This window comes from Elephas maximus, chromosome 10 (assembly GCF_024166365.1).
Source record: "Elephas maximus indicus isolate mEleMax1 chromosome 10, mEleMax1 primary haplotype, whole genome shotgun sequence".
Classification (NCBI taxonomy): Eukaryota; Metazoa; Chordata; class Mammalia; order Proboscidea; family Elephantidae; genus Elephas; species Elephas maximus.
This window is the reverse complement of record NC_064828.1, coordinates 99,046,953-99,191,131: the sequence shown is the minus strand read 5'-3', so window position 1 is coordinate 99,191,131 and position 144,179 is coordinate 99,046,953. Positions and strand designations below refer to the sequence as shown.

At 38.0% G+C, this 144,179-nt stretch overlaps 1 long non-coding RNA gene across 1 annotated transcript; it reads right to left on the bottom strand.

The window, feature by feature from the left end:
- Nucleotides 1-56,773: 56,773 nt before the first annotated feature.
- LOC126083956 (uncharacterized) lies at nt 56,774-137,484 on the bottom strand. The gene is made up of 3 exons (XR_007518892.1): nt 137,224-137,484; nt 68,283-68,402; nt 56,774-57,446 (listed from the first exon to the last, which is right to left on the bottom strand). It is a non-coding gene; the product is annotated as an uncharacterized LOC126083956 (long non-coding RNA).
- Nucleotides 137,485-144,179: the final 6,695 nt, after the last annotated feature.

Below are 144,179 nucleotides of genomic sequence, written 5' to 3'. Positions count from 1 at the left end.
CCTACCCAAAAACATGTTTCTTTTTTTTTTTTGATCATATCAAGTCTACAGTCCAAATTCTTTGAGTGAATTTGAAAACCTCCCTTAACCTAAGACTTTCTTACCTAACCAAACTTGTTTTACCTCAACGATCCATTCCTATCTGTTCCTCCTCATCTCATGCCTTTTCCTCATACATCCACTCTCACTCCCACCACTTTGCCTTTGTGCGTTTTGCCTTCTTTTCTTGGAAACCCATGTGTTCTGCTTCTCTAAATTCGACCAATCCTTCAAGGCCCATCTTCAGTTTCCTCTCCTTCATCCCAGGACGCCTTTGCTGAACTATTGCATTTGCAGTCAGAATTACAGAAGTCAGCATACTCGAAGATGTCACTTATGTTTTGCTTGTTTTGTTATCACAGTACTGTGAGCACTGTAGGTCCTTCATAAATTCTGGTTGATGCTTCCACAGTTAATTTCTCTCCAGCACCTCTGTAAAGGTGGGGAATATACATGTTAAGAAATTGCTCTGTACTCTTTCCTTGTACAACTGTGGATAAGTCACCCAGCGTTTGTGTTCGGTCATTTCTCAGCTCAGATATATTATTTACCATCATTACATATCAAACGTGGCCATAGCTTTGGATTAAAACCGACTCATCATAGCAAAACACAGCATATTCAGATGTATTATGGGCTATAGTGACCGCACACATCAAGATTCTCCTATCGTGGTCTCTTAAAACCTGGTACACAGCCAAATAGAGTCAATTATTGTAAGTAAAGTTCATTCCAGTGACACACAGGCTCTTTGGAAGCATCAGTGAGGCAAGTTCAATGACATTCTATTGGGCTGAAGAATGAACGGTAAAACATCACAGTTCACAAAGGCTGCATTTTGTTGGATGCATGGGTAAACTACTGCTCTCTTTTATTGGAGTAAGCACATTTCAGACAGACTATCTCCTTTGAGATTTATTCCAGAAAAGTTGAACGAGTAGGTGTTTTTTGTGTGTGTGCATGCGTGTGAGTTAAATCCTACTTATTTTTCCCATTTGGCTTACACTAGGTTTATATTTCAGATATTTTTGTTCATGTTTTTCTTAAAAAATCCGTATTCCAAATTTTAAAATTTTCTGCCCTGATTTCAACATTATTTATTTATTTTAATTCACAATCAAGTGAAGAAATTCATCACAGACAGTATATCCTTAAAGGCCTGGTGGTAACTATTTCGTGATAGTTATTCTATCTGTGTTTCTGTTGACTTGTCTACATTTTCATAAAGTGTTCTTGGTACTGACAAAAACTTCAGTCCAGCTTTCTTATTTTTCTAGTCTCAGTTTTTACCACGACTTTCCTTTCTCAATCACTCTTTCTTGTTTTTCTAGAGTATTTGGAAAGCCAGAGAGAATATAAAATTTGCTCAAATCCTTCAAAAATTTGTGAAGTTTAGTTCTCTTTACATAACTATAAAAAACCGCAGTGTGTTCCTTACCCCTGTTTTTGCTTTAAAAACCAAAAACCTCTTAATTCTTAGTGGAAATTATTGCTTTAATAGCAGGTACCCATGGAGATTGACAGAGAAGGCATTCTTCCAATTTCTCCAGAGCATAGTTGTGTCAGTAAAAACTTGTCAGATCAAGGGAGCCTCTGATAAAATGGTAGTTATCGGCATATAGTAGTCATTTTATCACTGTGATTGAAGTGAAGACCCAAACATTTGCCAAAAATCCTCTTCAGCAATGTCTCCTTCCCACAGGATTTTCAGAGGATCAAAATAAGGTGAGGACTTTTTCAGACGTGCACAGCATCACTGAGGGGGCAAAATCTTAAACCTAGATTAAGACAAAGCAAGAAGGGTCCAGAAGAGTCCTTTGGGGGAAGAATGATAAGAACACAAGGCAGAGAAAATCCCTCTTTGTTCTCTGGAATCAAGATATAGGGATGATAAAAACTGGAGGTACAGACGTCCATCTTTGCAATCATGCAAACACAAAAGAAAACAGATCAAAGAAAAGGAAAGAGAGAGACCGATGAATCAAACCTAACGACCTTATCTGAAGATCTAAACTGAGGCAGGCCTAAAATCACCTGCAGCTCCTTGGACTTCATGAGCCCGTAAAGTCACTTTTATGGTTTAAATCTGAGCGAACTAGGTTTCTATCACTTAAAATTATCATTTTCCTCTCCAGTAATTCAGAGTGACCATTCTGAGTGTGTAGACCAAAGAAGTGGACTTTGACCATCCCTGTCTGTCAGTCTACTAGCTGTCTTCTAGATACTAATACGCACACAATATTGACAAATCATTGCAATTACAAAGGCTTTGAACAATTGGTCTATATATATATATACATATATATATATTTTTTTTTCTTTAAAGTTAGGGGTACATTATTTATCTAGCAGTGTAAATAGCAACCTTCAACTTTATGCATCAGTTATGGATTCCTGCTGAGAATCCACACTGATACAACTAAGTGTCAGACCCAAGGCTTTCCCTAGGTCCCATGTCAAGCTGCCCAAAATAGTATCTTCTGTGTTATCTTTCCAGCTTCAGTCTCCACCTCAAGGTGCCCTTTGAACACCTTACCTCCGGGGACATATACCTTTTCCCATTGTGGAAGGTACTTGTTCTCAAATGACTATCAAATTAACCCATTTTAGCTATTAGCTATTGAAGAATATCACCTTCATAATGGGTTATCAGACACCATGACAAGCAGTACAAAGAAGAATTCACCAGAAAGCGTCCATTGAGTATTTTTTAACTTGCATCCTAAGTGGACTTTCCTCATCTGTGCTCCCCAAGCTCTGTTTGTGTTAGAGAAGGATTCTTACGGAAATAGGGTGCACTGTACGTGTAAACCCACAGGCTTCCTCACTTTATAAGCAACTTTTTAGTATCTGAGGCTAACATTTTGTTATGACCATCGTTGTGAAAGTGTTTCATCCCCTGAAAAAAAAAACAAAGGACATCTGATTTTTGGCCTTGCACGGCATTGTATTGATATTGATTTATAAAACATTCCTGGACTAGAGGTCAAATTTAAAGTTCAACTTCATTTGGGTAACAACAAGAAAGATTTCTGTCGTACATGTTTTCCTTCGGTTCTGAGGTATTTTATTACTCTTAACCTTCAGAAGTATTTAAGGTACACTAAGTAAATTGAATGTTTATGTTTTCCATAGAATCTTAGAATCTCCAACAAAACTCATTTAAACACACACACATGCTCATGACACCCCTAAATGCTGAATAAATAACGAGGAATGGAAACCTCTCAAGGAAATGGAAAAAGACCTCTCATGACTTAAAATGTTTTGAGAATATGCCTGTTAAATAAATTTTACACGTGATCTGAAGTGTGAGCCAAGGAAGTACAGATGGTGAAACTTTAGCAAATACTTACTAGGGGAGTAACCCACGAAGGAATTAAAGATCCTAGCCACATATTTCATTTTTTCACCCGAACTGTTAAAAAGTTATGTCATTTTTCACTGGAGAATGTAGCTTGGCTAATGGATTTAACACTACCATTTGGTCTAATTTCCTGATGTCTGCTCCAATCATTGTATAAGCCTCTTTGGACGGAGAGAAAAAAAAAATCTTCCAGCTTTATCTCCTTATTTTCTGGGTTCGCACACAGGCACTGTTATTTTTACTCATCAAAAGCTGTAGTTGGTTGAAAAATAAACAATTCAGGATAAACGCAAGTTTTAATGTGTTATACCTATTCCTGAGGCCAAGATAATGGAGATAAAAACAGTTTCCAAAACAAACCACATTTTATAGGTCAAGATGAAAATGTGGAAGAAAGAAGTGCTTTATTTACATCAAACTTTTTTTTTCTGATTTTAGTGATTTTTATTCTTTCTCATCTGAATTAAATTTTATTACCTTCTAAGTTTCATGTTGCTTCTTTCTAATGAAACCTCTATAACAGTGACTATTCTATTAATAGTAATTATCCTCTGGATGGTTTGGGTTGCCTTTTTTTTTTTTTAACCTCGCATTGCCTTTCCTGAGTAAGAAACCCCATATTTAAAGTAGAAGTTTGTCTGGCAAAGTTTCCTAAGTAGGGTTTTGAAACTCCTTTCTAGAAGAAGATTTGGGACCCTGAACTTTTGAAGGCTATATACAAACCCAGAAATGTGGTTAAAATATTTCTCAGCATTCATTACTAATCTAATCATTGATGATGAGTGGAAGTTTTGAGACAAAGCTGAGTTCCAATGCCACTTAGGAGGTAAGATTAGTTACATAAATATTTTAAGTTTAGTTTCTTATCTAAAATAGAAATAGAAATCACTTCCACTTCATAAGATTTTTATGAGAAATAAATAACATGCACATGGTCGATAGAACGTTCAACAAATAATGAATGCTCAGAAAAGATCATTCAATAAAAATAATTATGATTATACTATTAAAATAGCCATTTAGTGTTAGTCTTCTAGAAATCATTAAGACTTTTATATGCAGAAAAATACTTGGGTTTGGCCATGTTAGAACAGAAAATCCACTGTTTCCTCATCAACTCTCAATGTGTCTTTACATATTTTTATAGAAACAGGTCAAAACCTATTTTAGAATTGTGATTCTTCATGGCTGTTGTGTTATTAGTCACTGTACTGAGTTGAACAGTGTCCACCCAAAATTCACGTCCTTCCAGGAGCCATAGAATGTGACCTTGTTTGGAAATAGGGTCACTGCAGATGTAATTAGTTAAGTGAAGATGAGGTCACACTGGAGCAGGGTGGATCTTTAATTCAATATGATTGATGTCTTTAGACACAGGGAGAACACCAAGTGATGACAGAGGCAGAGATGGGGGTGATGCTTCTACAAGTCAACTAATGCCAACGCTTGCTGGTAACACCAGAACCTAAGAGAAAACATGGAACAGGCTCTTGCCTAGAGCTTCAGAAAGAAGATGGCTTTGCCAACACTTTGATTTCAGACTTTTAGCCTCCAGCATCAAGAGAATGAATTTTTATCATTTTAAGCCAAACTTACACCTCGCCATCCTTGCTTCCAAGGAACGTCTGGCTGTACTTCTTCCAAAACAGATTTATTCATTCTTCTGGAAGTCCATGGTCTATTCAATATTCTTCACCAATTCAAAGGCATCAATTCTTTTTCAGTCTACCATATTCATTGTCTAGCTTTTGCATGCATATAAGACGAAAGAAAATGCCATGGCTTGGGTCAGGTGACATCTTTGCTTTTTAACATTTTAAAGACATCTTTTGCAGCAGGTTTACTCAATGCAAAATGTTGTTTGATTTCTTGAATGCTGCTTGCATGGGTGTTGATTGTGAATCCAAACAAACAAACAAAAAAAATTGTTGCTGTTGAGTGTAATCTGACTCTTAGTGACCATATATGACAGAGTAGAACTGCCTCATAGCGTTTGCAAGAAGAGGCTGGTGAATTCAAACTGCCAACCTTTTGGTTAGCAGCCATAACTCTTAACCACTGCACCACCACGGCTTCATTGTGAATCCAGGTAAAATGAAATCCTTGACAACTTCAGTATTTTCTCTGTTTATCGTGAAGTTGCTTCTTGGTCCATTTGTGAGGACTGTTGTTTTCTTTATGTTGAGGTGTAATACATACTGAAGGCTGTGGCCTTTGATGTTCCTCAGTAAGTACTTCAAGGCTTCTTCCCTTTCAGCAAGCAAGGCTATATCATCTGCATATCGCCGATTGTCATTGAGTCTTCCTCTTATCCTGATGCCATGTTCTTCTTCATATAGTCCAGATTCTCAGATTCTTTTTTCAGCATACAGATTGAATAAGTATGGTAAAAGGATACAAGCCTAAACACATCTTTCCTGATTTTAAAACATGAGGTACCCTCTTGTTCTATTTGAATGACTGACTGCCTCTTTGTCTGTGTACATGTTCCTCATGAGCACAATTAAGTGTTCTGGAATTCTCATTTTTTGCGATGTTATCCATAAGTTGTTATGATCCACTCAGTCAAGTGCCTTTGCGTAGTAAATAAGACACAGGTAAACATCTTTCTGGTATTCTCCCCTTTTAGCCAAGACCCACCTGACATCAGCAATGACAGCCTTCCTCCCACATCCTCTTCTGAACTCAGCTTGAATTTCTTGCAGTTCCCTGTAAGCGTACTGCTGTAACTTCTTTTGAATTACCTTCAGCAAAATTTTACTGTGTGTAATATTAATGATATTGTTTGATAATTTCTGCAATCTGTTGGATCCCCTTTCTTTAGAATAGACACAAGTATGGATCTCTTCCAATCGGTTGGCCAGGTAACTGTCCTTCAAAATTCTTGGCATAGACAAATGACAGCTTCCAATGTTGTACCCATATGTTGAAACATCTCAATTGGTATTCCATCAGTCCCTGTAGCCTTGTTTTGCGCCAGCATTTTCAGTGCCGCTTGGACTTCTTTCAATATTATCAGTTGTTGATCATATGCTAACTTCTGAAATGAGTGAATGTCTACCAGTTCTTTTTAGTAGAGTGACTCTGTGTATTCCTTCCATCTTCTTTTTTTTTTTTTATTAACTTTTATTAAGCTTCAAGTGAACGTTTACAAATCCAATCAGTCTGTCACATATAAGTTTACATACATCTTACTCCGTACTACCACCTGCTCTTCCCCTATTGAGTCAGCCCTTTCAGTCTCTCCTTTCTTGACAATTTTGCCAGCTTCCCTCTCTCTCTATCCTCCCATCCCCCCTCCAGACAAGAGCTGCCAACACACTCTCAAGTGTCCACCTGATATAATTAGCTCACTCTTCATCAGCATCTCTCTCCCACCCGCTGACCAGTCCCTTTCATGTCTGATGAGTTGTCTTCGGGGATGGTTCCTGTCCTGTGCCGACAGAAGGTCTGGGGAGCATGGCCGCCGGGATTCCTCTAGTCTCAGTCAAACCATTAAGTCCGGTCTTTTTATGAGAATTTGGGGTCTGCATCCCACTGATCTCCTGTTCCCTCAGGAGTTCTCTGTTGTGCTCCCTGTCAGGGCAGTCATCGACTGTGGCCGGGCACCAACTAGTTCTTCTGGTCTCAGGGTGATGTAGGTCTCTGGTTCATGTGGCCCTTTCTGTCTCTTGGGCTCCTAGTTGTCATGTGACCTTGGTGTTCTTCATTTTCCTTTGCTCCAGGTGGGTTGAGACCAATTGATGCATCTTAGATGGCCACTTGTTATTCCATCTTCTTTTGATGCTTCCCGCATCTTTCAATATTTTGCTCATAGAATCCTTCAATATTGCAACTCGAGGCTTGAATTTTTTCTTCAGTTCTTTCAGCTTGAGAAATGCCAAGCGTTTTCTTCCTTGTGATTTTCTAACTCCAGGTCTTTGCACATTTCATTGTAGTAGTTTACTTTGTCTTCTCAAGCTGCCCTTTGAAATCTTCTGTTCAGCTCTTTTACTTCATCATTTCTTCCATTCGCTTTAGCTATTCTACATTCAAGAGCAAGTTTCAAAGTCTCTTCTGACATCCATTCTGTTCTTTCTTTCCTCTCTTTATAATGACCTCTGCTGTCTTCATGTATGATGTCCTTGGCGTCATTCCACAACTCCTCTGGTCTTCAGTCATTAGTGTTCAATGCGTCAACTCTATTCTTCAGATGGTCTCTAAATTCAGGTGGGATATACTCAACGTCATTCTTTTGTTTCCATGGACTTGCTCTAATTTTTTTCAGCTTCAACTTGAACTGGATGTGAGCATTGATGTTCTGTTCTGCAGTCATCCCCTGGCTTTGTTCTGACTGGTGATATTGAGCTTTTCCATCATCTCTTTCCACAGATGTAGTTGATTTGATTCCTGTGTGTTCCATCTGGTAAAGTTCACGTGTATAGTTATCGTTTATGTTGTTGAAAAATGTATTTCCAATGAATAAGTCAGTTGTCTTACAAAATCCTATCATGTGATCTCCAGCATTGTTCCTATCACCAAGGCCATATGTTACAACTACTGATCCTTCTTCTTTATTTACAACTTTCACATTCCAATCACCAGTAATTATCAATGCATCTTCATTGTATGTTTGATTAATTTCAGACTGCAGAGTTGGTAAAAACTTAAATTTCTTAACCTTTGGCATTAGTGATTCATGTGTAAATTTGAATAATAGTTGTACTGGTTGGTCTCCCTTGTAGGCATATGGGTATTGTCCTATTACTGATAGCATTGTACTTCAGGATAGATATTGAAATATTCTTTTTGATGATGAATGCGATGCCATTCCTTTTCATTTTGTTATTCACAGCATAGTAGACCGTATGATTGTCTGATTCAAAATGGCCAATACCAGTTCACTTCAGCTCATTAATGCCTATGATATAAATCTTTATATGTTCCATTTCATTTTTGATGACTTCTAATTTTCCTAGATTCATATTTCATACATTCTACATCTGATTATTAATGAATGCTGATTAGTGGTTGTCATACCACAATACAACAAACTGACAGACCAGTGATGGTAAACTGTGCTAGATATTAATATATCATACTCCATTCAATTCTCACAGCAGGCTTGTGAAGAAAGTGTTTCTCTGCCCCTTGTACAGATGTATACTGATGCCAATAGCTACACGTAGACTGAGATACATAAGATTCACACTCCAAATTGCCTAAATTCACTGCATAGTAAATATAGATGAGTTGTACACTAATTCTAAAGGAACCTAAATAGATCCTGGAATTTTTGTCAAATTACAAAAGGGAAGCCATTTAGGTAACATATGTGTTGCTTGCAATTCTTTGACTCACTGTAGTCCATTCCCAAAATAATATTTCATTTAAAGAAGTATGGTCCAGAGAGAAACTTTAGATTGTGCTCTCATCTCTCTCATACATTTACTTCAAGAATGTGATAAGGTTGCTATTTAGAATTTGATATATGAAAACTCTCATTCACACCTTTATCTTCTATTATTTAGGTTGAAGAAACACAATTCTAGGATGGATCTTACATTTTCTCCCCCAGCGGTCAATCACACACAAGGTCCTATCCTCAAGTACAGGATTGCTGGTCTACCTTCAACTCACCTTGTCACAGGCTACCTGACATTATGCCATGATCCTGCTTATACTGACTGGTCATTTCTTCTCCACCTTAGCACACCTCTCTATGGAATAAGTTACTCTTTTATCTTTTCTCTTGAGAATCAGCCTATAGCTTTTATGGTTCCTGTCCTTTCCTGAAAAATTATGTAGGGAGGGATGCCGTTAAGAAGCTAAGCAGGCAAAAAGACTAGAGAAAAGATGTGGACCTCACCAGTAAAAGCCAAAGCAGCACCTGATAAAGATGAAAGAAAACCTATCCCTCTGAAAGCTGACATCAGTTGTCCTTTTATTTCACCATTCAGGTTCTATAGCCAGATAATGATCTAGGTCTCTCTGTCTCTCTCTCTTCTTATTCTCTTTAGAGAGGGTGAGGCAGGAAGGTGATTCACTCACTGAGTCTGCATGGTAAGACGTGCAACACTGATGACACAACTCTCCGTTATTAATAGACTTCTCACCCTTTCCTGTATCTATACCATCCCAACAACCATAGATATTTCACACTTTTATCTAAAAGGAATTTCTTTGCTTTCTTTAATCTTTTCAAAGATAAATGAATACAAATTTTGATGTTCAAACTCATTTTCGTCTCTTAAGAACTCTAAAGCTCTTACCAATTTTAATGAATAACAATAGTCACCTTGTTCTCTGGATTTTTTTTTTTTAATTGTATATACAGCATCTAATCATTTTTCACTCCCTCCACCGCTATCACCCTAGTCAAAGTGACTCACTTTCAAAACTTAGGTTTTGAAATATGTTACCCTTTTATTCAAAATTCTCAAAGGACTTTCTTCTCTCTCAGAATTAAATCTGAAATCTTTGTTATGACCAATAAAAACCTACATATCCTAGGCCCCACCATTGCTTTCTGACATGTTCTTCTAACGCTCTCCTCCCAACTCTAGACATACTTGCCTCTGTCTGATTCTTGAATTTGCTAAGCATAATCCAGCCTCGGGTTCTTCAAAATTGTTCTTTTGTTGTATCAATAAGATTCCCATTCTTCATTCGGCTCTCAGTTCAAAAATTACTTTTTCACAGACAACTCCAATAACCACCTGCTCTAAAACTGCACCCTCTCCCACAACTAACCTACTTAACCTATTCCTGTCTAGCCGATTCCAAATCATAGCAACCCTATAGGACAGAGTTGAACTGCTCCATAGGGTTTCCAAGGAGCGGCTGGTGGATTCCAACTGCCGACCTTTTGGTTAGGAGCCGAGCTCTTAACCACTGAACCACTAGGGCTACCCCCAGCACTATCTAATCTAACACACGCAATATTATACATTTTGTATTTATTTTTTTTATCGTCAGTGAACTCCCACTAAAATCCCTGGGTACAGAAATGTTTCTGTTTTTTTCTTTGCCATGCTATCTGAGCTTAAAACTGTGGCTGATATATCAACAAATATTGTTGAATGAATAAATGAATCTGAAAACCTAAAATATTTTGATTTGATTAAATTCATACTAAGACAAAAGAACATTTGAGAGTCATTGATGCAGAATGGAAGTTCAGACACAGTTCCACACTCTCTAGTTTAAATTGTATTTTCAACTCAGGAGCTCAAATACAGTAGTATGGCATTCACTAATCCATTTGTTTTTACTGTATCTTCTGCTGCATGGGAACCCTGATGGCATAGTTGTTAAAGCACTAGGTTGCTCACAGAAAGATTGGTGGTTTGAAACCACCAGCTACCCCATGGAAGGAAGATGTGCCAGTCTCCTTCCATAAAGATTTACAGCCTTGGAAACCCTGCGGTTCTTCTCTGTCCTATAGTGTTGCTATGAGATGGAATCAACTGGACAACAGTGAGTTTGGTTTTTTATATTGCTGCATGGGAAAAAGAGCTGGTTATTTCTATTAACATTCTTGATTTAAAAATAACGTTAAAGAATCAGGGAAAAAATTCCAAAGACCAATCTCTAAAGAGTTTATATTCCCAATGTATATATCCATCTTTCTATATCATTCCAATGTACATGCAAAGTGAGTAATTGCTGAATTTCTCAGTAATATTAAGCATGGGTGGACTTCCTAAAAGTCATCCCATGGCTGTCAGCACTGCAGACAATAGCTGGTCTCAAAACCATGTGCAACCCATTATATGCCCAATTATATATGCAATTGTATATGCAGTTGGGCATGTAACAATAGAAGGGGAGAGGAAATGTTTTCAAAATGCCATTGCTTCAAAGAGGGACTGAAATCTTAACTAACCTAGTAAGGTGGACATCCTTATCATTTTTCAAAATTTGAAGAGAGATAATTAAGCTAATTTAGCACCCAGGACTATTTTTTCCACTGAGGTCTTACTGATGAAGAGCAAAGACCACAGTCTTCAGCATGTGTTATGCCTCAACATAAAGAAAACTAAAATCCTCACAACTGGACCAATAAGCAACATCATGATAAATGGAGAAAAGATTGAGGTTGTCAAGGATTTAATTTTACTTGGATCCACAATCAACACTCATGGAAGCAGCAGTCAAGAAATCAAAAGATACATCGCATTAGGCAAATCAGCTGCAAAAGACCTCTTGAAAGTGTTGAAAAGCAAAGATATAACCTTGAGGACTAAGGCATGCCTGACTCAAGCCATGGTGTCTTCAATTGCCTCATATGCATGCAAAAGCTGAACAAAGAATAAGGAAGACTGAAGAAGAATTGACATCTTTGAGTTGTGGTGTTGGTGAAGAATATTGAATATACCATGAACCGCCAAAAGAATGAAAAAATCTGTCTTGGAAAAAGTACGACCAGAATGCTCCTCAGAAGCAAGGATGGCAAGACTACGTCTCACGTACTTTGGACTTGTTATCAGAAGAGATCAGTTCCTGGAGAAGAACATCAAGCTTGGTAAAGTAGAGGGTCAATGAAAAAGTGGAAGACCCTCAATCAGATGGATTGACACATTGGCTGCAACAATGGGCTTAAGCATAGCAACAATTGTGAGGATGGTGCAGGATCAGGGAGTGTTTTATTCTGTTGTACATAGGAGTTGCTATGAGTGAGAACCAACTCAACAACGCCTAACAACTACATATATATATATATTCACTAACACTGAATGAAGCTTAAAATTTACTTGCAAGGAAGACAAGTAATTGGAGAAAAATTAAAGACTAAGTATAGCTGAGTAGGAGGAAAATGGTAAGCAATGAGTGGTCTGTGTGTACTTGAGTGGTCAGAATCTCCTCATGGCAGAGTCTTTTACCTGAGAATTAGTATAGCGTTTAGAGAATTAGATTAAAAAAAAAAAAAAAAGGTGAAGCACTGTCAGGTTAGGTGAAAAACATATTTGTGAAATGACCCAAATATGTGCCAGCATCTACACACTCTAATCAGAGTAGGTGCACCTTGGAAATACGCGTAAAGTTACATGGTGGTTAAGGACAGGCCAATAATAACCAAAAAGTCCCTGGGTGGTACAAATGGTTAACATGTTCAGCTACGAACCAAAAAGTTGAAGGTTCAAGTCTACCCAGAGGCACCTCAGAACAAAGCACTGTTGATCTACTTCTGACTAATCAATCATTAAAAACCCTATGGAGCATGGTTCTACTATGACACACACTGGGTTGCCATGTATCAGAATTGACTCCACAACAACTGTTTTTATTTAGTAATGATCAATTCCTTCTTTAACATAAATACATGAAATTTTTCCTTACGTGTGTTTAAAGTTAAAAAACTTGGTATATCTACTAATTCATGTTGGGATGACATTATTAAAAGTTTATTCAAAATAGTAATTTGAAGGTTTCAAGCTTAAGTTAACTTGATTTTCTTATTCATTTATTCTTTTCAATGAGAAGAAGGAAAAATAAAACAAAACAAACACACACACACACACACACACAAAGCCACCTCCACTTTAAAGAGAAGAGATTGTGTAATACCGTGGAATTAATCATGAGATTTATTATAGACTGGAGATTATTTTGACCAAGTGTTGACAGTCTGGAGCCTTAGATTTAAAATTACTTTAATAGTTTTACCAAATGCATCTTAGTCTTTAATTATTGGGAAATGTTGAAAAAAGTGTTTGTGTACAAAATATGTCTTCATTTCTCAGCCTTAGTATTTATGAATCTGAAAATAAAGTAGAGATGTTTTCTAAGCTTTATTTATTTGGAAGTTAATAATGCAACAAGAAAATATTTCTAGCACATCAAGCGTAAGCAACTTTTCCTCATGAAAAATGTGGACGGACTGCAGGTATCAACAGAAAATTTCATCAGACACTAGCATGACCTACAGGCTTCCTCTCAGCCTTTCTACATCCACAAAATATATTGGGAAAATTAATCTTATGCAAGATTTCAGGACCCAGCAATGACCTTAGCTGAGTTTCATAACTTCTTGCAAAGTGCAAACAGTGCCATCATCATGTTAAGAATATGCTGGGTCATAGTGCCATTTCATCTGTCAATGGCAGAGGAGAAGGACCTGCTGTTTTGTTAGTATACTCCCTATGTAAACACACCCTGTACTAAAGAATGCTCTGTTTGGTTATCATCCTAAAGTGTGGGATATTTCATTGTGTTTAATCAGAAAGATAATATTCACACTGGGACGATGCTTGGTAAAGTAATAAAGGAATCTGCTCTCTCTAATTAGCTGCTCAAGCATTTAAAACAATTTTAACAGTGTTATCAAAATGTATTTGACTTTAATGACTACTTTGCTAGGATGGGGCCAAAAGGTTCAGATTCTGTTACGCATTTTTGAGGTAACAGATAACAGAGCTAATGCTTCAGTAGTTAGCAGTTCAAAAGATTGTGCTAGCAAAGTTTAAGCTAGGTAAGTGAAGGGCAATGAAAACATGCAAAAACATTCTGTAACAATATTGTGAATATTTTTAATCTTGAGGTTAAAAAATGCTAAGACAGATTTGAATTAATTTGATCACTAAAGCATTTCAACACTGATAAAAATCTGTCAGTAAATGGGTTCTGATAAGTGAGTTTGAGGATTCTTGTGATCCAAGGCAGTGCAGTGGGATCTGGTCCCTGTTTTGTCAGTATAGAATGAATCCAAATACACCCAGTACTACTGTTGCAGAAACGATTGTAGATAGACCTCAGAAAGCAGCCTCCTACCACTCCCTCCCACCTAACTGCACAGAATGCAATGAATTCAAACGACAAACAAACAAAAAAAAAAAAAACTTCAGAGGCTCAGTATCAGAGAAGTCTCCTTAATTTACTGTGATTAAATTTGACCTGAAAGCATTTTTATATCGGGTGAAATATGATTTTTTCACACTGTTTTCCTTCCATTTAGACATTGCAGAAGACATTGTAAACTACTGAATACTTAATATACTCTTATTATTGGGTTGGAGATGCTAATTGGAGTATAGGAAGAGCATCATGAAAAGAGCTGAACAGAAGATTTCATAGGGCTACCTGAGAAGACAAGGTATTATAATGAAATGTACAAAGACCTGGAGTTAGAAAACCAAAAGGGAAGAATGCACTCGACATTTCTCAAGCTGAAAGAACTGAAGAAAAAATTCAGGCCTTGAGTTGCAATACTGAAAGATTCAATGGGCAAAATATTGAATAACAGGAAGCATCAAGGAAAGATGGAAGGAATACAGAGTCAGTGTACCAAAAGAGTAGTCGACATGCATTCATTTCAGGAGGCAGCAAATGCTCAAGAACTGATGGTATCCAAGGAAGGCGTCCAAGATGCACTGAGGGCATTGGTGAAAAGTAAAACTTGAGGAACTGACGAAACTCTAGCTGAGATGTTCAACAAATGCGTGCAATGCTGGAAGTGCTCACTTGCCTATTCCAAGAAATTTGGAAGACAGCTATCTGGTCAATTGACTGACAGTGATTCATAATGTGTCCATTCTAAAGAAAGGTGATCCAGCAGCATGTGGAAATCATCAAAAAATATCATTAATATCACAAGCAAGTAAATTTTTGCAGTGGTACATTGACTGGGAACTGCCAGAAATTCAAGCCAGATTCAGGAGAGGACATGGAAGGAGGGCTATTATTGCTAATGTCAGATGGATCCTGGCTGAAAGCAGAGAATACCAGAAAGACTTTTACCTGTGTCTTATTGACTATGCAAAGGCATTTGACTGAATGGATCAAAACAAATTATGGATAACATTGCAAAGAATGAGAATTCCAGAATATTTAATTGTGCTTATGGTGAACCTGTACACTGACCAAGAGGCAGTCTTCAGAACAGAACAAGTGGATACCATGTGGTTTAAAATCAGGAAAGGTGTGCTTCAGGGTTTTATCTTTTCACCATACTTATTCAGTTTGTTTGATGAGCAAATAATATGAGAAGCTGGACTATATGAAGAAGAAGACAGCATCAGGATTGGAGGAAGATTCAGTAACAACCTGTGATATGCAGATGACATAAACTTGCTTGAGGAAAGAGAAGAAGCCTTGAAGCACTTACTGAGGAAGATCAAAGGCCACAGCCTTCAGTATGGTTTACACCTCAACATAAAGGAAACAAAAATCCTCACAAATGGACCAAGAAGCAACATCATGATAAACAGAGAAAATTCTGAAGTTGTCAAGGATTTCATTTTACTTGGATTCACAATGGAGCCCTGGTGGTGCAGTGGTTAAGAGTTATGGCTGCTAACCAAAAAGCTGACAGTTTGAATACACCAACCACTCCTTGGAACCCTATGAGGCAGTTCTACTCTGTCATATAGGGTCGCCATGAGATGGACTCGACTCAACAGCAACAATTTTTTTTTTTTGGTTTGAATTCACAATCAACACCCATGCAAGCAGCAGTCAAGAAATCAAACGATGTTTTCCATTGAGCAAATCTGCTGCAAAAGATGTCTTTAAAATGTTAAAAAGCAAAGATATCACCCAACCCAAGCCATGGTATTTTCAACCCTCTCATATGCATGCAAAAGCTGGACAATGAATAAAGAAGACTGAAGAAGATTTGATGCCTTTGAATTGGTGAAGAATACTGAATATACCATGGGCTTTCAGAAGAATGAACAAATCTTTCTTAGAAGAAGTACAGCCAGAATGTTTCTTAGAAGCAAGGATGGCAAGATTTCACCTCAAGTACTCTGGACATGTTATCAGGAGGGACCAGTTCTGGGAGAAGGACATAATGCTTAGTACAGAAGAGGGTCAGAGAAAGAGAAGAAGATCCACAGTGAGATGGATTGATACAGTGTCTGCAACGCTGGGCTCAGACATAGCAACAATTTTTATGATGGCGCAGGACCGGATAGTGTTTCATTCTGTTGTGTATAGATCGGGTCACTATGAGTTGGAACCAACTTGATGGCACTAAAAACAACAATTATGAAGCTACACTTCTCTACTCCTTCAGACTTCTGGATGAGAAACACTGGGGAAATCATCCCATTAACCAAGTTTGAAATAAAAGAAGCATCCCCAAGTTTAGAGGCCTAACCTCTGGGGAAGTTTTTCACTAATGCTAAAACGACCTGTCAGAAAGGGAAGATGTCCGTTGGTAACATAGTCTGAAAATTAACCCCAATATTCTTGAACTGTTGATAGTTTGATAATAGTGAGAAACTCTGTTTTTAAGGATCATACAAAGTCTCTACTTCTTCCAGAACTGTGAGACAAAAAATGTCTATTCTTCGAAACCATCCACTTAGTAGTGTTTTGCTAGGACAGCTCTACGTAACTAAGACAGTACATTATAGACTTACCTTGAAAACTAATGAGAGTGACCAACATTATTTCACAAGGCATTGTCAATAATTAAGATAGGGTAAATGAATCTCCATCTCTTTTTTCTTGCATTAACTTAACTTATTGTGCTAGTAAGCAGTTTGAACACCTAACCATAAAAAATCACACTGCCATGAGTTACCTTTTAATGATTTTAGATGCTTTCTGATGGTCTGCTTTTGAATAGACGTTCATGTGTATGTGTCTTTTATAACGATTCGTAAATATGCAATATTACTCAGGATAAATGATTATATCAGTAGCTATTTTAAAAACTTAGTATAAATATTTAACTAAGCATACAAAAAAAACTTGTTGCTGTCAAGTAGATTCTAATTCATAGAGACAATACAGTAGTAGTATTACTATCTTTTAAACTTGTAGCTTTTAAAATTATTTTTCTTTTAACTGTGTCTAAAACAATAAATACAAAGATGAATGAATGAATGAATTGCAAAGGCCTATTAAATTTCAAACTGCAGTGAAAATGAGTTAAGAAGTGTTCTGTAAGCATGAATAACTCATTTAGAGAATTGTTTTTCCAGATGGCTATCAGTAAGTTTCGAAGAGAAAGAAATTAAATCACATATGAATATGTGAACATTACCTACACAGGCATTCTTTGTGGAAAAACTCTGAACTTCCTGTAAAAGTTATTCCACTCCCTTTTGTTAAGCCCATAAAGAACAGACTGTTTGCTTTGGTTACATGGTCCCATTTTTTCCATAGTTTTGATGCCAGAGGATGTTTTATTTAGTTCAGAGAAAATGGTAGAAACAATTTCTTATCTTTGAAGGTCTACACAAGTTTGGAAGGTAAAGAGAGAGGGAGATGGCAAGAAGCTCAAGACACTAATAAAATTGTTCCGAACACATAGAATTTCCATCCCAGATTCCCTGATGTTGGGTCATCTGCATGTCCAAAACCTTGTGGTCTTCAGTTAATGTGGCCTTTTCTAGCTGTTTTTTTTTTTTTATGCTGACAGTAAGGAGCATAAATCCATAAAACACTGCAACCACAAAGCATAAAGTCTGATGGTAAAGTTATTGCCCAGCTTAGACTTTAATAATACTACTTAAAGCCATTTTACCTCAACACTGACAAAACACATCTACTTTAATAAGGTTAGAGAACCAGAGTTATTGCCACGCGATGGCTGCACATACACAAGACCAGGACTCTGTCTTTAAGAAGAAAATAAATCAGCAAAAAACTCATCATTTTGATCAACCCACCAGTTGTTTCTCTTACCACAAAGTTAAGCGTGTTGTTTAAGTGAGTTCTAAAATAAATCCGCTAAAGTAGATATCAATCAAAAACACAGATACCAGTAATTCCAATTAAAGAACATCTTCCACATTAATCAGGGAGAAAACTAGTTTATTAAGCAGATACCCTGAGCAAATTATTAGAATGAGTGCCAAAAAAAAAAAAAAACCCTTACTGTCAAGTTGATTCCAACTCACGGCCAGAAGCATAAAGTAGAAATATAGAGACAGCCCTTTTCCACAAGTCCCTATAATGTAATAACAGGATATAAAAGGTTTGACAACAGTCTAAAGATTTGGTTCATCAGGTTCTAATGGAATCTTTTAAGAACATTTTTTACTTTATCCTACACTTAGAGTTCACCCGTAACCCAGTATACCCAGAACAGTCACACACACATAGACACATAAACACATGTAAAATTGAAAAAGGTTCATGAAATAGTACTTTTGGTCATTACATATAAAGAACACTGGTATTTTCTATTCTGTTTTGTTTATGTATTTAAATGATGAGTCATGATACACAATATAAAAAAATACTGGTCTAGGGGACAGGACTGTAACCTCCTTAACAGGAAGAAGTCTGTCCTGAATCTCTGTATTTCTAGGAACTAGTCCAGTGCCTAATTTTGAGTGGATGGGTAGTAAACATTTACTGAATGACTGTATGATTAACAGCTGTAATGTATACGCATCCTATTGAAAAATCAAAGAACGGAATTTTGGAAGTAGTTATTATACTTACCCATATAGTATATTGTATCCCTTCTGTGGCTAGCAAAATGAGGAGATTAGGTATACAAACAGACAGATAGATATAGATAGGTAGTTGGACAGACAGATTTTTCCCAATCAAGCAGGTTTTACGATCTTTCATCCTTCTCTAGACTAGGGAGCTGCAGCTAATTCATCACAAAGAGATATTGCATTATCAATAAAAACATGGATTCGGGAGTCAGACTATCTGGATTCAAATCCTAGATCTGCCAATTTCCGTGTGATTCTTATCCTGTAAAAGTGATTTAACCACTTGGTGCCTCAGTTCTCTCATCTCTAAAATGAAGATTGTACTAGTTTTTACTTCATAACCCTTGAAGATTAAATAATTACATATGTGCAAACACTTAGAACTGTGCCTGATAAGCATGCGTATTCATATATATATATATATATATAAACAATGTATATATATCTCCATACATTTCTATATCTAGAGAGAGAGACCCAGAGACAGAGATTATTACCAGGAATTGTCTAAGCAAGCCTAAAATTCACAGGGCAGGTGGACAGAAATGGAAGATTCAAGGGGAAGGGAGAACAATTGAAAGCGTATTGGCTGCTTGAAGTCTCTGTCCTCAGGGAAGGACTAACTAGGCTCTCTTTAAAAGTTTCTGTCTGATTAAATGAGGCCCACCCATGTAACCTGCTTTGATTAACTGAGAGCCAAATAAATAGAAATTTAATTACATCTACAAAACCCCTTCACAGCAACATACAGATTATTGTTTAAGTGAATAACTGAGAGAAGCCGTATGTTACAAAATGGCTGCTGCCTCTCTTATGGCCTATTCTAGCTGAAAACATACTAAAGAGGGAATTCTAGGGAGCGTTATTCAGCCTATCCAAGTGGGCACAACACAAAGTCATCATAAATGTGAAGAGTGAAACTGCAAAATCCAAAAAAAGAAGGAGCAAGGACTCATAACTTGAACAATTCCCTGAACTCACATAGGAAGCAAAAACATTGGAGCCAGGTAGAGAAAATAGAGGATTCTATCTCTCGAGCAAAGGTTACTCTAAGCACATGTTAGCTAAGTTTCAAACAGGTTTGAAGGCATCAAATTGATCTTCCAGGAACATAACTACCTGCAAAACAAAACACTTCTTAAAGGAAGAAAACAAAATCCAAAATTTACAACATAATAACCAATATCTAGCAAGCAATAAAAAATTAATAGTTAAGCCAAGGGAAAAGAAAATGTGACCCATGACAACAGAAATATCAACATATTGAAGCAGACCCAGAAATGAGAGAAATGCTGGAATTAGCAGCTAAATATGTTAAAACAGCTATTATAACTATGTTCAAGTATTTAAAGGAAAGCATGAACATAAAAAGAAGAGAAATAGAAAACATTTTAAAAAGAACCAAATGAAGCTCCTCAATATGAAATACAAAATATCTGAAAGTTCTACTGAATGAGATCAATTGCAAGTTAAAAACTGCAAAGAAGATTCTTTAATGATATTAAAGATATAGAAATAGAAGCTATTCATAATGAAGCATAATGAGAGAAAAAGATCTGAAGGAAAAATAAACATAGTCTCAGTGACAAGTGAAAAAATATCAAGCAGGCTAAAATACGTGCATTTGAAATCCTACAAAAAGAGAGAGGAAGGAAAAGCTAACTAACTAACTAAAATAACATGGACAAAACCAACATATTTGAAAAAAGAATGAGTATTTTTTAAATTTGATTGGAAAAAAAAACTATAAAACCACCAGTCAGCGAAATTCAAAGAACCCAATATAAGGTAAATATAGGCATACACACAATCCAAAGCAGATCAAAGTCAACTTGCTGAAAACTAGTGACATTGGTAAACTTATAAAGTGACTAGAAAAAAAAAAATACATACAGAAAAAAGAAGATAATAATCACAAACTTCTCACCAGAAACTATACAAGTCAGAATAAACGCAATGACACTTTCGAAGTGATGAAAGACAAAAGAAAAAAGATATGAAACTAGGATCCTTTACCAAAGGAAAATATCATTCACTATCAAAGGCAAAATAAGTCATTTTTAGATTTATGTAAACTGTGAGAATTTATCACCAGCATATTGGTAGTACAAGAAATGTTAAAGAAAAATCTTCAGCCACCAGATAAATGACACAAGTGGAAATTTCGATCTAAACAATGAGATAAAGAATACTAGAATGAGAAAATATGTGGGTAAATTTAAAATAATGTTTTTCTCATTTTTAATTTTCTTTCCGAGGTAGTTGCCTCCTTAATGCAAAAATAACAGCAATGCATTTTGGAGGTTATAACATACATAAGAGCAAAATTATGACAATAAGACAAAAGATGGGAAGGGAAAAATGGAAGTATTTAGATTTAGGGATATTAAGTTATACATGCGGTAGTGTAATATAACCTCAAGGTAAACTGTAATAAGATAAATGAACATAACAGAAACCCTAGATCAACCATAAGAAAAGAAATCAAAGAAACCAAATCAATAAGTAAACAGTGGAAATAATATTGCTGTTAAAATATACTTAGCCAATTTTAAAAAGTCAGGAAAATAGAAAAAATTGATTAAAGGATGGATGAGACAAATGGAAAACAGCAAAATGATAGATTTAAATGCAATCATATCAATGTTGTTGTTGTTATGTACCATCCAGACAATTTTTACTCCTAGTGACCATGTGACAGAGTATAACTGCCCCACAGGGTTTTCTTGGCTTCAATCTTCACGTGAGCAGATCTCCAGATCTTTCTCCCAAAGAGCTACTGGGTGGGTTAGAACTGTGAACATTTCAGTTAGCATCTGAGTGCTTAATGGTTTGTGCCACCTTACCTAAATACTCCAATTTAAAAACAGAGATTGTGAGAATGAATAAAAATGCAATACTCAACTGTATTCTGTCTACAAGAAATCCATTTTAAATATAAAATACAGAGATGATAAAACAAGAGAATGGAGAAAAGTATGAAGCAAACTCTAAGCATAAGAGAGTTGGAGTTATTATATTAGTATCAGAATAAGTAAGGTTTGGGAGAAGGTATATTACCAGAGATAAAGACAAATATCATGCAATGAAAATAATGTCAATTCATAAAGAAGATACAACAATCCTAAATGTGTAAAAAAAAAAAAAAAAAATACACATCTTAAAATAGAGCTTCAAAATATATGAAAGAAAAATTGACAAAATGAAGTAAGAGATAGGCTGTCCTGAAATTATAGTTGGAGATTTTAACATTTCTCTCTCAGTAATCGACATAACTAGTAGATTAAAAAATGAATAGAGAAAGGAAAGATTTGAATGATGCTACCAACCAACATGACCTAAGCAGACATGTTTAACCAACACGACACAAGCAGATTACACAGTGTTTTCAGGTGCACATGAAAGTCCCATTAAACATGTACAATAAATGTAAACAAATATAAAAGTATTGGAATCACATAAAGTGTGTTTTCCAATCACAATGAAATCACAATAGGAAATAACTGAAAGATATTTGGAAAATCCCCCAATACTGGAAATTAAGTGACATAATTCAAAATAATTTATATGTCAAAGAAGGAAAATTTCATGTGAAATTAGATAATATATTAAACCAAATAAACCTAAAACCATGACATATCAAAAGCATGGGATGCAACTAAAGCAGTGCTTAGAGGCAAGACTGTAGCTTTAAATGTTTATTTCAGAAGAGAAGAGAGGCCTAAAACCAATGATCCAAGCTTCCACCTTAAAAAGCTAAAAAACAGGGAAGCAAATTAAACCCAAAGTAAACAGGACAAAGAAATGATAAAGGCAAGACCATAAATCAATAAAACTGAAAAGCAATAGAAAAAAATTAACAAAAAAAAGAGAGAGAGAGAGAAAATTGTAACTAGACAAATAATAAAGGAGGGAAAGAAACAGGAAGAGTTGAAGAAGGGGGAGAGACAGAAAGAGAAGGGGGAGAGAAAGGAAGAAGAGGAGGAGGGGCAGGAGGAGGGAGGAGAGGCAGAGAAGAAAAGAAGGGGAGGAGGCAGAGAGGAAGAAGGGGAAAGGGAAGAGAGGGGGAGGAGGAGAAGAAGAAGCAATGTAGAAATATCAGGAATGAGGGGAAATCATTACAAACGCTTTAGACATTAAAAAGATAATAAAAGCAAATGGAAAATAAGATTAAATTAACAAATTTAAAAAGTTAAGATTTACATAGACAAATTCCTTGAGACATACAAATTGCCAAAACTCATTAAAGAGTAAATTAAAATGGATATATCATCACTACATCTAATAAGTAAATGGAATTCCTAATCAAAAATCTTTCTACAGAGAAAACTCCAGTCCTGGATAACTTCTATAGTCAATTCTCTCAAATATTTAAGGAAGAAAAAAATAATATTCCTACATAAACTTTTTCATGCAATGGAGGCATGATCACTTCTTACCTCATTTTATAAGGTCAGTATTACCCTGACACCATAAGGATATTTCAAGAAAGAAAAAAAAAAAAAAAAAAAACCAGAAATAAATATCCCTCAGGAACCTAAGTATTAACAAAATACTAGCCAATATAATACACGAATGTATAAAAAGAATACAACACAGTGTACCAGTGAGACTTATCCCAATAATGCAATATTTGTTTTACATTTGAAAATCAATGTAATTCACATTGAATGATTTTTAAAAATCCATTATTTTACTCAACAGATACTGAAAAAGACTTTGATTAAATTCATTTCCAAATTATAATGAAAAACTCTCAGCAATTAGGAATATAAAGGGAGTACCCCAATGTGTGATAATTGGAATCTGTATAAAATCTCCAATTATCTTCATACTTGAATTCATTTGGGGGATTTTTCCAAGACTCCTCCTACTCTCTCCATCCCTGACTAAACTGTATCTTTCCCTGAAAAAGTGATGGACCCTGGATGATGGTGTGTGACCACCCCTCTCATTTCCTGCCCAAATCAACACATCACCAGCTTCCTTCTGTTCTTCGGTCCACTGAGGTATCAAAGTCCGGTCCCCATCCTTGAAGTATACTTGGTCACCAGTAACTAAGATCCTCGGTAGGACAAATAATAAAAAATAAAGGCTGCCTCCACTGCTGACTTATCCTCAAACCCATTTCTAAAGGTGAATCACAGATGACCTTCCTCCTGGCTTCTCCAGACAACAAGTAGGCAAAAGTCTCTTCATAGATACCTGTCAGGTTCTCAGTATAACACTCCCATACTCCACTGCTTAGCATGGGATTAGCCTGCAGCTGAGCAAGAATCTAAACAGGAACAAAGATGCCAGTCTCCATTTTGAAAAATATTCCAAGTGTTTACAATGGTTTTTTCTGATTTCCCCCTCATTTGGCATGGGGTAGGGAAAAACATCTGCTTCTTTCTTTCACCTTTAGGTGAAAGAAAACACCATCATACTTCTTTCTCTGAACTCTCATTAAAGAATCAAGTTTTTTTTTTTTTTTTAATTTCTAGCCTTTTTTTTTTTTTTTAAATATGCTAGAGGTAGGCGCTCCATGTGTCTGTTGGTTTGTCATGCTGTGGGGACTTGCATGTTGTTGGGATGCTAGAAGCTATGCCACCGGTATTCAAATACCAGCAGGTCACCCATGGTAGACAGCTTTCAGCTGAGCATCCAGACTAAGACAGGCTAGGAAGAGGGACTTGGAAGTCTACTTCTGAAAAGAATTAGCCAGTGAAACCTTATGAATAGCAGCTGAACATTGTCAGATATAGTGCCGGAAGATGAGCCCCTCAAGTGAGAAAGCATTCAAAAGAAGACCGCCTCCTCAAAGTAGGGTTGACCTTAATGACATGGATGGAATCAAGCTTTCGGCACCTTCATTTGCTGATGTGGCATGACTCAAAATGTGAAGAAACAGCTGTAAACATTCCTTAATAGTCAGAACCTGGAATGTATGAAGTATATGACTCTAGGAAAATTGGAGGTCATCAAAAATAAAATGGAATGAATAAGATAGATATAGCAGGCATTAGTGGGCTGAAATGGACTGGTATTGGCTATTTTGAATCAGACAATCATATATATGGTCTACAATCCTGGGAGTGACAACTTGAAAAGGGATGGCAATGCGTTCAGAGTCATAAAGCACATTTCAAGATCTATCCTGAAGTACAATGCTGTACCTGACACGATAGTATCCATGTGCCTACAAGGAAGACCAGTTAATACGACTATTATTCAAATTTACATACCAACCACTAAGGCCAAAGAAGAAGAAATTGAAGATTTTTACCAAATTCTGCAGTCTAAAATTCATCAAACATGCCATCAAGATGCATTGATTATTACTGGTAGCTGGATTGCAAAAGTTGGAAGCAAAGAAGAAGAGATACCAGTAGTTGGAAAATATAGCCTTGGTGATAGAAATGACTCCGGAGATCACATGATAGAATTTTGCAAGACCAACAACTTCTTCATTGCAAATAACTTTTTTCAACAGTATAAATGGTGACTATACACATGGACCTCAGCAGATGGAATAAACAAGAATCATATTGACTACATCTGTGGAAAGAAAAAACGGAAAAACTCAATATCATCAGTCAAAACAATGGAAAAGCTCAATATCATCAGTTAAAACTGCTGAACAGACCATCAGTTGCTCATAAGCAAGTAGAAGAAAATTAGAACGAGCCCAAGAGAAGCAAAGTATGAACTTGAGTACAATTCAACTGCATTTCAAGACCATCTCAAGAATAGATTCGGCACATCGAACAATAATGACCAAAGAAGACCAGGCGAGTTGTGGGATGACATCAAGGACATCATACATGAAGAAAGCAAGAAGTCATTACAAAGACAGGAAAGAAAGAAAAGACCCAAATAGATGTCAAAAGAGACTCTGAAGCCTGCCTTTGAGCATCGAGTAGCTAAAGCACATGGAAAAAAGGATGAAATGAAACAGCTGAATTAAAGATTTCAAAGGGTGGCTTGAGAAGACAAAGTAAACTATCATAATGAAATAGGCAATGACCTCAGTTAGAAAACCAACAGGGAAGAATGCACTTACCATTTCTCAAGCTGAAAGAACCGAAGAAAAAATTCAAGCCTCGAGTTGCAATATTGAAGGATTCTATGGGGAAAATGCTAAAGGAAGAATCAAAAGAAGAGGAAAGGAATACACAGAGTCACTATACCAAAATGAGTTGGTTGTCATTCAACCACTGCAGGAAGTAGCATCTGATCAAGAACCGATGGTACTAAAGGAAGAGGTCCACGCTGCATTGAAGGCATTGATGAAAAACAAGTCTCCAGGAATTGACAGAATAGCAATGGAGGTGTTTCAACAAATGGAAGCAGTCCCAGAAGTGATCACTGATCTATGACAAGAAATTTGGAAGACAGTTACCTGGTCAACCAGCTGGAAAAGATGTGTATTTGTACCCATTCCAAAGAAAGGTGATCTAACAGAATTCAGAAATTATCAAACGGTATCATTAATATCACACACAAGTGAAGCTTTGCTGAAGATCATTCGAAAGCAGTTGGAGCAGTACATCAACAGGCAACTGCCAGATATTCAAGCCAGACTCAGAAGAGGGCATGGAACCAGGAATATCATTGCTAATCTTAGGTGGATCCTGGCTGAAAGCAGAGAATACCAGAAAGATGTTTACCTGTGTTTTACTGACTATGCGAAGGCATTTGACTGTGTGGATCGTAAGAAATTATGAATAACATTGCGTAGAGTGGGAGTTCTGGAACACTTAATTGTCCTCATGATGAACCTGTGCTTAACCGAGACAGCCATTGGAACAAAACAAGGGGATACCACATGGTTTAAGATCAGGAAAGGTGTGCATCAGGGTTGTATTTTTCACCGTATTTGTTCATTCTGTATGCTGAGCAAATAATTCAAGAAGCTGGACTACATGAAGAAGAACAGGGCCTCAGGATGAGAGGGAGACTTATTAGCAACCTGTGATATGCAAATGACACAACCTTGCTTGCTGAAAGTGAAGAGGACTTGAAGCACTTACTGATGAAGATCAAAGGCTCCAGCCTTCAGTATGGATTACACCTCAACATAAGGAACAAACATCCTCACAAAAGGACCAATAAACAACATCATGATAAATGGAGAAAATATTGACGTAGCCAAGGATTCATTTTACTTGTATCCATAATCAACACCTGTGGAAGCAGCAGTCAAGAAATCAAAAGATGCATTGCATTGGGCAAATCTGCTTTTAAGTGTTAAGAAGCAAAGATGTCACTTTAAAGACTAAGGGGTGTTTCCAATCACCTCATATGAATGTGAAAGCTGAACAATGAATAAGGAAGGCTGAAGAAGAATGGATTCCTTTGAGTTACGGTGTTGGTGAAGAATATTGACTGTGCCATGGACTGTCAGAAGAAGGAACTAATCTGTCTAGGAAAATGCTCATAATAAGCAAGGATAGTGTGACTTCATCTCACATGCTTTGGACATGTTATCAGGAGGGACCAGTGCCTGGGGAAGGACATCATGATTGGTGGAGCAGAGAATCAGTGAAAAAGAAGAAGACCCTCCACAAAATGTATTGACACAGTGCCTGCAACAATGGGCTCAAGCCTAACAATGGTTGTGAGGATGCGGCAGGACTAGGCAGCATTTTGTTCTGTTGTACATAGGGTCATTATGAGTCAGAACCGACTCCGTGGCAACTAACAAGGACAACAGAGGTGGGTAAGGTTGTTGATAGTCAAAGGACCAGTTTGGCCAGCTTATATTAAATCTTACAGGGATGTGTATAGCATCCTCTTTCTGGTAAAAGATTTCTTGCCTCCAATTGTCTTTGGACAATAATATCTTTAGACAAATTGAGATAGGAAGAAGTGTTCCACTTGACCTTCTGTGACATATGCTGGATTCCTAGGATAACAAGCTGACTAGGGGTCAGATGTATTCTCAGACTCAAGAGCTCATAGTCAAGTGGCAAATGCAGACAGATAAGCAAATCATTTCAACAAAATGATGTTGAAAGCAGCGATAGTCACATAGATTCATCTCTTGAGGAAACACAGTCTGATCAGAGAGTAAGCCAAGAAGATGAACGTTCAGAAGACAGAATGGGAGGTGCTACACTACAGAACACAGCAGGATGGCATGAAAGTGCAGAGTAACAAAGCAAATGGGCTCCTAACTCTTCATCGCATTCACCCTAATGATTTTAGCACTTATTTTATGTAATGTTCACTGATTGGTTTATTTAATTCCATGCCTTTATAATTGCTTAGGCCTTGCTTTCTGGATTTTTAGCCAATCACTGTTTGATATCTCACTACAAATTATATATAAATATATATAATTCTTTTAATTCATGTTTCTATCTTGATAAGCTGCTGAATTTTACTTGAGGACACTAAATGTCAGAATTATATGTAGACAAATCAATATACACATTTACGCATATATCCATACACACCATGAGTATAATTTGTTGGTATAAATACTGGTTCTAAGGATATCTAACTGCCCATAGGTAATTGTAAAAACGAGAGTTCCTAGTTCAATATTTACCCCCGCTCCAGAATATAATTAGCTAGTTAAATTTAATTAAACTTCAATGACTTTAGTATAAAGATCTGTATGAAACGGAAATGGGTTGGAACCAGTGGCACTGGAAACATAAAATGTGTCTGCTTTTTTGTTTTCCTATCTCTCTTCTTTCTTCCCTTCCTCCCTGCTCTCTCCCCAGTGTTGATTCAAATATGGAGTAATTGAAAGAACTGTCAAGGAAGGGCGTTGACAGTCAATATTTGTTGCTTAGAATTTGACCAAGTTTCACATCCCTGCCATTCAATAGTATTAGGTTTGCAAACAAATCCATAAATGAGGTGATTCAAGAAAAAGTGAATCAAAATCATACCTCAAAATCACTGGACTAATGCCCAGCTGAGAACCTTCTCCCACAGTCCAGTGCTGCATTGACAAGTGTGTGCTTTTATCAACAAGCAGCTGGCTTCTCCCACATTCATCTGGCATACAGAATTAAACTAAATCATTTTCCAACTCACACTCTACTTAAGATTAAAAAATAATAAACCACTTATAATTTTGCTATTTTTTTTTAAGTGCCAAGTGGATCCAAAGGGCAAAACTGAGAGAAAGATGTGGTATGACAAAAACTGTTTCTCATCATTCCCGTTATATATCAGGTATTATTCTCTAGTGCTTACTGTGTGCAGGACACTGTTCTAAGGTACTTTATACGTAATAACTCAGGTAATTCTCATTACCACCACACACACAAAAAAAAATCTGATGCTGTGGAGTCAATTTTGACTCACAGGGACCCAATAGGACAGAGCAGAACTGCCCCACAGGCTTTCTGAATTGACTGATGGATTCAGACTGCCGACTTTCTGGTTAGCACCCAGCTTCTAATGACTGAGCCACCATACAGCTTTACCGATGAGAAATTTCCCTTTTTTTTTTTTTTGAATTATTTCTCACAGTAAGGAGACCTAGTTACTCGTGACCAAGTAAATATCCCACTTCATTGATGAGAAACTACTGAGCTGTGGAACTGGGCTTGACCCTTCCAGGCCTTCTGGTTCTAACAGTTTCATTATAGCAGACAAATTTCGATTCAGTCACATGCCATATATTTGGCCAGAATTTGAGCCTGGTTCTATTTTCTATCAATGTTCATGACCTATTTTACAATAATCCAAGCAAATATGATCAAACCAGATAGATATACTCAAAGAGAGTAAGTCTACGTTTTTTATTTAGCAAAAATTGGCATTTATGGAACTCCAACTACATATGAAAGAACCCAGATGATGCAGTGGTTAAGGGCTCAGTTGCTACTCAAAAGCTTTGGAGTTTGAACATACCAGCGGCTCTGCAAGATAAAGACCTGGTGATCTACTTCCTTAAGGATCACAGCCAAGAAAACCCTATGGGGCAGTTCTACTCTGACACATGGGGTCACCATGAGTTGGAATTGACTTGAAGGCACCCAGCAACAACAACAACACTATGAGTGCTAGGTCTGAACAATACAGCAAAGAAAGACAGTCGCTTCACAATTTTCCCAGCAATGAGCATAGTGATTTACATTTGGTGGGTATATAGTGGAGCCCTGGTAGCACAATGGTTAAGAGCTTAGCTGCTAACCAAAAGGTTGGCCATTCAAATCCACCGGCCACTCCTTGGAAGTCCTATGGGGCCATTCTACTCTGCCCTTTAGGATCACTATGAGTTGGTATTGACTTGATGGCAATGGGTTTGGTTTTTTGGTTTAGGTATATACCAAATGTTTCCTACATGAATAAAAGAATAAATAAATTAAAAAAATGACCCACTCTCAGGAAACTGAGTTTGAAGGAGTAGTGGTTAACAAAAACAATGAGGATTTAATCTGCCTTGGGCAGAGGTAGAGTCAGGGGAGGCTTTCAGGGGAAGTGGCACTTGATTTAAGATTCAAATAATAAATGTTGTTGTTGCTGTTGTTAGGGGCCGTCAAGTTGGTTCCGGCCCATAGCAACCCCATGCACAACAGAATGAAACACTGCCTGGTCCTGAGCCATCCTTACAATCCTTGTTATGCTTGAGCTCATTGTTGCAGCCACTGTGTCAGTCCACCTCGTTGAGGGTCTTCCTCTTTTCCACTGACCCTACACTTCGCCAAACATGATGTCCTTCTTCAGGGACTGATCCCTCTTGACAACAGGTCCACAGCATGTAAGACACAGTCTCACCATCCTTGCTTCTAAGGAGCATTCTGGTTGTACTCCTTCCAAGACAGATTTGTTCATTCTTTTGGCGGTCCAGGGTATATTCAATATTCTTCGCCAACACCACAATCCAAAGGCATCAATTCTTCTTCAGTCTTCCTTATTCATTGTTCAGCTTTTACATACATATGATACGATTGAAAATACCAAGGCTTGGGTAAGGCGCACCTTAGTTTTCAAGGTGACATCTTTGCTCTTCAATACTTTAAAGAGGTCCTTTGCAGCAGATTTACCCAATGTAATGCATCTTTTGATTTCTTGACTGCTGCTTCTGTGGGTGTTGATTGTGGATCCAAGTAAAATGAAATCCTTGACAACTTAAATCTTTTCTCTTTATCATCATGTTGCTCATTGGTCCAGTTGTGAGAATTTTTATTGTCTTTATGTTGAGGGGGAAACCCTGGTGGCGTAGTGGTTAAGTGCTATGGCTGCTAACCAAAAGGCTAGCAGCCAGGCACTCCTTGGAAACTCCGTGGAGCAGTTCTACTCTGTCCTATAGGGTCGCTATGAGTCGAAATCGACTCAACGGCACTGGTTTTGGTTTTGTTTTTGTTTTATGTTGAGGTGCAATCCATACTGAAGGCTGTGGTCTTTGATATTCATCAATAAGTGCTTCATGTCTTTTCCACTTTCAGCAAGCAAGGTTGTGTCATCTGCATAAGGCAGGCTGTTAACGAGTCTCCCTCCAAACCTGATGCCCCATTCTTCTTCATATAGTCCAGCTTCTTGTATTATTTGCTCAACATACAGATTGAATAGGTATGGTGAAAGAATACAACACTGACACACACCTTTCCTGACTTTAAACCAACCAGTATCCCCTTGTTCTGTACGAACAACTGCCTCTTGATCTATGTAAGTTTCCTCATGAGCACAATTAAGTGTTCTGGAATTTCCCCAAGTGTCTGTCAGTTTTTCTTACTGTGAGAGCTTGTGTGCTGCTATGATACTGGAAGCTATGCCACCAGTATTCAGATACCAGCAGGGTCATCCATGGAGGACAAGTTTCAGCTGTGCTTCCAGATGAAGACAGACTGGGAAGAAGGACCCGGCAGTTTACTTCTGAAAAGCATTAGCCAGTGAAAACCTTATGATATCAGCAGAACATTGGCTGATATATTGCTGGAAGATGAGCCCCCCAGGTTGGAAGGTACTCAAAAGATGACTGTGGAAGAGCTACCTCCTCAAAGTAGAGTCGGCCTTAATGATGTGGATGGGAGTACAGCTTTCGGGACCTTCATTTGCTGATGTGGCATGACTCAAAATGAGAAGAAACAGCTACAAACATCCATTAATAATTGGAACCTGGAAGGTACGAAGTATGAATCTAGGAAGGTTGGAAATCTTCAAATATGAAATGGAATGCATGAACATCAATATCCTAGGCATTAGTGGGCTGAAATGGACTGGTATTGGCCATTTTGAATCAGATAATCATATAGTCTACTATGCTGGGAATGACAACGTGAAGAGGAATGGTGTTGCATTCATCCTCAAAAAGAACATTTCAAGATCTACCCTGAAGTACAACGCTGTCAGTGATAGGATAATACCCATATGTCTACAAGGAAGACCAGTTAATATGACTATTATTCCAATTTACGCACCAACTACTAGGACCAAAGATGAAGAAATAGATTTTTATCAGCTGTTGTAGTCTGAAATTGATTGAACATGCAGTCAAGATACATTGATAATTACTGGTGATTGGAATGAGAAAGTTGGAAACAAAGAAGGATCCATAGTTGGAAAAATATGGCCTTGGTGATAGAAACAATGCTGGAGATGGAATGATAGAATTTTGGAAGACTGACAACTTCTCCATTGCAAATACCTTCTTTCACCAACATAAACAGAGACTAAAAATAATAAATAGCAAACAAAGGCAAGAACCAGATGATCATTCTAGGATATAAAGCTGTGGGTACTGGGTACCTCCATTGTTGAATCATGCTTATCTATTCCTTCTTTAAAATTCCCTCCAAATTAAAGGCTTAAAATAAGAATTTATTACTAGCTCTCATGTTTCCCAAGGTTGACAGGTGAGCTGGGAGATTTTTCATGCTACCAGTGTTGTCACCTTGGTGGCACCCAGCAGGTGGGGAGGCTGGCCTGTGGATACAAGTCGATATCATTCACGTGTCTGGCACCTTGGTGAGGATCGTGGAAAGGCTGCACCTAGCTTGCAATGTCCATACAAGAGCTTACGTCTTAATTTTTTTGGGGGGGTGTAGGGGGGAGGAAGGTATTTCAAACCTTTTACAAGGCAACTAAGCCCTCCCAGAAAGGCCATTCCAAGAGTCCTAGGAGGAAACTGCTAGACTTCTTACAACCTAACTAGGAAGCTCCCAAGGGATACTTTCTCCACATCCTATTGGCCAAATAAGTCACTTAGTCCAGCCCAAAACAAAAAAAAGCAAACCCAGTGCCAGTGAGTCAATTCCAACTCCTAGCGACCTATAGGACAGAGAACTGCCCCACAGAGTTTCCAAGGAGCGCCTGGCAGATTCAACCTGCAGACCCTTTGGTTAGCAGCCGTAGCACTTAACCACTGTGCCACCGGGGTTTCCAGTCCAGCCCAAGGAGAGTGGAATTACCGTCTACCTATCAACGGGAAAAGTAGCAAAGGGTTTGCATAATTAGCACATATCACAATAAGGATACAATCCCCAAAACATTGCCTGTACTAATACTTTTGATTAAGACTGAACACCTTAACACCATCAGTACAAATACACGTGCAAACTGAAGCACGACCTTAAAAATAAGTGAAACACATCCTAGCTCTTCACTTTGATGGATCAGGCAATTGCTACAGACTGTAATTAGCATAACAGGGAAAAAAAACCAGTTGCCTTCTAGTTGGCTCAGACTTTGAGGGCCCCAGTTTGGTCAGAGTAGAACAGTGCTCCACAGGGTTTTCAATGGTTTTGACCTTTTGGAAGCAGATTGTCAGGCCTTTTTTCAGAGTCACTTCTGGGTGGATTCCAACTGCCAACTGTTCAGTTACCAACTGAGCATATTAACCATTCACACCACCCACAGACTCCAAAACAAAAAAACACAGTCAACATAAAGAGACAGACAATGCTACAATGCTGTTTCCCAGTTAATCTGAGGGTAAAGCACCTCTGGATTCAGGCCTGACCACTCTCCACCCCAAATACAGAGACAGAAATTTGATAACTGCAAAAAAGATGGCTGCATTGGTGTTTTTTCTCCTTTTGAGAGAACTAGCTGAAAGCCCGTTAGTGGAAACATGCTCTTCTGTTTACATGGGCAACGGTGTTCTGAAACTTCCCCTCCTTCTTTATCCCTTATCCCTCTCCACTACCTCAAAATAAACCCCACTAAATTAAAGCCATATTTGTGGATCATAAAAGGAAATTTCTCTTAGTAGCCAATAAATAGTAGTAGGTTTTGATTCTTGTAAATGTGCAGTGTGCTCAGCTGTGCGGTTCACTTCATTTGGCATTGCTGAGAGACTGGTAATGAATTTCCCTGACAGATACATCTCTGGTCAGATCAGATCAGGGAAATGAGCTCTTTGGGGGACAGGCTTGTATGGAATTGTAACAGTATGTGTTCAGTGACCCCAAGTTGAAAGACTGTTTCATGCCAATACTCTGAAATGGAAACTGATATTCTCTGCTGTTTTCATTGCTTAAACAACACAGTATTATGACGGACTTTGTTTTAAAGTAACTTGAGTGGTAGCATAGTTTTTCGCAGAAAAAAAAAAATTAAATCAAATGCTCTGTATTTTCCTAGAAGCATATTGGTCACCTGTAAAAAAAATTTTTTTTTTCCTGTGGGCTTCAAGAAAAGGGAACAGATCCCGAATTTAAGATGACCTAACAGTAATATTCGTGTCTCCGTCCCCGCCCCACCATAGACACATTCTGTTGTTCTTCTAAGAACTTGATAAGAGTCATAAATTCTCCACCGTCTCACTTGCTTTAAAGCTTTCTTGTCCGATACCTTTGGAAAAAGCCCATAAAAATCTTTGTTTAGGCTGGATATGAGTTAACTGTTAGTAATTTGTCTGAAGTTAGGGTTCTCTTTATATTCCGGTTTCCCTTGCAACCAAAACATTCTCTAGCTTCAGAACCCAGGGACTTGCCAGCCTGCATCTGACCTTTCTGGCAGATGTTTGTAAATGGAATGGATTGCCTTTCCGAACCCAAACTGCGTAATCTTTGGTTAGGATTGCTTTCCATGCAAATACTTAGACAGGCTGTGGTCTGTGCCTCTGGGCGTTGGTAATAGGATATACTTAGAGCCCAGGTTGCTGACTAAACCAGTTGGATCAGGAATGGCCATTTTTAATCTTGGGATGAAAGCTTGATACAGTAGGGAAGTTAGTTGATCTGGCTGGCAAGGATTTTCTTTTATTGCCAAAGCCCAAATTATGGCCTGTACAGCCACTTGGCTTAGTGAGCAGAAAAAAATACAGAGGCTTAGCTCACTTCTGATTTGACCAAAATGCCAACTGGCCAGCAGAACTACAGAAGTGTCTTCTTCATTGATATGAACTATGTAAGATGATCAGCCCACAAGTAGCTGTTCAACGGGGTTGGCCATCCACCGGGTCGAAAGAGGGTATGGGACTGTCCCCTTCAAATGACCCTTGATCATTTTTATTTGTTTATATATTTTTTGTTTACTTTTTTAAAAATTAATTTATTTTTTATTGTACTTTAAATGAAGATTTACAGAGCAAATTAGTTTCTTATTAAACAATCAATACACATATGGTTTTGTGACATTGATTGCTAACCCACAACATGTCAACACTCTCCCCTTCTCAACCTTGGGTTCTCCATTGCCAGTTTTCCTGTTCCCTCCTGCCTTCTCATTCTTGCCGCTGGGCTTGTGTGCCCACTCAGTCTCATTTTGTTTCATGGGTCTGTCTAATCTTTGGCTGAAGGGTGAACCTCAGTAGTGACTTCAGTATTGAGTTAAAAAGGTGTCCAGAGACCATACTCTCGGGGTTTCTCCAGTCTCTGTCAGACCAGTAAGTCTGGCTTTTTTTTGTGAGTTAGAGAATTTTATTCTACATTTTTCTCTACGACCCTCTATTGTTATCCCTGCCAGAGTAGTTGGTGATGGTAGCCGGACACTATCTAGCTGTGCTGGACTCTGTGTGGTAGATGCTGTAGTAGTTGTGGTTCATTGGTCCTTTGGATTAATCTTTCCCTTGTGTCTTTGGTTTTCTTCATTCCCTTGCTCCAGATGGGGTGAGACCAGTGGAGTATCTTAGATGGCCACTCACAAGCTTTTAAGACCTCAGACACTACTCACCAAAGTAGGATATAGAAAAATTTCTTTATAAACTATGTTATGCCAATTGAGCTAGATGTCCCCTGAGGACTCTCGGTCATTCTTCTGTGCCCCTGGAACTTCACACAAGTGAGAAGATTGGGGAAACAGGATCTCATAGCAATGTGTGAACCATTGTTCAATGGCTGAGAGCTTTCTACTTGTTTTTTGGATTTTTTTACTTTTTTGGTAAGTATATGTAATAAAATGTGACATTTCAATAATCTTCACATGTCTAGATTAGTGACATTATGTTTGTCATATTGTTCAACTATCCATTCCCAAATTTTGCTATCATCCTTAACAGAACCTCAGTGTTCCCTAAAAATTGAGTCCTTGTCTTAGTTATCTCCACAAACCAACCTCTAGTGCTGCTATAATAGAAATACCACAAGTGAATGGCTTTTACAAAGAGAAATTTATTTCTTCACTGTAAAGTAGGCTCAGTACAGCTCTTGGAGAAGGCTTTCTCTCTCTCTCTCTCTGTTGGCCTTCTCGTCAATCTTCCCCAAACTAGGAGCTTCTTTGTGCAGGGACTCTGGATCCACATGACATGCTCTTCTCCTGACACTGCTTTCATGGTGGTATGAGGCCCCCCACCACCCCATCCCTCTTCTTGCTTCTCTCTTTTATATCTTGTAGATTGAGTCCTGCCTCACTAACACAACTGCTGCCTATCCTCCCTCATTAACATAATGAGGGGGAATTTACAAAATATAGGAAAATCACACAATACCGGGAATCGTGGCCCATCCAAGTTGATACACACGTTTTTGTGGGAACATAATTCAATCCATGACATTCCTTCTTTTCTGTTCTCCCCTGCCTGCTCATCCCTGGTAACCACTAATAAACTATCATCTCTTTACACTTGCCTATCCTAGGTATTTCATATAAGTGGGATCCTACAATATTTGTGCTATTGGGACTGACTGACTTCACTCGGCATGTTTTCAAGGTTCCTCCATGTTGTAGCATGTACCAGGACTTCATTTCTCTTTGTAGTTGAGTAAGAAACACGGTAACAGGGGTGCTGAAGGAGGTTTAGTGAACTCCAGCAAGAAAAAAAAATGAGAGCTGAGTTTATGCCTGAGCTTACAGGACTGGTGACTTGCTGATAGCCTCTTGAGAGGACATCTTGAAGCTGTACCTCCCAAGATGATGGACAGGGGAAATCATATAACACAAGTGCTCCTACTGAAAGATGAGGGGACCCAGTGACCAGCGTGTCTCACAGACAACTGGAACGCTTAACGGAGCAGAAATTCCTATGCCATAAAAAGAGCATAGATTATGGAGGTCAGCTAGCCTGTATTTCACTTTCATTTCTGTAGATTCCAATTGTGTGGTCTTGAGCAAGTCATTTCACCCGCTTGCACTTATCTTGCAGGTAATACCTTGCTGTTTTATAATATGGTTTAGTGAAAAATGTGTGTAAACCACCTAGCATTATGGCTGGTACCTAGTAATGCTGATCTCTCATGTTTTCTGTGATAGTATCACATAGTGAATGAAACAGAACCAGGTTTGAACACCACATTTACCCCTTGCTAGCTGTATGACTTTAAACAAATTTCTTTCCCCCACTGAACTTTAGTTTCTTCATTTTTATAATGGGGAAGCAATAATTACCCAGCAGGGATCATTCCATCATTAAACCAATAATATAAAAAAGTGCTAAAGAGAGTCTCTAGCATTTAATAGTATTCGTTCATTATGTCATTTCTCTCCCCACACTTTTCCCAGATTGGGGCAGAGATAAATAAGGAGATTTGCCAAGGGAGTTTGTTAACTCTTAAAAGAAGACAGAACCAGACTTTAATTCAGTATTAAGGCAGAACTATTGCAGCAGAAAACATGGCAATAAACTCCAGAGGATTTTAACAATGTAGGATAATAGAGCACATCCTAAGAGATGAAGTAAACAAGGAAATTGGGATAAAATGAATACTTTCTCTTGTTAGCTGCCATCTAGTAGGCCCCAACTGATGGTGACCCCAACCAAATGCCCAATGGAAGGAAATGCTGCTTGGTCCTGTGCCATCCCCATGACTGGTTGCAAACTAGACCATTGTGATCCATGTAATTTTCATTGACAGATTTCTGAAGTAGATCACCAGGCTTTTCTTCCTAGTCCGTCTTAGTCTGGAAGCACTGCTGAAACATGTTTAGAATCTTAGCAACACCCAATCCTCCACTGACAGCAGAAGATGGCTGGGCATGAAGTGCATTGGCCAGAATCTAATCCAGGTCTCCCACGTGGGAAGCAAGAGTTCTACCGCTGAACTGCTAATGCCTCATTAGATGAGCATTGGCCCAGGGAAAGGTCCTGATGAGAGTTCTTGTAACTGGCAAAAGATTCAAAGGGATTGGGAGGGGCAATGGGTGTTTGACTTCTGTTGACAGAGAGTCTTAGAGGCTTAAATTACATATTTTTAGGGAACACTGGGCACATATCTTTTTCTTTAATGCTCTTCAGCTAAGTTTGAAATGATTTGCTCTTCTAATTTTATTTAGTTTCAATTCTTTTTTTTTTTTTAATGTTTTCCCTATTGGACTGTTGCAGATTTTTTTGCATTTTTCACTTGAAAGGAACAAAGCCTGCCAGGAACTACAGAGCATAAAAGCACTGGTATTTATGCTGTGGTACTTAAACTTTTTTCCCTAAACTCACACCCAAGAACTTGTCTATAAGCCAATTTGCATTTTGGCCACATTTTGAGGACTTGGCTGTAACAGCCACTGTGCAAACTCACCCCACATGTGGTATTAATTGGCGCTGTTGGCAGTTTCAGAAGAGAGGTTGGGGATTGAGTGGGCACGGAAGCTTAACAATGGCTTCACACAACGGTTCTCAACAGGAGTTAGAAATTAGAACTGTAGGAGAAGTATGGGCCTGTGGGGCAGGTCAATGAGATGAATCTCTCAGTGCTTTGCAAAAGAAACCAAAAAAAAAAAAAAAAAAGACAGGAGAAAGATTTTAAATAGATACTGTATTTTGTACCAAACTTCCAAAAAACACCTAGGAGAGCTTGTTCACTTAACATGGGCTGTCACAGAGCATGAATGTGCAGACAGAGAAATGAACTAGGGTCAAACCTGCACTTGGACTGTAGGGAGAGGCAGCCATTGCTTTGGACCAGTAAAAGTCCCCTAGGTCAATTTTTCCATCTGTAAAATAGCCATGGGGCTTTCACAGCACTTGCCACCCACCAGCTGAAGGGAACAGGGGGCAGATTTGTAGTTTGTTAAAGTGCTTTGATTTTACAAACGTCAAGCATGGGGGTCTGTTATAACGTCTTAGCTGTGGGTCTCTGTAGGCTTGGGAAAAGTGGCAGTGGTGCTGGGAATGATTATTTCCCTGAAGAGCTGTGCTAGCCCAGCTCTTCTAGGCTGCAAGAAACAGATTTTGTAAGGAACAGAATGGAGCTTTGGGAAATTGGGGTTAATTGTGAGGATACACTTGGGAGTATGGAAACACAGGAGCTGGATCCATAGACTCTTGGAACTGGACAGTTGTGTGCTTTGTTTTTTAATTCAAGGTAAAACAGCTCTTTGGTTCTCAAAGAGTATTGACAATAGTTTTAATATTCAGCTCCTCTCTCTTTGCTCTCATTGTGCCTGTTTGTACTTCTTTCCTTTCAGACCACAAGCAAACCAAAGAGAGTTCCCTGACCCTATGAAGAGCAAGAATACATCAATTTACCTCATAAAACAAGTCACCATTACGAATTTGCAAGTGTGACAGAAAAGCATAAATTTATCTTTTTCATATTTATAATTTAACACAAATAGAAATTTATATTTTCAAAGTTATGTATTTGAGTTAAACATTTCATCAGTTTTTTTTTTACTTTAAGTTTCAATGAAGGCTTTCTCATTTTAAATTTTAATCAACTGTAAGATACCAAACCATTGTTCATTTAGACACCAGCCATTGCACTTTGCTTGGAACATAAAGCTAGGAAGTCTAGTTCGCTTCTCTTTGTAGAAATATTATTTTAAGGTAATGCCACAACAAACCAATATTAAAAAGTAGTAATAGAAGTAAATGTAGCATCTATTCCGCCAAGGAATACTACACTAAGATGGACTCTCACTAATTAGAGGGAAGGATTTTCCAAACTAGAGTCTCTTCCTAGAGACTGTGCCAAATGTCATCAATTCCAGTCTAGGAACCCAAAGTTAGAAGACCATGGGCAACTTCTTTGTACATGTGAAAGATAGTATTTCTCTCCCAATTGTGTAGACCACCCGCAGGCAGCTGGACCTGCTAAGAACACAAAACAGTAGGGAATTGGTGCTTTTTTTTCTGTTACAAAATTCAAGCCAAAAAATAAATAAGTCTGGATTCATAGGAATGCTTTCCTTTTCAATAGCCCAATGTGACCTTCAGCAGAAACGAAAACAAAAATGTTTCTCTCCTCCTAAAGGAGATTATTTCTCCATGAAATAATATATATGAAAACACTTTAAAACTCAAGTATTCATTGCATTAAAAAGTGTTACTCTTATTGGGGAAACCCCCCAAACTATTGCTTAGAAATAATCTTCAAACCTTGAACTGAAACTATTCCATGAAGTCATTTTTAAACTAAACAACAGCTAAGTTCAATTAATAAAGAATGTTTGCCTTGTGCATTGCACTCTTATAAAGAATTATCTATATGTGTTCGAAGTGACAACAATGAATCTAAAGTACAGATGAGAACTTTAAGGGGTGGAGTCAAAATTAATGGTGATGAAACAACACAAAAGAGACAATGAGAATGATGACACAATGTGAACTATGTAACCAATGTCATCGGACTGTGTATGCAGAAATTGTTGAATGGTTGTACTGTTGTATATATTGCCACCAAAAAACAAGCAAACAAACAAAAGTCACGGGTTCTCACTCATACCTCCAATTTCAATCAAACATCAGAGGGTTTAAATTTTAGCCTTCCCCTTACCATATTTGTAACTTTCTTCACTAACCTTAAGAAAATTGGCTTCCATTGCCCTCAATATATTTTCTCAATCCACTTGTATGTAATCAATATCCTGGGCACTCTGAAGCCAAATCCTTTGTCCAGCAGCCCCACTGATTCCCACCAGTGACATCAGGGCTGAAGCCTTGACCTTTGGCCCCTCTAATCTCTGCTGGCCATGAAGGAGCCAAAACTTGAGCCCTGATGAAGGGAAAGGGGAAATGGCTAGAGCCATTTTAAAAACGTCAGCTTAAGGGCTCAAAATCGTGAACCATTCTGCTAAAGGAGGAAATACTATCTTCTAATTTTATGTATCAAGTGAAAAAAAAAGTACATTCTGTTTATGGTGATGAACAATTTGGCAACAAATATTGGTGATAGTTGCACAACATGATTGATGTAATTGGTGTCACTGAATTGTGCACTTAAATGGGCAAATGTTGTTATATATATCTTTACAACAATTAAAAAAAAAAGTGTTACTCTTGCTAGAGAGACTGTGGTACTTGTTTGTAGTGAGAAATACCAGAAAGGGTAAAACATTTACAGATTAACATAAAAACACCTAATCTTGGAAGTTTTCTGAGAAACATGTTCTTGTTCCACCCCCTCCTGTTATCACCATGCCTCCAGCCACTATGAGATTCTTGGGGGCAATTGTCCTCCAGTCCCCAACGCACTTAGCTTGGTTATCTAGAAGGCAGTCCAAGAAACTGTGATTTCCCAGCAATGCACGTTATCATTTATTCCAGTCTCCAGAGAAGTATAAACACGCAAACCCACAATTCTTTCGGGCAGTCAAGAAACGGTTTTCCTGGATGCTAGAGAGACTCAGACCACAAGTATTTAAAATAACTTAAATTGAAAAGATGGCTGAGAACTAATATTCCCTCCCCTAAATAGAAATCCTATTTGGATTCTCTTTCCCATCTTCTTTTTTCTCAATTACCACCTCTCCATACCTCCACTGGGGAGATTATATCACATTCACTCAAATTACCATTATTTATGAAACTGAATTTACCCACTCACTTCATCGAAAAGAAAACATTGAAGTCATAAATTGTGCGTTACTATCTTTGAATTATTCTCAGTGACCACTAAAGAGTTCTTTCAAAAATTCCTCAAGGTAGTTGTTAATTGCTGTGGGGTTGATTCCGACTCATGGTGACACCACATGTGCAGAGTGGAACTATTCCATAGGGTATTCTAGTCTGTGACCTTTCAGAAGCAGTTTGCCAAGTCTCACTTCCAAGGCACCCCAGGGCGGGGGGGTTGATCTGCCAATCTTTTGGTTAGTAACCCAGGGCTCAACCATTTGCACTACCAGAGTTACATCTTGTTAAATGAATACACGTGTAAACACTTCATTCTATTTCTTTTATTTCCGAATGCCAAAGACTGGATACCACTACCTATCATCCTAGTTCAGAATTTTCTAAGCTAGAGAAAAGAAAGGTTTTTCTCTCCTGCCAAATTGAAGCCCTAGTTAATCTGGAATATTCTTTTATTATAATAGATCTAATTCATGTCATCCTATTAGACACTGTTATCATTAACAAAGGAATCTGGCTTCTTATCATTGTTTCATAAGCAACCTACAGCTTCAGGTGTTTCTCTGCATGGTCCCAAGACACCAAATAAATTCAAATCAATCAACTATCCAAAATGTTAGTTTTTTCAACACTAAACATCTGTATACTTGAAACTATCCAAATCATTGATTTTTTTTCAGTTTTTATTCAGATGGTAGTGCAGTTTATACTTAAGAAACAAATGTAATACACAGTCTACTGTGTATAAAACAGAAAAAAAAAAAAAAAACTGTTGCCATCAAGTTGATTCTGACTCATAGCAACTCTATAGGACAGAGTAGAGCTGCCCCATAGGATTTCCAAGGGGAAGTTGGTGGATTCAAATAGCTGACGTTTCGATTAGCAGCCAAGCTCTTAACCACTATGTCACCAGGGCTCAAGGAAAAATAACAGCATAGATTCAGAGGATGAGAATGATAATGAGAGATTTTTATAAATGATACAAGGAGCCAAATAAATATACACACTTGAAATACCCTATAGATCAGGAACACTAAATCAAACATTCCATTTACTTAGTTACCTTTTTCCCTGAGAGCGAAAAGCACATCTAATGCCCTGAATTCTTGTCTTTGCTCATCAGTCATTTCTAACTTCTTGGACCCTTGTGCATTATTTTTCCTATGCTGTGTAAGAAATTACCTCAAACTTGGAAGCTAAAACCACATCATCCATTTATTATCTCACAGTTTCTGTAGATCAGCAGTCCAGACACAGCCTAACTGAGTTCTCTGCTCAGGAGCTCACAAGGCTGAACAAGATGTTGGCAGCGTCACATTCTCATCTAGAAGTTTGCTTAGGGAAGGATCTACTCTCAAGCTCCCTTAGTTTGTTGGCAAAATTCATTTCTTTGTAGCTGTAAAATTTATGGTAACGTACTTCTTCAAAGCCAGCAACAGAGAGGGAGAAAGTGTGTCTAACTTTAGAGAAGCACCCATCTGATTAGGTCAGACTCAACTAGGATAATCGTCCTTTTAATTAACTCAAAGTCAAATGATCTACAGATCCCTTCCCCTTTCCCATATTCTACTGATTAGAAGCAAGTTTCAGTTTCCTCTCAACCTCAAGAGTGAGAAATTTATAAGATTGTATATGCCAGTGGGCGGGAATCTAGGGGATCATCTTAGAATTCTCTCCTACTTTGTCAAGTAGGAGATTTGCCACTTCTGTATGCACAAACATCTACCTCCCCAAACGCAGTCAGCAGAGTGAGGATGGAGCAAATTGTAAAATTTTTTAAATGAGTCTTATCTGCGAAGTTCTTGCTACAGACGATGCAGCTGAAGGGTTCTGCACTCAGAAGAGTTTCTTGGTTTGAAACAGTGTTAGAGCATGAGGTGGAAGACTTTTCACTGTCGGTGTAGGAGATAGATGCTCGCTGGAGAGAACTTAGTGTCAGATGAGGGGGAGTGGTGAAACACCACTCAGCCTCATCGCTCTTGCCAGTGAATTGATACAGCTAATATTAATGATCTTGCTGCACCAGAGCAAAGAGAATCATTTTTTTTCCTGCTTTATGTAAGAGAACATAACAGAGGGTGTACCATCATGTAACATCTTGTGCCTACGTTTCTATTATAACCAACAAAATGCAATGTGCAAACAAAGCTTTAAAGTGCTTAGTTAATGCTTGCTCCTCAGGATGGTTCCTTTCTAAATGTGTGTGTGAGTGCCTGCATGTGCGTCTACTATTCCGAAATCAGGATTTCATTATGGATTCAAAAAGGAAGATTTATGTGCTGTGACTCACCAAGTGGGATGTGTTCTTGAATGTAAAAATTTTAAAAAATGCATTCATTTTGCAATTTAAATTTTCTATCGTGTTCAATCTACACGGTGATGATTTCCTAGCGCTTTCTAAGCTGGTCAGTGTCACTGAGACTTTTCTAGTTAATTCTGAAGCTTGAAGAATTAGTTTTGCTGTCTTTAACTGACCAAAACTTACTTGAGGAATAGCAAAAATGATGATGCAACTAACGATATTGAAACGATTTCTCTAAGTTCTAAAAGAGGCAAGCCACCAAATGTGGACTCACCATGGTTTCTTCCTCTTGCAATCACAAATTCAATGGCTTTTCAGGTTCACTGGCCTTTCATTCGAGTTCAGAAAGAAGAGGGTATAACTTTCATCTCTACCTTTGTGCTTGAAACAGGTGTGATCTCTACCTCCTCTATTCTCTTTCCAATGTTATTATAATGGTGTGAACTACATATAGCTTCCTTCAGGACAACATGGATGCTATACCCACTTTCTTAAAAGCTTGCAAACACTTGAACTGTCCACTTCAAAAATAAGAACAAATACTTGAAATTATATCAGTATGTGAGGCATCAAATAATAATATTCTTTTTAGACTTAATAATGCAGTGACTCATTCAATAATTCACAAAGTAGTTATTGAAGCACTATGATCAAATGCTAGTCGATGTTTCAAAAACCAGAGTCATAGCAAGAACCAGTAAAAAAGGCTTTGACCTCTTGCCCTCAGGGAGCTTACATTCTAGTGTATAATATAACGTAACATCATAATAAATATGGAGTTAAGGAGTAGAGGGTATCCCTACGTGGTGCAAATGGTTAATGTGCTCAGCTGCTAATCAAAAGATTGGATGTTCACAGTATAGCCAAGAGTATTGCTGGTCATTTGGAGTTAATAATGGCACCTTCATTTACTAAGATAGGGAAGACCATGGGAGGAGAAAGTTCCAGCTGGGGACATTGCTCAAGGGGGAGAAAGATATCAAGAATACTGTTTTGGATATTTTAATTGGGGGATCTCTGTTATATTTCTGAGAAGAGACAGCAGGTGGACCAAAGTGTCTGGAGTTCTTTGAGTTCAGAGTTGGAAATATAAAACTGTGAATCATCTGCTGACAGATGGTGTTTAGTCTGTAGGGCAGGATGAAATCACTGGGTGTGAGACAGAAGAGAAAAGGGTCCGGGGTCCAGCATGGCACCCTGGAGGCTCCAGCATTTTACAGGTTTGAAAGAGAGAAAGAGAGGAGAAACCAGGAAAAATTCTGAGAAGTGGCTACTGAAGTAGAAAGAAAAACACGATGTATGGGTAAAACCTAGCCTGGGGTGGGACTGAGGAGAAAGAGAAGACAGGAGACTCTGTAAAGGTTCTAGCTACAATTAGATTGCTGCCTTGAATCCTTCAGCAAATAGGACATTTTAAGCTACAACTATGAGCAGAACTAATGGCAAATGTGCGCCTTTTCAGGTCAACTCAGAACTTAGGTTGAAACCACATCCCTTTTGTAATAAATGGAGTCCTTTCTACAATGCCCTTTCGCTATCTGTAAATTAGCTATGTGAAATGAATTCTCCAAACTCCAAATGTCAAAATTAACTGTTAAACATAGAATGTATTCTAGCGTTATAGTCAAAAAAAAAACTACTCCAATTACTGAATACATTCCAGGCAAGGAGACAGTTTTTAATTAGCTGATTATTTTGATTTTAATTAAATGTACGAGCAACCTGAAGAACTATTTGGAAAGGTATAATATGTCTGTATTTTCGCGCAATCTTTTTTTTTTAACTCCAGATCTATGTTCCCAAATTCTGTTGGATTATCTCCATCTGGATGACTGAATAACAGGCCTTAAATTCAACACTGCCTAAATGGTGAAAGCCATCTTCACTGACAAAGTTATTCCTCTTTCCTGTCTCAAACACATCAGAATACTGTCTGATATAGTGCTGGAAGATGAGCCCCCTAGGTTGGAAGGCACTATACAATAGACAAAAGTGGACTGACTCAAACATACCAATAATTACGAAGATAGTGAAGGAACGGGCAACATTTCGTTCTGTTACACATTAGATCACCATGAGTCAGAGGCAACTTGATGGCAACCAACAACAACAATAAACATCCCTGTATCTGGGATATTTTGCATATTCCATGTCTTCAGATACATCTTATGTTTTTGGTGAGTCCATTTCTCACCCTGTATCCATTCATGATTTTGGTGCCTGTAAAGCCAGGATGAATGCCACCTTAGGAACAAAGTTGTTGTTTTTAGGTGCCATTGAGTTGGTCCTGACTTATAGCGACCCTATGTTTGTAACATTAACATCACACACAAGTAAAATTTTGCTGAAGATAATTCAAAAACGATTGTAGCAGTCTGGGACTGATTAGCTGGTAAGTTACCTACTGGCTTACAGTAAGCAAGGTATGCACAGGCTTGTGTTTACTAACTAATCTGTAGTGCACAATTTCACGTGGATTTCATCATAATGTGGTGAAAAACAGGTGAAATTGTGCACTACAGATTAGTAAGTAAGCACAAGCAACTCGTGCTTACCTTGCTTATTGGGGAATCCATCCCTGCTAGCAGTATATCGACAGGGAACTGAGAGAAATTTAAGTTGGATTCAGAAGAGGACATGAAATAAGGAACATTTTTGCTGATGTCAGATGGATCTTAGCTGAAAGACATAATACCAGAAAGATGTTTACCTGTGTTTCATGGGCTATGCAAAGGAAATTGACTGTGTAGATCATAACAAATTATGGAGAACATTGCAAAGAAAGGAAATTCCAAAACATTTAATTGTGCTCATAAAGAACATGTACATAGGCCAAGAGGCAGCCATTTGAATACAGCAAGGGAATACTACATGGTTTTAAATCAGAAAAAGCGTGTGTCAGGGTTGTGTCTTTTCACCATACTTATTCAATCTGTATGCTGAGCAAATAACCCAAGAAATTGGACTATATGAAGAGGAATACAGCATCAGGATTGAAGGAAGACTCATTAACAACCTAAGATACGCAGATGACAAGACCTTGCTTGCTGAAAGCAAAGAGAACTTAAAGCACTTACTGATGAAGATTCAAGACTACTACCTTCAGTATGAACTTTACCTTAACATAAAGAAAACGAAAATCCTCACAATTGGACCAATAAGCGACATCATGATAAACAAAGAATATATTGAAATCGTCAAGGATTTCATTTTACTTGGATCTATAATCAATACCCACGGAACCAGCAGTAAGGAAATCAAACAATGTATTGCACTGGGCAAATCTGCTGCAAATGACCTCTTTAAAGTGTTAAAAAACAAAGACATCACTTTGAGGACTAAGGTGTGCCTGACCTAAGTCAGGGTATTTTCAATTACCTCATAGGCATGTGAAAGCTGGACAGTGAATAAGAAAGACCAAAGAAGAGTTGACACCTTTGAATTATGGTGCTGGGGAAGGCTACTGAATATATCAATGACTGCCAGAACAGACAAATCTGTCTGGGAAGAATTACAGCAAGAATGCTCTTTAGAAGCAAGAATGGCAAGACTTCGTCTCCTGTACTTTGGAACATGTTATCAGGAGGGACCAGGCCTCGGAGAAGGACATAATGCGTGGTAAAGTAGAGGATCAGCAATAGAGGAAGACCCTCAACAGGATGCATTGACACAGTGGCTGCAACAATGGACTGTTGTACATAGGGTCACTATGAGTCCGAACCAACTCAATGGCATGTAACAACAACAAACATACAAAGAACAAAGTACTGCCTAGTCCTATTTGGGCCTATGGTTGCAGCCACCACGTCAATCCACCTCATTGAGGATCTTTCTCTTTTTCGCTGTCCTTCTTTACCAAGCATGATGCCCTTCTCCAGCCACTGGCCTCTTCTGATAACATACGTGGTATATTCTTCCCCAACACCATAATTCAAAGGAATCAATTCTTCTTCCTTAGTCCTCAAAGTGACATCTTTGTTTTCTAAAACTTTAAAGAGGTCTTTTGCAGTAGATTTGCCCAATGCAATACATCATTTGATTTCTTGACTGCTGCTTCCATGGGAATGAAAAGGATACGATGCTACAGAAAGCCCTCCCCAACACTGATAGAAAATTGCCTTCTTGGAGTGCAAAATGGAAAAAAAGGAAATGGCAAAAGAGATGGTGGCCAAGGCCTCTCTTGCCACTCACATTCATGATTATGGGAAAAAAAAAAAATATGGGAACAAAGAGTTAAATATGATGAACTTGAGAACATTCTAGCCTTGTTTCTTGGAAAAGTTCTTGGTAGACTGTTGTCTTAGTTTTATAAAGATGCCATAACAAAATACCACAAGTTGGTGGCTTGAAAGAACAGAATCTTTTTTTTTTTTTTTTTTTTTTTCACAATTCAGGATGCTAGAATACCTAATTTGTGAATTTGTGGTGTTATCTCTAGGGGAAGGTACTTCTTTGACTCTTTCAGCTTCTAGTAGCTGCCAGCCATCTTTGGTGTTCCTGGGCTTGTGGATGCATCTGCCGTGTCTGTTCTGTTCTTTTTATGAAATACCATTCAAAAGAGATTAGGTTTACCACCCACCTTAATCTGATATGACCACTTTAGTATAGCAAATGAAAGACCCTATTTTCAAACTGGGTCATATTAACAAGCACAGGGATTAGGATTTCAACATAATTTTGGGAGGGACACAATTCAATCCATAACTACTGTTAACTTCCCAAAAGAGCATCTATATCTAGACCCAATACAGTATGGGAGCATTCATACAAAATGTTTTGAGAAGATGCTCAGCCAGAGACCTGGAATTACACAGCTGGTTGCCCATGGCCAAGGCATGACGTGCAAGGTGACAGAATTTCTACTTTCCTTGATGAGAGAACCAAGAGATGCTAAGAAGACAACTGGACCAAAAAAGGCCTGTAGTCAGAAAGAAGAGGCTTACAAGGATAGAAACATCATCAACCATGGTCAATGGCAGTAAAGAAGACACGATAGGAAGTGGCATCCTAGGCCATGACGTGAGACAGGGCCTGTAACACTTCAATGAATTCAACCAGTCAAACTCTGGCAATGACACTGATACCCAGAAAACTCTTCCCCGCCACCCTAAGTTACTATACCCCTATTATTCCACAATCAGCAAAATGACATCTCATCAGAAGCAGAGGAGGATACACAAAACATTAGCATTTACCTGAACAAGGCTGAGTTTCTTGAAACAAACATTTTCATCCCTCAGAAGACTCATCGCCATTAATTGGCAGTTAAAATTCCACTCACCTCTTGCTACTTGGTGGAGTGGAAGCTTAGGAGGAAGCTGAGATCAATTATAGAAAACAAATAAATTGTATTTTCCTTGCATGGCTGTGTGGCAGTGAGCACATTTTCTCTGCTACGCCATTGAAAGGAAGCTGAGTTCCCCAAGCTAAAATGTTCCAGTGCATTACTGACCCTCTCCTCCTTTTTCCTGACTTCCGATGTTGTCAGCAAAGACTTGCAATTAGACCTACGGCCTCTTAAATCTGCCTATTTTCTCCATTTTTCTGGAACAATGTAGTATTCTTTTCTCTGATCTTCCAATCTCTTCCTACTCGGAACCATCTGCCAAATATTGATTGAAAAAATATTATTTTTGTTACATTAGTTACTTGCTAAAAAAATCCTTGGTTCCTAAAATTGCATGATTAGTACTTTTCACCTATACTCTGTGGGTACCTAGCACAGTGGTTCTCAAAGTGGGTTCCTCATATTCTAGCATCAGCAGATCCTGAAAACTGGTAGAAATATAAATTCTTAGACTCCACCAGGGACCTATGGAGTCAGAAACTCTGTGCATCTTCTGGGCTCAGCGATCTGTCTTCTAACAAACCTTCTAGGCAATACTGAAGCATACTCACTTTTGAGAACTACTTTCCTAGAGGAATCATGGTAGTGACATGGGAGTCATACTGGCTGGTGAAATGGTCCTGGCAGGAGGCTCTGCAGAGGGAGTAGGCAGGGAGAAACTGATTCCAGGTCTGCCAGATAGGCTTCCCACAAGGACAATCTGTTCCTACTGTTTCGCACAAACTTCTGGCTAATATATTATTTGTCTAAGATGTGAGGTTTAGATCTAGGCTTTGATTTTTTTATTGTTGTTAGTTTGCTTGTCATTGGAGTTCCAACTGTTCCATCACCATTTGTTTAAAAGTCTGTCTTTCTTCCACTGAACTGGTTTGTGTACCTTGGTCAAAAATCTGTTGGCCACACGTATATGGGGCTATTTCTGAGTTCTCTGTTCTTTCCCATTCATCTGAGTGTCTGTCTCTCTGTCAAGACCACACTTTCTTGACTACCATAGCTATGTAGCTGGCCTTAAAAAAGAGAAAAAAAAAATTATTAGCTATGTAGCTGGCCTTAGTATTGAATACAATGATTCCTCCCACTTTATTCTTCACTTTAGGGCCTATACCTTTTCATATAAGTTTTAGAATAAACTTCACTATGTCTCAAAAACCTTGTTAGAATTTTGATACAAACTGCATTACAACTATAGATCCTTTTAGGAAGAATTGATATCTTTACTGTGTTGAATCTTTCAATCTAGGAACACAATATATCTATCCATTTATTTAGGTCTTCTTTGATTTTTTTCATCATCATTTTGTAAATTTGACATCATTTTGTAAATTTGAAGATAAAGCTGCTCTATATATTGGAAATCCTGGTGGTGTAGTGGTTAAGTGCTATGGCTGCTAACCAAAGGGTCAGCAGTTCGAATCTGCCAGGTGCTCCTTGGAAACTCTATGGGGCAGTTCTACCCTGTCCTATAGGGTTGCTATGAGCCGGAATCAACTCGATGGCACTGGGTTTGCTTTGGTAGTTTTCATATATTTTATTAAGTTTATACCTAGGTATTTCACTTTCTTTGGAATGATTGTAAATGACATTGTCTTAAATTTTCGTTCAATGTGATTGATTTTTGTTTGGCTATCTTTTAACCTACAACCTCGTTCAACTCACTTATTGTTGTTTTATTTTTTGTAAACTCATTCTCGTAATACATTATCTGAAGGTAAGATTTTACACTTAGCAGCACAACACTCAAGTCCTGTAACAACAGACTCATTTCTAATATTTGTTCTCAACTGACATCCTTTCCCAACGGTTTTTCAGATTGTGGTTGAGGACTTCCTTGTGGTGAGTTTGGGGGAGTTCCAGGCAGTTCAATGAAAAAGATATGACCACATGACCACCAGATAGCAGCATTGCACAAGGAGCTATTTATTTGTGCAGATACAATGACAGCTGCATGCAGGGGGTGGTCCCCACAGCAGGAGGTCTTCCAGAGGTAAGAGGCACAGGAAGCCACCAGAAAAGGCAGAGGGCAGGGAAACTCCCAAAGAAGAAGTAAAGAGCTTACATATACCTAGATGATGTCTTTCTGAAGCAGGGTGGGAAGTCTGAGGACAGCCCCAACTTAGGGCTCTTACAACTATAAGGTTTTACCTTATATATGGCTAGCAGATGTTAGGCACATTTTTGTAGTGTAGGTAAAGTAGGCAATCTCTAAGTGGCTAAAAATCTGCTTATTTTGAATTCTTTCTAAAACCACTGTATGTGTACAAATTTGAGTTTGGTGCCAGCAGGCTTTTTTTAAGCTAATGGAACTCAGTTTGCTACAAAGAAGTAAACACCCTCTGGCTAATACACAGAGGCCATGTTTGGCTTGTTTATATAATATTCCTGCATCATCACCACCAGGGATGGTATAAAAATGTAGATTCCCAGGGCTCGCCCAAAGTCTGTCGAGGCAGCCTGGAAAGCTGCACTTTTAATAGGATATCCCTGATGATTCTTACAAACACTGTAGTTTGAGATGACAGGCTTCTGACTAAGCCAAAAAAGGGATTCTCTTTTTTCCTGGACACACACTCACTTCTAGGACTTCAAATCTGCTCATGCCTTCCTTTGTTTCATATTCACTCAAGACCTCTTGTTTTAATACTTCCAAAATCTTATTGTATTACCTCCAAACCCCTTTCACTTATTCTTCAACTTTATCCAAACCAAAGTTTCTTGTCTGAATCAAACTATCCCACTGTTTTCTTTATTCCCATACTTGGGAAAAAATAATTTGTTAATAATGGTGATCGTCTTAGTTAGCTATACCGGAAGTATCACAAGTGGGTGGCTTTAATGAACAGAAATTTATTTCCTTACAGTTTAGAAGGCTAGAAGTCTGAAATCAAGGTACCAGGTTGAGGGGAAGGCTTTCTCTCTACAGGCTCTGTGGGAAGGTCCTTGTCTCTTTTCAGCTTCTGTTCCTAGGTTCCTTGGCGATCTCCACGTGGCTTGGCATCTATTTCCCTCCATCTCTGCTTGCTTCTTTGTGCCTGAAGTGCTCGTTTTACATCTCAAAGGTTATTGGTTTAAGACACACCCTACACAGATATGGTCTTATTAACACAATAAAGAAAACTCTGTTCCCAAATGGGATTACATCTGCACGAATAAGCGTTAGGATTCATAACACATATTTTTGAGGGCACAATTAAATCTATAACAGTGACATTAAAGCGTTATGGTGTCTGACCACAGATGGGCCCTGAATACTGCTCAGAAATCTTGCAGTGTACACTTGTTCAAGTCTTTTTCCGTGCCAAATACGTATCCATTTCTTCAAAAGTCCCTTCCTCTCACCATATCCCAACTGCTGATCTAGTTTCTTAACAACAGAAAAAAAATATATATATATATAGAGAGAGAGAGAGAGAGAATCTCATTCAATCTTGCCTTCTTTCATACACTGTTCAAAAAATTCTATCACCTTTTTTTTTTTTAATACCTGCAACTCATCTGGATTAAAAATAACTTCTATCAAATACCCCCTTCCTCAAAGGGGGTTACTTTAACTGCTTTTCAATGTATCATTTCCCCTAAGAATATACACATACTTGATATCTCTCACCTAAGAAACAAAATTGAAATATTAAATAATGTGGCATTCCTCTTTGGTTATTGCCTTATCACATTTTGTTACTTCATACTTCATACCTTCACATCTAACGGAACTCAGTATATGGTGTCTCTCCTCCTTCATTTCTTAAGTTGCTAAAAATTGGCTTTGTCCCATTGAAAATGACTTGATGGAGTCATCAAGTATCCCCTAACTCCCAAAGCCAGTAAGGATATTCAATTGTTAGCTTACTAGCTTATGATGCTTTTAACAACTCCTTTTTTTCAACTCCCATTATACCACATTCTATTTTTTTTCTTCCTATCTCCCTAAAACTTGCTTGTCTGTCTTCTTCACTGGCTCCTTTACTTCATTGTGCTTCTTATGTGCTGGGAGTCTTCAGTGTTCTCTCCTTTATCCCTTTCTCTCCATAGTCTCCCTGGGCTCTCTATAACATGCCACCATTTTAACTATCTGTGTTGTTGCCAAGTCCTGAATCAATGCCTTCATACCTCTCTCTTGAGATCCACAACTTTTCTTCCAACTTCCAAATTGACAACTCAACCTGAAAATTCTGACTGTACCTCAAATTCAAACTGTCCTAAAACAATCTTATTTTCTTGCTTTTATCAGGCTTTCTTCCCATATTCCCTGTTTTGGAAAATGGAATGCCTACTTCTCTAGTGACCCTAGCCAAAACCAAAGAGGGTTTTCAACCCTCCTCCTCTCTCATTCATGGAGCTCTGGTGATGCAGTGGTTAAGTGTTTGGCTGTTAACCAGAAGGTCGGTGGTTGGAACCCACAAGCCGTTCAGTGGGAGAAAGATGTGGTAGTCTGCTTCTGTAAAGATTTACAACCTTGGAAACCCTATGGGGGCAGTTCTACTCTGCCCAACAGAGTTGCTATGAGCTGGAATCTACTCAAAAGCAGTGGGTTTTGGGGTTCTTTCTCACCTTTGTAGTCCATCAGCCACTAAATCCTGCCATTTCCACTGGCTACTCCTATTCATTCTGAAATGTTCCTACCACTATCCATGACCAAGGCCACTGCCATGGTTCATTATTTAATCATGTCTCACTTGTACCACAAAAGCAATCATCTAATTTGACTCTCATCCTTAAGTCTAATATACTCCATGCCATCCCCTGTACCACAGCCTGGGCAGCATTTCAGATATGTAAATCACTGAATGTTTTCAATCCTATTCTATCCCTTACAGCCTTAGCAGGACATAAAAGGTTTTTCATAGCATGACTTCTCTTGCGCTTCTTCTGTGAAGTCTCTGAGGCTAACTTTAGTGAATCCCTTTCACCCATCTGGCAGTCTAATTCTCTCAGCATACTAGTTTATCTTCTGACAGTCTTTCCTCATTTTTGCCTGACTAGTAAATTTCTCTTCATTCTTCATGACTCAGTTTTATTGACCTCTCATTAATATAACTTCCTTACCTTCATAAGCAGACTTAGGTACTTTTTCTTCCCTTTTTAAATAATGTCTTATATATTCATTTATGATCACTTATATGAGATGGTTTTGTAACTGCTTATTTAACTGTTAGTTCACTAAATTGGATATAAGTTCTATTAGCACAAAGATTCTGGATTCTTTTCTATTCTACTTTCTTTCCAGAATGTTTTATACAAAAGCATGGCCTGCATTAGAGACATAGTAAATGTTTTCGAGTGACTAGTTGGAAGGCGAAAGAGAGATATGCACATAAATTAATATAGAACAGGACTAAGATTGGCGTAGGTTTTACTGGTGTATAAATAAATGGTGTGTGAGTATATAGAAGAAAGAGGGAAAGATTATGACCATAGAAGTTTGATTTTGGCCCCAAAGGACAGACATTTCCAACAGCAAGAGAAGAAGGAATGCCATTTTAAGAAGCAGGTACAATACAACTAAGTACGTGGAGGTGAGGACCACAGGACATATTCAGTTACAGCTGCGTGGTCTGATTCAGTATGTCTTCAGGCTAAATGAGACACAAGAATGTAAAAAGATGTGAGATCAGATTATGAAAATTTTCCAATACCAGGTTAAGAATTTAAAGCAGCAGGCATTTGAGAGCAATTTAAACATTTTTGAGAAAGGTAGATTTTTTTAAAAAACTGCTGGGCCATAGTATGAAACAATGGATTGTAGGAGTTTCTCTTTAGAGGTGAGGAGAATGGGAAGGTCCTACAATAATTCCGGACAAAGGTAACATGGACCAGAAAAAGAATAATGAGTGCTAACCCACAAAGAGCATCTCGGATCTGACTTCTGACTTTGGCAGCTCCACATTTTCATAGAAGGACCCATGGGATATAAATAGCTTTATCTGCATGTGTTTTCAAAAGGGAATATTATATTTTGCTATGCATTATAACAGAGACAAAATATAAAAATAAGACCTGTTCCCACAATGCAGCAGAATGTAATTTTTCATGCATGTCTTTAACTTCCTGGTCCTAAAAGATCTAACCAAATCAATAAATTCCTACATTGAATTGAATAATCAACATGAGAGAAATTATGATATATTCTGACAAAAAAAAAGGATATCTTTTTTTTTTTTAAATGAGAACTGAAAATGGACAAAGAATTAATAAAGCAAAGGAAAACTAAAAGTTACTACTAAAAAGTATTGGAATGATTATATAAAGTTGACTAAAACCTGGAATCGACTCGACAGCAGTGGGAGTATTTACATTAACTTAAAACAAACAAACAAACAAAAGTTGCCATCAAGTCTTTTCCGACTCATAGCAATCCTCTTGGACAAAGTAGAACTGCACCATAGAGTTTCCCAGATGGTAAAATTTCTCCTGCTCCACCACCAACCTTTCGGTTAGTAGCCAAATACTTAACAACTGCACCACCAGGCCTCATTATTTACATGACTAACAGTGCATTATTCATAAAACCACAAATTCCAAACACTTGTAATACTGTAAATATATTTAGATTTAGAAATACTACACAACGCATGTTGTTGTTAGTTGCGGTTGAGTTGATTCTGTACATATAAATATATACAAATATACAAATAAATTTAGTGCATACAGTCTAGATTTACTGTGAACCCTCAATAGCCAAAGTTTCAGATTTCTTAGAAACTATAAATTATGACACATATCATATTTGTTTTGTTTTGTTTTTATCAAATAAATAAGAACACAGTGCAAAAGAACTCATATCTTTATATCTCCCAAGACAGCTGAAAATCTATGAGAATTACAGATAGGTAAGATTTTGGAGGTCAGGATTCTTGTCATACTTCCCACCTCTGCTGTTGCTATAATTCCCTGCCTCTCTAGTTTGAAAGTGATAAAGGAAGGTACTTACACTTGCCTTGGAAAACCATCTTCTCTTACAATCTTTACAGGCCCTGTTTCTAAACTTATGGTTTGTCCTTCATCTTGTCTAGGCTTTCTTGTTATGTAACATTCTCTTTCAATACTCAATGCCAATATCACTCGCTGGCCACTTAAGCAACAATGCAATGCTACGTGTAATTCATTGTTTAATGGATTTTCATGTCTTCTTAACTAGCTGAAAACGTCCTTGATGTACAGACCATATGTCATATATAGATTTTTTTCCTCCATAACACCTAACTTTTCACTAAGTGAAAATTCATACTACCATTTCTAAACATGTTGTTGAATTGATTTTTTAAGATTGTCAGTTTTCACTGAAAAGATAAATGTTCTCTGAATTTCGTATAACCTATATCTAGTCCTGAAGATTGTTTTTTTCATAGATTATTCTTCCTATTTATCTTGGGTATATTCTTTGTCCATGTTTCTTTTAGCCCTTACCCACTTCCAAGGAACCCTGGTGGCACAGTGGTTAAGTGCTTAGCTGCTAACTGAAAGGTCAGTGGTTTGAATCCACTGGCCACTCCATTAGAGAAAGATGTAGTAGTCTGCTTTCTTAAAGATTACAGCCTTGGAAACCCCATGGGGCAGTTCTACTCTGTCTTATAGGATCACCATGAGTCAGAATCAACTCCATGGCAGTGGATTTGGTTTTTTGGTGCAATCGTGTGGCTCTCCACGCAACTTATTTCACCTTGCCCTGCCACTCTCAGAGTAACATACATGATAAATTGGATTAAGTCAATATCTCTGGTAAGAAGAGAGAGGACAAATACCACTCACCTTGCTCTACTTCTTCTAATAAAGCCACTCCTCCAAGCAGCTCATACTAGAAGTCTTCATTAAGTAATACACAGTCACAGGGGTGAGGAGAGATAGGGCAAGGATCATGAAGAGATTTGGAGATATCACCAGGTTCTACACCAACAAAACTAGTTGAAGAGAAAAAAGATTTAAATCCATTGATCAAGTGCTGTGATTTCAGAAAACATTCAACAAATCCTTATGTAGCCTGCTCACTAGCAGAAAAGGCAGGCAAAGTTTGACCAAGGTCAACCCTTAAACCTAGGCCAGATTCCACAGAATTCTACCCTAGGACAGCCAGGTACTTACACAGCCGGTGCATTCTCCTTTTAAGTCTTCAATCTTCCCTATTTTATCCCATTTCCTCCAAATCCTTTCACACTGAGGATTTCTCCATTTTTATCCTCATAAAGCACTTCTATTGTTAGCTCCCATCTTGAATGTTATGAACTATTACAGTAAAATTTCAAAAATCTAAATGAAAATTATTCTTTTCTTTTTAGCAGTTTTCCCCAAGGCAAAGCTGAAGAGTTTTTAGCAGATTGCTTTTCTACTCTTTTGTTCTAAGTACTATTTTTGCCCCTCCAGATTCATACTTGCCCCTTCTCCACTTTGCTGCAGACTCTGGGAGACTTATCCTTCTGGATTACATCAAAAGATTTCTTGGAGGGGCGGAGCCAACATGGCACTATAGACAAAAGCATTACACCCTCCCTCCACAGTAAAGATCCAAAACGCTAAGTAAAACAGAGACAAACGTCAATCCTGGAAACTTAAGCCTCAAATGAAAAGACAAAGAACTCAACCAAGCACCAAATGGAATAAGAAAATGAAAGAGAACAGAGAGCAAGGAGAAATACAGGGTGGAGGTCTCTTAGCTAACTCAGCTCAGATTGGCCAACTTGGACTCCTCAGCCACTGAGATTGGCAGACAGGGAGTGCCAGAAGGCAGCTTGATGGAGCTCCCAGCAGGATACAGAGCACCCGCTAATCAGTGATACCTGCTTTCCCATGGCCACCCCTCCTTTCCCCTGCTGAGCCTCTTCGACTTCCTGGTGGGCCACCTGGACTCACTCTGCCCACACTGGCTGGCTCCTTCAGTGCCATGTTTTTTGATGCTGTTGTTGCTTTATTTGGCTTCATTTCTCTCTCTCATATTTTTCCCTTCCTTTCTCTTGAACACCTGTCTCCCTGTGCTGTCTCTGCTTCTTCTTGACAGGCCGTGAAGCACCACTCGTCTGGTGAACCACTTCCCCAGCCCTTGCCACTATACCAGAAGGATGCCCAGGGGCATTTTTCTTTTTTTTTTTTTATTTTCCTTTTTTATGTTTTTCTTCATTTCTCGGATTCTCATCTCTCTCTGCTTTCCTTCTTTTCCTGTCTCCTGAGTACCTAGTGCTGTGTGTCCTCTCTACCCCATCTTGACAGACTGTGTAGTGACTAATGGCTTGGGAACCACTTCCCAGGCCCACACCACCACACCAGGGCATCTTTTTCTTTTTTTCTCTCTGTCTCTCTTTTCTTCTTCTTGATTTCTTATCTACCTCTACCTTCCTTCCTTATCCTTCTTCTGAACACCTGGCAATGTGTGCCATCTCTGCTTCTTCTTGACAGGTTGTGCAGTGCCACTCAGCTGGGGACCCACTTCCAGTGGACTCCCTTTGGGCATTTTTTTTTCTTTCTTTTCTTTTTTTTTTTCTTGGTTTCTTCTCTCTACCTTCCTACACTACCCCTCTCCTAAACACCCCAAGTGATGTGCCATCTCTGCTCCTTCTTGACAGGCTGTGCAGCACAGCTTAGCTGGAGACCCACTTCTGGTGGGCTCCCTTGGGGCATTTTCCCTTTCTGTCGTTCTCCATTTTTTTTTTTTTATTCCCTCTGTTTTTTGTCTCTCTACCCCCCTTCCTTTACTTTCTCCCAACCACCTGGCATTCTTCTCTCCCCACCACCCCCCCATTTAGTTTCTTCTCTCTCTCTGCATCCCTTCCATTCTTTTCTCCTGACCACATAGCCACATGTGCCTTTCTCTCTCTTTTTTGTTTTTATTTAGTTTCTTATCACTCCTTTCCTTTCCTTTCTCCCACCCTTCTAGCTGTGTGTGCCCTATCTGTCACTTCTTGGTGGGCTGTGTCTCACCACCTGGCTAAATAGCCACTAGCACGTGGCTTCACTGGGCCTGCACCACTCCAACAGTAGGCTCCTCAGCACATTTTTTGACTCCTGTTTCTCCCTCCTCTTTCTCTTCTTTCCCACTCCCACTTAGCTCCACACAATCTCCCCCCTTCCTCCTGCCTATCTGCACCACACACTGAACACCACACCACCAAGCAGCACAGGCACAGTCTACTGGAATCTGCCCTGTACTGACCTCCAGCCCCACCTTGTCGGCCCCACTACATGCCACAAACAACCCAACCAAACCCTTCCCATTCCATTGGACCTGCTTTGCTGCACCATACCTGAGAGACTGGCCCTGCCCATTGAAAAAGGTGGTGAGAATTATGCCCACAGATGAGCAAACAACAAAGAACACCTAGCCCGCCTGCTCAGATACAACCAAATAAAACAAAAGAGCAGGATGAAACAAACAAATCCACAATCAATAAATGAAGAAAATAACTACTGAATGTCCCATAGAGAGCAGACAATATCACACAGGACGGTTCTAATAGGTGTCCAAAACAGTATGTCCAAAATAATTTTAAAGAATGATGAAAAAGGTAGGAAAAAGACAGTCTTTTTAACAAATGGTGCTGGCAAACTGAATGTGCATCTGCAAAAAATGAAACAAGACCCATAGTTCACACCATACACAAAAACTAATTTGAAATGGATCAATGACCTAAATACAAAACCAAAAACAAAAAAGATCAGAAGAAAAAATAGGATCCCCAGTAGAGGCCCTAATACAGGGCATTAACAGGATGCAAACCATAACTAACAACAGGCAAACTCCAGAAGACAGCTAGATAACTGGGATCTTCTAAAAATTAAACACTTATATTCATCAAAAGACTTCACCAAAAGAGTAAAAAGAGGACCTACAGACTGGGAAAAAAAAAGTTTGGCCATGACAAATCTGATAAAGGTCTAATCTCTAAAATCTACTGGAAAATTCAACAACTCTACAATAAAAAGACAAATAAATCAACTAAAAAAATGGCAAAGGAACTGAATAGACATTTCACCGAAGACACTCAAACAGCTAACAGACACATGAGTAAATGTTCCCAGTCACTAGCCATTAGAAAATGGAAATCAAAACCACCATGAGATACCATCTCACCCCGGCATTATAGGCACAAATCCAAAAAACAGAAAATAATAAATATTGGAGAGGCTGTGGGGAAATCGAAACTCTTACACACTGCTGGTGGGAATGCAAAATGGTACAGCTATTCTGGAAATTGTTATGGCACTTCCTCAGAAAGCTAGAAATAGAAATACCATTTGACCCAGCAATCCCACTCCTAGGGATGCATTCTAGAAAAATAAGAATCGTTACACACAAACAGACATATGCACACCCATGTTTGTTGCAGCATTGTTCACGATAGCAAAAAGATGGAAACAACCTCGGTGCCCAGAAACAGATGAATGGATAAACAAACTATGGTACATACACACAATGGAGTGCTATGCAATGATAAAGAGCAATGCTGAATCTGTGAAGCATCTCACAGCATGGCTGAATCTGGAGGGCATTACACTGAATGAAATATGTCAATCACAAAAGGACAAATATTGTATGAGTCCACTACTATAAAAAAACTCATGACAAAGTTTACACACAAAAAGAAAATCTTTAATAGTTAGGAGGGAGACGAAAGGTGGGGATGGAAAAACAGTAGACTACAGATAAGTGGTAACTTTGGTGACGGGTAGGACAGTATACGATACTGGGGAAGGCAGCACAATTTGAAAAAAAAAGATTTCTTGCCCTCTGTCTTTGTGTCACTCTTGGCCAAGGAAAGGACAGACAGATGATAAGTAGGTGAAGAGTGAGGTCAGGTCCCCCCCAACAAATCGCTAATGGCTGCTGCATTCCTCAGCCAAAGCTCTTGTCCTCACAGCTATCTTTTCAAGACCTCATGAACTTCTCCAGTCTTTTGTCCCTTTCGTATCGTTACTAGCCCCAGGGTACTGTTAACTTCTGGATTTTCCTGAATTCTGCCAACACCCTTTTAAAGAGTTTCTGTACTAAACTTCTTCAAATAACTGGTCTGAATGTGTCTTCTGTTTTCTGCCAGAACCTGGTTAATATGTCTCACATGTGTTTACCGGGAAATCAACTTTTTAAAGAATGATGAAAAAAGATGGGAAGTAAAAGGATATGGAAACTTTGCATTCCTGGGTCTTGTTTTAAAAAACTGAACTGATCTTTTTTTTTTTTTTTTCCCTTGTACTTCTCCCCTACCTACCACTCACAGAGGATTGAGCAAGTTCCAACTGATCTCCAGTATTCTTTGGCTGAGGAGTGGGCAAATAGCAATGCCGCTCATAGAGTTTTAATCTGTAAGTAGTCCAAAAGCATCTCCAATTTGAGGACTTGGGAGAGATTGTCGTGGCTTTTCATTGTCTGATGCATGGAACAGAATTATCTCTTAGACCTTTGTCCTAATTGAGTACTCTTGTCCCCCACTGCTGTGGGGGTTTTCCACCCATTTTTTTTCTATACTCTGGGCCTACTATCTTGACAGAATTTAAATATATTGTAAATATTTTCTCCACTTGTAAAAATATCAGGGCCCTGAATTATTCTTAATATTTTTATCTACTACCCTCTTGTCATTATCTGTCCCATTTTATTGAAGTGAATGTATACTACATATGTTTATGTTTTGAGTAATAAATACAACTCTGAAAATTATAAATTTTCACATAAATATTCATATCCACAAACAATATCTTCACACCATTCTGAATTTTAGTTAGGCTTATTACAAAGAACTATAGATAGGGGTAGCTTGAAGTAAGTTTATAGTTTTTCCTAAAAATCTCTCTGTACTCCATAAACTATAATTTTGATCCTAAATACACTTATTTCCAGTTGTTTGAAAGAAAAACCAAGAGCTCACCCTTGACTTTGTCAGTCATATATAAAAGCAAAAAAACCAAACCCATTGCCATCGAGTTTATTCCAACTCATAGAGACCCTATTGTCTGAAAAATGACCAAAATACAAGCTGGAATAATGTTTCCTCTTATTTATAAATGATTTATTCACAGTATTAAACTTACATCTCATATCAGAATTCTAAAATTATGTTGGAATTTTTCTCTCCAAGAATAGTTTTGAAAACATTCCTAGCCACGATCATATGTCATATAAATATACAAGGTGTGTGTAAGTGCCAAGACAATGGGTGAAAATCTAGAATTATTTTTCATCATCATCACATAGTATGGGCATAAGGGGGAAATTATCATTAATCTCAGAATACTTCTCTAAGTGCTTCTGCTTTTATCCAGAGAAAGCAGAGGGAAGCATTTTCAGATTTATCTCTGCATATAGGAATATGATAACCTCTTTAAGAACTCCAGGAATTGCGCCAAATTCGATTATCCTGTTTTAATAGTGATATGCAGCCACTTAAATCTATTTCAAATGAAATCAAAACAACTAGAAGAACACAATAATTAAGCAAAATTGAGGTAACAGTCATGAAAGGAGTGTAATTTTTTTTTCTGTTTTATTATGCTTTAGGTAAAAGTTCACAGTGCAAATTATTTTCTTATTCAAAAGATTACACGCAAATTGTTTCATGACATTGGTTGCAATCCCCACCCCAGGTTCCCTGTGTCCACTCTTTTCGTTTTTGCTTTTGGGCAGGTGTTGCCCGTTTGGTCTCATATACTTGATTGAACTAAGAAGCACGTTCCTCACATGTGTTATTGTTTGTTTTATAGGCTTGTCTAATCTTTGGCTGAAAGGTGGACTTCCAGAGTGGCTTCAGTTCTGAGTTAGCAGTGTATCCTGGGGCCACAGTTTCAGGGGTTCCTCCAGTCTCTCTCCTACTGTAAAAAATGTTTTGAGATCTTCAGGTGAGTTTGTGCCAATCATTATCACTACCCTTGTATACAAAGTTTTAAGACCTCTAAGAAACAGTATCTTGTCAGCCTAATTTTACTTACTGCAAAATTTAAATCTCTGTTTAATAGTTGAAAGAAAAATCTTTATTCTTTTAAAGAGCTTTAAAAGAATAATGAATTGGCAGTTCTATTTAGACATTCTTTTCTAATAAAACATTACATGTGGTCAGATCATTAAATCTTGCTTGAAAAGTCTATATACTGAGGAGAAAACCTGCTATGGTTTATACTGTTGAAATATTTGCTAAACTTTCTGACACGGACTAGGAATATGTTTTAAAATTATAAAGCAAATGACAACTACGCAATGCATGGCCCTTAAGGGACGGTGCATATTTTCCATCTGCAAAGGGCACTTGGCCTTTGAGCAGGCAGCAAGGAGTGAAAATGCCTCCGAGCAAACCCAGCCAAGCTGTTCCTTTAACAAGGACCCATACTAGCATGAGACATGCCTTTGCCTAGGGATGTAGACAATTCTCTCTCTGCTGATATTTAGAAACATAATTAGATGGAAAAACACATTATCAGATTTATTGGAAGATTGGACAAAATACACAATGAATGGAATTGCACATTGATGAAATGTAACCAAATAGACACGTCACTATATTACTAAGGATGGTGACTCGACTTAGAGCCAAGAAGGACTTTCTATAATGGTTCAGAAGCAATAAATCTACACAGAGAGTATGCTCCCAAGATTAAAAAAAAAAAAAAAAGAAAAGCCATGAAAGATACTCATGAAATGGCAGATGTCCAGGTATGGATGTATGTGTGTTTATACATGTATTAGATTCACCTTGGTTGTAGCTAGAACTCCATTTTCATTGGAATTATCTAAGATCATTGCTTTTTCCCATTCTTTGTTATATGCTACTTGTTCATGTTCTTTGTTATTCACTAACTCCTTTTTGTAAACACTCACTGAATATCTTCAGTGTGCAGAAACTTAATTCAGGCTTACGATGTTCTCTCTGAATAGACCCTGGAATAGGCCTGAAAAAGTTGTCATGGTCCCCCAAAACTTAGCTCAGTAGCACCAACCTAGGTGAAAGGAAAACCCTTCTCCTACCTTGGGTCAAATGTTAGCCTTAGACCAATCAGAATGCTATAGGGGAAAGTGCCTTGAAATTACGTGGGTTTCAAACTGTCATCTTCCACATACAACTGTTTAAACCTGAGTCGGTTATTAAGATCATTGAGTCTCAGTGCTGCATCTATTTACTTGTAGGTTTATGGTGAAATTTTAATGTGATAATTCCTATAAAAAACCTAGCATAGGAGCTGATATAAAGGAGATGCCTAATGAATGGTATTTGCTTCTCTCTAAGGTAATATTACTAATTACCTTGTATGATAGCTGTGAGGACTGAGTGCATTAATGGATAAAGCATTTAGAATGAACTCAGGCACTTACTGGTGTTCATTTATATTAAAAATTAGCTTCCTTTATTATAATAATTAATGCTCCAGGATCCCAATAATATTAATTCAGTAATAAGGAATTAAAAAATAATAATAATAAGGATTTAGAGCACTGAGAAACTCTCTGATCAATTAGCCATTACAACAGGTTCTTGTGGGTTCAAATTCTTTGGTTACCACTCCAGCCCAATGGCTTATTGTGATAATTGTGTCTACCTGGTCTCTAATAGTAAGTATTCTTTCTTGTACCTTCAGTAAAAAGGTGTAGCAATCCAGCAGAAAGAGAGCTATGGGAGTATATCCCATGTCTTCATTCTCCTTACACACTTTGGTCTTCTGCCATGCTTTTTGCTGCCCAACCTTCTCTGAAAACCAAATGGCAAGGGAGGACATTGATGCAGTCTGGGGTACAGGGCAGGGTGGGGAGTAAATCTAGAAGGGCAAAAGGAAAATAGCCCATATCTCCACTAGAAGGTATGCTCCATGATGTCAGTAACAATGTTCGTTTTCTTCCCTGCTTTATCCCCAAAACTTAAAACAGCGGCAGTCACCTAGTGTATGCCACATAATACTTGTTGACTGGATGCATAAATAGATGGAAGAATGGAGCAACGAGTAGACAGGTTTGCAAATGTAGCCAGGTAGCTAAATGTAAGGAAAAGCACAAATAGACAAGATAAAAAGATACCGGAGAAGGACAATTAGATACTAAGCTGAAATTCCAGTAGATGGTATCTTTCTGGGTCAGCACTTCCTTAAAGCCTGGCTTTGCTAGTTAAAGCACATCTTCGTAAAATGACTGCCTGGTACCACTTGGAACATACATGATACTATTTAAAGATCAAATGGAATTCTTAGCTTTACTCTAAATTATTTCTTTTCAAATCAGTCTATACAAATCTGCAATTCTATCATACTATGATATTAGGCTCAACACATATTTCTTCATTTTAAAATAAAAGACCACTGGGGAAGAGGATGGTTACCCACCTCAATGTAGAAAAAAAAAACTTATATCCTTTCTTGAGGAAATATTTTTTTTAAGTAGGAAAAAAGGAACATATTCAGGTACTGGGGATATATAGGGAAACAAAGTAGGACTGTATTTGTAATATTGGGAGACCAATAAGAATGAAGAAGCTGAGAACATAAATGATAAAATTTACAATATGTGCTAGATTGGGGAAAAAATGGCCACAAACTCTTTGACAAATCCCATCAAAAAGTTGAGTCTGTTATTCAGTCCCTCAGGTCTGGACCTAGCCATTCCCTTGCTTTGGCCAATACAACATAAGCAAATCTGACACAAGCAGAGGCTTGCACATTGAAGGCTTTCCTTCTCTTGCTGCTGGAATCTCTTCTGCTTCCGTGAGAATGAGTCCAAGCTAACTAACAGGATGATGACAGACACACGACATTGCCACCGCATAGGTAAGCAAGATACCCCTAGGCCGACCACTACCAGCCAACAGACGTGGGCACGAGGCCATTCTACATTATCCTACCCCAGACCAGAGGAACCACTTAGCTGAAGCACAGAAATCATTTAAAATAACAGAAGTTTGTTGTTTAAAACACTCAGTCTTGAGGTAGTTTGTTATGCAGCAGAAGTTAACTGACAAATAGAAGTCATGATTGTTTTCCCTATACTGAAGATTTTTTTTTCTCTCTCTTCTCTCCTTGATAGAAAGATCGAATGAGTTAGAATGCCTAAATATTAGGAGAGACAACAATACACAGAGGGTAAGGAGATTTGCTTGAGAGGCCACAGCTCTACTGCCCTTTCCTATCTCTGATGACCTTCCCCTTCAGCACTTCCCACTCTGCCCACAGGATTTGAATTTGATGGTGGGTTTGTTTATGGGCAGAGCCAATCTTACTTGTTATAGGTGAAGAAGTCTCCTTGCCACTAATAGATGATTTGTCAACTTCTACCACAGGACCTTTATTCTTGTTTAAATTGCAAATTCCCTAGGCTGAGGTCATATCTTAAACTGTTTTTTGTTGCTTTTTTTTTTTTTTTTTTACCAGAAGGAATTTCAACTCCATTGTCAAGAAGAGAGTTTGATAGAGAAACAGCATGAGACTGACAGGTGCCTAAAGGTAGAGAGTGGCAATATTACTGATTAGAAATAGAAAATAGTGTTGGGGAAGGAAGGAAACTCTAAAATGAAAATCCAACTACTCTAAATTTTGCCACAGGTGGACTCTGATCACAGGTGCTGATCACGTAAACACTGTCCACATTTCCTATAATTGATTCATTTATACAACTTCTATAATACCTAATATCCACCTATGTGCTTCCCTTTTTAGTCTAAGAAAAAATAACCCCAAATAATTCCCAAGGCCTAAATATAATAATCTTTGATTCTGAAATGCAAAACAAATACATGACACGTAAATATACTAATCACATCCTGTGCTTATAGCTTTTAACCCATTTTTACCCTCACCACTCTTCCATAAAGATTAAAAATGTTTCCAGCAGTGGCAAAAAAAAAAAAAAAGTTATAGGTATTAATGTGATGTTCTTTTTTACTGTTAAGATAAGAGTAAAAGGTGATTATCATCTCTGAATGGCATTATTGGATTATAGGAGTGAGTTCCATATGAAAGGTATAGAGCGTCTTTTTAAGGTTATAGGAAAGACAGCTCCCAAAACGATGCATCATTTACGAAATGTGAGCTGAGGTTGTCCTTTATCCGGTCACAATTCAAGAAAATGAAGTGCTTTTTGAAATTAAAAGGCAACAATCCCAAAGCAGATAAAACAGAGTGATTTGGTATTTTGCAGGCACGTAGCACCTTGTATCCCACAGAGCTTTACACCATAAGAATTTGCATTTCCATAGTACTTTTCTTGTGAGATTTTTCAAAGCCTATCACATTAATATGAATTCAAGGATGTGCATTCCCTTGAAGTGGGGACTTAGTCTTCATATCCCCCTTTTACAGACAAGCACATTATGTGCTTTGCTGAAGGGCACACAGCAACTCATAAGCCTGTCAGGAAATTGATACTAGAGGTCTTAATTTCCTATCCCTTGTTCCAGTACCTTGACAAAACTGTTTTTCAAATACAGAAACATATTACTCTGCAGCTAAACAGCAAATTAAAGACATGCTGTCTCATGTAATCTTGTAAATATGCTTTTAAAGCCACCAGTACCCCTGAGAGGCTTCCCATCTGGTTCCTATGGTGGCACAAAGCAAATGGGGCTGAGAGTGGAAGACAGACTGAACTGTAATCCACAGTCAGAGGTAGACTTCTGCATAGACTACAGCATATGGATTAAAATTTCTTGACTATCTTTGCAACACAGTAGTTAATTTTACCCATAGTCCAAAGAGGTGCCATCAAATCAGTTTGAACTCATAGCCACCCTATGCACAACAGAATGAAACACCACCCGGTCCTGTGCCATCCTTACAATCATTCTTACACTTGAGTTCATTGTTGCAGCCACCATGTCAATCCATCTCACTGAGGGCCTTCTTTTCCGCTGACCATGTACTTTGCCAAGCGTGATGTCCTTCTCCGGGGCCTGATCCCTCCTGACAAACTATGTAAGACCAAAGAGAGAGCATCAGAATTACTGAAGAGAGAAGATAAAAATGAAGATTTCTACACAATCCGTAGTAAACAAATTTAGTATTAAGTGCTTTCAATTCTTGTGCCAGCCACCAAGATGGCCCCCAATGAGCTTTGCTTCCTGACATCCAAGCCTTGGTGTTAGTTCATCCACATGGAATCAGGGTGTCCTTAAAAAGTACGTGTCAACTTGTCTAGGCCATGATTCCCAATATTATGTGATTGTCCACTATTTTGTCATCTGATGTGATTTTTCTATGTGTTATAATCCTGATTCTATGATGTTAATGAGGAAAGATTAGAGGCAGTTATATTAATGAGGCATAATTCAATCTACAAAATTAGGTGGTATCTTAAATCAGTCTCTTTTGAGATATGAAAAAGAGAAATGACCAGAGAGACAGGGAAACCTCATACCATCAAGAAAGTAGAGCTGGGAGCAGAGGGCATCCTTTGGACCCAGGGTTCCTGTGCTCAGATGCTCCTAGACCAGAGAAAGATTGATGACAAGGACATTCCTCCAAAGCCACCAGAGAGAGAAAGCCTTCCCCTGGAGCTGACACCCTGAAATTGAACTTTGAGCCTCCTAGACTGTGAGAGAATAAATTTCTCTTTGTTAAAGCCATCCACTTGTGGTATTTCTCTTATAGCAGGACTAGATAACTAAGACAGATATTTTTTACCAGGAGAGTTGTGTGATGCTCTAACAGATACCTAACACGTGGAAACATTTTTGGAACCGTGAATGGGTAGAGGCTGGAAGTGTTTTAAAGTGCCCAATAGTAAAAGCCTAGATTGTCTTGAAGAAATTGTTGGTGGAATTATGAACATCAGACAATTCTGGTGAGGACTCAGAAGAAAATGAGGAGAGCTGTACTGGAAACAGCACAGACAATGAGAAGCAGCTGCAGAGAAATGGCAACAGCAGAACCAGGAGACCAGCCTGAGACAGTGCTGGAGCTAACCCACGGAGCAAGAGAGCTGAGTGCCTTTGCATAGGAGGCTTCCTGGAGGAGTGGGAAACTTCTGGGCACTTATCAGTGAAGGTACAGAGCTTTGCAACACTTGCCTCAGCAGGCCAGATGTAGGCAGAGAGGTCTGAGGATCCAAGAGGCCAAGGAACCTGGAGCTGGCACCCTGAATTCGGACTTCTAGCCAACTAGACTGTGAGAGAATAACTTTTCCTTTGTTAAAGCCATCCACTAATGGTAGTTATGTTATAAGAGCACTAGATAACCAGGACACAGAGCCAGGCCATGAAAAGTAGTAGGGCTTCCACCCTGGTCTCTTGAATCGCTCACTCTGGGGGAGGCCAACTACCATGCCATTAAAACACCCAAGCAGCCCTGTGGAGAGGAACTGAGACTCCCTGACAACAACCAACACCAATAGGCATCAGACATCTTCAAAGTGGATGCTCCAGCCCCAGTGAAGCCTACAGATGACGGTAGCCCTAGTCAAAACAAATGAACCTGTTGTCCTTGAGTCAACTCCAACTCATGGCTGTCCCAAATGTTTCAGAGCAGAACTACGCTCCATAGGGTTTTCAATGGCTATGATCTTTTGGAAGTAGATCACCAGGCTATTCCTCCAAGTTATTTCTGGGTAGATTTGAATAACCAACCTTACATACCTCAGCTCTTAACCATTTGCACCACCCAAGGACTCCTTAGCCCTGGTCAACTGTATCCTTATGCAAGACCCAATGAACTCCCCAACCAAGCTGCTCCTGAAATTCAGATCCACAGAAACTGTGAGTGATAATAAATGAGCGTTGTTGATTTAGCCACTGAGTTTTAGGGAGATTTGTTAAGTAGCGCTAGACAGCTAATATACAGACAATTGATAGATATGGAGAAGGCAAATAAGTTAATTGTTTCAATTCAATTTGACAAATATTTAATGAACATCTACTTTCCATTAGGCACCATGGAAGAGATGTTAGTTTGTAAATGATCAAGCCCTAGAACACAACTAGCTTATTGACTAGCAAAGGATACTAAGGTAAATGCTATAACAACTATTATGCATGCTTCAAAAGAGAGAACATCTTATACATGAAATTTGGATGTCACGCCCCTTGTTAAAATTTCACAATGGCTTCTCACAACATATTTGAGTTAAAACTAAGCTCTGTGCCATTTCAGGACCATAATTCAGCCCAACCTCCAATGTCTCCAAGCATTCTGGACTTCAGTCCCTTGAACATGTCAAACTCTTTATTCCCTAGAGATTTAGTGATGGTCTTCCTTCAGCTTTGTCTATCACCCGACCCCCATGCACCCCCAACCCTGACCATGTCCTTTATATGATTAACTTCTTCAGGTTCAGTTAAATGCCTCCACCTTTAAGAGGCTTTCCTGGAATATTTTTGGTAAACTGCTCACACCATTACCACCACCACCATTCCAACACACACACACATTTTTTTCTTATCACAGGTCCCCTATTTGTTTCCCTCAAATCAGTAATGCAGTTTGTTAAAGAAGGTCAATGTCTCTTTTACTCACTGTCTTAGTTACCTAGTGATGGTGTAACAAAAATATCACAAGTGGGTGGCTTTAAAGGACAGAAATCTGCATTCAGGGTGTGGTTCTAGGGGGAGGTCCTTCTTTGTCTATTTCACCTTCTAGTAGCCAGCAATTCTTTGAGTTCTTGGACTTGTAGATTCATCTGCCTCCAACATCAGATAATGTCTGTCTTCCTACTGTGTCTGCACACATGTCTGTGTGTCTATGCTGCTCTTCATATAACTCAGAACGATTAGGATTAGAATCCACCCTTCACCACTTTGACCTCTAGTGATTGGTTCCATAACATTAGATTCCATTATGGAAGGTGATTAGATTAGATTACATCCACAGGTATAGGGGTTAGAATTCCACAATGTTTTGTGGGGACACAAATCAATCATTGACATTCACCCACTAATTTCATTCATCCATTGGTTAGCAGTGTACCTTCTTTTATTAGGTGCTTAATATATGTTATTGAATGAATAATTAAAAAATCAAAAGTGTTAAAAAAAAATCACTACAAGTATTGAAAGGCTTGTTAGAATATTTTAGCCAAGACTTCCTGAAAGCAGTGGAATTTAAGCAAGGCTTATCGATTGCTTTCGATTTCAAAAACCTAGCATTTGTGGTAGAAATTATCCCAAGAGAATCAGTGTGTATAGAGGGAAAACATTATCAATTTCTCAGCCTCTTGTGTTTGTCTTTTGTAGCCAGTCTTCATTCCTCTCGGGGAAAACACTAGAAGGCATGTTAGTACGTAACAGAGCAATTACTAGGTAGAACTTGCAGGGGAGAAAGACACAACATCTAAATAGCTGCATTATGAATTGGATCACTGCTATAATTAAAAATGAAACAAAGGAGTAATGCTCCATCGGTGGCGGCTCTGGAGTGAGAGTGTGTGGGGAATAGGGAATGTTTATCAGAATCATCTGTAGAATTTTGTTCAAACTCTCCTTCCCCCATCCTGATAAAAAAAAACAAGCAAATAAATTCAAAAACCCACCAAACCCATTACCATCGAGTCAGTTCCAACTCATGCCAATCCTATAAAAAAATAGGACAGGGTATAACCGCCTCATAGGGCTTCCAAGGCTATCATCTTTACGGAAGCAGACTGTCATATCTTTCTCACATGGAGCAGCTGGTGGGTTTGAACCATGGACCTTAAGGCTAACAGCCGAGCACTTAGCCACTGTACCATGAGGGTCCCTTCTGATATATTATCTATTTTTGTTGGTGATTGTGCAAAGGCTGCTGTTTTAGGCTGGGTTCCCTAGAGGAGGTATATGTAGAGAAAATACATACAGAGAGAGACAGAGACAGAGATTTATATCAAGGAAATGGCTCACGTGGTTGTAGTGGCTGGAAAGTCTCAAGTCCGTGGGTTAGGCTGAATTCTTCTCCTGACTCACATAGCTACAAAGCTGACAAACTCAAGATCGGGTGGCCAGACAGCAGACCTGTGGAGGCTGATGAATCCCAAGATTGGCAGGTACGCTGATAGCTCAAGTCTCTAGAACCGGAAGTCAGATGCAGGATGCAGAGCTAACAAAAGCCAGTGAGTTTTGCCAGAAAGCTCACATATATTGGTTGCAGGCCACACCCCCAAGGAACCTCCCTTTCAACTGATTGGCTGCTCACAGCAGATATCACCATGGAGGTGAGCACATTATATCAGATCTCATTATGGACATGATTACTTCAATACATAGCTGCCAAAGTACATCATAACTGTCAAACCACTGAGAATCATGGCCCAGCCAAATTGACACACAACTTAACCAGCATAGCTGCATAATTTGATTTGAATACTGTAGTGAACCTTTGGTCTCAGACCTCTCTATACAGAACATGTAAGAATGGGGGTATAAATATGAAATAAGTTCCAGTTAAACAACAGCCACACTACAGATATTTAAAGAAATCAACCATCACTTGCTTTAGGAAGATGGATAGATCCATAGATGCCATGAATTTAAGTTATGAGAGACTTTTTCACATTGATTTCAATTTCAAATCTTCCCTTTGTTGTTGTTTGGGTTTACTTCTTATTTATTTGCAAAATGTTAGAGAAAGCTGTAGATCCTTTCTGTGTACGTAAATTTGTAAGATCAATGAAAACAACTATGAAACTAACCAACAAACAAGTGTTAAGAGAATGATACACATCATCGGTTAGCTTGGGTGGAAAATCTGACCGGTGGGGATGTCTATATTCCACTTCGCTAAACTTACTAGATGAAATGAGAAGACACTTCTGTGGATTGTTGGGCCTGATTTAAAAGAAAAAAAAAACTTTAACCAACTGTCAGCCAAGTGGAGACTGCTGCTCCCCTTCACTCAACAAACATATACTTGGTGTCAAGTATTATATCAAGCACTGAAGTCAGATAGATTAATAAGCGCAAGTCTCAAATTTCAAGGATTTCCCAGTCTGGCAGATAAATAATCTAAATCCAGCAACGATTCATATTATTCTGGCTTTTACTTTTCCCACGTGAAATGAAGAAGTTGTGCCATTCTTGGAAGAGAATGCTGCAGGATTTCCTCATTTTCTAGAACCTGGACTGATCTGTGTAACTGCCTTAATCTACAGAATGTGGCAGAAGTGACACTGGGTGACATCTGAGAGTTCATAAAGACAACTGAACTGCCATTTGGCTCCCTTTCACAGGATAACCCTATGTTTTATAGTTAACTGTAGCAACCTGCTATGGAAATGTTTCCTAATAATAGTATTCTCCTTTCACATAATCATAATTAGCGTCAAATCTTTAGCCTACAAATAGCCCACCTACCATTGTTGTTGTTCTTTGGTGCCGTCGAGTACATTCCAACTCATAGAAACCCTATGCGCAACAAAACGAAACGCTGCCTGGTCCCGCGCCATCTTTATAATCATTGCTGTGCTTGAGCTCATTGTTGCAGCCACTGTGTCGATCTACCTCGTTGAGGGTCTTCCTCTTTTCCACTGACCTTGTACTTTGACAAACATGATGTCCTTCTTCAGGGACTAATCCCTCCTGACAACATGTCCAAAGTATGTAAGATGCAGTTTTGCCATCCTTGCTTCTAAGGAGCATTCTGGTTATACTTCTTCCAAGACAAATTTGTTCCTTCTTTTGGCGGTCCATGGTATATTCAATATTCTTCGTCAACACCACAATTCAAAGGCATCAGTTCTTCTTCAGTCTTCCTTATTCATTGTCCAGGTATCACATGCATATGATGTGACTGAAAATACCATGACTTGGGTCAGGCGTACCTTAGTCTTCATGGTAGTATCTTTGCTTTTCAACACTTTGAAAAGGTCCTTTGCAGCATATTTACCCAATGCAATGCATCGTTTGATTTCTTGACTGCTGCTTCCATGGCTGTTGATTGTGGATCCAAGTAAAATGAAATCCTTGACAACTTCAATCTTTTCTCCGTTTATCATGATGTTGGTCGTTGGTCCAGTTGTGAGGATTTTTTTTTTTTTTTTTATGTTGAGGTGCAATATGTACTGAGGGTTGTGGTCTTTGATCTTCATCAGTAAGTGCTTCAAATCCTTTTCACTTTCAGCAAGCAAGGTTGTGTCATCTGCATAATGCAGGTTGTTAATGAGTCTTCCTCCACTCCTGATGCCCCATTATTCTTCATATAGTCCAGCTTCTCGTATTATTTGCTCAGCATACAGATTGAATAGGTATGCTGAAAGGATGCAACCCAGACGCACACCTTTCCTGACTTTAAATCAATCAGTATCCTCTTGTTCTTTCTGAACAACTGCCTCTTGATCTTTGTCAGTATTCTTCATGAGCACAATTAAAAAAAACAATTAAGTGTCCTGAAATTCTCATTCTTCACAATGTTATCCATAATTTGTTATGATCCACACAGTCGAGTGCCTTTGCATAGTCAGTAAAACAAGGGTATTTCTTCTGGTATTCCCCACTACCATATTGACACCAATTCCACTAACAAATTCCAGTTGACAATTCAAGGACAGACAAGTCCTTAATTTTCTATTTTCTCATCCCTCACTCATCTAGCACAAAGCAAAGCATATTGAGATGTTTATATCCTGTGATCTCCCTAGTCTGGAATTTTGCAGTTATTATTTTTACAATAACTCCCTTAAGAAACTTTCCTGTCTTTTCAACTTCCAAGAATATCAGCATCTCTGGGCCTTTATCTGCATTTCCTCTAGCTTGGGGTTATCTTCTCCATTTCTCAATCTGCAATCTAATCTAGAAGATCAAAGTTCTTCTCTAACCTGAAATTTCCCAGTGTTCCACAGTTATCTTTTTCCCCAAAATTTATAGAATTTTTCCTCTTTATGCCATTATTTCATACAAAATCACATAATATCTCATTTCAGCTCTTCTATTACCTTATACTGTTATTTAACATTTGCTAACTTTTGAATGTAACTTGATATTATTTATCCTTATTAAGCTACACTCTCTTACAGTTTATCCACCAGAAAACCTATGAAGTTGCTTTATATGTGATAAAGTATTAATCATTACCTGACAGTACAGAAGATTTCAAAGATGACCATTACAATGTACATCCCACACCACGTGTATTTATTACTATGTGATGTTGATATTCTGGCCATCCAGAGATACTGTCCATGTTTCCTCTTTTGAAACTGGGTGGACCTTTATTAAATTTCTCAACCAATAGACTGTGGCAGAAGTGATGCTGACTGATCTGAGACTAGTCATAAAAGGCAATACAGCTCCCACCTGTTTCTCTCACTCTCTGTCACCACAACTTTGGAGCCCAGGGACTCCAAGTGAGAAGAAGACCAGCTATTCTGAAAACACCATGTTGAGAGACATCAAGGACAGACCACATAGAGACTGAGAGATATCTAAGGAACTATAATAATAGCCCCAGCTGTTTGAGTCATCTTAGCCCAGGTACCAGACACATGAGCAAAGAACCCTAAGAGATGATTTCAGCCCCAATGACAGTTTGACTAAAATGGTGGGGAGACCCCAGGGAACCACTGCCCAACTGAGTCCAGCTAATCCTCCAGAATATGCAGGAAAATGATACTCAGTGATTGATAATGTTTTAAGCCACTAATTTTGAGGTAAATTTGATATTTTACCTTTTGTATTTATAAGGCTTAACACAAAAACAATTAGCATAGCATTTTCTATACTTTTCAAAATTTACATTTATTTCATTGTTTTTATCTTTGTTATTTTTAATGTTCCTTGGGGGTTTCACCCACATTTTCTTTACATACTTATTACTATCAGCAATTATCGTTAGTTTATTTATTGTATTGTCCGTCTCCCTCCACTTGAATAGAAGGTCAATAATGACAGTGTTCTGCCTGTTCCGTGCATGATTGCATCCTCAGTGCATAGAACAGAAACGACTGTGTCCCTGGCTTGAAGTTATAAGAGGATCTGGGTAAGAGTCTGGTAGCTAATGGAAGTAAACACAGAACTTAAGCATAGGTGTTATGCTGGTTTACATATAAAAAAATATATATATATATATCTTATTTTTGGTGATCAAATTGTAGAAGAATAAATGTGGGTGATACCTTCTCTTCATACAAAATGTCTATACTCAAATTCATGTATTAGACCCACTATACCAATTTACTTTTATCTTTTCACCCTTGGGTCATGTTGCAAGTTCCATTAAATTTTCTCCCCATTGTAAATCTAAGGTATTATTCAATAGTTCTCACTAAAACACCCTATTCATTAAATGTTGGGGTTGAATGTTACTTTTTCTTAAAGCTCTGCAAAGCCTCCTCTCTTACTTCAGTGTTTTTTCATCAATTCTAAATTTCTCCAGCTTTTCAAAAAATTCTTTCCCTGACCTTGGTTGGGCTTTCAAAAGCTATTGAATTCATATCATCCAAATCTAATGCACTGTTTGCTCCTTTTCAGTCATTAATGAAGATGTTAAACAAGACCAGCTACCTAGCCTTTTGTCATAGTTCTTGATTCGCCACCCTCAGCCAGCCATCATGCCAGGTAACAGCAAATCAAGTCCAATTTGGAAAAATGCCCTTTAAAAATAACTAATTTCAGCCTTATTATTCCCAATGCATGTTTTCTCTGTGCACCAGTGTTAACCTGAAAGCTCAGAGCATTCTCCTTAGAACTAAGATAGAAACTTTGAAAAGTATAAAATAGAACAAAACATTGCTGCACCTGCTACTAATGGCATTATTTTCTATGAAATAAAAAGCAAAAAAAATTTTGATCAGATTGGAGTCAGGCAATTCTCTCCTTGACAAACGGTTTCTTTAAAAAAAAAAAAAAAAAAAGATGTAATAAACTAAGCAGGCAGAGTTGACATGGATAAAACGTATTTAATGGGAAGATAGAGGTAGTATGCACTGAGCTCACTGTGTGCCTTCTTTGTTAGTTTTCTTGGTCTCAGCTCCATAGAAGAGGTGTTTTATGCAAGCCCTTCATGGGTGGAACCTGGTATATAATTCTTTTATAAAACCCACACTGATTAACAAAATACTTAGCACGAATTAAAGCTCCTTCCTTGCATTCTGATTGGATTTCTTGCTGCAATCATATTGCAACACTTTTGGAACATGGAAATACTTTTAATGTAGAGACTCTCACCCTCAAAGCACTTCAGGCTAGATAAAGATCATCAGATTTTTGAAGCAAAATGGCACTGCATAAGGGATTAGAGATGTTCTAAGCGCTATATTAGCATGTTCAAAGCATTATTTTGCCACCTTCAATTCAGTCATGATTGACAATCATCACCACCACCTGAGGCTATGAATGATCCCAAAATGCCCTTTAGTAATTTGCTATTAGCTCAAATAGGCAGGACACCAATCCCCACATTTCCACACAACAAAGAGTTAACAATATTTCATGTTATTCACTTTGCTTTGTAATTTTGCATCTTTAAAATAGAAGGACAATAATTTTGGGAGTCAGATAGTACCCTAACATTTAATAAAGCATTTGGGGCCATATTTCCTAATCCTCCCATCACCATAAGCTAGGTTGACTGCCATTCAAATGAGTCTTAAATCAAGAATGAGAAAGTGGTCCAGAGAGAACAAATGAAGCCAAGAGAGTAAATGAATCAAATCAAGAAACTGTCCTCTCAACGGTCTCAGAACTATCCACCTTGGGCTATAGTTCTGTGAGCCCCTTCTAGCAGAGGGCACACATTCTAATTAATCCTAAAAGGTTGGCAAGGGGGAGATATTATTTTCTCAAAACACTCACTCCCACATGGGCCCATGCCCAGAGTAATTCTGACAGAGCAATCAACTAGATTCCTTTGTGTATACTCCCTTGGCTAATCCTTCTTGTTGCCTCATACGTCCACCACATTTGGGCCTACAGGGGTAATGCACAATTCCATCTCAGATAGCCTCAACATCCAAGCCAAGGCCTCTCTCTCCATCATGAGACCCTTCTTCACTTCCATGGCTGCCACTTACAACCTAATCTTTTTAATGAGGCCAGCAAGGTTTCCCAAGATGAGACACTGACCTTACCTTCCAAACTTTCTTTTCAATGTTTCCTGAGTAACACCAAAACCTCCAGCAACAGAGAACATTTTATATTTCCCTATCTGCTGTACCTTCTACCTGGGATGCCTTTTCTTACTCTTTATCCCTTTAAGGTTAAATTATGTTCAGGGATTGAAGCTCAGGAACTATATTCATGTGCTTGTTAAATATCAACTGAGTCTATAGTATATATCAGGCATTTTGCAAGACATTGAGAACACACTGTAGGACAAAACAGATACCATCCCTTTCCTCATAGAACTTAAAACATCCAAGGAGTAGAATTAGTAAAAACTACAGTGTTGTATGCTCTGTTATCACATCATATGCCTATGTTTCTGAGAAATGTTATATTCTACAGAATCGTGCACTAAAAAAAAAAGGAGTTACGAAGTGTTATGGATTGAACTGTGTTCCCTGGAAATGTGTGTCAACTTGGCTAGTCCTGATCTCCGGTATTGTGTTGCTGTCTGCCATTTTGTGATCTGATGCATTTTCCCTATATGTTATAAATCATCACCCCTGTGATGTTAATGAGGCAGGATTAGAAGCAGTTATGTTAATGAGGCAGAATGCAATCTACAGGATTAGGTTGTGCCTTGAGTCAATCTCTCTTGAGATATAAAAGCAGAGAGGAAAGGGTCCTCATTACTATGAAGCAAGAAGAGTCAGGAGCAGAGCACATCCTTTGGACCCAGGGTCCCTGCATTGAGAAGCTCCTAAACTAATGTATGACTGAGGACAAGAACCTTCCCCCAGAGCTGACAGAGAGAGAAAGTCTTTCCCTGGAGCTGGCACCCTGAACTTGGGCTTCCGGCCTCCTAAACTGTGAGAAAATGAATTTCCATTTGTTAAAACCATCTACTTGTGGTATTTCTATACAGCAGCACTAGGTAACTAAGACAAAATTTAGTACCAGGAGTGGGGTGCCTCCAGCACTTATCAGTAGAGCTAAAGAGCTTTGTAATACTTGCCTGAGCAGGCCATAAACCAGGCCAGCCCAAGAGTTCCGAGGGACCAAGGAACCAGGAAGCAGAAACTGAAGAGACAAGGAGCACAGGAAACAGAGTTGCCTCAGCCTCAAAGGCTGGGGCCACAACCTCTGGGGTCCTAAAGGGTGGAACCACAGCCTGCCAAGTCTCAAAGTGTGGGGCCACAGCCTCCTAGGTTTCAAAGAATCAGATCTTCACCAACTCATTTCTGGAGTATGGGGCTGCAAGTCATGAGTACCAAGAAGGTGGAGCCAGATCCGCTACCCAAAGCTGAGGGAGCAGGACTGTCATGTCCAAGGGGCAATAGAATGGGGCCTACTGTGGCCAAGGGGGTAGAGTTGCCAGTCAGATGGACTAGGAGAGTGCCACCCAAAACCAAGAGAACAGAGTTGCCACTCCAGTGGACCTGGAAACCAGAGCTGAAGCCCAGGGCTGAGGGCCACCACCCAGAATCCGGACAGCATGGCCAACATCCAGAGCCTGGAGGGCAGGGCCATTTCCTAAATGGTCTCAGAGAAAAGAGGGTTATTTTCAAGGCTTGAGAGGTAATGTAATGCATTCTGCTGAGTTTTGGACTTGCTTGGTGCTGTTATCCTTTTTTCCCACCAATTTCTCTCATTTATAAAGGAAATGTCTACCTTGTGCCTGTTCCACCATTGTACTTTGAAAGCAGACAACTTGTATTCTAGATTTCACAGATGAAGAAGAATTTTGCCCCAGGATGGGTTTTTCACTTGGAGTTGATTTAAGACTTTTGGGGTGATACTATGGTGTGAACGTGTTTTACGTGTGACAAGGACATGAATTTGGGGCTGCCAAAGGGTGGAATGCTATGTACTGAATTGCATTCCCCAGAAATGTGTATCAGATTGGCTTGGCTCTGATTCCCAGTATTGGGTGGTTGTCCTCCATTTTGTGATCTAATTTTCCTGTGTGTTGTAAATCCTAACCTCTATGATGTTATTGAGGTAGAATTAGAGGCAATTATGCTAATGAGGGAGGACACAATCTATGGGATTAAGTTCTGTTTGCTAAAGCCATCCACTTGTGGTGTTTCTGTTACAGCAGTATTAGATAACAAAGACACGAAGTAAATAGTGTTTGGAAGGTCTGAAAAGCTATGGGAATTTTTAATCAGAGTGTTAACAACATAGTTTCACAGTTAAATCCCATTAGCTCCTCACATGGCAGCCAGTCAATCCTTTGTTGCCTAAAATCTTGTGTTCATGCTTCCTTCTTTGAGATGCAGGCCCTTGAGGGTGCTTGCCCTTATAGTGACTAGCTTTGTCATGTTTTAAAATCTGACAAAAGAGGTTGACTTTTTCAGCATGTTTTTTAAATAGGTAATAGACAGTCATTCCAACCTCTTCGCCTGCTTCCCTGATCACTCAGCACAGTGGACAGCACAGTGGTTTGTGAAGCCACTAAACCTGTCACTACTAGCACTAAAGGTAGCACTTATGTCATTTTAATTTTATTTTTTTCTTCCATTAAGGGTTTTAAAGATGGCACAACAGTTAAGGGCTTGGCCTCTAACTGATAGTTTGGTGATTTGAGCCCACCCAACAGCTCCACAGGAGAAAGACCTGGTGATCTGCTCCCATAAAGATTACAGAACTGCCCCCACAGGGTTGCAGTGAGTGCCACCTAACAACAACAATAGTAAGGAAAAATCTAAGTAAATCAAGAGATTTTCTGACCCCAAAGTTATACTAACGCCATTCACCCATTTACAAATTGTTTATGAACAAATTAGCATTAAACACTCCTCGAAGCAAAACACTTTGTCCTCGGTGCCTCTATAGAGCGTGGTTAGGAGGTTGAGAATCACAGAAGAACTCAGATCTCGTACTCAGGAAAAGACTCGATTTTAAATTTTAACCTTATATAGCCACAGCATTATACTAATAGGGTTGCAAGAATACTTTCACTCAATTCAAACTTGTACACTCATATAAAACTGCAATATCGGCAGCATCCTATTTTTTTTATGAATCTTCTTAATAATTTCAAGTAGCAAAATTATATCTCACTAGATTTTTATGTGTTTAATGTGAAAGCATATAAAATATTGTAACATCTAGTTTGTCATTTTCTCATTTTTATTTCACTTTGAGCTTCAGAATATAAGGGCTTGAATCACTAAACTTCCAAGATCCCCTGCCTGGACACTTCTGTGTCATTGCATCCGACATTTTATAACTGTTTAATCACATGCGTCTCACCACTGGTCAATGCCTTGTGGAGGTAGGAATTATGACTAATTCATTTTTGTATCCCTGGCAATTAGAGTCCCTGGAACAGAGGAGAATGTCAATGATGACTTGAAATATAAATGAGTGGTTGAGCTGATAGAAAGATGAATAAATAGATTTAAAAAAAAGGGGGAGGAACAGTTGCCTAAAAAGTCACCTGTGCTATATGAGACACAGGACACAAAGATGAACCAGGCAAAAGCCTTTCCTTCAAAGATCCCTCCCCTTCTATGCAAAAAGGGGGTATAACTCAAGGTGAGGACTGTTTAATAGACTCATCTGTAAGTACCAATTGTAGCCAATGTGGAGTTCTCTGAAGAGTATAAAGTCTGCTATTTATAGGCACACCATATCTGAATGAGTGAATGATTGTACAAAAGTCAAACAGACACAGTTTTAAATCTTAGCTCTCCAATTATCATGTGCATGGTGAATTCTATAGAAAGAATGGTTTATAGTAGTCTATAATAACAGTGAGAGTAATAACAAATAATCTTAATATGACATGTACCTAACCAAGCACCAAAGGAAAATATGGATTAAAAAGTCTGCTAATTCAAAAGAATCAGTCATTCAGGAGGAAGAAAGACTTTTAAAATACCGTAAGATTCTAAAGTCTCTAGTAGATTGATTAGATCTAAATACATGAAGAAGAGACTTCAGGACATATCAATGAAAAAAAAATAAAACTGTGAATAAAAGTATAGAAAACAGCAGCCATGAAATCTTCCCCAGCTTAATCAGTGTGTCCACACAGGGATAATTATTCCAATCAGACTCACTCCCCCAGCTGGCCTGAAAATATATTGTGACTGTCAGCAACACTAAAAGTGGGCCTACCATGATTTAGACACACAAATGCTGAGTGAGTCTCCAGCCTGGAGTTACAGCTTTACTAACCATCATCTGGACCCCACAAATTTCTGAGTGAGAGCAGGAAAAGTGTAAGATCTGACCTCCTTATTGTATGTCCAACCACTGCCTCTTCAAAACCCATTCAGACAGAACAATTTCAGGCCACGTACAAAATCACCCACAACGATTTGCACTAATACTTGAGGATGACGCTATTTGTGTACAATTCATCCTCTGGTAGAAATTCACCCATTTTCTGAATTAATTATATCTAAGCCTAATATTTCATGCCACATGCAGCTTTTCCCCTTTTCAACTTAGCTAGCAGGCTCTTCCATGGGGGAAATATGCAACCCGCTGCCCCCTAAACAAGCTTTTGCTCTGATGTTAAATAATCTAGCCAGTAAGAATCAATAATTATCATAGAAAAATCATTTCCTTCTCCTGTAGAGAGGAGCAATTTCATTTAGGGTGCACTGCCAACAAACTATAGTGGGATATACATGGATATTGATGAACTGAAGCTATCCAACCACCTCATAATTCTTGTTTTTTCATTTTTATCCATGCTTTCGATGCTGTATCTGCCTCTCTCTTTTTTCTTACGTGCAAATCCTTCAGCATTATATGCTGTGACTTTGAACAGAGGAACCCTCTAGTGGCTAGATTTTCCAACAGAATCTACAATTGCCTTCACAAAATGAAAAAATATGATTTACCTATGAAGTTAGAGGAGGGAAGCACTGTCATTCCAGTCTTTAAATATTACCAGAAAGAGCAGAAGTCCATTCTTCGGCTCTCTGACCATTTAATGCCATCCTTCCCTTATTTTACAACACAACCTGGGGATGCTCTGTGATCTGGTGTTCTTATTCTGGGCTGATGTGACAAAATGCAGCTTTGGGAAAACAGATGCTCACTCATCTCCCAACCTCTTTCTGCAAAGTGTTTTACTTGTTTTCCACGCTGCCCCAGAGAACAAATCGAGCCCAAGTAATAAATGAAGTGGGAGATTTAGTCATCAGACCTGAGAAAAATTCAGTGTGAATCCTTACCCTTGAGAGAATTTGCCGAGTAGCATTAGCCAAGCTATTTTCTGACAAGCTGTGGCTAAGGATCAAATGGAAACCAAATGTTTCAGAACCATCCCGATGGCTGACTCGTGTTTAAGGCACTTTTCTGATATGAAGTACTCATTTTCACTGCAGTCCCCAGTTCAGATCAGAAATTCTGGTTCTGCCGGTAGAACCAGCCATGAGAGCTTTGCGACATTGAAGTGGCCTCACCACTCAGGGTTCTGTTTGGAGCTGCAGCCTAGAGCGAACATATGTTAGTTTTCAATTTGTTAATTAAATTCTATGCTTAATCCAGAGTGGCCTTTTAAAGAAAATCCTTGCTAAATTGTTTGGACAACAGTATTATAAGGAATCAGGGTAAGACTCACCTGTAGTCAAAGACTGTGGGAATTTGAGCATGGGGAAGAAAATATTGCATTAGTTAAGACTCTTCCTTTGAAAGTGAGAGAGAACGTAACTCCAGTTAGCTTAAGCTTAAGCAAAAAAAAGGAATGGGAGAGAGAACTGATACAATTCACTCAAAAATGCATTGGGCAAATCTGCTGCAAAAAATGTCTCAAAGTTTTAAAAAGTGAAGATATCACTTTGATGGCTAAGGTGCACCTAATCCAAGCCATGGGCTTTTCAATCATCTCATATGGATGTGAAAGCTGGACAAAGAAAAACGAAAGCGAAGAAGAATTGAAGTATTCGAACTGTAGTGTTGGTGAAGAGTATGGAATATATCGTGGGCTGTTGGAAGAATGAACAGATCAGTCATGTTGTTGTTGTTAGGTGTCATCGTGTCAGTTCCTACTCATAGCGACCCTATACACAACAGAGCAACACTGCCCAGTCCTGAGCCATCCTTACAATCGTTGTTATGCTTGAGCTCATTATTGCAGCCACTGTGTCAATCCACCTCCCCGAGGGTCTTCCTCTTTTCTGCTGAGCCTGTACTCTGCCAAGCATGATGTCCTTCTCCAGGGACTGATACCTTCTGACAACATGCCCAAAGTATGTAAGACGCCGTCACACCATCCTTGCTTCTAAGGAGCATTCTGGTTGTACTTCTAAGACAGATTTGTTCATTCTTTTGGCAGTCCATGGCACATTCAATATTCTTCGCCAACACCACAATTCAAAGGTGTCAGTTCTTTGGTCTCCCTTATTTTTTTTCTATGACTGATCTTCGGTGAATTAGGAAGACCGAAGATCAGTCATACAAAAATAAAACCACAGTGCTCCTTTGAAGACAGGCTGGAGATGCAATTCGGGATGTATCATCAGGAAAGACCAATCTTTACAAAAGGACATCATGTTTGGAAAAGCAGTTTGAAAAAGAGGGTCAGTGGGAACAAGGGAAACCCTCAGTGTGATTGATGGCCACAGTAGCCACAACAATGGTCTCAAACATACCAACGATCATGAAGCTGGCATAGTGTGGTGAACATCTTGTTCCTGTTATACTTAAAGTTGCCATGAGTTACTCCGTGGCAACTAACAACAAGAACATTTGTTGCTGGTTGCCATTGAGTTGATTTTGACTCATGGTGACCCTACGTATGTCAGAGTAGAGCCGCTCCATAGGGTTTTCAAGACTGCGACCTTTCAGAGGCAAATCACCAGGCTTGTCTTCCAAGGAGTATCTAGATGGGTTTGAATCGCCAACCTTCCAGCTAGTAGTCAAGTGCTTAACATTTTGTGCCACCTATTGACGCCGTTAGATGCATACAATTTAAAACCATTATATCTTCCTAGAGAGGTAATTCTTTTATTGAGAGTAACTTGCATTATTTCTAGTAAAATGGAAATTTTATTTTACCCAACATTAATATAGTCATGCTAACTTTCTTTTGGTTAGTATTTTCATGTTGAGCCTTTTTCATGCTTTTACCTTCATCATTTTTCTATCCTCGATTTTTTGTCTGTCTCTTGTGAAAGCATATATACATATTTCTTTTCCTATCCAATTTGACAATCTTTATTTTTAACTGGAATGCATAATGCCATTACTAATACATTTGCTTTGAATCTACCATCTTATCTAGGTACTCTCTATTTGTTCTATATACCTTTTTCACTTTTTTTGACATTTTTGGATTTTTTGATATCATCTCTTTTTCACTCTGTTAGGTATATAGTCTTTAAATCTATTTCTAGTGTTCACTTTAACACTTAAAACATACATTCTTGACTTTTCGAATAGCTTTTTTAAAACTATTTCACCCACTTAGTCTAGAGTTATCTTAAACTCTGCTATGCTTTCTTCCCATACTCCTACATCCAAATTTAAGATCACTGAAGTTAGGTAGAGGGAATTTTTCAGAGCGCCATTAGGAGGGGGAGATGTGGCCATGATCAAGCACTAGTCAGGATTTGATTAATATAGGTGTCTAAGTCAGAGCTACAGTCAGTCCTGTGATCTTAACTCAGTTATTTATTAATGACCACAATTGTGTATTTATTTACTCTCAAAATGGAGTTTCTCCAAATTTGCTCTTACATTTCAATTACTTTTCTCCTTCTGGTATTTCTTCGCTCTCATCAGTCTGATCCCATATACTTTTCAGTATTAAGTTCTCACAATTTCCAGCCTACCAATGACTCCCTTTCTTGGCTCCCAGTCATCTCATAGAATTTACACTCATACACGCACGCGCACGCACACACACACACCCCACACATACGTACACCTCTTTTTTCATTTTAAGGGAGGGCTACAGTAAAAAAAAGAGAAGGTAAATTCATTGTTCTCAATCCTCCATTTTTATCCAATCTTTCTAATTCCTCAGGCCTCACTTGTGCTGTTGCAACAGCCTCTTATCCTAGTCTCCCTGTTCCTATTCTAGCTCTTTTCCCTTTCATTATCCTCACTCTGGCCAAAAATGCATTTTAAAACCTAAATCAGATCATGCCACTCTCCTGCTCAAAACTCTCTGAGAGTGGTTATTTCCCATAAAATAAAACCCAAGTTGATTTCCACGGTCCTTGTAGCTATTATCTGGTCCCTGGCTATATTTTTGACTCTACTACATGCCATTATAAATTTGTTATGTTTTTAAACATATAAGGAAATACCAACACATGCTATGGCTTCAATGACTTCCTTCTTTTTCTTTTAATCTTTTTTTTTTTTCCTCTTCAGATCACATGGAGAGAATTCAGTTATTCATAATAATCAGTTGTGGTACATTATCATTTGTCTACACAAGGCTCCTTTCCTGCTTTTCCCATCTTTTATATCTATTCTCTATTCTCATTTCTTACCTTGTCCCATAGAAAACCATTCCAATATGTTCAAGAAGTGGACTTTGTAGTTTTTATATCATTGTAGATAGAAGGATAGTTGATAGACAGACAGATAGATAGACATAAAAAAATGCTTTTAATTTTTATATAAATAGGATATTGTTTTGTTATTTTCTTTCTTACTTTTTTCACTCAGCCTTGTGTTTTTCAGATTCATCCTTGTTACTTTCTAGTACAACTTAGTACTATGGGATATCTGTCTGCCATGGTGTTTTCTTTAATCCACTTCAACAAATATTCAGATAAGGTGGTTCCTTTGCCTTACCTAGAATATACCTTTCCTTTCTTGGAACTTTGGAGTATTTAGTCTATTTGCATTGCACGTAATTACTGATGTATTTGAATTTAACCCATTATTTACAATTTTTTTGTTTGTTTGTTTCCTTTCCTGTCCTTTCTTTCCTACCTGTGGATTAATCAAGTATTTTTGCCAGTCCATTTCCTCATATATTAGCTTGTTAATTACACAGTTTTAATGGCTAACCTTGAATTTATGGTAAGCTTTCCTAACTTACTTCTTTCTTATTTTCCAGGTGTTGTGAATTAAATTGTGTCCCCCAAGAAGATACGTGGAATAAATACCTATGAATGTGACCTCATTTGGAAATGGGTTCTTTCTTTGAAGATACCAGTTAAATTAATGAGGTCATACCAGAGTCCTAGTTCCCTCTGAGCGGTATCTTCTAAAAGGGGAGAAGAGACGTGGAGACAGTGTCACACAGGGGGAAGATGGATGCTATGTGAAGATACATGTAAAAGCTAAGCAGCACCAAAAAACCCCTGCGACTACCAGAGTCTGGAAGAGACAAGGAAGGAGATTCACTACAGGAGAGAAAGCATGGCTCTGCCGATGCCCTAAATTTGGGCTTCTAGATTCCACAATGGTGAGAAAATACACTCCTTTTGTTTAAAAAAAAAAAAAAAAAAAATTTTATCGTTTAAAGTCATCCACTTCGTGATATTTTGTTATGGCAGTCCTAGGAAACTAAGACCCCAGGCAATGTGAGAACCTCAGAATTCTTTAACTCCTTTACCTCCCTCTCTACATTCTTATTGGTTAGAGACCACAGGAAATCGTCACCATTGTTTTGTGAGGTCAATTAAAATTTGTGTTTATCATTTATTTATCCTTTCTGTTGCTCTTCATTCAATCCTGCATTTCCTTGTTTGTTTGTTTGTTTTGTTTTTTCCCTCCAGAATCCCCTGTTCCATTTTTCCCAGTACCTTTCTACCCACAGTGAATTCTCTCAGCTCTAGTTTATCTGGAATTGCATTTATTTCACCGTCATTTTTGATGGAGAATTTTTCTGGGTCTCCTTCTGTGTCTTTGCACTTACTAGCCCTTCTCCTAAATGCTCTTATCTTTAGTTTTTTACCTGGATTTTCCTTTTTTTTTTAAGTATCAGCTCTAAAAACACTTCCTCCAAGAAGATTCCTTAACCCCCATATTTAAGTTGGGTAAGCCATCACTCTCTACCTCATTCCCCTGTTCATTCACCATACAGCAATTATCCTAATCTGTAGTAATGTTATTTTGTGTGTTTGTCCATGTGTTTATTTCTTGATAAACTTGATTTCAGACTCAAGGAGGACAGGTTCTTTATATATCATGCTCACTGCTGTATCACTAACACTCAACAAATAGCTGGTACAGAGCAGGCACTCAACAATATAGATTCAATTTATGAATCAATAAATATATTCCCAGCATAAGACTTCAAGTCTCACTTCATGGAAAAATCAAGTGCAATTCTATGGAAATTCTTCCCACCTGTCTATAATTTTATCTATTTTTGTATCATATGCTCGACTGAAAAGACTCATCCTAATTTAGGAATTACCATATCTAAAAGTATATATTTTACACCAAATTATGCCTAAAATTTCTGCAAACTTCTGTACAATTTTCACTCTATACATCTTTGAAACTTTCTTTTTGTTTGGCATATATGGTGCCACTATTTCCTAGCTCTCCTCCGTATTCAAGCTCTCAATTTAGAGCAATACCATTTATCCACTCACTCAAGGTAGAAATCTCAAGTACTTGAACTCCTTCTCTCCCTCTGATAATCCAGAGCCAGCCAATAACCTAGTATTCTTGAATTCTCTTTACATATCTCTCAGCTATATCCCCGTTACCTTAGGCCCACAATCACTCTCAGTTCAAGCACTCATCATCTTTTTACTTAGACTATTAAAAAGTCCTCTGATTACAATCTTCCTTTACTTTTTTCTCTGCGTTGTTGTCAGATTCATTTATAAAATATAATTATCTCATTCTATTGCTTAAAAACACTTAAGTCCTTCTCTTGCTCCCAAGATAAAATCCAGATTCCTTAGCATAGCAGGCTAGGTTTTTCATAACCTATCCACAGTCTATCTTACCAGCCTCACTCGTCCCTCAGTTAGCTGAAGCCACGTCTTTTCTTCTCTTTGTATCTTTGTTCATACCATTTCCTCTGACTGCCTAGAAAGTTCTTTCCTATCTTCTCTGCTTAGTGAATTCCTACTCATATATAAACCCATAAATGGAACCTTATTTGAAACTTTCCTCACCTTCCTTGCCTCTGAGGAATCCAAATTGGTTATTATTCTCTCTGTTTTGTTTCCTTTCTATACATACCTCTATCATAGTATGTATATTTTATATATGCCCTCCCTTTTTTTTTTTTTTTTTCCTAGATTGGGATCAAAGGGGGGATGGGTGGATAACACCTTAGTTGTTTTCATTACCAACTACTCAACACGGTGCTTGATGAGTGGTAAGCACATAGTCACACTTTGTTTAATGAATGAGTACAAAAAGAATGAACAAATGAACAATGATATCAAAAACTTTTAATTGTTTTTTGCTTGGCTGAGATTTGTCATTAAATTTTTAGAAATCCTGAGATGAAGTTTTGAAGATCACTGTAAAAATTTAAATAATATCTGGAACAAGTAATATTAAACTATTTATATTTTAGGTATTCAAGTTCTTGGGTGGCACAAACTGTTAAGTGCTTGACTACTAGCCAAAAGATTGGCAGTGTGAACTGATCCAGAGTCCCCTTGGAAGGAAGGCCTAGCTGTCTGCTTCTGAAAGGCCACAGCCTTGAAAATTCTATGGAGCACAGTCATACTCAGAAAAACGTGAGGTTGTCATAAGTTGGAATCGACAATGGCAACTTTTTTTTTTTTCTTTTAGTTAAGTTGATTAGTTAGCCTGTTGTTTGGCAGGGCAATAAGAAACAGTGTCAAGGGAAATGTATGTTTTTATGGTGGGGAAGAATGATCTGAAGTAATATGAAAACACTAAACATCTTCAAGTTGGAGAAGAGAGGTAAATTGTTGAATAAAGGAAAGTGTAGAGGCAAATGGAAATAGTTTTACATGAGATCAGCTATAGCAAGCCACGATATTCTCTATGTGATGGACAGTTTTTGTCTAATTATTTCTGCATTTGAATCTTGGTCATCTTTAATGGATTATAAAAACAAAACCCTGAAAGGAAGATTTTGTTTTACCAACTTCATCAATTCTGTCATGCGGTTGTCAACCCCCCCTCCACCCACAGATACTATGAAATGCCTTTTTAAACTGAATAAAAGTACTGTCTCCAGGCCATCAATTTTCCAGTCTTTGTAGTTTGCCCCTGGTCTACTATAGTGTTAGAAGTGAGCTGTTCATTTGGTTCAGACAGCTTAGTTTCAAAGGATCTATAAACTCTTCTTTCTAATGTAAATGCTACAGCTAAATATCACACATAATATATTCTAATCATACATCCAGCCATGGAGTAAGTCATTCCTCAGACCGACATGAAGTGCAAAATGTAGAAAAAAAGCACGGAGTTACCACAAATACTATGAGAAACACGACAAATCAGCGTAGGCTTTCACCGAATAAATTACCAGGTTTTAAGGCCTGTCGTCAACAGGGACTGCCTTTGGAAAGCAGTTTCCACTTTCAAGGGTGGGGGTCTGTTTTTGCTCTCTAAACCATTATTTGTTTCTAAGCAATTGGATTTCCAACTAAGCATGGCATACAGCTGACACCAACTCCAGCTGCTACATTATTATCATTGTCATTTATTATTGTCTCATTTCTATTTAGTGAGTATTTTATAAGGACTATTTCAGACTATCCAAATAACAGTCCTACAAGAAGGATCTCATTTTTATTCCCATGTTACAGATGAGGAAGTTGAGGCTGAGGGGTTAAATGACTTTGAAATGGTCACAGGCTTCCAAGTGCTCGGAGGGAGGATTCACGCACGCACATGGACAGTTAGGTGTGGACAGGTGGCTCAGTGGTTATGAATTGTATTAAAAGAACAGGTATCTCTCATCCCTATAGCTTTGTATATGTGGAATCAAAGTGACAGGTAATTAAGGCATCAGAAAAGAAAGGACTGTGACCAACCAAATTAGATAAATGTGCTTAACATGACCATTAAAATTTGAAGCAGAAAATGGCTGTCAGAGCATTGAAAATAAGCCTGAGAGGTAAATGTGAGGATAGGTCAAAGACCATTAAAAAGAACTTTTGCTCTTTTGCCAAAGCTTCCATTTAAAAATTCCTGGCTATTAGTAGTGGCTGGATCATATCAAAGGCACACCAAGAAGCAGACAGGTGACATATTCTGGAAGCTATGTATAAAATAATACCAATATTAAAAGATCTTTTAATATGACCTGTGGACTACCTGGCTTAGTTCTGCACTTACTAGTTTTGTGTCTTTGCGCATCTCACCAGACCTCTCTCTGTATCGGTAAAGTCATCTGTACATCAGGGATGATAGTGTTACTACCACATAGAATTGAGTATTAAATAAATTAATACAGGTACAGCACACAGAACAATACCTTGTGCATACATTTTTATGAGCATTTTAATTATGTGTGATGTTCTGTAAATATTCTTTCCTCAGTGAGATCAAAGCTTACATTTCCTTTGCCAGTAACATGGTTCTCTTCATACGCTGGATTATCCTCCTGCTGATAGCATCTAATGTCAGGTACAACATTAAGAAAAACCTCTTTGTAATCGCATGATGAGCTGGCAAAAAAATAAAAACGAAAAATAAGAAATCCTAAGATGCTAAAAATGATGTGAAAGCTGGAGTCAGAAAGATTCTCAGAGACCTTAGGAGGCTTTTATCGAGAGTCATTCATAGAGCCCAGATGAACTTCAGCTTTGCTTTTCATATTACGTATTGAGTGTAAAGGTGAAGGAGAAATAAACCACCTTGGCCACCTCTTCTTCCATAACCAGATAGCTTTCTTCAACTTTAGTGCCGGCTGAAGAAAAATCTTACCTTCTCTGAGGAAAATTCTAACATGAGTTTGCTGCCTTAAACTTACACAATTGGGGTAGGGGGAATCTCTCAGGTGAAAAATTTGTTTCCAAGTAACCCAATATTGATCTAGCATTGACTTAAAAAAAAAAAAAAAAAAGACGGTAGAACTGCCCCATAGGGTTTCCAAGGAGCTGCTGGTGGATTCAAACTGCCAACCTTCTGGTCAGCAGCCGTAGCTCTTAGGCACCACGCCACCAGGGCTAGCATTATTAATGTCCCAGAGCTTGTCCAAAGCATGTTTAGATTCTCCCCATAGGAGCTCACCTTCAGCCCAGGCCTCGAATAATCCTCACAGTTAACATTCCGAGGAACTCACAGACAAAAAGGAATCACCAACTCACAAGTGCACACAGCACCATGAACAGCAAAAAAAAAAAAAAAAATCCAGCAGCAGAATCAGAGATGCAAAACTGTCAGATACTGAGATTTATTGTGTGTGGTACATTGTTTGTGACGTGTGTATGCACACACAAACCTATATGTGCATACATAACATGTATATATATTCGATATGTTTAAAGAAATAAATAGGTGATTGAATACACGTCAAAAAAGTAAGAGATGATTAAAATAGTGAAAAAAGGCAGCTGTAAAAGAACCAAATAAATCTTTTCAAAGTTAAAAATTTAAATGCTTGGAAGTGAAGTTCCATGAACAATTTTATAAAACATTACAACTGGCTGAAAAGAAAAGTAATACTGGATGCTAGTTCTAAAAATGTGTATCCAGGATACAAGAAAGAGAGATAAATAGCTAGAAAACCTGAAAGAAAAATTGAGGAACATGAAGAATAAATTCGAGTTTAACATACAGAAGCTTAACAGCTCCAGAAAAAGAAATTCTTGAATGGGGGGAAGTAGCAATGTCTTATTATTTTTATTATTATTACTGTATCATTATTATTATTATTGTGGTGAAAATATACACAAGACATTTGCCAATTCAGTAATTTCCGTGTGTACAGTTGAATGACACTGATTACATTCTTCATGTTGCAGACATTATTGCTATCCTTTTCCAAATTATTCCACCACAGTTAATGTAAACTCAATGTCTCCTAAGCAAAATCTCCCCAGTGGTCTGATTTTAGAGGCAACACCTGAGACAGGATAGGTGAGAAATCCTTTTTTGCTGCTTACCAGAAAAGTTACTAAACAGACCAAAGTTATTGTGATCTTTAACCTTGATTCTCCCTCCTTGAACTTCTTATACACTTTTTACACCTACTGCTTCATTAGTTACTTAATAAAGTATGTGGGTTTTCTTTAAGTAAATATAAATGCCTTTTTTCTTCCTTGTAGAAAATGCCGTTCAGTGGTAACTCAAGCTTTTCTGCTTTAGAATAGACTATTTTTTGTGAATTCTGTACACTTAAAGTTTAGGCTTCCTATCAAGGTCTTTTTCCCCTTTTAAAATGTGTCCCTAACCTCTATCTATCTTTGGAGTACGGGCAGAAGTTTCGCTGTCTTTAACCAAAGCAGAATCAGAGGGTCTTCAGTCTTCATGCTCTTGTCTTGGGCTTGGCCAAGCATTACAGTCAGTTGTTCTCTGTGGTGGAGCCTGTGCAACAGCCCACAGATGACTTCCACACTAAAATGTGTAGTCCCTGTACAGTATCACTTCTGGTCATAAAGGCATGTCTGCCTTTTCCTAAACCATAGCTTAGTCAGGCTTACAGATTTGCTTGGTGTTTTGGCACTTCCCTTCCCTTCCCCCAAATTCTGGACCTCCCACATGGTTCTTCCAGGCTGTAGGCACCTGCAGTGCTACCTAGCAGATCTCTGTGGACCCTCTTCCACTACACTACTGTCTGGACCGCTCTCACCTTGATGGCCACTGCATCATGCCAAATTCAGGACTTCTCTGGGCAGCTTCTATTCTTGATATACCACAAAAAGAGGCAGATAGGCACTAACTTATCTCTTGGATCTTCCCATTCCTGTTTGGGTATTTCTGCATCCCTCTCTCCACTCTGTCCTTGAGGATATTCAACACAAAGGGAATGGTAGAAACATTCACATCTTACTTCCTGCTATCATCTGTTCTCTTTAGCACCTGAGCTCTACCCCCACCCTCCACCACTGGAAAGGTTCTCTTTCAGACACCATATTCCTCTAGTCCACATCATCCCTCCTATTTGCCTTCATCTTTATCTGGCGCAACAACATGAAAGACTGGAAGAAACAAAACAAGATGATCAAAAGAAAAGGGAAATACATGATTGAGTTTTCAAAACAATTACCCTTGTTTGCACTTAATGAACAATACCGTAGATTATTCTTTGTCAGTTTTTTTTTAATCAGGTTCTTACTTTCCTTATAGGAGTCTTTTGGTGGTACAAATGGTAACATTTTCAGCTGCCAACAGAAAGGCTGGAGATTCAAGTCCACCCAGAGACACGTAAAAGAATGCCCTGGTGATCAACTTCCAAAGAATCAGCCATTGCAACTCTGTGGATCACAGTTCTACTCTGACACATAGGGGGTCACCATGAGTTGGAATTAGGTTGACAATAACTGGTTATATCTCGCTTTAACTTCACATAATCTAATGATGGAGGATGTTGAAGAACCTTTACATTAGGAAATATTCAAGAACACTGCAAAGACATAACCCATAAAACCCATTGCCCTTAAGTCAATTCTGACTCACAGCAACCCTATATGACAGAGTAGAACTGCCACGTAAGGTTTCCAAGAAGTGTCTGGTGGATTCAAACTGCCGACCTTTTTGTTAGCAGCAGTAGCTCTTAACCACTACCCCACCAAGGTTTGCAAAGACGTAAGTTTCCCTAAACAATTCTTCTATAATCTCTTCTGTACACAAAAATACAGAAGCCATTTTACTCTTCAGTAAATTTCTATAGTACTTGTTGCCTTTCTTAGAGCATTTATCACACTCTCAGTTGCAGTTTAATATTCTTGCCATGGCCCTCTGAAATCAGAAAGTGTGGCTGGACCATTGTGGGGACTGGCAGGAGAGGCTAGTTCTGTAAAACCTCTCTCTGAAACATGATGCAAGAACCACTTTCATGGAGTCTTATAACATCTTTACTTGCCTTGAACAATTTCTTCCAATGTGCTTTGGTCTCTACATCCCGATTTGATCTCTATTTTCTCAAGTTCTGATCGAATGACCTGTGTTCTTGTTTTTAGCCTCACCTGTCTCCTTTTGTGATTCTGATGGTTGGATCTTAGCTATTACCTTTGCCTTTCTCCTTGATGTTAGTTTGGAGTCTTCCTTCTGCTTGAGCTCCTTCTATTTGGCTTCTGTAAACCTGTTACTCGAATAGATCAATTCCCAACACCTTCTCTCTATGTTCAGCCACTCTATCGGTGTTCCCCCTGGCTTCCCCTACTCTGTTGGCAGATCTTAGTCACAAAGTTCTCTACCATTTTCTTTTTCCTTCTTCCTCCATTGCTGTTCTCTGCATAGTCTTGACCTAATTTCCCATATCATAAATCTCCAGACAGAAGTCAAATTATATGATCATTTAAATCATGAAATTTTATTTGCATTACGTTCAGCCTTCTATTTGCTTTCTCACTCCTTTTTAAGTTTTATGCTTTAGTGGGTAAAGGGATAATGTGTTAATTGAATGCCATAAAATTACTTAGTTTGGAAAATATCTCCATTGTGACAAAGCCATTTTTACTGCATTATTTTTACTTTACAGCACACCTTCCCAATGTGAAGAAAATATATAAAATAAAAAGTAAAACATCAGGAGAAAAACACTTTGAAAAAAACACATAGTTTAAACTATGAGCCCACTACCTTATGGTGTAAGATCCTGTTCCCATGGACTGCTTAAAGAAAGCAGTGACTCATTTCAGGGCAGGCAGATTCACCACAAATCAAGTAGAAGCCCTGACTCTCCAAAACGCCATATTCAAACTGGCGACATATAAGGTGACAGGTTCAGACTTCCACTACTAATGTGATTCTGCCTCAAAGGTCATACCTTTTCTTTTCACTACTCACATCTTACTATGGTGTTATTATATGAAGCTTTACACAGCTATGTAAAGCTATTTGGAATTGTCAATTCATTATATTTTATATTAAAGTCAATCAAAGCTTTTGACAAAATTATTCTTTATAGAAAGTTAATACTTTGCTGCATTATTCTTTAAATGTGATCTATCAGAGAAAGAAAGAATTAAGAATTGCATCAGAACAGATGTACTGGGCCAAAAAGAAAAATCATTAAAATATAATTATAGACTCTAAAGTTTATTATAAATAAAATTAATATAGAGATTATTGAACCTAAGAAGAATACCATAAGTAATGCCTCAGAGTACTGTAATCACCCAATATTCTAACAAATAGGGAAGGTGTTTTTAGAAAGGCAGAGAGAATCTCTTATACCTTCTCAGGATGCAAAGATGGCCATAACTTACCAGGGCTTTGCAAAGTTTGAGTGGTAAGACCTTTGTGAAAAGATATTTCATAAATCCTCGGTTTTATAGATGTTCGTGACATAACCTGGGCTTTGATTAGATAATTTCTACCCCCTCCCCTGGGTCATACTGACTTTTTTTTCCTATGACTGAATTACAAATTTTGGTCAATTTATCATTGCTTCTAATTTACTTCTTTTTCTAATTTCTGTCAATAGACATAACTAAAAGACACATTTGAGAATATATAGTCCTCCAAGTCAGAAGGAATTGCTGAAGTATTATTAATACATGTAGCTCTGCAAAAGAATGACTATGCAGTCCTTAAGAGCGGAACCTAAAATCTAGAGTCTTTCACAAATGAAGCCATCTTAACGATTCACTGCTTTTAAAGGTATCAATAACTTAAAAATTGTTAAATCTCATAATTAAAACCTGATGTTATTTGCTTTAATGAGACAGAATTTGCTCCTATAAAAAACAAAAATGAATGAATGCAGTGTTCCATGGTACACCCATTAGATGCACATAAAAGTAGATGTCTATAGGATCTAAATTAATCATGAATTCTTTTTTACTATTATATTTGCACAAAGAATTGGAGCTCAAACTCATGTAATACACCCACAGTCTCTTTTTTTCACTATTTACAATATGCTTACGTGAAAATTGTTCCTGACCTCTGAAGTTATCTACTTCACTAGACAGAGGTCATGTAAATACCACCAAAGACTATTACTCAACTGGACAAGAATTAGGCTTTTCATTGTGAGATAGTAAATATTCACTTCATGGGTATGTACAAATGTAAAAAGCAAAAGAGAAGGTAAGCTCCAATACTCCTCTGAATCTTCACTGGCTGAACATAAATTTCCTGGCTTTCTCCCTGAGTTTCAAACTAAATGCATTTTAACAACCGTTGGAAGGCAAATCTAGTTTTGCATCAGGAAGATGTCCACTATATAGAGATAGACTTGACCATGAAGTAGTTTAACCCCTATAATTCAAAACACTATAAGCAGAGGCTCAGTAAAATTGTTGAAATACTTGGAGAGCATCCAAGCAGGAGGCTCTGATGGGAATGATAAATACTAAAAATAAGAAAGAAAAAAAAAAAAAAGCTCTAAGGATGAGGAAAAGAGATAGGTTTATGACCACATGTAAGTACTTACTATTTCAAAGCACTCAATATTTCCCCTTGTATCTTCCTATATTGTTCTCAATAATATAGCCAGTCAAAGTCAATTACATCATTCTGCTCAGTTACAAGGAGAATGCTACACAAAAAAAATATTAAATGTGTGGACTACTGCCTTTTTGAAAGATGGAATCAGGTGACTGGATCTGGATCTTGATAGTTCCAAGAAAATATTCAGCCAAATGTAGTTTGCTACTTACAGTATGCTAACAGATCCACTAATCCCGTGTATTTACATTTTGGCAGGCGAGAAATAATTATCATAGGCATAATTTCTCTGAAATCATTCTAGGCAGATGTAAGTAGCATCAAGAAGTCTTTGGTATTTTCTAACTATTCACTAGTTCCCACCAAACCTACCTGTCTAAGTCCTCAAATAATCTAAGAGGTTAATAATTTATTACAAGAGTCAAGAGCTCAAGACTAATTATAGAGATTTTTGTATTTATAAAGATTTTTGTATTTATAGAGGTGCAAAAAAAAAAACAGCAACCAATGAGACAATACTCACAATGTAAGGCATCGCACCTAAATTACCAGACACATGAAGAAGCAATAACATATAATACATAAAAAAAAAAAAATTTTAAATCAATCAATTTGAACAAAGGATTAACCTAGGTATTAAAATTAGAAGTCAATGAAATTAAGAGTTGTCATAACTGTATTCAAAGAGTTAAGTAGTGATTTAGAAGATATAATCAAGACCCAGAATAAACTTCTAGAGATGAAAACTTCAATGTTTGAGGTTAAAAATATACTGGATGGGATTAACAGCAGATTTGGTTTTGCAGAAGAAAAATTCATGAACTTTAAGATACAGCAATAGAAATTATCAAAAATTAAAACAGATAAAAAATTAAAAAAATAATAATAAAACAGCATCAATGGGCTTTTGAACAATTTCAAGCATCCTAAGAAATATGGACTATGAATCTTCAAAGGAGGAGAGAGAAAAATATTTCAATAAACACTAGCCAAAATTTCCTCAAATGTGATGAAAATTATAAACCCAAAAATCCAAGCAGTTCACCAAACCCAAAGGAAAGAAACATGAATAAAACTAAGTCATAATAAATTTTCTTAAAACCAGTAATAAACATAAAATATTAAAAGCAGCCACACATTACATTTTGAAGAGCAAAGGAAGGCATGACAGCATATTTCTTGTCACAAAGAATACAAGAGAGAAGATATGGAGCAACATATTTTAAGCACAGAAAGAGGAAAATACAAAAAAGAAAACAAAACTGTCAACAAAAAATTTTATCCCAAGCAAAAATATCTTTCAAAAAACAAAGACAAAAGCAGAAGTAATTCAACAGTACATCCCTACACTAAAGGAAATAATTAAGAAAGACTTTCAGACATAAGGAAAATGCCAAATCAAAATATGGACAAACATATGAATGAAGACCACCAGAATAAACAAATGTGTAAACATATAAGGATTTTGCATTCCTATTACCAGGAATTATCAATGCAGCTTGATGGCATGTTTGATCAATTGGTAAAAATTGATCAAATTTTTGGTAAAGAAATTGGTAAAAATCTTTGATTTCTTCATCTTAGGCATTTGAGAAATTTTTTTTTTTTTTAGGCATTAGTTGTTGGTTCATAAATATGAATAATGGTCGTATTAACTGGTCATATTTGTAGGCCTATGTATTATCCTATCATTATGGATAGAGACAATGGAGAAGCTCAATATCATCACTCAGAACCGGCCAGGAGCTGACTGCAGAAGAGACCAATTGCTCATATGCAAGTTCAAGGTGAAGAAAGTTAAAACAAGTTCAGGAAAGGAAAAGTACAACCTTGAGTATATTCCACCTGAAATTAGAGACCAAGTCAAGAATATACTTGATGCATTGAACACTAGTGACTGAAGACTAGACAAGTTGTGGAATGACATCAAGGACATCATACGTGAAGAAAGCAAAAGGTCGTTAAAAAGACAGAGAAGAAAAAGAAAAGAGGCCAAAATGGATGTCAAAAGAGACTCTGAAACTTGTTCTTGACTGTAGAGTAGCTAAAGTGAAAGGAAGAAATGATGAAGTAAAAGAGCTGAACAGCAGAATTCAAAGGGTGGCTCAAGAAGACAAAGTGAAGTATCATAATGAAATGTGCAAAGAAAAGACCTGGAGTTAGAAAACCAATGGGAAGAAAACTTCCAGCATTTCTCGAGCTGAAAGAATGGAAAAAAAAAAATTTAGCCTCGAGTTGCAATATAGAAGGATTTCATGGGCAAAATATTGAATGACTCGTGAATCATCAAAAGAATATGGAAGAAATACACAGAGTCACTGTACCAAAAAGAATTGGCCGATGTACAATCATTTCAGGAGGGAGCATATGATCAAGAACTGATGGTATTGAAGGGAGAAATCCAAGCTACATTAAAGGTACTGGTAAAAACACAAGGCTCCAGGAACTGACAGAATACCAATTGAGATGTTTCAACAAAGAGACACAACACTGGAAGCACTCACTTGTCTAGGTTAACAAATTTGGAAGACAACTACTTGGCCAACAGACTGGAAGAAATCTGTGTACATGGCTATTCCAAAAAAAAGATGATCCAATGGAATGCGGAAATTATCAAACAGTATCATTAATATCACAGGCAAGTGAAATTATTCTGACAAAAATGGTTGCATAGTGCATAGACAGGAAACTGCCAGAAATTCAACCAGATTCAGAAGAGGACATGAAACAAGGGATATCATTGCTGATGTCAAATGGATCTTATCTGAAAGCAGAGAATACCAGAAAAATGTTTACCTGTGCTTTATTGACTATGCAGAAGCATTCAACTCTATGGATCACAACAAATTATGGATAACATTGAGAAGAATGGGAATTCTAGAACACTTAATTGTGCTCTTGTGGAACCTGTACATAGACCCCGAGGCAGTTGTTCTAACAGAACAAGAGAATACTGCATGGTTTAAAATCAGGAAAGGTGTGTTTCAAGGTTGTATCCTTTCACCATACTTACTCAATCTGTATGCCAAGCAAATATTCCAAGAAGCTGGTCTATATGAAGAAGAACAAGGCATCGGGATTGGAGGAAGCCTCATTAACAACCTCCAATATCCAGGTGGCACAACCTTGCTTGCTGAAAGTGAAGATGACTTGAAGCACTTACTGATGAAGATCAAAGACCACAGCCTTCAGTGCGGATTTTACCTTAACATAAAGAAAACAAAATCCTCACAGCTGAACAATAAGGAACATGATAACGAGAAAAGATTGAAGTGGTCAGGGATATCATTTTACGTGGATCTACAATCAACTTCCACGGAAGCAGCTGTAAGGAAATCAAAATACTTATTGCATTGGGCAAATCTGCTGCAAAAGATCACTTTTAAAGTGTTGAAAAAGCAAAGCTGTCTCTTTGAGGACTAAGGTGTACCTGTCCCAAGCCATGGTATTTTCAATCTCCTCATATACATGGCAAGCTGCACAATGAATAAGGAAGATGAAAGAAGTATTGATGCTTTGAATTATGGTGTTGGTGAAGAATATACAATATGCCATGGATTGTCAGAAGGATGAAAAATTTGTCTTGGAAGAAATACACCCAGAATGTTCCCTAGAAGTGAGACTCTTGAGATTTCATCTCACTTGCTTTGGGCATGTTATTAGGAGGAACCTGTCCCTGGAGGATATCATACTTGGTAAAGTAGAGGATCAACAAAACAGAGGAAGACCCTCAATGAGATGAATTGAAACAGTGGCTGTAATGATGAGCTCAAATTTAGCAACGATTGTGGGATGGTGAAGAACAGGGCAGCATTTTACTCTGTTGTACATTGGATCAACATGAGTAGGAACCGACTTGACAGCACCTAACAACAAAAACGTCATGACAAATTGGATTTTATCCCAAGAATTCAAGGTAGGCTTTACATAAAAAAGCTGTTTTAATATGCATCATATTAAAAAACTAAGAGATAGTTATCATAATATGATCATCTCAATAATTGCATATAAAATATTTGACGAATTACAACACCCCTTCCTGATAAAAATCTTTCAACAAACTAGAAATAGAATTAAACTTTGTCTACCTGATAAGTGGCAACTATATAAAACCTACAGCTAACATCATTACTAACGGCAAAAGACTAAATGCTTACCTTCTAATAACAAGAAAAAGGTAATGATGTCTATTCTGAGTACTTCTATGGATTGTTTTGGGAGTTCTAGCTGATGTAATAAGACTATATGAAGAATTAAAACCTTGATTGGAAAGGGAGAGGTAAAACTGTCCTCATTCTCTGAAGACATGGTATTTTAAGCAGTTAATTACAAAAATAGGAATCTACAAAAGGCTACTAAAACTAATGTTATTTAGCATGTTCAAATTAAGAACATGGGCTCAATATACAAAAATTAATAGTACTAGCAAAGAACATTCTGATACCGAAGTTAAAAACAGCAATTTTAATAGCAAGGAAAAGCATGAAACATTTAAGGATAAATCAGACAAAAATGTGTAAGACCTTGTCTTAGTTAGCCTATAACAGAAATACCTCATCTCTGTTTCTAGGGAGCATTCTGGCTGTGCTTCTTCCAAGACAGATTTTTTTGTTCATCTGGCAGTCCATGGTATATTCAATATTCTTCACCAACACCATAATGCGAAGACATCAATTCTTTTCCAGTCTTCCTTATTTATTGTCTAGCTTTCATATGCATGTGAGGTCATTGAAAATACCATTATTACCATTGCCATCTTTTATTAGAAGTATTTTTATAAATCCAATCATTATTTGTCTTTGGGGGTTGGAAACTTTACATCTGAGAGTGATAACATCAACAAATGCCCACTGCAACATTGTATGTAGTATTGTCGTGCATTGAATTGTGACCTCCCAAAATATCTGTCCACTTGGCTAGGTCATTATTCCCTTGCATGATTGTATCATTGTCTCTCATTTTATCTTCTGATGTGATTTCCTTATGTCTTATAAATTCTATCACTATGATGTAATAAAATTCTATCACTATGATGTAATAAAATGGGCTAAAAAAATAAAATAAAATAAAAAATAAATAAAATGGACTAGTGGTAGTTATATTGAGGAGGTCTACAAGATTAGGCAGTGTCTTAAGCCAATCTCTTTTGAGATATAAAGGACAGAAGCGAGCAGAGGGGCACAGGGACTTCATATCACAAAGAAGGCAGTGCTGGGGGCAAAGCACGTCCTTTGGACTTGAGATGCCTGCAGTAAGATGCTCCCAGACCAAGGGAAGACTGATGCATCACAAGGACCTTCCTTCAGAACCAACAGAGGGAGAAAGCCTTCCCCTGAAGCTGGTGCCCTGAATTAGGACTTCTAGCCTACTGGACTGTGAGAGAATAAACTTTTCTTTGTTGAAGCCATCCACTTCTGGTATTTCCGTTATAGCAGCACTAGGTGACTAAGACAAGTACATGTTACTAACAATAAGATGTACCAGTAAAAAAAAAGATGGCTGTAAGTGCAGTTCATTGTGACTCAAGTACGTTACAAGTTGGAGACTACCTGCATTTGACTTCAAGACTTGTTATAAAGCAAAACAGTGTAGATAGTCAACATATATGGACAACTGGTTTTTTATAAAGGTGCAAAGGCAATTCAATCATGAAATTATAATCTTTTCAGCAAATGATGCTGGGATGGTTCACTACACCTGTAAAATAAGAATTTCCATTCATACTTTGTATACAAAAATTAACTCAAAATGGACCAGAAACCTAAATGTAAAATTAGATCTGTAAAACTGAAAAACAACACAGGAGAAAATCTTTGTGATTTTGAACTAAGCGAAGGTTGTTTAGATATAACACCAAAAACATGTTCCTTGAGATACAGCTATACATCTATTAGAATGGCTAAAATTAAAAAGCCTGACATTACCAAGTGTTGGTGACGATGAGTAGGAACTGAAGCTTTAGTATACTCCTGGTAAGAACATAAAATTAGATGATCACTTTGGAATACTTGTGTTAAATCTTGCTCTTCTGCTTTAGTAGGATCCTGATCAATTAAGTACTCAGAAACTTTGTGCTATGAACAATGCAATTTTAATTCATTCATTGGCCATCTATTTTTTAGAGATAAAACAAAAACTTTCAATATAGGCATTTCTCCAGATAATATTCACCCATCACATGTCTAAAAGCATGACCTAAATGGAAATCATTCTTCCTGAGGGTTCATTTTACACCTGGGTGGCCAATAACAATACAGCTATTGTACTCCTTTTTTCAACTCCATGTTTGCACCAAAGTTATGATTCCCATAGCTGTTCCCATGTAGTGTCTGAACACAGAGTAGGAAGGCAGGTGCATTCTTGGAAGACCCAGGATTCCTCTTAGAAGCAACTTTGACTTGAGACCACCCTCAAAAACGTTGTCTTTCTTTTGAACTGCTCTGCAGATTAAGATGCTTCCACCCCATCTTCTTTTCTTCCCTCTGGATCATCCCTGCATCATGTTCTGACAGTTTTCCTTTCCTGTCCCATCTCCCTCCCCATTCTCCACTCACAGGTGAGTCTCCTAATAAATGTCTTGTGTATTTTATCCAGTCTTTGAATGTGCTTCTGGTGGACCTGGGCTAACGCAATGGGTAACATATATGTTGGGTAGAAGGCATACAAAATGTCAAAGTGAAGCCCTGGGCAGAAATATAAATAAGTTTATATAAGAGTGAATCCAAAAACCAAACCTGATGCCATCGAGTTGATTCTGACTTATAGTGCCACCAAAGGACAGAGTAGAACTGCCCCATAGGGTTTTTGAAGGCTGTAATCATTACAGAACCAAACTACACATCTTTCTCCCACAGAGCAGCTCGTGGTTTGAACTGCCAACCTTTCAGTGAGCATCTGAGTGCTTAGCCACTGTGCCACCAGAGCTCCTTTATATAAGTATAAATATTAAATATTTTTCAGAACTATTTATTCAGTATATCACTTTAATCAGCCATTCAGTCAGAAGTTGATATCCAAGGAATGGATGCCACACCCCGTACTTTGCCTTCTTTTCCCTTTATTCTGCAGGCAATGGTGAGGCATTGAGAGATTTTTTGTTTTGTTTATTGACTGTGATTTAAAAGAATGTAATAGACATAATAGAATTGTGCTTTAGAGGCTTTACATCAGGGAGGAAATGGAAATAGAAGAACCAGAAAAAAGACTGAGGCAATTTTTGAGAGAGAAAATACAGTGGGTCTGTGAGGATAGAGAACAGGAAATAGATGTGAGAGATATTGTAAAAACAAAGTCAAGAGGAACTGACAACTGGGTGGCTATACAGATCAAGCTTTTGTATTAACCATTTTTTATGGAAGTCCTTCAAACATGAAGTATATTCACTCCTACCTTTTCAACTGAGTTTATTTAACAAGGAAACCCTGGTGGCATAGCAGTTAAGTGCTACCGCTGCTAACCAAAGGGTCAGCAGTTCAAATCCACCAGGCGCTCCTTGGAAACTCTATGGGGCAGTTCTACTCTGTCCTATAGGGTCGCTATGAGTCGGAATTGACTCGACGGCACTGGGTTTGGTTTTTTATTATTTTTTTTTCATTTATTTAACAAATATACTTTTCCTGATTGGAGGTACAATGCATTACAATGCCAATCTCAGAGACTATGATCTTTTATCATTTTTGAACCTTTGTAGCGCTTAACAAAGATTTCATTTTCTTGTGATTCTTTTCGGCTACATTGTGCTGCTGCTAGATAATTAAGAACTACAAGTAAAATAAGAGAAAATCATTTAAAATTTTGAGTTAAAAGTGACTTCTTTGTGTAAATAGTCTGAACTTTATTAGTACATAGAATTACTGGTTAGTCTAGAATTTTCATGACCTTTTTTCTTTTGGCCCTACATTATTGTTATTGTTGTTAGGTGCCATCCAGTCGGTTCCGACTCATAGTGATCTTATGTACAACAGAACGAAGCACTGTCAATCCTGCACCATCCTCACAATCTTTATTATACTTGAGCCTATTGTTGCAGCCTCTGTGTCAATCCATTTTCTTGAGGGTCTTCCTATTTTTTTCTGACCTCTGCTTTACCAAGCATGATGTCTTTCTCCAGGGACTGGTTCCTCCTGATAGCATGATCAAATTTTGTGAGATAAAATCTCATCATCCTCACTTCTAAGGCGCATTCTGGCTGTACTTCTTCCCACAGATTTGTCTGTTGTTCTGGGTTTCAGCAAGCAATGTTGTGTCATCTGCATATCACAGGTTGTTAATGAGTCTTCCTCCAGTCCTGATGCTGCATTCTTCTTCATATAGTCCAGCTTCTTCGATTATTTGTTCAGCATACAGATTGAGCAAATATGATGAAAGGATACAATCCTCAAGGACACCTTTCCTGATATTAAACCATGTTGTACCCCCTTGTTCCGTTTGAACAACTGCCTCTTGGTCTATGTACAAGTACCTCATGAACACAATTAAATTTTCTGGAATTCCAATTCTTGGGCATGTTATCCATAATTTGTTGTGATCCACACAGTTGAATGTCTTTGCATAGTCCATGAAACACAGGTAAACATCTTTCTCGTATTCTCTTCTTTCAGCCAATATCCATCAGACATCAGCAATGATGTCCCTCTTTCCACATCCTCTTTTGAATCCGGCTTGAATTTCTGGCAGTTCCCTGTGGATGTACTGCTGTAAGGCATATCTAAATTATTTTTCTATCACTTTATAAGCATGTTTCTGAATAGGGCTTATTTCATAAAGATTGGTAGGAGAAGGTAATTCTTTTGCTGTACCCTTCAATGTTGGAACAATACGAAGGTGAAAACAATTTATTGGCATTCAACTTCCATTCTGTTCCTTCTGTTGTTGTTGTTTTGTGCCATCAAGTCGATTCCAACTATAGCAGCCCTACAGGACAGAACAGAACAGCCCCCATAGGCTTTCCAAGGCTGTAATCTTTACAGAAGCAGACTGCCATATCTTTCTCCCTCGAAGTGGCTGGTGGGTTCAAACTGCCAACCTTTAGGCTAGAAGCCAAGCACTTAACCAGTGTGCCACTAGGGCTCCTCCAGTTCCTTCTCGTAATCCTTTATGAACTGCATTGCAGATTTAAGGAAAGTTGAAAACTATAGTTTCCAGGGTCCCTTGTAGTTAGCAACATCTATGTGATTTTCTTGCAATAAATTAGTGTGAGAAACATGAAGTGAGGCAGGGGATATCCTCTGCTCTTGCTGCTGGCCAAGCATGGTCTTAGGGATGTTAGATTTTTGAACAGCGGCATTCTGGGTTTATGACTTTGCACACTCAATGTAAGGAGAAAGGGTATGGAACATCCATTTGTTTTTATGTATTTATTTATTTTTGCCAGTGTAGAGGTGGAAGGCACAATGTGGATCTACATTCTTGGTTGTGGTGGCAGTGATGGTATGATCTCTGGAGCTCAGCTAAGGGTCAGTGTTCATGAAGGCTTTGTTCATGAAGCCAAGAAGCCCCTACAGGACGTTTCTGATTTACCATCTTCTTGGATGTGGTGTAGGTAACAGCTTCCGTGGCAGTCATTTCTGCTGTATTATTCTGGAAGTCATTCCCCAGGACCCTTCTAGAGTTCACTCCTCCAACCCTTCCCGTCAATTTGAAACCCATAAGTTCCTTCTTATATCTAATTCTGCTTAAAACAACTTGAAGGGTTTGTTTCCTGATTTTTAATAATGAATTTTGGTGAAGTCACATTATATGGGCATTTACCTTATGTGTATTCTACTGTTGTTGAGGTTAATTGCCATCAAGTCAACTCCAACTCATGCTGACCCCATGTGCTCAGAGTAAAATTGCTCCACAGGGTTTTCAAGACTCTTACTGTTGAGAAACAGATATCTAAGTCTGTCTTCAAGGCACCTCAGGATGGTTTTAAACTGCCAACATTTCAGCTAGTACTGTAGTACTTAACTATTTGTCCTACCGAAGAACTCCTGGGTATTCCACTAGTGTTGACCAAAAGAGTGTTCTTTCCTTATGCAATTATGTTACCATACACTCACATCTTAGACCAGAACTTAATCTCCAGTGTCCTCAGGTAGAAGATACCATGCCAAAATACAGATAAAGCAGGGCACCAGAGCTAAGGCGAATGCTGCACACACCACTGGAGCTGCTGTGGGTGCAGTCCTTAGCCAAACATGCTGTGGTTGGATCTGCCTAGCCAAGGAAGAAAAATATTTGCTAGATGGAAAATCCAGAAAAGAAAGCTACTGTGAAAGCTTGAGGCAGACAATAACTTAAGTAAAATCAGGTATATTCAGGCTGCCTGACCTCCTTGGGTAATTGCTATTAATTAACAAATCTTGTGGGAGAAAGAGAGCTTGCCTTCTGAGCTTTGTACCAAAACTGGGAAAATTAAACATCTCATCTTTCCCAAGTACTTGGAAATTGCTGACAGGCCTGTTAATGTGCTGACTGGTCACTATGGACAGACAGTACCCAGAGGCTCACTGTCATCAAGGCAGTTCATATTGAAATTATAACCTATTCCCTGCACCATGGCTGACACCCAGTAATTCATGTCAGAAGTACTACCAGCAAGCAGAAGAATTAAAAAGGGCACTAGGAAAGAAAGGGATCTAAAAGGCTGGTGTTGGGAGCCAAGATGACAGACTAGTCAGATGAACTAAGCCATCCTGCTGCAACAAAGATCAAAAAAAAAAAAAAAAAAAAAAACAAGTAAAACAGATGAAGATGTCACTCCTGGAACCCTGAACCTTAAATGAAAAGATAGAGTATTAGACTGGAAGTCATTGAAAAGAATAATCTGATAGAAAGCAGTGAAGAATTAAAGATATGGAGTGGAGGTTTTCAGCCAAATGGCATGATTCAGTGTGTTCACCTTGGAATAAAGCCAACAACCTCACATGCAGAAAGGCATCTCCACAGAATTCTCAATAGGAGATAAAGGTATGACATAGATACACCCAGAACTAAGTAAGACCACGTTTCCTGGCTGCAACTCAAGGAGGAGCTCAGACTCACTCACTAAGGGCCTGACCCTGCACACACAGACAAGATGGTGAGAACTATCATATCCACAGATGAGCAAGCAACAAAATATGCCCAGCTCTCCTGCCCAGACATAATAAAAAAAACAAAAAAGCCAGATGAAACAAACAAGCCTACACTCAATAAATAAAGAAAATAATACCTGCATGTCTTGGAGACAGCAGGCAATATCAAAACATATTGAAAAAATAGACAAGATAGCTCCAGTAAGTGACCAAAATAAAACACCAGATGACCCTCTGGCAGAAGAAAAAGCACTGAAACTACATGATAGGGTATTCAAAAGTCTAATATTCAGGGCTCTCCAAGAGATTAGGAAAGAAATCAAGGAAAATACAGACAAAGTCATGGAAAACACAGGCAAAATCAACCAAGACAGAGCCAAAAATCAAGGAAAACACAGATAAAGCAATGGAAGAATCTAGGAAAATAATACAACAACAAAATATCAAAATAAATAGACCATTAAAAATTACACAAAAACAGTAATTAGAAATCCCAAAGATAAACAACAAAATTTCAGAAATGGACAACACAATAGAAGGTCTTAGGAGCAAATTTGAAGCAATGGAAGACAAGATCAGCAAAATTGAAGACAAATCCGTGGACACCACTTTGTTTGATGAAAAATCAAAGAAAAGAATGAAGAAAATCTAAGAATTATGTGGGATACAATCAAGAACAAAAATGTGTATGTTATCAGAGTTCCAAAACAGGGAGAAAATAGAAAGCACAGAGAGGATCACTGAAGATTTGCTGACAGAAAACTTCCCTAAGACCATGAAAGAAGAAAAGCTAACCATCCAAGAAGCACAATGAACCCCAGATAGGATAGACCCTAAAGGAAAGTCATCAAAACCTATCATAATCACACAACAAGAGAATAAGAAATAAAGGGCATCCAAATTGGTAAGGAACAAATAAAAATATCTCTTATTTGTGGACGATATGATACTATACACTGAGAACCCTATAGATGCCACAAGAAAACTACTGAAACTAATAGAAAGATTCAGTAGAGTAGCAGAATACAAGATCAACATGCAAAAATCAGTTGAATTCCTATGCAGCAATAAAGAGAACTATAAAAAGGAAACCAGGATAGTAATACCATAGCCCCTAAAAAATAAAAGACATAGGAATAAATTAACCAGGGATGCAAAAGACCTATACAAAGAAAACTAGAAAACAGTACTGCAAGAAATCAAGAGACTTACATAAATGGAAAAACATACTATGCTCATGGATAGGTTGACTCAATATTGTGAAAATTCTACCCAAAGCAATTTACAAATACAGTGGAATCCTGATACAAATACCAACAGTATTCATTAACAAGATGGAAAAAATAATCATTAACTTTATATGGAAAATAAAGAGGCCCCAGATAAGTAAAATATTATTGAAGAACAAAGAAGGAGGTCTCACACTACCTGGCCTCAGAAACGACTATACAGCTACAGTAGTCAAAACGGCCTGGTACTGGTGCAACAACAGTCACGTGGAACAGGATAGAGAACCCAGATGTAAAACCATCTACCTATGGCCACCTGATCTTTGACAAAGGACCAAAATCCATTAAATGGGGTAAAAGACAGTCTTTTTAACAAATGGTGCAGGCAAAACTGGATGTCCATCTGTGAAAAAATGAAACAGAACCCGTACTTCACACCGTAAACAAAAAATAACTCAAAATTGATTAAAGACCTAAATATAAAACCAAAAACCATAAAGATCACGGAAGAAAAAATAGGGTAAACACGTGGCATAAGTAGAACACAAACCATGACTAACAGTACACAAACACCAGAAGATAAGCTAGATAACTGGGATCCTCTAAAAATTAAACATTTATGCTCATCAAAAGATTCCATCAAAGAGTAAAAAGAGAACTTACAGACAGGGAAAAATGTTTTGGCTATGACCTATTTGACAAAGGTTTAATCCCTAAAATCTACAGGAAAATCCAACACCTCAACAACAAAAAGACAACTAATCCAATTAAAAAATGTGCAAAGGATATGAACAGACACTTAACCAAAGATGACATTCAGCAACTAACAGACACATGAGGAAAGCATGTAGCCATTAGAGAAATGCAAATCAAAACTACAGTGAGATACCGTCTCATTCCAACATTAATGGCACAAATGAAAAAAAAAAAGCAGAAAAGAACAAATGTTGAAGAGACTGCTGGGAGGCTGGAACACTTATGCACTGCTGGTGGGAATGCAAAATAGTACAATTTTGAAAAATGATGTGGCGCTTCCTTAAAAAGCTAGAAATAGAAGTACCATGTGATCCAGCTATTTCACTCCTAGGAATACAAACTAGAGAAATAAGAGCTGTCACAGGAATAGATATATGCACACCCATGTTCACTACAGCATTAATCACAATAGAAAAAGATGGAAACAACCTAAGTGCCCATAAAGAGATGAATGGCTAAACAAACTATGGTACATACAATAAAATACTAGGCAAGGATAAAGAACAATGATGAGTCTGGGAAATATCTCACAACATGGATGAACTTCAGGGCATTATGCTGAGTGAAATAAGTCAATTACAGAAGGACAAATACTTTATAAGACCACTATTATAAAAACTCAAGAAAAGTTCACACATAAAAGAAACAGTCTTCCATGGTTATGGGGGAGGGGAGGGTTGGGAAGGGAAAAATACTAAAATAAGTAGTAACTTTGGTGAAGGATAAGACAGTACACAATGCAGGGGAAATCAGCACAATTTGAAAAGAAAAAACAAAGCCAAACAAAAAAAATATACGTAGGTATAAAAATTAAATCTTGATGAATTTCTAATAGCCTATATCCAGGAAACTTAAGAAATTTGACAGATTAATTTTGATTATTTTCAACTTATTAGTTAACTGTAGCACTTAATTCATGTTAGAAATTACTATTACATGTTAATAACAGAATTTAGTGCTTACTTAGATCAGACATAACAATCCATACATTTTGTCTCTCTCTCTTTTCACCTCTCTCTCTCTTATACACACACACACACACACACACACACACACAGAGGAGAGTTCCTATGTTGTTAAATTTTCTCAGCTTTAAGCAATAAGATATGAAGATTATTTCTGATTGATACTGTAACATTCTAATATCAAGGGAGTTAAAATAATCACTAGCCAATTTTTAAAAAGCACTTTCACCTTTTTGCAAAGGTTAGGAACTAGATTTGCATATCTAACAGAGATAGCATGTTTGAAATTCTTTTCTGGAGTAGCCAACATAGAGATTAAAATATTTTCAAAATTTAATCAGTACTCAGCAGAGTACGAAAACAATTTCAGTGGGGCAAAGAATAGTCCTTTCAACAAATGGTTCTGGGACTGGATATCCATATGCAAAAGAATGAATCTGGATCCCTTCCTTACACCGTACAAGATTAACTCAAATATATCATAGACGTAAATGTAACAGCTAAAACTGTGAAACTCTTTGGAGAAAATATAAGGGTAAATCCTGGTGACCTTAGTTAGACAAAGCCTTCCAAGATATGATACAAAAAGTACAAGCAATAACAACAGAAAAAAGAAAGATAAAATTGTATTTAATCAAAATCAAAAACATTTGTGCTTCATAGGTACCATGAGGCAAGTGGAAAAACAACCCATAGAATGGGAGAAAATATTTGCAAGTCATATATCTGATAAGGGACGTGTATCTAGAATTTAGAAAGAACACTTATAACTTAATGATAGTAATAATACCACTCAAGAAAAAGGACAAAGGATCTAAACAGACATTACTCCAAAGAAGATATACAAATGTCCAATAAGCACAGGAAAAGGTTGCTTAACTTCATGAGCCATCAGGCAAATTCAAATCAAAACCACAAAGAGATACCACTTCACATCAATTACGATGTCTACAATAAAAAAGACAGTAATAATAAGCATTGGTTAGGATGTAGAGAAATTGGAACCCTCCTGCATTGCTGATGGGCATGTAAAAGGGTACAGCTGCTTTCACAAACAGTGTGGTAGTTCCTCAAAAAATTAAATATACAGTTACCACTTGATCCAACAATTCCATTCTCAAATATATACCCAAGATCATGGTAGCATATTGACACTAGCCCAAAAGTGGAAACAACCCAACTGTCCATCAACTTGTGAATGAATAAATTAAATGTGGTACATTATACTAAGTGTTGTCTATTAAAATAGAACAGTATTTGACGATCAGAGGACTGAAGTGCTGATACGTGCTACAGCATAGATGAACTCTGAAAGTGAAAGAAGCCAGTCACGAAAGACAACATATTGTATAATTCCACATATATGAAATATCCTAAATAGGCAAACTCTCAAGACAGAAAGTATATTAATGGTTGTCTAGGGCTGGGGTGGAGTGTCTGTATAGTGCAAATGGTTATGCACTCTACCACTAGCTTAAAGGTTGGCTGTTCACACCCACCCAGAGGCACCTCAGGAGACAGGCTCAGAGATCAACTTCCAAAAGGTCACAGCCTTAGAAACTGCACACATGGTGTCCTCATGAGTTGGAATCAACTTGAAGGCAACTAAAAACAACAACAGGGCTGAGGTGGGAGTATGCTGGGAAATGGAAAGTGAACTGCTAATAGTTATGGAGTTTTTGGGGGGGAGTGATAAAAATGTTATAAAACAGATTTACTAATGGTTGCACATCTCTGTGCATACACTAAATACCATCTAATTATATATTTTAAATGAATGAATTTTATGGTTTGTGAGTTATATCTCAGTAAACCTTAAAGAAAAATATAGTGAATAGCAATTTGAGACGAAATCTTTCAATACTGGAATCATAAACTCGAAGGAACGTATGAATGTCCCCTTTATAAAAAATTACATAATTTGTTAATACATTTTCTCTGTATGCAGAAAGCATATTTAGAAGCTTTACTTAAGTCCCAATCTTAGTAATAAGTCAAATTTTACTTAATATGTCTCTTCTTGACATTTATCTCCATATTATAAGACCAACCCATCCCATCAGTTATTTTCATATCAGTCATGCATGAGACTCCAAATTCCTTTACCTTTATTACTTCTTATAAATGTCAATCAGGGAGACAAACAAGGCTCTTGACCTCATACATTTTAATGTCCTAAAGTTTCCTAGTCTTTGGCAAGAGAAGATACTGCAACCTTTTCTTCTATGTCTGTGAAGAACCAGAGCCATTCATTGTAAGAGTAGTTAATCCGGGAATTTCCATAATAAGTAAACTGGGAAATTGTGACACGATTATTTCGGATTAGGACTGGGATAAATGATAGAGACAAAGTCTAGGGAAACATATTGTAATATCATCTAGTTTTTCTGTGTCTCTGAAAACTTTGTGTAAAGTAATAGTGATTTATATAAATACAATAACAAAACGATTAAGGAATAACTCAACCCAATACATTTTATTCAATGATCTTTAGATTGTTTAAATTTCCATTGTATTTTTTTCACCTAAAATCAGACAATATTTGTGTATGGGGTAAAGTTTTAAAACAATTCATTAGTTCACAGAGTTAGTTCTATAAAAGTACTTCACTAAAGACAGCATTGTAAAAACTCAATGTGAAGCCATAAAACATCAATAAAGTTTAATTTGAAAAGTTAACAAAGTCCACAGAGACGCAACCACATTTTATAACAATTCATTGTAGTTACTGTTAATACTGCAAAGACCTAGAAATACTGTAACCAATCAGTTTTCTCTGGTTTATTTCCCCCCCAGACTTATTACTGCTATGTCTGTAATCACAGTGGTAGGAAAATGAGGGAAACCCTCAATGAGGTAGATTGACATAACAGCAGCAACAATGGACCTAAAGACAACACAGATCATGAAGATGGCGCAACACCAGGCAATGTTTCTTTCTGTCATACATAAGGTCACCAAGAGTCGGAGGTAACTCGACAGCAACTAACAACAACAAAATCAGCTATCATAGAATGAGTGTAATAATAAATTAGTGTAATAGAATGATTCAGAAGGAGAAGGAAGAGCAGGGGGAAGAGAAGGAAAACTGGGGAGAAGGAAGAGGAGGAGGAGAAGGAAGAGAAGAAGCAGCAGCCAGGAGGAGAAGGACCATATTCACAGCACGCACATAGGCATTGGCCACTTTGGGGAATCTAAGCTGCAGCTATATTCACACACAGAAACAAGGGCATGTGTACAAGATGCTCACTGCAACACTGTTTGTAATGGCCAAAAATTGGGGCCATACAGAATGTGGATGCAGGCTCAGCTTCTATTCATGGATTAAATCTTACATCAGCATTTTCAGTAGAACATTAGAGGCCAGGAAAAGGCAGGCTGGAGCTCTGTGTGCCCGTCTCAAAACAACCTAAAGAGGGTTGTTTTCAAAGATGGAGACAATCCACAGGGAGTTAGACCAGGTGCCTGATGTGGCCTGCTCAAATTTCAGAGGTATTTATCAAATATCAAATGGGTGCCAGGTGCTCTGGCAGGGACTATCACAGTCTCCTTGGATCAATGACCAAAAATCCATGTTTGTAAAAGAGTCAAGCAGATCCCAGTGAGGAGCAAGAGATTTTTCACTCTAGAAGATCAAGAGAAAAAAAAAAAAATGGTCAAATTGATTACAACTCATAGAGACCCTGTAGGGCAGAGGAGAACTGTCTTACAGGGTTTTCAAGGCTGTAATCTTTATGGAAGCAGATCTCCCATGGTGTGGCTGGTGGGTTCCAAACGCCGATGTTTTGGTTAGCAGCTGAGTGCTTTAACCACTACGCCACCAGTGCTCTTAGTGAGTTTCCAGATAAATGTAGACTGTTGAGGATGAATTCAGACTAGAATAAAGTGGTCATAAATCAGCTTTCTGTCATGTTTCTTATCCTATGTAGGTCACCACTGTCTTAGTTTCCTAGTGCTGCTGTAATAGAAATACCTCAGTGGGTGACTTTAAAGAACAAAAATCTATTTTCTTACAGTTCTGGAGGCTATGAGTCCTAATCAGAGTCCTGGCCATGTTGATTATTCTGTGAAACACTGAGTTCCTGGGAGATCTTTGGTTCCTTCTATGTGTGTGTCTCTTTGTTTATTCTGGTCTTTATAATTCAGAAGTGATTCAGTTTAGGATCCACCATACAATGGTATGGCCTTATTAACATAACAAAAGACAAGCCTTATTTCCAAACAGGATCACTTCCATAGATACAAGGGCCAGGAAATCAACACATATTTTGGGGGAGAAAAATTCAATCCATAAGACCCACCAAAAACACCTTGCTCTTTTTTCGACATGATCTTGCTTAATTAATTACTCTCTTTTAAAAGGAACCTGGTGGCACAATGGTTAAGTTCTCAGTTGCTAGCCAAAATTTCAGTGGTTTCAAACCTACAAACAGCTCTGAGAAAAAAGACCTGGTGATCTGCTCCCACAAAGATTATCGCTTAGGAAACCCTATGAGCAGTTCTACACTGTCCTATAGGGTCACTACGACTGGGAATCAACTCAAGGGCACACAGCAATAACAACAGCCATGACAACTCTCCACAGGAGAAAGACCTGATAGTCAGCTTTCACAAACTCTAGGGGGCAGTTCTACTCTGTCACATTAGGTCGCTACGAGTCAGAATGGACTTGATGGTATCCAACAACAACAACACTTCTTTAAGAAGGTCGCTGTGTTGCCCAAACCAAAAGGTTGAGAGTTTGAACCCAAGTTGGAGCCACAAAAGAAAAGACCTGGAAATCTACTTTCACAAAATTTACAGCCAAGAAAACACTGTGGAGCTCAGTCAACTTTTCAACACATAGGGTGACCATGAATCAGAATTAACTCAAAGGTAATGGGTTTACTCCCCTTTAAGTGAAACGCTGCCCATCCTTCCACGCTCAGATAAAATCATAACCCTTCCATACGCTGACCTTTCCCAACCCTTCAATTCTAACAGATGTTTAACAAATGCTTAGGGCACTACCTTATAATTTATTATTTATATAAATAATATATATTAATGATGGGGAAAAGATACGGATAAGCAAAAAAAAATAGAAATAATTTTAAATGATTTTAATCTGTATTTTTCTCATAAATGGTGAGGATATTTCCAAGTCAATAAACAGATATCATTACTGATGGATTCCCATTAGTCCTTTGCATAGACATATGTTGTTGTTGTTGTTAGGTGCCACAGGATCAGCTCCAACTCATAGCGACCCTATGCACAACAGAACGAAACACTGCCCTGTCCTGCACCATCCTTACAATCCTTGTAAGCTTGAGCTCATTCTTGCAGCCACTGTGTCAATCCACCTCTTTGAGGGTCTTCCTCTTTCCACTGACCCTGTACTTTGCCAAGCATGATGTCCTTCCCCAGGGACTGATCCCTCTTGACAACATGTCCAAAATATATAAGATGCAGTCTTGCCATCATTGCTTCTAAGGAGCATTCTGGTTATACTTCTCCCAAGACAGATTTGTTCCTTCTTTTGGCAGTCCATGGTATATTCAATAGTCTTCTCCAACACCACAATTCAAAGGTGTCAATTCTCCTTTGGTCTTCCTTATTCATTGTCCAGCTTTCACATGCATATGATGCGATGGGAAATACCATGGCTTGGGTCAGGTAGGCCTTAGTCTTCAAGGTGACATCTTTGCTTTCCAGCACTTTAAAGAGGTCCTTTGCAGCAGATTTACCCAATGCAACCCACCATTTGATTTCTTGACTGCTCCTTCCAGGGCTGCTGAAATCCTTGACTTCAATCTTTTCTCCGTTTATCATGATGTTGCTCATTGGTCCTGTTGTGAGGATTTTTGTTTTCTTTACATTGAGGTGGCATCCATACTGAGGGCTGTGGTCTTTGATCTTCATCAGTAAGTGCTTCAGGTCCTTTTCATTTTCAGCAAGCAAGGTTGTGTCATCTGCTCCATCCTCATAATCGTTGTTATGCTTGAGCCTATTGTTGCAACTACTGTGTCGGTCCATCCTGTTGAGGACCTTCCTCTTTTTCGCTGACCTTTTACTTTACCAAGCATGATGTCCTTTTCCAGGGACTGATGTCTCCTGATAACATGTCCAAAATATGTGAGATGAAGTCGTGCCATCCTTGCTTCTAAGGAGAATTTTGGCTTTACTCCTTCCAAGACACATTTGTTTGTTCTTCTGGCAGTCCATGGTATATTCAATATTCTTCTCCAACACCGTAGTTCAGAGGTGTCAATTCCTCTTCATTCTTTATTATTCATTGTCCAGCTTTGCCATGCATATGAGTTAATTGAGAACACCATGGCTTGGGTCAAGAATGTCTTAGTCCTTAAGGTGGTATCTTTGCTTTTTAACACTTTAAAGAGTTCTTTTGAAGCGGATTTACCCACTGCAATGCATCTTTTGATTTCTTGACTGCTGCTTCCATAGGTGTTGATTACAGATCCAAGTAAAATGAAACCCTTGACATCTTCAATCTTTTATTCGTTTATCATGATGTTCTTTATTGGTCCAGTTGTGAGGATTCTTTTTGTTTTCTTTCTGTTGAGGTACAATTCATACTGAAGGCTGTGGTCTATGATCTTTATCATTAAGTGCTTCAAGTCCTCTTCACTTTCAGCAAGCAAGGTTGTGTCATCTGCATGATGCAGGTTGTTAATAAGTCTTCCTCCAATCTTGATGCTGCATTCTTCTTCACAAAGTCCAGCTTCTTGCATTATTTTCTCAGCATATAGATAGAATACGTATGGTAAAAGGATACAACCTGGAAGCAAATCTTTCCTGAAGTTAAGCCACACAGTATCCGCATGTTTTGTTTGAACTACTAACTCTTGTTCTAAGTATAGGTTCCTCATAAGGACAATGAAGTGTTCTGAAATTTCCATTCTTCACAATGCTATTCATAATTTGTTATGGTTCACAAAGTCGAATGTCTTTACACAGTCAATAAAATGCAGGTAAACATCTTTCTGGTATTCTCTGCTTTCAGCCAGGATCCATCCGACATCAGTGATGATATTCCTGCTTCCATGTCCTCTTCTGAATCCAGCTTGAATTTCTGGCAGTTCCCTGTCCAGGTACTGCTGCAACCACTTTTGAATGATCTTCAGCAAAATTTTACTTGTGTGTAATATTAATGATATTATTCGAAAATTTCCACATTCTGTTGGATCACCTTTTTTTCGGATAGATGTAAATATGGATCTCTTCCAGTCAGTTGGAAGGTAGCTCTCTTTCAAACTTCTTGGTATAGAAAAGTGAGCACTCCATTTGTTGAAACATCTCAATTGGAATTCTGTCAATTCCTGAAGCCTTGTTTTCCGCTGGTGCCTTCAGTGCATCTTGAACTTCTTCTTTCAGTACCATCGGTTCTTGATCATATGCTACCTACTGAAATTGTTTCTACCTTTTCTCAGGTGGCATATGTCTCACAGAAAGCCAGGTCAAAACCTAAGTCAGCTTTTCTAGCTCCAGCTACCTTAAAATTACTAAAAAAAAAAAATCATGGTTCTGGCACTCATTTGTCTCTGTATTGGTTCAATACAGTTGAGATTTTCATCACATTTCTTTGTCTTCAGAGTAGTAAGCTGGTGGTGTAGTGGTTAAATACTATGGCTTCTTGGAAATCTATGGGGCAGTTCTACTTTGTCCTGTAGGGTCATTATGAGTAGGAATTTTTTTTAACCAAAAAATGTTGGGTGTTGAATTGATTCTTTCCTAAAATGTTGTTTAATTGACTTCTTGAACGGCACAAACTTTCACAAACTAAATATTTTGGGAATCATCACAGTTAAGAAAATATGCTTCTGAATTATAAGGACTTCTGCTGAATTCCAGCATTACAGATTAATGGGCCTATGACTTTAGCAAATTGCTTTGGGAAAGTTTTGTTATTATTTTTGTCATCTTCACCAATAACAACACTTCAATTATTGACAATTTGGGTTTTAAATCATTTCACAGACACTGAAAAAAAAATGAAAATAGAAATCCTCAAGAATTATTTTTTAGGATGCTATTGTCCATCATCAGAGAGGACAAACAAGTAATTTGATGAAGAATATGCTAAGGCAGACCTTTCTGAAAATCTTGTGGTTAGTTTATTCTAAGAAATCATCACTATAAGCAACATATCATTACCAAATGGCTATAGAGCACCTACGCTAATTTGGTTTCATTTTGCTTTCTGGGATTCAAAACCTTGTATCACATTAATTGTATATCTATTGAAGAATTGAGAAGAAGAAAAAAAGGATGAGAACTAAAAATGTGTCAAGAAGAGTCCACATTCTGAACAACTGTTCTTGTTTCACGTGGAATAGAAGAACACACAACACCGTATCACAACAAAGTCCTATAGATTCTTCTCTTGAAAACATACCCTTGAAATCCATTGGAAAATTGGTCCATTTCCACTCATTAATAAAATCTGCCAAGAAGTTAGGGGTTAGTTGGTCAAATAATCACAGGACAGTCTAATGACCATATTTCTACATGGTCTCAAGTCCTAGGATTCAAGAACCCCATAGAGAAAGCAGGGATGAGAAATTTTGTGAATATTAAAAAAAAAATTAATTCTAAGTTTGAATTTCCTTCCCAACACATCAGCCAATTTCTTAAAAGGATGCGTTAATTCTGTTCAAAGGCAAGCATGTTATTTTGCAAGTTACTTCAATGATCAATGCTGTTTGTCAGATCTTTGAACCTCCCAAGCACTTAATGCTGTCCATTGCCTTAAAGTATCTATGCAACAGAATGAAATTTTGAAAAAGTACACAGATGAACCTTGAGGTATACCATCTACTTTTTGGACACAGACTTGTCATCATAGCCTTCAAAAACACATTTTCACCTGCATGCACAGACTCATGCCTTCATCAAACTCATTTCTTGAAACTTTCTCGATAGCATTTATTCTACTTTAAACCACCTGTCAAAACAGCCCTTAATTAGGTTAAGCTGTCTGACTTTGTGAAAAGGTTTACTGTACTCAGTTGTCCCTGCCGTAAAATTAATAGTTTGACCAACTTCTAAGGAGACGGATTTTGTACTCGTGAAAGTCAAATTAAATCCACCTTTGGCAAACAGGGGAAAAAATTGGTGTGTCTGAAACTTTGAAGGCAGCACTTCATTTATTATAATCTTTCGAGTGCCAAAGGACAAATTAGGTAGAACTGCAGCTGCGAGAAAGCCCACGTTATAGCACAGTGCTCTGGTGACCCTTTTAGTAGGCAATACAGCTACAAGATAATGAACAGAGAGAATGACTGTACCAAAGTCGACTCTGCCAAATGTCCAACCAAATTTGCAATAAGCAACCAGTCATTCAGCAAATTAATATTCTGCAGACTCAAATATTACATAGATTAGTTACTGCACATCATTTCTTGACCACAATTCTGATAATATTTTCCAGGAACTAAGCTCATTTTATTATTACAACTCGGTAGAATAGGGCCAGTTAACAAATGCTGTATAATTCCATACAGGTCTTTCTAAAACTGCTTTTAAGAACAGCATTCTTATAGTGGAAGTAGCAAAGGGAATAATATCCAAGGTTGTTCAGTCCTGAAGACAGAGTGATTTGGGGATTTGGTTTGGGATTTTGCTTTTCCCTCAATGCATTGCATAAATGGGCCTTCTATTGACTTGGAGGTGAAAATGATTCATGATTCCAATTATGACTTAAGGTGTGTAAAGTCTTAAGGTCTCTAAGGCAGGTCTCAAACTGGACAGTAGAATTAACTAAGACAAAGTGCTCTGATGTTTTTCAAAGAGTCAAACGGAGTCCTCAGAAAAGTTGCAAAAGTAATATAGTTTACCTTAAAACATAGGAGAGCGAGAATTTAGAACAAAGATTTATTTATTGACTTTCTCCTTAGCTCCGTACTTTCATTCAGTAAATGTACGTTTCTGAGCCTTAATCTGGTAATTTTCCGCAACCATAGTTTTATAGAGTTTACTTGGAAGTAAAGAAAGCTGATTTCTTGTTTTTTTTTTTTTTTCCTACTACTAAATACATTAAAAAAAAAAAAAAAAAGACTCACTGTCGACTCATAGCGACCCTATAGGACAGAGTAGAACTGCCCCATAGAGTTTCCAAGGAGGGCTTGGTGGATTTGAACTGCCGACCTTTTGGTTAGTAGCCTTAGCACTTAACCAACACACCACCAGAATTTCTGCTAAATACATAGTTGTAGGGAAATTACTTCACTCTGAGAAGAGTTGTGTCATCTTTCCATTTCACCTACCAGCTTGTTTCAAAAAGGCCAGAGTCTCAGGGAAGAGCTGTCTTGATGTGTCTTTATATTCTTACACAATGATGCTCAACCTAATCCAAATCCTTTTCCTAACATTTTTTGGTGTTTCTTTTACTAGTGCTGAAACAAAAATCATGTATAACACCTAGAGGAAAAGTTACTTAACAACCAATATAATGCACTGTTACACAGAGGAATAAAAACAAAATGTACAATGGAAGATTTCATTTCAATTTGTAAATGCTCAGACTCTATGGACTAAGAGACATATTAAAGTCATCAGATAATTTTAAAATAAAACAAAAGTAAGGAAGTTCATCGGAAGACATTAAGTCCAAGTTTTACAGGAAAGTGAAAGCAGAGCCACAGGTGGACTTTAAAATAAAATCCAGTGTTAGAATAAGTAAGCAACAGAACAGGTTTATCTGTGAGTGATACGACAAAGAGGAAAATGACCTTAGTTGATATAGGGATAAAATGCCCAGGACTATTTCAGACTGACAAAAAGGTGAAAACGAGGAGTTGAAATGTTTGCAGGTGAAGTAGACCTAATTTATAAGTACAGTGTGAAAATAATCCCTCATATTTTTCTTCTTTATCAAACATCGAGAGGGCTTTCTATGTGTCCAGCATAGTTGCAAGCTTTTCAAATGTATTAACTCGTTCACTCCTCATGTGAATAACCCTGTGAGTAGGAACCATAATTTTGCAGAGGACACTGAAACACAGAGAGGCTAAGTAACTTTTCCAAGAATTAGCAGCTAGGAAGCAGCAGAGCCAGGATTTGAAACCAGGCACTGTGATTCCAGTGTCTATCCATTTGATCTCCATGCTGTATTACTATAACCTAGGATAGGTAGCAGCAAGGAATCACAAAATGTACCTCCTATTTTGAAACCCTATCATGTGTTGAGGCATGTAATTTAATTCTGTTATGTAAAAAGACATTGGAGACCATACTGACCAATGTAAGAAAGAAGACATAAGATGTATTGGAAAAAGAACAGTAATAAAAGGCTATGGAGAAATGGTGAGGCAGACCTCTGGGAACATAATAAAAACAAGTTTTAAAAATAAGTAAAAAATAAAAAATAATTTCAATATGCTTTCTCACCATATAGGTTTTTTAATGTGCTACAGAAACACTCAAATACAAAAAGTCAAGAACATGGATTAGTTTTACACAGTCTTAGATGCCTACATTTCATATGTCCCCACTAATTTCAATAATATTTGAATCTCTGGCTAATAATGGAGCCCAACTAACCTCTGATACAAATATGCATGCATTTTGAGAATGGTCTAGACTCAAATTCCACAAGAGCTGTGGCCACACGTGATGGAAAATCCAAAAAGATAGACAAGTCTTGGTAAAGTTTCAAACAGAATAATCTTTCCTTGATGTATATGATGTTTGCATTTCTGGGATATTCAGTTTGCCTTAAAGCTGTCTAGAAACAATAAAACCCCTTTTGAACTCATAAGTATCATTTAAGAGCTCTGAAGAGTATGGACAGCACATTTTTGCAGGACAGTCCTCATAATTGGAGGATGTCTAAGCTTCCTGCCCCACTCGCTAAACCAGAGAAGCAGCCACCCCAAATGTTGTGATAACTAAAAATAAAAAATTATAGCCCCCATAAATTTTCAAAAGGCACCCTAGTGAGTGGTACCTCCCCCAGAGAGACCCATTGATTTAAGACTTTGCATCCAGAGGTACCTACAGCAAATTTCACAGCTTGAATTATTTCACAATGTAAGCCAATAAATTCTTTTTTTTTTTTTACAACATTCATGAGACTAACGATTTTTAAAAAAAAAAAATAAACTTTCAGTAAAATAAAGCATAAATGAGCTTGCATTTTTGCTTCTGGATTATTTTTTCACTATAATCATTCTATAAGGATATGCATCTATAGGAGCTATATAGGAACAATGTGAATTTTTTTCAAACTTATGATAAAATGTATCAATTTAAATTAAAATGTTATATAGTATCCAGTTTAAGAATAAAATCTAAACAGACCATGTGTATCAAGCAACTACATTGTGTATTAGGGAAATAATCTCAAGATCTTATGTTCTAGTTACAAAAACTAGAAGATTTAAAAACAGAAATTCATTCTTAAAATCCCAGCAAAATATCTAAGGAGTTCTGAATAGTAAAGTGGAAATGAGTCTGCTGAATCAAAGTTGGATAAGTGCCCAGAAAACCGTGTCTCTAGTTCATATTGGTTATCAAGATACAGTGTTCCAAGAAAGAAGGAATCCATTGCCATCAAGTTGATTCAGACTCATATAGACCCTATAGGACAGAGTAGAGCTGCTGCATAGGATTTCAAAGACTGTATGTAATTTTTACTGAAGTGAACTACCACATCTTTCTCCCACAAAGCTGCTGGTGAGTTCAAATCACCAACCTTTCTGTTAACAGCTGAGTGCTTATTCACTGCACTACCAGGGCTCCTAGAGAGAAGGGCATGATTTTATTTATGTTTTAGGAAAATATAATAAAAAATACATAACCCAGGGGATAGGACTGATTTGGAGGTAGCGTTTTCCGTAAGAAGTCTTTTGTAATATTCTGAGAACTGCAGCTTATTAAGATAGGTAGGTAGGTAGGTAGATAGATAGATTAAAAAAAAAAGATTGCCGTTGAGTCAATTCCAACTCATAGCGACCCTATAGATGTATATGTACACATACTATACAAGCACACGTATACGTGCACACATATTATATATACACATAGTAAGAGAGAGAGAATGAGAACAAACGAACCAATTGTGAGTTACTTCAGCCCCAAACCAGAGTTTACCAAATTAGGTACTAACAATGAAACAAACAAACAAACAAGAGACCCAAACCCCTTGCCATCGAGTTGATTAAGACTCATAGCAATCCTAACTAAACAGAGTAGAACTGCCCCTTATGGTTTCCAAGGAGCGGGTGGTGATGGATTCCAACTTTGACCTTTTGGTTAGCAGCTGAGCTCTTAACCACTGTGCCACCAGGGGGCCTAGTTTTTTTCATATAGGCAATTCACTATTTTAAGCATTTACATATATTAATTAATATAATACTCACAATAATTTTATGAGACAGACACTGCTATATCAACATCTCTTTGTCAGGTAGGGAAACTTAGGAACAAAGTGTTAAGTGGCAAGATTTGAATTCAAGTATTTTGGCTCCAGAGTATACTCTTAAACCCTATGTTCTATGGCCTTTCTCTGCTGTTCTACCAAATATTTACTGTGAGAGCTGTTCTACACATAGTGTGATAAACAGCATCCATGAATTATAAGTACAGGAAAAATCCAAGATAGAGTGATCCGATTTTATAGCCAGAAGACATCTTCCAAATTTCCTGGGCCACTAAATTCTTTTATCACATACCATTTTGCAAAAATACTATTGCATGAACATGTTTTGAAATTGCTGCATGTTACTACCTTTAATTAACACATTTTAAATAAACAACATTTTTAAAGGTATTTTACATTCTGTATTTCATTTTTAAAATTGCATAAGCAATATTTACAAGTTGCGATTTCAAATACATTCAGCTAATTCCTGAAAAATATTAATTCATAGTCTCAAGAATCTTAGAATGTTGATAGACTATGTATTTTCGTTACAAAAGAAATCTTTTAATTATTAAGATTTTAAAGTTTTACTAAATATTTTTGAAAATATAAATAATTAGAGGCCATAGACCTTGATTCAACCATCTTCTTTGATGGAACAAAGTCTTATTTATCTTTTGAAAAATATTTAGTAAGTAATTCGTGATGACTTTAAAGGAGATTAAATGAACAGATAAAATTATTCTTTTTTTATTTTTTAAGTATCAACTTTGATCTTCTGCTCTATACATATGAAGTTAATATGTTCAAAAAATCAAATGGTCCTTTAAAGTACTCTGTAATCTAGGAACTGTGATAAACCTTAACAATCTACTCTGTATTTTCATGGATATAGTTATGGTAAGAAAGAGAAAAAGAAAAAGCCCTAGCAAACAGAAAGAAAGGTTACTATATTCTCAGTTTTAATACATTTTTCACGTAAACTCAAAATACTTTAATGCCTTTGACATAAATGCTAAAAAATGTTTAAAATTCCCTCCCTTGAATTGTGTGCTTACAAAATATAAGTCTTAGCTTCCAAAAGACAACTAGCTCTTCCTCATCAATAATTTCGAAATACTTATTTGTAAGTCCTATTTAGAAATTTTAGACGACTTTTATAATAACAAACACGCCTTATCAGTCAAACCACAAAAACGCATTACGTGCTTTCTGTGGATCTAAATCTGCACTGGCACTGAGGATGTACAGAAGTTTAAGGCCAAGTCCTTATTCATGGAGTTATCCATTTTGCTGATTTCTATTTCTCAAGGGCAGATAATTAAGAAATGCTGATTTGAAATAAATTCAGATATGCCAATGTGATGCTCTCAACTCAAATCTTCCCAATTATAACATGGGGAGCATATGGCATTCTAATATTAGGAACCAACATTATTTAATTTTTTTTTCTAAAAATGACTAATGTAGGCAGCATTAGAATTTCCATGGTGTCTAGATCTCTCCTTCCTCCGTACACCTCCCTGAGTCCTTTAATGTAGGTGTGATTATGTGGCTTGTTTTGTTCAATTAATGTAAGCAGAAGAGAGTGGCATATGTCATTTCCAGTAGGAACATTTTATAGCTGGTGTGTGATTTGTTGATGCATTTCCACCACGTGCGGCCATAGAGATGTCATCAGATTCTAACTGTCTGGATTGCTGTGCAATCACACAGAAGTCAGTTCAAGTGGATAGTTATTAGACTCTCAGAGGAAACAAACTTTTCCTCAGAGAAGTCATTGAGCTGTGTGTCTTTCTTGTTATTGCAGCATAACCTAGACTCTCCTGATTGGTGCAACCTGAGAAAATATCACCAAGGTCATTTTAGACTTGAGAAAAATGAAAAAAAAAAAAAAAAAACAAGTGAGTTACTCAAACATTTTTGGCTTATTATTGATAGAAATATAATTCAACCCAGTTGTTCTGATTTCACTTTCTATTAAAATACCCCATATTTCATTCCCTTGCCAAGTAGATTCCTACTATGTAACAGAGAAAGAACAATTAGTTGTGGTCATCAGGAACTTTACATAGATCAAGAGGCAGTTGTTTGGACAGAACAAGGAGATACTGATTGGTTTAAGGTCGGAAAAGGTGTGCGTCAGGGTTGTATTCTTTCATCACACCTATTCAGTCTGTATGCTGAGGAAATAATACGAGAAGCTGGACTATATGAAGAACGGGGCATCAGGGTTGGAGGAAGACTCATTAACAGCCTGCTTTATGCAAATAACACAACCTTGCTTGCTGAAAGTGAAAAGGACCTGAAGCACTTACTAATGAAGATCAAAGACCACAGCCTTCAGTATGGATTGCATCTCACCATAAAGAAAACAAAAATCCTCACAACTGGACCAATGAGCAACATCATGATAAATGGAGAAAAGATTGAAGTTGTCAAGGATTTCATTTTACTTGGATCCACAATCAACAGCCATGGAAGCAGCAGTCAGAAATCAAAAGACGCATTGCATTGGGTAAATCTGCTGCAAAGGACCTCTTTAGAGTGTTGAAGAGCGAAGACGTCACCTTGAAGATTAAGGTGCACCTGACCCAAGCCATGATATTTTCAATCGCATCCTAAGCATGTGAAAGTTGGACAATGAATAAGGAAGACCAAAGAAGAATTGATGCCTTTGAATTGTGGTGTTGGCGAAGACTATTGAACATACCGTTGACTGCCAAAAGAACGAACAATTCTGTCTTGGGAGAAGTACAACCAGAACGCTCCTTAAAAGCAAGGGTGGTGAGACTGTGTCTTACATACTCTGGACATGTGTTGTCAGGAGGGATCAGTCCCTGGAGAAGGACATCATGCTTGGCAAAGTACAGGGTCAGCAGAAAAGAGGAAGACCCTCAACAAGGTGGACTGACACAGTGGCTGCAACAATGAGCTCAAGCATACCAATGATTGTGACGATGGCTCAGGACCCGGCAGTGTTTTGCTCTGTTGTGCATAGGGTCACTATAAGTCAGAACTGACTTGACGGCACCTTACAACAACAACAACAACAGAGAAAGTAATGTGAAATAATAAAGTAAGCCTCAGCATGGATTAAAAAAAAAACCAAACCCATTGCCGTCAAGTCGATTCCAACTCGTAACGACCCTATAGGACAGAGTAGAACTTTTCCGTAGAGTTTCCAAGGAGTACCTGGTGGATTTGAACTACTCACCTTTATGGTTAGCAGCGGTAATACTTAACCACTATACCACCAGGGTTTCCTCAGCATGGATAAGCTATAAGAAATGCCCAAACATCAACATATCCAAAGATTGAGTATTCAACGCACTAATTTCTTAGGATGTATCTATGGGTACTTTCTGTACAAGAGAAAAATATAAAGTATTTTGAGCTGAATTTTACGATTCACTCCTTGTGCTTGGATGTCACATAAAAGCAATCTGGAAATGGAAAATAATGATAACACTCTGCTAAGAATTAAGTCTCCCATAGGTCTGACAAATTCAGTGTTAACATGTTGTTGAGTGTTACATTTTGAGTCTGAAATTCACAATCAGCAAGGAAACCAGGTGGAGTTGCTGAGAGGACTCAATGTGAAAATCACTTCATTCCCTTTTAAACTAATTCTGGCAGAAAAGGGGACCTGACATCAGCACTGAGAACAATAAGGAAAAAAAATTCTTTCTATCACTTAAGGCTTGGCTCAAACTTCAGTCACCTTTTTCCTTTTTGCAAGTCTCTTTTATGCACATGTATTTAATAAGTTCTACATAAGTTCTCTCTTTCCAATGTGTTATTGCCTGTTATTTCTATGTATGTAAATGTGGCCTTGGTTGACTAATTTATACCTTTCTTCCTGGCAGTGGGTTTTTTTTTTCCTTCTTATTTCTTATGGAATACATAATAAATTCGCAAAATTTTAGTCATTCATGAATTGAGTTCACAATTTTTGTTATATTCACTTACTACTCTTTCTTTTCTTTTTTTACTTAATTTATATGTTAAACTCACTTTTTTTTTTCCTTAAGCAAAGATTGTTCCAAGGTTGTCTCAGGTTTGATATGCTGACTACATTTTTCCTAATATACAATAAAATGTAAATATAACCATGACAATAAAGTGTTTGACCAGATACTTTAGTTTTCCAGCCATGGAATTCCACATTGGGTACACTGATGCATAACAAGTAGCGTGGCATTTTTTACACTGCAGGTGTTTAAAAGGCCATTCATGCTTCCTGAAAGTCTACAAAATTCTAAAGTTCCTTTGAAACTTTTACACACATTTATTTCACCTGTTTTGAATTAAATTATTTTAACCCAATTATGAGAGAACATTTTTATGCCAATGAGAGTTCTTACCTGAATACAAAATTTAATATTTATCAAGTAAAAACCATATATTTCCAAACTTTTGTTCTTAATATTTAAAAAATGATTCTTAATACCATAGGATATGTATTAATTGTAGATAACCTTAAATTGACCATTTATAAACAAATACTAATATACCACTTGTTACTTTCCACACGAATGCATACATAACTTTTTAAAATCACAGTTTACTACAATCCTTTTCATTTATCCCTGTACAAATTGTATATTCTTTCTTAACTTTCCCTAAACACTATACCCATTGTTGTCAAGTCATTCCAACTCACAGAGAAACTATAGGACAGAGAACTGCTCCATAAGGTTTCCAAGGCTGTAAATCTTTATGGAACCAGGCTGCCACAGCTTCCCCCCTCAGAGCAGCTGGTGGGTTGGAACCACTGACCTTTCGATTAGCAGCCCAGCACTTAACCACTGCACCACCAGGGCCCCTTCCGAATACTGTATTAAAGTTAAATCTCTTTTAGAACCAGTAAATATTATTTAAAACCTCTGAACTTTCTCAAAGCTTCTGATTATAGGCAAATCTGCTTAAGGAATTATTTTTTAAAACTAAATTCTTTAACATCCCATGACTGAAGTTCTTGCATTCCATCCATCGAAATCCCTTAAAGAACCAAGTTTGTCCTTGCTGTGAGAGTAGCTACCAGCACCAACTTAACTCAGCTTTCTCTTAAATGAAAACACACCCTCAGAAATTCATTCTCCCTCATTAAATGCAGAGAATACCTGTCCTGTGTAGAGAACACATCCTTGCCCTCCACTACTTAGCTTCCCTGAGTTGCTGGTCATTACCAACATTCATCAAACTCGGGTTCAGGATTCTGTGTGCTTCATCCGAATCCATTTGTAGTGAACATATGTTGCTAATTCTTTCTTAGCATTAATTTCCCTTTCTGGGAATAATATCCAAATTTTCCTTTGAAAATCCAACCCACTGTTCATCTTCAGTCCACTTGTTTTTGTGGAAAAAACCCACTCCAAATTCCAGGAGGAAGCATGTCACTCACAGCTAGCCAATAAACACGCTCCACCCTTCTGGCAACCTTATTTGATTCAAGAAAGTATATGGAACAAATTGATTTAACAAAATTAAATTAAGGACTTTTGTTGAAGTAACTGAAAGGACAAGCTATATTTGCTCTTGGTTTGTTAAGTTAGCATGCTTTAAGCTAGAGTTTAAGCTAGTGTGCTGTTTGTAATCCTAGCTGCAGAGGTGTAACTAGGGGATGGCTGCTTTGGCAGGCATTGCACCAGACCTGGGCGTGTGGTACCACTAAGCAGTGTCTATTAACACGTTAGGCCAGTGGCATATCTACGGAAAATGGTACCTATGGCAAGCACTGAAATTAAGCCCCTGTCCAAACATCTGACAACCCTCTTTTAGATAACTTTACCATAAATAAAAAAAAAAAAAGTCATAGTTGAGTCAGTTCCAACTCACAGCGGTCCTATAGGACAGAGTAGAACTGCCCCATAGAATTTCCAAGGAGTGCCTGGTGGGTTCAAACTGCCGACCTTGTGGTTAGCAGCCGTAGCACTTAACCAGTACGCCACCAGGGTTTCCTTACCATAATATCCACTAAAAAATACAAGCCAAGCTCGTTAATCTTTTAATTAACACATTGCCTTGCTTGAGGAAGGAGTTGGTTCTTACTGGGTTAATACAAACTGCTGCTTAGTAGCTCCACGCACCCAGGGCTGGTGCAATACGCTAGAAATGCCCCTGCTGGTGACATGCAGAGTAGAACTGCTCCATAGGGCTTCCTAGGCTGTAATTTTTACTGGAGCAGATCGCCAGTTCTTTTCTCCCACAGAGTGGCTGATGGGCTCAAACTGCCACCCTTTGGGTTAGCAGCCAAGCGCTTAACCAGTACACCACCAGGACTCTTTAGAGTTCCTAGTAGCCATATTAAAACCACTGCAAGGCAAAGCCTTCCTAAGAATGAAGCCCAGTAAGTTCAAAACCAGAGTCAAAAGATAGTGTTTCCCAACGATTTACTTTCAGCACCTGGATTGAGTTTACCTTTAACCTGAAAGATTTCCTTTTGAAAGTGCAGTTACTTGAATCAATAAATCCCCATTGTTTTTCCTTACATGCACTTGAGGTGAGTTTATGTCTCTTGCCACAGAAAGAGCTCAGTTATATATTAAGTGTTCTCAAAGACATTTCCCCAACAACATGTACCAGACCATGCTGGGTTCTTTAAAGCATGCAGATTTCTGTGCCCCACTGCTAGCTAACTGAATCAGAATTTCTGGGATATGAGGCCTTTGAATATACAGTTTATTATCATTCGAAAGTCTAATTCAAAAGTCTAATAGTCACTTATCTGGAATCTGCTTGCTCCTCTCCTTTTTCTTGAATCACTGGGACCCCAAAATCAACTTCCATGTCTTGTTCAAATTAATTACATGATTTCCTTATCTCCGTTCCACTATTTTGCAAAATATCCTGGCCTTCACCTCACCTATACCTAAAGTAACTACTTAAGTACTTACCCAGAATTTAGGTGTTGGTCTATTTTGTCTAGAAATTGACCTCAAGCATCTTTCTTAAAGCAAAAGATATTTCACAATATTTTAACTTTATAAAAGCACATTTCAAAGGGCCTTACAGCAATTATTTCTACCTTATATGAACTCTATATCTGATATGGATTCTATAGTGCAACCAAAGGAGTAAAGTTGGGAATTCAGAGGGTTCTTTTTGCCCTCAGGCTGGGAAATTCTATATATTGTTGAAAGAATTCTAGAGTTGGATCACAAAGATGCAACCAACAAATATCAAGGACCAGAAACCAAAAACTCGCCGTTGAGTTGATCCCAAATCACAGTGACCCTAAAGGATGAGGAAAACTGCCCCATAGGGTTCCCAAGGAGTGACTAGTGAATTTGAACTGCCAATCTTTCAGTTAGCAGCCAAGTTCTTAACCACTCCATCACCAGAGCTCCAAATATAAGGACCAAAACAAAAAAAAAAAAAAAAAAAAAGCCAACCCATTGACGTGGAGCCGATTTCAACACATAATGACCCTATAGGACAGAGTAGGACTGCCCCATATGGTTTCCAAGGAGCACCTGGTGGAATCAAACTGCCAACCTTCCGGTTAGCAGTGGTAGCTTTTAACCATTATGCCACCAGGGTTTCCCAAATATAAAGACAGACGGGTGCAATTCAAATTGATCAAGGACTCTTCGATGGGCAGAGAGAGAGAGACAGGCATTGATGTTATGGAGCTGTACAGAGAGAGTGGACATTATTAAAATAGAACTGGTTAGGCCAGCTGGATAATCTGGATGCACACTTCCAGTGAAATATAATCCAGCAGTCATCCCCCTGGTGCCTCGCAGCTTTTCCCTGGTCTGCGTCTTCACGCAGTAGATGTTTCCTCCTAATTGCACCCCGGTGGTCTGTTTGTTGGAGGTCTTTTCTTTCTTTTCCATCAATACACTTTTTGACTTGCTCTCCACTTCCCTAGTTGGTTCATTCAGCCTAGTTATGATTACCTGATAAAGAGTGGAGGTGACACTTCCAAACCACTACTCCAAGCAGTTTCATTAGGCAGGAAACCCGTCATTTGTCTAATTTATATAAAAAGGTGCATTCGACCCAGAAAAACCCTAGCAGCCAACCGCAGAAATTCCTTTCATCGGTTCTATTTACTTCTCTTTGGTATTCAATATGATTTTTTAAGCAACAGGCTGTTATAATAAGAGTTAAAGGGGTCCTGTAGTTTTTCATATGGAAGTCAGATTTAGAAGGTGTTTGGGTTTTGTAGACCCGCCAAATTCCTAAAGTTACACATTTCAATAGTTAATCATGAAGTAGCTAAAAAATGTACTCCTTTTCTGAAGTGTTAAATAACTGCAGAGGATGTTTTGTTATGTAAAAACTTCTTAGCGAACACTACAGAGAAAGCAGCTCTTGAATTTAATTCTATGGCATTATTTACAAAAAAAAAAAAAGACAAGTAATAATTGAGTGGCGTTGTTAAGAAAGGTGGAATGTAGAGTAGGATGAACGTATTTTGTCAAATAAACATTCACTGTTGATATGGATATAAAATGCTGAGACTGGCAGACCCTACAAAAGAGCACTGAAAACAACTGAGATTCATAGACAGGGCATTTTGAACTCTGCCCTTTTCATACCTGTTACCCCAGTATCTGCAAGTTCAAGGGTCCAGGGACTTCAGCTGATCCTGCACCCTGGACCAGGCCTTGAAAATGAGTGACCAAGCTCCACAGCACAGAGCAGTAATAAGGTTAAAGTTCCCAGGTAAATCACCTGAATCTAAGGGTGGATTAAAAAAAAAAGAGGTCTCTCCTTTCCAATATCACAAGATGCTCTTCCAAAATGCAGAAACTATAGATAAAAAGAAAGAAAGAAAGAAAACCCATTGCCGTTGAGTCGATTCTGACTCATACCGACCCTATAGGACAGAGTAGAACTGCCTCATAGAGTTACCAAGGAGCGCCTGGTGGATTTGAACTGCCGACCTTTTGGTTAGCAGCTGTAGCACTTAACCACCGTACCACCAGGGTTTCCAAACTATAGATAGTCATGCTTTAATGTTTCAAATCACATACTTACTAGGTTTCATCAGGGGTAAATCTTGATCGTTTTTATGAACACACTGAACCACAAATAAAGACCGCACAACTTTTTTATACTTTCTGATTTAATGATAGTACATGGTAGTTGGGTCATAACACAGCAACATCATTCTTTACTTTGAATGACAAGGGGGTTAAAGTGATCATATAGTCTTACAAAAATATCCTCAACAGCTCTACTTAGGATCGCATAAGCAGAATGTTGACCTGCCAATCCACTATGAGACATAACCAATTATATGATCATGGACTTGAGTGGTTTAATTTCTACTTGTATTTCCACATTAGGCTCCTCTATTTGCATGAGGTTGATCGTTCTTCCTGTTTCCAACTGAACTCCTGATTTCAAGAGGGTTATGCCTTGTTTCCCACACAGAGACATATGAAGTTCAACTTTCTCGGTAAGTTTTTCTGCCATTCTGGGATTTTTTGTTTATAGCTGTCCTGCTTTCCTACCACCAAGAGCTGAGCCATTGTTTCTCTTTTCTTTTTATGTAACCCGACCTTATAATACCCTCTAACATTAAAGGGTGAAGCCCTGGTGATGTAATGGTTAAGTATTGGCTGCTAACCATGGTTCGAACTCACTGGCCTTTCGCTCCGTGAAGAGAAGACCTCACAATCTGCTCCCATAAAGATCACAGCCTAGGAAACCCTATCGGACACTTTTACTCTGTCCTATAGGGTCACTGTGAGTCAGAATCAATTTGACAGCACACACCAACAACAACATTAAAGGGGAAGTTAGAGTCCCTATAATTCCCTTAGAAAAGGAAGAGTATTTGGTTGTCTTATTGTACTAGGGAAAATGCAAATGGAAGAATTGAATTCTTTGGAAAATTCAATTCTTTCATTAGAGTTTTCTTGGGAAAATATGATCATTGCTTCTCCATTTCTGGTGAAGGAGAATCAGTGGATAGCAGGGCCTTATTAACTTAGCGGGTTTTGCCCATTCGTGGCAAGTTGGGGAAGGAAACAAATGTGAGAGTCCCAACTTGCATATGTTGATTCCTTTAAATACACAAAAACTTCAGGCTTGTGGCTTGGTTTCCAGAGACTAAATCGTGGGTTGTAAAATGTAACAACAATCTTGTCTCTGTCAACAAGAATTCACACACCATTATCTCAACAACATCGTTCCAAAAATTAAAGTTTGGATGTAATTTGGGAACCGAAGTTGGGTCTATTTGCAGTAGAGCAGAGTGATCACAAGCTTGGTCTTGCAGTCTGACTTCCTGGGGGCGAATTCCAGCTCCACCACTTCACAGCTGGGAAACGTTGGGTGAATGTTTTATCTCCTTGTGCCTCAATTTTAGCTTCCACAAAATGAGGAATTTTTTTTTTTTTTTTTTTACCTACTTTACATGGCTATTTTGCAAAGTAAATGAAGATATATGCAAAAGCCTTAGAGAACACTTAGCATATTATGACTTCCAATAAATAGTAATGCAAAACACAAATTCACCGCCCTCTAGTCATTCCTACTCATAGCTACCCCACAGGGTTTGCAAAGCTGTAAATCTTTATGGAAGCTGACTGCCACAACTTTCTCCTGTGGACCTGCTCGTGGTTTCAAACCGCCGACCTTTGGGTTAGCAGTTGAATGCTTTACCATTGTGCCACCATGGCTCCTCAATAAATACTATTATTATATTTACTTACTTGGAACAAAGAAGTCCCTGGATGATGCAAAAGGGTGAGTGATCGAATACTAGCCAAAAGTTTGGTGGTCCAAACTCACACAGAGGTACCTCAAAAGACAGGCCTTGCAATCTGCTTCTGAAAGATCACAGCCTTGAAAACCCTATGGAGCAGTTCTACTCTGCCCACATAAAACTAACAACAACAATGACAACAACAACATGTGGAAGAAATATACCATATTGTAACTGTAAAATAAATCATATGGTATTTTATTCACTATAATGTCTTTGAGGGGAGTAACTATATGAATTTTATGTCTTTAGTGACATAATACATTACTAATACATTACTACAAAATAAAGTTTAGGCTAGTGGTTTAATAATAATAGTGGGAACAGTGGTGGTTCAGTGGTGAAATTCTCACCTTCCATGTGGGAGACCTGGTTCGATTCCCAGCCAATGCACCTCGTGCACAGCTACTACCCATCTGCCAGTGGTGGCTTGCAAGGTGCTGAACAGGTTTCAGGGGAACTTTCAGACTAAGATGGACTGGGAAGAAAGGCCTGAAGATCTACTTCCAAAAATTAGCCAAGGGAAACCTAAGGATCACAAGTAGTATGATCCACAACCGATCATGGGCATGGTACAGGATCAGGTGGCATTTTCTCGTTGTGTACATGGAGTTGCCATGAGTTCGGGATGACTCAATGGCAGCTAACCACAACTTAACTATCTCAATAAACAGAACACACGGCCTTCAATACAATTCAACAAGCATACTTCAAGAACTTGCTTTATATAATGCTCAGGAAGACACACTTGGCCTTTTAGGAGCATATACATTACATCAAAACCTAAATGGGTTTTTTTTTAAAGGATGGAAAAAATGTTTGAAAATTGACAACTCTAAAACTACACATGGCATAATTTATGTTTTTCCCAATATGTGAGAGATTATTCCAGAATTCTGTAGGATTATTATTAAAAAGAACAGTTTTCAGTGTATAGTTGGCATGTAGAGATGTCATTTAACATAAATTTGTGTTTTGAGAAAATTCTGTAAAACCTATTATGTTACTATCATGTCTGACAATATTGTAAGTGACTGATCACACAATTCTCACAGCAGAAAATCTGATCCTTGGGTAATTTATGTACATAAAGAGGCACAATATGAGAGAATATGTACCTTCAACTATGACAGCACATAAATGAACTATTTTTCTATTGTTTTTATGTAACTCTGCTATATGCACGTTAATGTATCTAGGATGAAATAGTCAATCTATCAGAGTACCCAATTCGTACATACCTTTTGCAAGATGTTTCTTCTACTGGGAAAAGTTTCCCCTGAAGTATGCATACGGCTAGCTCTTACTTTTTCAGAAATCAGCCTCTGCAGGAAGCCTCACTTCAATTTCCCAGAACACATGGGCACACTTTCTTCCACGGCTCCATTATTTCTTCTGTATTCATTTGTCAACCATAGGCTGTATTGCATTTTACTGCAATTTTCTATTCAGTGTACCTTTCCCTACTAAGTCACTGACCGCTCTGTTCAAGGAGTAGGGATGGAATCTTTCCAGCTATTTGTTCTCATGGGCTTCTACAGTGCCCAACCCATTGCACAATCTTTATATGTATACAAAGGAATGATTGCACTTGTACGTCCAGGACTAAAATGGACCCACACAACCAGTCACAAGAGATAAATGAAACAGCAAAAATTTGATTATGACCGAAGCTGATTTCATGGGAAAGGGTTTATTCAGATGCAGATGGGCTGCCTTCTAGTAATTATGGCATTGAGCCCTTGGGGCCCATATTTAATAACCAACAGCAATCATACTAGAAGATATGGTGCTCCCACAAGTTATTCTTATTTGCTATAAGCCAAAACAAGTTTGATTTGTTTAAAAAATGTGCCTAAAACCTCAAACTCTCTACTGGCCTATGAAGGATGAGCTTTTCCACAGAGGTTTAAGGGAGGCTTATTCTTACTCTTCTCATTCAATCTTTGGGCAACACCGTGAGCACCAGGATCCCATAAATACTGGTATTGGCAAGACAATGTGGCATTCCAGCCAGGTCAGCCTGGAAAGGTTTTGTCCCATAAGCTGCCCAGAGCTCACTTCTTCTATCTGTGTTTCTGTCATCTGTCTTGCCTGTAAAATAAAAGATGAATGAGATCATCTTCAGCCCTGCTTTAGGAGATCCCATTTATCCCTCATCATTCTGCTTCCCCCACTCTGACATTTAGCCTCTCCTTACACTGCTGTCTGATATTACAAATTGTGCTGGGCAATTTCCCCCAGCCAAAATAGGAGATTTAGAAGCACCAGGGAGTTCTGGAAATCTATCCTGCCCGTCATAAAATGCTTCCTGTCCTGGCTTCGCAGCCCAAGGGAGAGAAGAAATGAGTCTGCATCGGAGTGGTGGGGCAGCTAAAGTAATAGAATCCTAAGACTCACAAAGGTGGGGTGGGGGAAACCTTGGTTTTCTTTGTAAGAATTACTATCTTGACACCCTATAACTAACATTAGCTTGGAAATTTCTTAAACATTACTTAATCGACCTACCTTAATATGACAAGATTAGTTTCAGCAGTTTGGCTTTACAGAATTATTTCCTGAAAACCCAACTTTTGGGGAGGGCTGGTAATTGATATTTCTACCCTTGGTAGTAAAGAAGTTTTTGTTTTTTTAAAAAAAAAAAAGAAAGAAAGGCTGGGGTGTGGGTAAGAATTAGCTGACTTGATTCAGGGCAACACACACAGTACATTCCTTATGTGCAAAAACCTTCAGACTCCTGTATGGCCATCAAATACCAGAGGAAATGCATTTATATCAAAAGCTGGTTATGTATCTATGGCAACTGCTTATTTTGCCTGAATAAAGCAAAAACAAGAAAGGCCCCATCCAAGTTTTCTTTTTCTCCAACCTATTCATATATTTCAGATCTCAGCTAGTTACGAGCCTGGAAGAATTATAAACTTATTTTAATTCTACAGAAAATGGGCTGTAAATTCGGAGTTGTGGTGAACGTGTCTGACTCTTTCCTTCAGGCAGATGTAGAAGAATTGGGATGCGTGGACAGAGTCAAGGCCACCGCCAACACTCAACTCAGCTTGACGGATGTCAAGTACGATCACAGGTTTCCTGGCTTATGGAATCTTCTCACCCTCTAAACGGAATTTCCACAAGAAGCATGTTCAGAACTATGTAGACAACTAACCACTTGCTATAACTACTCAGGTGGCAGATGGACAAAGTGAGTATTAAGTTCCTAAATGTTTGCAAACAGGGCTCAGCCTGAGAAAATTGGGAGTTTGGCCAAACGAAGTGGTTGCCCTAGAAACAAAGAACATTATGTTTCAAAGAGTTTAACCTGACTTTCCCAGGGACACACAGTTACAAAGTAACATGCTATATCAAGGTGCCTAGAGTTCTTGTACCCACAAAATGTGTACAGGTAGCTCTGGGACTCAGAAGATTTTAAGGGCAGTTTCAGCATTCTTTGATGCCTCCTTTGTACACCTAAATCCATAGTCCTTATACTTTCAGACAAGGATTTAAAACACATTGTTCACACTGAGCTGCAAGGGATGAAGATGGCTTCATGTGTCCCTCTTGGTATGGATTGTTATTCCTTTCATGAGGAATAAGACTCTAGTTAAGTCTGTAAACCTGAATCAATGAGCCGAAACCTCATTATCCGACATGCCTCTTCTATCTATTTGTTGGGAAAAACCCCACAAGAGAGAAGTTCAGAGCTGGCTAGATCAGCAACCCTGGTGGTTCCATTCACTCCCACTACCCCAGTTTAAGTTTCCAGATCTTTACTAATAGACATTTCAAATATTTCTATCAGCAGTTGTCAGTCACACCCATAGGGTGCTTGGCATATAATGACTAATTCTTCTCTCTCTGTCTCTCTCTCCACTGCCTAGTTTTTCTACCATTGCCTAGATACAGTTTTGGTTCGACTTTGCATTTGTGTCAACTTGATGAGGTAATCTTCTCCTATTTGCTTGGCAAATAGTGGAGCCTCTGGATGGTGAAAAGAGTTAACCCACTCAGCTACTAAGAGACAGTTTGGAGGGTTGAGTCTACCCTGAGGCACCTCAAAAGATAAGCCTGGCGATCTACTTCTGAAAGAACAGCCAGTGAAAATCTTATGGAACACAGTTCCACTCTGACACACACAGGGGTTGCCATGAGCCAAAATCGACTCAATGGCAAAGGGTTTTCCTTGTTTTTTGTTTTGTTTTGTTACTATCCACGGGGATTTGGAACCAAAAGGCATGTAATCTAACCTCTCGGTTCTGAAACCTCACCACATTTGGTCAAGTTACTTAATCTATTTGAGCCTTAATGTTCTTACTTATTAAGTGGGAATGACACCCCCCGCAAAAATCTTAGGTGAGGTGCAAGTAGGATAATATATAGGAAAGCCCTAAACCAAAACCAAAAACCAAACCCAGTGCCATCGAGTCGATTCCGACAGAGTAGAACTGCCCCACAGAGTTTCCAAGGAGCGCCTGGAGGATTTGAACTGCTGACCCTTTGGTTAGCAGCTGTAGCACTTAACCACTACGCCATCAGGGTTTCTAGGAAAGCCCCAGAAAAACTAAAAGGCATTGCATCACCTTAGATGCCTTTCTTAATGCAAGTTCACAAGCCCATTCAGAATCTCTTGGAACAAAATCTCTTCAAAATTTAGAGCATTTTGAATTTTAGAAAAGTAATTCAGTGCATATGACAAATATCAGATTCAGCAGGGTCTGGGGTAGCGCCTTATAAGCAAACATACTAATATTTCTCCAGCAAAATAAACAAATATTCCAAGTAAATGGGATATTAAAAAAAGAAAAAAACTATAACTAGCTTCATACCAGTTTAGGATAGGTTTTGCTCCCAACTAAATTACAAAAAAAAAAAAGAAGAAAACTTTTCATTTCAATAGTTTTTTTTTAATTGATTAAAAATTATCCACCTACATTCTCATGGTTTTCATATTAAATCCCATTGCTTTTCAGAAAGTCCATGAAGATTTCATTTTTAAAGAATATTTATGGAGTGCCGTGATGTGGGGAGCACTATGTCACAGGTGCTCATTGCGTTGTATAAACGATGGGACTTCTCAAGCTAGGAAATTTCTGGAAAGCCTGCATATTTGGGCTCTTTGACATATAATGAGCTGCCACTACCAACGTATAGTTAAAAACAATAAAAATAAGAAGGGAAAGAAGTAAGGGTAAATGAGAAATATCTCTTGTAGTTCGTAATTCTGAAACACCCCGTTCCTTCTCCTCAGTTTATTTCACTTCCGGAATACAGTTTCGTTCATTTAACGACAATGGAAGTATCACCGGAGCTGATAGGCAGCTCTGCCTGTGTTTTCGTTGCTCCTCGACTAGCATCCCTCCCCACTCCTTCGTTTTTTCGTGCCTATGGTATACAGAAAGCATTTCCAAATCGCTTTTGAGGGAAGCAGTTTGACATGCTAAATTAAACGGCACTCCAGAGACATTCGTTTTAGGCAGCAAAACAAACTCAACTAGACAAAAAAATGCCGAGCCCATCAAATCTAAAACCATATTTCTCCTTGTCTGCATGTTAAATGGCAATAAGGGAAATGAATGTGAACCGCTTGGCGAACTGTGAGAAAATAAGCTGCAAATTACAAAGCTGGCGAGTGAATGTTGAAATTGGTGGAATGTGATGATAACGCAATGGGTGGGGACCTGAGCCTTCATTAGAGATGCTCATTTCTCATTCATTTCATTTCCAGTTATAAAGTCCAGTGAAACGGATCTCGGTAATTGCAAAGTTGATTGCTACATGGGTTTGGGGGAAATGAACGCTGCTATTACTTTTTTCCGTTCCTCTCTCCCTTTTCTCCCTCTCCCACTCTTTTGTTACATCCATGGGATTTTCAGAGAGCTTTCTCAAACTATCAGGGGGATCAAACTCTTTAGTGGTTTTGACATTTCTATGGCCTGTGGGCACCAGTGCAATTTTTCCTTTTAAAAAAATGAGTAACGATACCATCACCAGGTGACAAAACAGAGCTGAAGCCCTGGTACCCTGGATATAAAAACTCTTTCTTCTGCCAAAGTGGGGAAAAGAGTAAAAAAGATGAAAAATCCCACTTGTTTGAGTAAGGGCCATATAAGGGAACAAAAGAGGGCAAAGAGTTTGTGGCCTATCTCTGGTGACAGGAAAAAGGCTACAAAAGCTTTTACATCAAGAGTGTCCATTTAACTGTAATCCATGTTCTTTCACAATTAAATGCATGACCATTTGATGACTACTGTAAATAGACCTTGTGGGATTGGTCCAGTAGTTAGTTGTTCAAATTAAACCAAGAGAAACATCTGTGTTAGATGTTGTCATCTGTTTCCTGTCATGCTCAGAAAGCATGTTAAGGATTGTCTGGGTCATGGAAAAGAGGTCCTTCTCATTTTTGTCATGAGAAAGAAAATGATCAGATTTCAAAATGGCTGGCACAGCCCTTTTAGGGTCTGCTGGAAACAGAGATGCGGAAAGAGCCAAGTTGAAGAAGATGTGCGTAGATTATATCTAGGAATGATGTGGGCAGATTTCAAGGTGCATGTAGGACAGAGCTAACAGTCGACTACAGGAACTTCCTGTGTGTGGACGGTATCATTCCCCCATGCCCAGGTTCTGGCCTACCGTCTATGGGGCTCAGTCCCATATCCCTATTCAGAAAAGACAAAGCAATCTTATGAAAGGCATCTGGCTTTACCTTCAGATGCCAGAGCAATAAAGAACATAAAACTTCATGATGTGTGTTTGCTGTCTGTATAGGCTTCCTGTGGCCGCCCGAACAAAATTTCACAAGCTGAGTGGCTTATGAAAAGACTAGTTTACTATCTCAGAATTGTGGAGGCTGGTAGTCTGAATACACTGCGTCCGCAAGGCCACATTCTCTCTGAAAGGCTCTAGATCCTTTTTTAAATCACTTATCTTCTGGTAGCCCCAGGGATTCCTTGGTTTACAGCTGCAGCCTAACTTCATCTTCACTGGCCATCTTCCCTCTGTCTCTCTGTGTCTCTTCTCCTCTGTTAATAGGACTCTGCTCAGATTGGATTAGAACCCACCCTATTCCAACATCATCTTATGTTCACTTAACTGATGAAATTTTCAGAGGCTCTATTTCCAGACAGTGTCACATTCGCAGGGGTTAGAACTTCAACATATCTTTTGGGGGGCACATAATTTAATCCACAGAATTGTCATAACTCAGGCGTGTTGAACAGGGGAATCTGACCCATTTTGACCACAGTGATCAAGTTGGACTACAGTGATCACTTTGATTACAGTGTCCGCAAAATCTCAGCAGGCTAGAGCTGACTTCGTGGTCAGGTGAGAGTAGTTTTCACCTACTTGGTTCTCCCTGGAATAGTGTGGCTGCAACTTTTGCCACCTTGCTCTGTGTCTCATCGTAGGGCAGGCTTCTGATTATGCAAAATATATCATGGGGAGCTCCTGATGCATGGTCAGGCAAATTCTTTCTCAAATTCTGAGCGTCTATGGAAACCCTGGTGGTGTAGTGGTTAAGTGCCATGGCTGCTAATCAAAAGGTTGGCAGTTCGAATCCACCAGTCACTCCTTGGAAACCCAACGGTGCAGTTCTACTCTGTCCTATAGAGTCGCTATGAGTCAGAATTGACTCAACAGCAATGGTTTGGGTTTTATGATGCTATAGTTAAAAAAAAAAAAAAAAGGGAAGAAAGGTTGCAATTTAAATACTCAGATATGCACATTTTGGCTCTGATGAATCCAACCATGTAAACTTGAGCTTATCATAGCACTGGCAGGGGACACTAGAGAATACGCTTCATTAATTTTTGAAAGTAGAAACTGAATGCTCATTATGTATTTATATTTATATATATATATATATGTTGCTGTTGTTAGGTGTCGTGGAGTCGTTTCTGACTCATAGCAACCCTATGCACAACAGAACAAAACGCTGCCTGGTCCTCCACCATCCTCATGATGGTTGTTACGGTTGAACCCATTGTTGCAGCCACTGTGTCAATCCGTCTTGTTGAAGGTCTTCCTCTTTTTCGCTGACCCTCTACTTTACCAAGCATGAATCCTTCTCCAGGGACTCTCCCTCCTGATAACATGGCCAAAGTATGTGAGATGAAGTCTTGCCTATTACATATATATGTATATTGGTTTGAACAAGTACTATGTCACAATCAGAAATTTTCTTAAACAAAATATGTTGATA